This window comes from Netta rufina, assembly GCF_964035555.1.
Source record: "Netta rufina genome assembly, chromosome: 11".
NCBI lineage: Eukaryota > Metazoa > Chordata > Aves > Anseriformes > Anatidae > Netta > Netta rufina.
In genome coordinates this window covers 4,071,567-4,203,034 of record NC_140134.1, presented here as the reverse complement: position 1 = coordinate 4,203,034, position 131,468 = coordinate 4,071,567, and the positions used below count along the sequence as shown (strand labels likewise).

General features: G+C 40.0%; 7 protein-coding genes across 13 annotated transcripts; 5 read left to right on the top strand and 2 right to left on the bottom strand.

Moving 5' to 3' along the window:
- Positions 1-15,669: 15,669 nt before the first annotated feature.
- On the top strand, positions 15,670-26,283 carry PYGO1 (pygopus family PHD finger 1). The gene is made up of 3 exons (XM_084293363.1): positions 15,670-15,785; positions 20,277-20,362; positions 22,156-26,283. Exons 1-3 carry the CDS (start codon positions 15,737-15,739, stop codon positions 23,275-23,277), a joined length of 1,257 nt encoding a protein of 418 aa, XP_084149489.1. The 5' UTR covers positions 15,670-15,736; the 3' UTR covers positions 23,278-26,283.
- Positions 26,284-30,944: 4,661 nt separating this feature from the next.
- On the top strand, positions 30,945-38,574 carry DNAAF4 (dynein axonemal assembly factor 4). The gene is made up of 9 exons (XM_084293362.1): positions 30,945-31,070; positions 31,329-31,476; positions 32,142-32,275; positions 33,577-33,817; positions 34,540-34,685; positions 35,251-35,360; positions 35,701-35,854; positions 36,727-36,832; positions 38,306-38,574. The coding sequence occupies exons 1-9, from the start codon at positions 30,948-30,950 to the stop codon at positions 38,413-38,415; spliced, it is 1,272 nt and encodes a 423-aa protein (XP_084149488.1). The 5' UTR covers positions 30,945-30,947; the 3' UTR covers positions 38,416-38,574.
- Positions 38,575-43,031: 4,457 nt separating this feature from the next.
- PIERCE2 (piercer of microtubule wall 2) lies at positions 43,032-43,957 on the bottom strand. Of its 2 annotated transcripts, none has more exons than XM_084293425.1 (2): positions 43,918-43,957; positions 43,032-43,432 (listed from the first exon to the last, which is right to left on the bottom strand). In XM_084293425.1, exon 2 carries the CDS (start codon positions 43,421-43,423, stop codon positions 43,067-43,069), a length of 357 nt encoding a protein of 118 aa, XP_084149551.1. In that variant the 5' UTR covers positions 43,424-43,432; positions 43,918-43,957; the 3' UTR covers positions 43,032-43,066. The 2 variants fall into 2 exon arrangements, with proteins under 2 accessions (XP_084149551.1, XP_084149550.1); XM_084293424.1 differs by lacking the exon at positions 43,918-43,957 and adding an exon at positions 43,695-43,815.
- A 49-nt stretch (positions 43,958-44,006) lies between these two features.
- CCPG1 (cell cycle progression 1) lies at positions 44,007-64,573 on the top strand. 4 transcript variants are annotated; one of them, XM_084293423.1, is made up of 11 exons: positions 44,007-44,213; positions 46,616-46,687; positions 50,247-50,361; positions 50,960-51,039; positions 51,229-51,436; positions 52,445-52,540; positions 55,461-55,715; positions 56,602-56,613; positions 59,233-59,342; positions 60,408-61,813; positions 63,780-64,573. In XM_084293423.1, the coding sequence occupies exons 2-11, from the start codon at positions 46,628-46,630 to the stop codon at positions 63,958-63,960; spliced, it is 2,523 nt and encodes an 840-aa protein (XP_084149549.1). In that variant the 5' UTR covers positions 44,007-44,213; positions 46,616-46,627; the 3' UTR covers positions 63,961-64,573. The 4 variants fall into 4 exon arrangements, with proteins under 4 accessions (XP_084149549.1, XP_084149546.1, XP_084149547.1 ...); XM_084293420.1 differs by lacking the exon at positions 56,602-56,613 and having other exon boundaries at positions 44,100-44,213; XM_084293421.1 differs by lacking the exon at positions 52,445-52,540 and having other exon boundaries at positions 44,102-44,213.
- On the bottom strand, positions 64,526-73,679 carry PIGB (phosphatidylinositol glycan anchor biosynthesis class B). Its single transcript, XM_084293426.1, has 12 exons — positions 72,969-73,679; positions 72,753-72,888; positions 72,513-72,630; positions 72,117-72,221; positions 71,816-71,946; positions 71,099-71,239; positions 70,639-70,690; positions 70,006-70,217; positions 68,771-68,835; positions 66,495-66,705; positions 65,572-65,752; positions 64,526-65,013 (listed from the first exon to the last, which is right to left on the bottom strand). Exons 1-12 carry the CDS (start codon positions 73,285-73,287, stop codon positions 64,894-64,896), a joined length of 1,791 nt encoding a protein of 596 aa, XP_084149552.1. The 5' UTR covers positions 73,288-73,679; the 3' UTR covers positions 64,526-64,893.
- Positions 73,680-75,129: 1,450 nt separating this feature from the next.
- Positions 75,130-111,635, top strand: RAB27A (RAB27A, member RAS oncogene family). 3 transcript variants are annotated; one of them, XM_084293155.1, is made up of 7 exons: positions 75,130-75,251; positions 86,328-86,445; positions 99,734-99,906; positions 102,083-102,168; positions 102,942-103,045; positions 103,791-103,914; positions 109,259-111,635. In XM_084293155.1, the coding sequence occupies exons 3-7, from the start codon at positions 99,754-99,756 to the stop codon at positions 109,455-109,457; spliced, it is 666 nt and encodes a 221-aa protein (XP_084149281.1). In that variant the 5' UTR covers positions 75,130-75,251; positions 86,328-86,445; positions 99,734-99,753; the 3' UTR covers positions 109,458-111,635. The 3 variants fall into 3 exon arrangements, with proteins under 3 accessions (XP_084149281.1, XP_084149283.1, XP_084149282.1); XM_084293156.1 differs by lacking the exon at positions 75,130-75,251 and adding an exon at positions 78,019-78,121; XM_084293157.1 differs by lacking the exon at positions 86,328-86,445 and having other exon boundaries at positions 75,142-75,251.
- Positions 111,636-114,002: 2,367 nt separating this feature from the next.
- RSL24D1 (ribosomal L24 domain containing 1) lies at positions 114,003-122,957 on the top strand. Its single transcript, XM_084293742.1, has 6 exons — positions 114,003-114,117; positions 117,230-117,343; positions 118,759-118,831; positions 119,570-119,633; positions 120,123-120,208; positions 121,599-122,957. Exons 1-6 carry the CDS (start codon positions 114,037-114,039, stop codon positions 121,670-121,672), a joined length of 492 nt encoding a protein of 163 aa, XP_084149868.1. The 5' UTR covers positions 114,003-114,036; the 3' UTR covers positions 121,673-122,957.
- Positions 122,958-131,468: the final 8,511 nt, after the last annotated feature.

Here is a 131,468-nt window from a genome sequence, read left to right as displayed (position 1 = left end):
TGATTTAATGTGGTTGACCTAAAGGATGTTGAAAACTGAGAAAACTGGAGTTGGTGCTTCCACATGAAACAGCCACATGAAATCTTTTGTACCTCTTGATTTCTCATAGCCCCAGTAAGCCTAGGACAGTGCCTTTCCCCTAGAAACCTGTGTCAGCAACCGCTGACCGGATGAATGCTATATCCTTAGGGCTCTGGGGCGTGTTGGGTTCCCTACAGAGACAAATACTGACCATTTATTGACAGTTGGTGCTAAAAAGCATGGCAAGATGAGGAAGTATTCAGCATTAACAAACAGTTTGATTCTGCCTGAGAGACGTGGAATAGATAATAATGCTGAGTATTCTGGTGTTGCAGTACTTCTTAGCAATGGTGCCTTGCATTATGTATAATGAAATTACTGATTTGCCTTATGCCTTTTTAGTATTCATAAAATTGCTTTGGAGTACAGAAGGATGCCTTAAATGCTTCTTGGATGTTATAAAGGAAACTGTATCATGAGTTAATTTTTTACCCAGCTTTGAGTGCTGATAAGCACTGCTAGCTTCATGGTATGTCTCAGAGCTGTTGTTGGGATGCAGCCCTGCTCCTTGCCTTTGCCTAGTATGCTGTTAGCCAGGAATTTTAGCTCAGGGAGTGACTTTACCCACAAGCCAATCTAAAACTCTCATTAGGCTACCATGAGAAATAGAAAGCCAGAGCTTTAGTTGAAGAGTCTGTTGAAGGAGGAAAGTACTGCTACTGCCTTGAACCGATACAATTCCTGTTTTATACTACCTCCTTTAAGAGTTATTCTAGTGTGTTTTTTTTGTTTGTTTGTTTGTTTTTCCTGTACTCAGGGAACAGTTTGTTACTTTTGAGCTGCCTCACAAAAATGTGGAGCAAACTGACAGGGTATCATGTTTTATTTCTTAATGGGGTAGGGGGTGTGAGGGAGAGAGAGAGGAGAGGTTGGATTCATCCAATGTTCTAAACTTGCCTATATATCCAGTCCTCTGCTCTGTTTTCCCCATTTTACTTAAAAAAAAAAAAAAAAAAAAAAAAAAAAGCATTTTTTTACTTTAAAAAATGTTTAAAACCTAATGTGAGAAAGCAACCATGGAAACTCCTGGCTCTATTTAAGTCTGTTGGAACTCCCTCTGAATTTAAGGTAGGCCAGGCTGGCTTTTGTATTGTTCTGTAAGTATCAAAAGGTGGTCAGAAGTCATCGACAAGCCCTACCCTTCTGTCTGTTCCATTTTGATGAATCGGCCTGTAGCTATGGTAGTTCTTTAGCTTGTAACCGTTTGCTAGTTCAGAACCAGACAGTACGTGTTCACTTTTTCATCACAGTGTTGATTTAAAGGCTTTTAAAATAATCTTGTACCAAAGACTAATCCGTAGAAGAGAAGGAAGCAGCATATTTTCCAAAAATAATTGAACTAGTTAAAAGGTACAGGTTTGAACAGCTGAATACATTTTACTGTATAAGTAGTCACTAACAAAACCAATAGGGCTTCTATTGATTGTAGTACTTGATTGCATAGACGAGTTGTATGCTTCTACAATTTTAACTACCTTGTTACAAGAGCCTTTAAAGAAAGTTATAATGATACCAGCAGATATCTCCAAAGACTTCCAAGTGTAATTTTTTTTCTTCAGCATGTAGCTGGATCAACAGTACAGTATTAAAAATATTTTTGAACATTTTTTTCTACTTGCTGAAGAAAAAGAAAACATTTTCACCAAAGATTTATTTTTGATCTCATCAGGCAGAATGTTTAGTGTACAGCAGAGTACTGTTTCTAATTAGGTAAAGCGTGAATTAACTGAACCTAGATTAAGAATGTGTAACTGTAGCATGAAGTTTCACACTTCATCTTTCAGAGTAGCCTCTTTTCTTAGTTTCATTCAGAAAGAGCTGATATGCAGGTGGTAACTATTTGCTTCTCCAAAGACTTGTTTGCTGTGAGTACTGATAATCTGATGTCATTTTATGACCTTCTTTACAAGTAAATACTTTAAATCCTAAACTTTTTCATCCAAAGACCAACTCTGTAGTTTAACCCATGGCGAATTTGAGAGAAAAAGGCTTAATACACAATTTGTCAGTCTAGTATAGGAGTTCTAACTTCAATAGCCAAAGAGATCAAAATATTCAATTTACTAGAGAACAGTGTATCCAGAATTCTATTAATCATTTAATGCTTTTTAAATTAAGGTACTTCTTATCAGCAAATAAAGAAAACCAAAGATATTTAAGGTTACCTCAGCATATAGGCAAGCTTAGTTAGACGTTAATTATTCTGTCTTTTCCTTTATTTTTATGTTAACCAAATATAATATGTTTCTCCAGAACCCAGTCTACATTCATATGCTTCCCTTTATTGTGTCACATAGTTAATTCTAGTTCTATTTACACGTTTACTGCAGAACAAACAATGCAATCTCCTCAGAAATACGTGTTTTATTATTAATATATAACCATATTTTTTGGGAGGGAATAGTTGTTTGATGATTAAAAACTCCACCAATGTAGGCAGAGGAATCTCTGGAAAAAAATCTGTAGAAATCGATGCCTTCTTTACTGAACTGAATAGCAGAATTCTTTGTGATTTTAACAGTGCAAAATCAGGCTCAATATTTAAATGCTTCATATCCTTGAAGCCAAAGCTTCAAATTATAGATGTGGTATTAGAGACATCAACTTTCTTAAAAGTTCATACTCCTTACAATATAAGGAAGTCAGTTTCTCATAAATGAACTTTATTCATTTCATTTGCCTAGAAAGAGCTGGAATACAGAACAGGTTACAGGTTTTCCAGTATTTATTCTTGATCTTGTCTGTAAAACTGGGTCCTGGAGAAAACACTATCAATTTTTTAATTATGAATTAAGTATGTTCTGGAAGATGAACGTAAATGTGGAATTTAGTGTTACACTATGTGAATTGATTTTGTTTAAGTGTATTAAAAAGTGAAGAGCCATGGCTGGTGTAATGAATGTATATGCAACCTTTGTACTTTAAAAGCAAAACAAAAATGTTGTAGGTTGATGTGACTTGAAGAGCATCACAGATTTGCAGACAAAATCTTGACACTGGTTTACCAGGCTAACTGTTTCCAAGCAAGGACTGTGATTGCCCTCCTGCTGGAAAAGCAGTTCCTGCTCTGTGGGCCCTGAATCCAAACCCAAGTGCTCAGTCTGCCCACAGTTATGCTTGTGTACTTTCTTCTTTATGTTTTATAAAGAACTCCTGGAAGACGAGAATACTTTCTATCTCAGAAAATTGGGAATGTGTATGCTGTGCAGAACTGTGCCTGTCAGTAGATTTCTTTTATAGCTCTGCTTTTTAAAGAGAGACTTGAAAAATCCATATATCAATATTTTCCTATATTAGCTGCGCATTTTTGGTGTAATTTATTGGATTTTAACAGAAAAGAGTTTAAAGACATTTCTCTACCTGTTTTTAATTATATTTAATACTTCATTCCCTCTTTGGTTTCATTACCTTGTTTTAGTCTATGAGCTGAATCTTGTTTGCTTTATCCACACCAGGGTCCTTATCCTGTTTCTTTTTAAGTCAATGGGAGAATTAATTTTAATTTCAGTTTTCGTGGTCTTGACAGACAAAATGAGCTGCTGCATCTTGTTGTATTTATTTTGTTTTTTTAGATCTTCACAGTATTATTACTTCTAAAGGACAGGATTCTTAGTTGGTTAAAACTCCCATTGGCAATTTATTTTTTTTAGTAGGACAAAAAGTTGCCATATACCAGAGGTTCACTGTAACTCTCCATGCATGTAATCTTAGCCTGTAGTGAATACTGAGTATTTTAAGTCAATTTAACTCTTTTTCACTGTGATCTAAGTCAACTTGAACGACTTAATGTTTGCTGCAACCTGTGCATACCAGTTGCCATACCATGAGTAGTTACCATAGACCACTGGGTCTTAGTAACATGTTACTCTGACATGTAAGCTGTAAGACCAGGAGTTCTCACCCATTTTATCTGTTATAGAAGGAAGTGCAGGCAGGGAAAAGTCCATCCCCTAACATGGGGAATGATGTTCAGTTCTGTAGGGCACTCCATGTCTAGCCCAAAATTGCATTCACACCTAGTGAAAAGACAGCTGCACAGGTGTAACTGGCGATATTCCAGAGAAATCAATTTACTGGAATCAATCTGTTTAAATTGGAAGCAGAATTACACCTAATAATTGTTAAAGAGGTACTTCTTAGTTTGAACAATTGTTACATGCTTCTTAGTTGCTGGAAATGCAGCTTTGCTAATATCAAGTAATTTCTAAAGCAGATAAGTTTGTCTGCAGGAATACTGAGCACCTTTCTAAGAAGTTAATAATAAATTATTTTTGTAACTGCATCTTTTGGAACCTGTGTTTACAAAAAAAAAAAAATAAAACCACACACACACACAAAAAAAACCACAAATATTTTCTTCAAAATGAGTCTAAAACCAAGTCGTTTGCTGTTACTAGAAGCCAATCTGAAAAGAACACGCATTCAATTTGGCTCAAAGTTTCTCTCAATTCTGCTGATAAAAATGCAGAGTAAGTTTGCTTCCTTGGAATTTCTCTAGATTTACACTGAGGCTGGTCCTAAGTGACTCAAAGGGGATAAAAACACATGGTTAAAGTTCTGCCATGTTGGTCCCTCTGGAGTGCCATTGCAAGCTGAGCTCCTTGCAGAGGTTTTCAGCTGTCCACGGTTACATATACCTACATTGCATCTGCCTGCTGCATTTTCAGTGAAGACTGACTGTATATGAAAAACTTAAACAAAATGTTGCTTTTTGATTGTTTGGCTTTTTTGTTGTTATTATTTTGCTTTTTTTCCAAGTTGTGAATGAATTGCCAGTGTAGGAGCCAGGTATGTATCTCATTGTGGTGTTCTGGATCCTTTCACTCCGTGTGCCATTTTCTTCTAAGGGCGGCAATGGCTAACTGGCTAATGGAGGACGGAGCTGAATTGTATTAATTTTATACTTGTCTCAGGGGATCAGCTCTGTGAACTCCATTGCATGAGGGAAGCTAATGTTTGCCCTGATTTGAATGTAACTTTTTAATGTCTTTTTAAAAATATTTTGTTAAATAATGTGGATTTGTTTTTCTTTTTCTAGCATCCTAGTAAATGTTACCTAGTGTGTTGGTTCTTTTTTCCTCTCCAGGGTTGTTTATATACTACCCCAAGGTCATGCCAAAAATTAATAGAAGTTTAAATGCCAAATGTTTATGAAACTGCTGTCTAAATACTGATTGATTGCACAGTTTAAATAAAAAATTTCCTTAGTAAAATGCTGCTTGAAAAATATTTTGTTTTCATTGTCTCTGACTAGTGGCTCAAAACAAGGATGATATAAATACAGTTTTATTTGAGGCTGAGGATATGTGGCAATTTTGGTACTTAAAATCATGGAATGAGTTAGCAAGTAACCAGCACGTTCCTTATCACTGAAATTCATAGAAATTTCCCAAGCCTGTGCTCATATGCCATTTGTGTACCTGGAATAATTTCCTACCTAAAATCTCCATCTCTACTCCACTACTGTCAAGCAGCTGTGTGAGATCTCTGTTGTAGTTCACTTGCAGTAGATGTAGAAGATGTGGTTCTAAGCACATTCTCATAAAAGTTTGGAAAGCTACTGAGAAAGCTGAACTACTGCGTTTTTGTCATCACTTCTACACCCACTGACTGATGAATCCAGTATTTCAACAAATAACAGGAATATTGAACATGCATTTGTGGTTGGTCAAAAGACAAATTACTATTTTTACAAATGATGATATTAAAGATAAGGGTCAAGTTAAGTTGGCAAGGAAATTAATCCCTATCGAACCTAGAAGTTTTCTATTGCTAGCAGGTTGGTTACTGATTGTCACATGAAAGCAACTGAAAAATTGGCCAGGTAGTTCAGTGAATTAGGTACAGCGTGGGAATTAGAGTAGTGCCCATACAAATCTTCCACTACTGGAAATGAAACCACAGTAATTACTACTGTACGCACACACCCCATAAACATAAGCTGTGCTCTGTGTGTCCTCCAGTCACAAGACATGGGCAGCCCTAAGACAGAAGGCATGCTGTGTAGCCTAAGAGACAGCAGCCACAGAATTAAGAGGGCCTCCGAGTTCTGGTCTTTTTAACATTGATTTTTCCTGTATCACGCAAACACTGTACCCACCCCAGTGTCACTGCAAATGGGATTTGTGTCCACCTGAGGATTCCAGCAGAGAGGGCTGTGGGAGGTGGTGTCAGCACCCAAGAGAGTGTCCCTAGGAACCTGATGCCTCCTAGAAGTGCCAGTGAGCAGATGTTTACTACAGAGTAGCAAGTTACCAGTGATGACTGTTTCCCAGTGGGGCAGCTGCTAACAGCTGCCTGCCGCCAGGAGCTGAGCCTTTCTGTGCTGGCAGCATCTTGTGCCGATGAGCTGGGCACCCTGGATTCTACAGTAAAGCCATGGTGTCTGTCTGTCCTTCCTTTTGACTTCTCTGATGAGAAAGGAAATCTGAAAAGCCTCATACTGCTTCTTTATGAATCACAGCTGTTCTTACCTGCAGAGTCTGCTGATAGAACCGTTCTGCCTAGTTGGGTAGCTTTTATGACATTTATCCCTGGGAGTATTAGAGCACCAGCTGTAGTGTCTATTTATAAAACAAACTCTAATCCAAAATTCATTATTCCTTATGTTTGAATGTAGGAAAACTGAAATATTGTTCTTCAATGGTAATTAGGCCCATGCTGAAAAGATAATAAAAGTTCAATAGAATATTTGTTAAAATGAATAGATGTCAATTACTAATGTAAATGTAATGTAAATATGTAACATTTAAAAACACAAGAAAGAATTTTTAACAGCTAGGGAGCAGTCGGTTCTGGACTGTCCAGTGGTATGAAAGCTCTACCAACACAGTCCATCAAAGACATAATTCTTTCTCTAAGTGAAAACAGAAACCATCTGCAGAACCTTATTAAGTTACTGCCGGTTAGTACAGGTACATTTTACAACCCAGAACCTTCATTTTTCATTACCAATAAAAAAAATAAATAAAGCCCTCTGTTTCAAGGAGTTTGGAAAGGAAATCTTCAAAGTGAACCACTGGTCTGTGACGTGATGCAATGTCACCTGCCTGCTGTCTGCCACCAACCAGAACGTCTTGAGCTTCAGTCAGGTGAGTGTGATGGGTCACTTACACTGAATTGAAATTACAACATCGCTGTTTCTTTGTGTAGCTTATCAGAGATGTCAATTTATTGGCTTTGCTTATCTGTTTGTTGGATAAAAGGACTGATACTTTAGAATACAAAACCCAACTTTCTGCCATGCTTTCCAGGTTGCTCAGCCCCCACTAAGTTGGAAAGCAGAGAGTAGGGAGGGAACGGATGTTATTTGCAGCTGTGGCAACACCCAGGATTGAGGTACCTTGCACTGCAACCGTGAACAGTTCTTTATGGATGAACTCTTCTCCCTGTCCTGCTCCTTTCAGTCAGCAGGTAAAGGCGATGTCTCTGTTAAGAAGCAGGCTCTGGCTGTATTTGGCTGCATTAGGGCTGTATTTTTCCTTCTGCCTGCATGCCAGAGCCCAGGTAAACAAAGCACAGATCTGACAGAAAGCTACCGTACTGTTGCTTCCTGAAAGTGAAGGGTAATGCTTTATTTAAACCCCATGATTTGAAACCTATTTACACAGGAGTGCACCACTAAGACATCCAGAAAATGCAAATAATTAAGAACCTAGCTGTGCCTCACTAAAAGATACCATGCACAGCTGTCCCTAGTCTGTAGGACTGCTTCTGGCTGGCAATAGAAGTCCAGGGGGCTGGCAAAAGTTTGGGTGCTAATTGCTCTCTGGCAGATGTGTGTGCTCAGTGTCCTGGCAGCAACCAGTTTTGGACACTTGCTCCTGGAAGAGCCTGAATCAAGCTGCCAATAGAGCATTTCAGTGGTGTGGGGTAAATTTCTGTCTGGCCAACAGGAACCAGCTGAGATGGTTTTCAGCAGCACTACGAGGTTGTCCAGGATCCTCAGGGTTTCTCTGAACACATGGCTTGAGCATCGCTGGAAGCTGACACCAGTTCCAGGGGGGTGCAGGGGATGTTACATTTACAATTCTGAAGGATGAAAATGAATTTTTGTGGGTGACCGAGGATGCGTTTCCTATTACACTGCTCTGTGGGAAGTGTGAAATCAGTGCCCAAACACTGGATTCTCCTTTAGCTGGAAAACAAGACATAAAAGAGTGGGAACTTCGCAGAGGTCTTGCTAATAGAAGGGGTTTGAATTTCCTTTTATCTGCATAGCAATATACTTAGAGAAAAGGATTTTCATGAGTAAAGCAGCAGATTTCTGGCTAGGCTGTGAGGTCATTGCACCACATGAAAGCAGAAAAAGTGTTGCTTGCACTGCAGTTCACTACAGTCTTTAACAATTTGGATTTTGGTGTGCTGGTCTAGGAAATTAACCCCTCTGGTTTGCTGAAAGCTATTGTCGAGGGATGAGTAGCAGAGCTTAATATATGCTGGCTCCTTACTTTTGCAGTTTACAGTCATATTAGCTTAAAATAATCCCACTGGACTGCTTCCACACAGACTTCCTTATATTAGGTGATGCAATTTAAGTTGCAAGTAAGACAGGTTACAGAACAGAGTGTAAAATAAAAATAATTTCCATTAAAAATTATATCATTTATGTTAGCAACCATCATGCTTTTGAATAGATCCTGGATATCTGAAAGTCAGTAACAGCTTCCTCAGTCTCTACCAAGTAAAGCACAAGGCCTACAAAGTCAAGGCAGAATGAATCACTTGAGATCAAGATTTCCAACTTCAAGGGGTAAGTTAACTCTAAGCCTGAGGTTAGAATGATCTCAATTAAAATGTATCTACACAATGTAAAGCAAGACTACCTTTCATTTGTAAGAGGAAAGAATGCTGATACCAGCTTGTACAATACTTAACAGAAAAATAGCTACATTAAAGAGGAAAGCAACTTGTTTGCTTTGTTGTTGTTGTTTGTTTGTTTTATTTGTTTGTTTTTAATACTGCATCTCAAGCTTTGTGATCTACATATGATAAAATCGGTGAGGAGGGTGTGCACATTGAAAGCCACTGCAGTACAGCCAACACCCAGGAGCCCACTTCTGGCATTGTAGAGGCTCAGAGGTTCACAAGAGCATAGCCTGCCCCTGCGATTAGCTTCTCAGCGCCGGCTGCAAATGGTACAAACACAGCGAAGTGGGGTGGTTGCATCATGTCCTGTGATTTAGAAATCTCGGCTCAGGTGATGAGGTTGCCATTTGCAGTTGACTAGAAACAGCCTTCTAATGTGAGCACTCCAGTACTTGGTTTAACATTCAACAAGGTCTTAAGGGTTTGCCATGGTGTTTCTCTGCCATAGTGCAGCTAGGTCAAAATGTGAAGTCCAGCCCTGCAGCTGCAGATAACCAAATGACAGAATTCCTGCAGGAACTGATGTACAGCTCCCTGAAATGGCTGGCTGTAAATTTCAGATTTCAAATCGCACTCAGTAGGCATAATACATGTCAAGCAGTTTAATCCAGTCTGGTGTTTGCAGACAGATAGTGCATATATTTTAAATAATTAGTTCCACATTCTTTTCTCAAAATCCTGGATTTCCTGTGAATTTTAGCCTGGGGATTAGGAAAGCTGCTCTCAGATGTAATGGGTGCATACAGCATCTATGTAACTAGGTCATATCGTTCTTAGGCATATTTAGTTGTCTTTTCTTGTGTTCATCCTTACTTTGGTGCACAATAACCAAAAGCGGTAACTAAGTTTTGTTCATGTTCTCCTCCTAAAGGGTAGCATAAATCTGAGATTTCTTGTTTGTTTGTTTTTTAACTACATTTTCGGACAATGGTATGTTTGTCATATGTTCCCTTTCACTTTGATTTTTCTTGCTTTAGCTGCATTTTCCTTTCATAGCCTACAGACCTGCAAATTCAGACACTAGCTGGTTTCTGCTTCTTCACAGCAGATCTGCAACTACTCAGACGTTGTTGCTTGTTCAAAATTGATTTCAGAGTTTTTGCTACTGTATCCCAGTAAATATTTTGCTTAAAATTTAAGACTAAATGGTAGTTGCCAATGTGAATGGCATAGCACATGCTGTCACGCAGGGCTCCTCTCGGCTGTCTTCCAGCTATCCTCCTGCTCTTAATTTCTAAGAACCATAACTGTAATTGAAAAACTCAGTAATGATCTGGATGGAGGGAAAGGCAAGTGATACAATTTGTCTGAGATGGCTGCTGTCATCTGTAGGGTTTCAATCAGCAAGGTTTAATGAGTTGGAGCCATCTCAGAGACAGCACCAGTGAGGGGTTGTCCTGTGAACTGCACTCTCCAAAGCCATGAAAAGCAGAACAGCAAAACAAATGTGTTTCTGCGTGGAACCTTTTGTAGGAGATGTATCTTATCAAATGAATATGGCTTCATATAACAAAGCTGGTAGAACTGTATAAGAGAAAAGAGACAGCATAGGCATGAAGATTCCCTCCAGTGCAAGCAGACAGACAAGGGCCAGGAAGCACCATGCCTCCCGGGGCTCTTGCTGCAGCCAGCTCTCAGCTAACACTGAGGCCTGGGGCTGAGCTGAGCGAATACCCACACGGCTAAGCTAAGACTGGAGAGCTTTTTCTGCAAGATGCTCTGCAAGCGCTGCAGTTAGCATTACTCCTCCTTTAGCTTTATGGCAAAAATTTCACTTGGGCAATTCTACAATGGAAATCCCAGAGGAGTCATTGCCTAAATTTAATTACTGCAGCCAGGGATAAGGCTTTCTCATGTTTATACAGCATACAAGCTTCATAACTCCCAGCAAAGTTATTGACAGTCTGGCTCCAAGAACGGGTTCATATCCAATTAGTGCAAAGATCAGCGTGGCCTTTGCAGAAAACCAGGAGGGCTCTTGAGAGTGCTGTGTAAGTTCAGGAATTAAATGCTTGCCTTTCTTTTCATCAAATCATGATAAACAGGAAAATTCAAAGGGTTCAAGATGATAATCCAGAAAAAAAAAAATTGCATTTCTTTCACTTCCCCACAGAGTGTCCCCATTTCACCATTCACTGACCAAGAGGAGAACACTTTGAGTAGAGAAATAATCCATTTTGTAGAGAAACTCACAGAGGTTTGTTAAACATGTATTTATCTTTGTTTAAAATTTATTACCTTGATAACCTTAATATGGTAAACAAAATTCCATTTTACATATCCTAGAGGAAAAGGTGAAAGAAATCCTATATTCCTTGACAGCATGCAGGGCAAATAAGGTTCTATGCATATATGCATTTATATCTCCAATGAATTTATTGACAGACTTTGGTAAATTAATACAATAATGAAACCTAGGTTCCTAAATAATCAGATGTTGTTCTTTGTATTTCAGATGTTTCTGTTCTGTATTTATTAACTTACATGTATGAGTTATAAAATCTTACAGTTTATAAAACTACAGAATAAATTGTAGCTTTTAATTTTTTAAGTCACATGTTGTTGGCAAGAGTATCTGAAAGCACTGGAGATTTTGTTCCTGAAATGCTTGAACATGGCTATCTATATTCCAACTGTAAGCTGAAAAGGTAAGTGTGCACTCAAAAACAAACAACAACTTTTAGTCCTACTGAGTTTATGAACATTCCAAGAGTTTATTTTGATTGTTAAAATTTTTGTTCCAGTATAGATGAGACAGTAGACTACCCTTTGCACATATTCGACATTTTTGTTGATCAGTCCTCTAATAAATTGTCTTGGAAAGTTTAGGAAAATGTACTTTATCAGCTAGGGAGTTGCTATGTGATGAGACAAATTCACGATCTTTCTCAGGCTTTTTACTTGACTTCAAGATACATCATGCATTGTATGGAAGAAAGCTAATGCAATGGCTCAGAGAAAAAATCTTATATTCTTTCAGTGAGTAAATCGTAAAGCAATCTTCTTTTTTCCTGACATTTTTCTATTAATTTCAGATTAAAGTTGAAACATGAACAGACAATTAATTAGATTTTGATTTGTACTTTATATTATGTGGATGAATGGTTAATGCAGAAGTTTAGACATTCCTAGTTTTTGTTCATTAAAAGCAGAAATTAAAAAGAAATGGGCTTATGCGACCTGGTTTACATCACCTTAATGAATGAAGCATTCACCAGTAGGCCAGCAGTTTACACTTAAATGGCTTCAATGACTTATGATCAAACTGTTTCAGTTGCAGATGCAATCCCTGCGCCTGGCAGAGAGATGCTCTACATCTTACACACCCAGAAGGGACCCATTTAGCACATCTTTCCAGTGCAATACCAGATGTGTATCCAGCTAGACTAAAAAAGCATGAAAAGCGCATCTTTGTATGAACATGCATGTGTTCAGTTGTACTTCCCTGAACAAGGGAGATGAGGACAAATGATTCTGGAGGATGAGGTGTAACACTAGTATAACAAAAATAGATTTTTGGGCCTGGCAGAAACTCCCTCAGCCTTGATAAATAGTCCTATTTACCACAACAGTACTGTGAAACAAGTGTAAGAACTCCTTGCAGAACTAACACTTAAATTTGTGTAACATGGAAATGGGCATCTTAGAAAAATGAGTTATTCCCTCCCACACACCTCTGACATCATAGGTGAGGGAATCAAGTCTGCTGAAGCTGGAAGACTGTGACTAGCGCAAGTTATCCATGTCCAAGTTTCCCTAAATGTGTTCCCTTTCTCCATATCAGCATTTTTGTCCAGGTGGAAGAGAGACTACTGTCAGTTTGCCTGATGCTTCCACATGCCAGAATCCCCACACAGTGTGCTGCTGGGTCTTGCCATGCTCATGCCAACCCCTGATGCCATCCACACAGGCTGGACGTTCTGCCTGAGCCTGCCTGACTTCAGGTGCATGAGCTGATAAATTAGGGTAACTGGACAGAAAGCTCTATCTGTTTTGTTTTATAACTTGCATGAGAGGAAAAGTTTTGTATTTGACCCTTGTACTGGAAGTGGTAGAGTTTCACAATTCAGCCAGCTTCCAGCTTTTTGTTTTTCCTTCTGATATCATGCTCTTTTTTTTTTTTTTTTTTTTTCTTTCTAATTTTATTACTCTGGGATGAAGTCTTGGCCCCCATAAAGTCAAACAGACCGTTTCTTTCACTTTTTTTTTTTTTTTTTTTCATTTCCTTAAGTGTCAGTAAACTTTTCTTTGGTGTTATTTTTTTTTTCCATTAGCACACTTGTATACATTCATATGTTGTCAAAATGGGCTTCTACTCAACTCTATTTGTCCTGAGGTACACAGTACATACACGTGAAGGATGTAGTAAAAAGCATTTAGACATTAACCCTGTTGTGGATCCATGTCTCACTAAGATATTTCTCTCCTGATAGTGCAGTGCAGCATTCATATGACATGCCAATGATTAGCAAAAGAACATTCTTTACCTACTGGTAGTTTGTACAGAAGGACTATTTTAGTACCCTTCTTTTTGAAGTGAATTCTGAAGGAAAGGGACTTAGATGTTACCAAAACGAGCTCCTCTATTTATATTCAGTAATGCTTTTAGGCTTGATGTCTCGTGATTGAAGCTACTGCTACTTCACCAAAGCTACCCTTCTCAACCGCTGGGGTGAGTTGTAAAGTATTAAATAGTATTTGTTCACACACGAGTACTCTGGCAGTAGACAAGACCTTTTTGTTTCGTTTGTTATTGTTAAACAGAATAACATAAATTCAGAATAACAAAATCATTCAGGCTGGAAAGGACCTGGGGAGGTCTTGACCTTGACCCCAACCTCCTGCGCAAAGCAAAGTTAACACTGAACTCAGACCAAGCTGCTCTGGGCTTTGCCCAATTGGGTCTTGAAAACAATTCTACAAGTTATTTTGTTTTTAGTCCCTATGCCTGCTTAGCCTAATAATAGCATTTGCCCCCTTCACATCCTGTTGGAACCTCCCCTGTTTCTGTTTATTTTTTTTTATAAATTCAGCAGAATTGAATTTCTCATTCTGCTGTTACGCACTTCAACAGAGAGCTCATCTCTCTTTTCTTGGAAACCTCTACCTGAGTATTGGAGGTTACCTATTAGGTGCCTCTGAGTTTTATTAATTAATGACAGCCTTTGGGTGGATGAAATGGTGGAGTAATTTTAAAGATAACTAATGAGCAGCAAGGCACTTAGCTGGTCAACATTGTGTGACCAGAGTTTTCAGACTTTTGGAATGGCTGAGATGCTGGTGTAGGTCCCTGAACCTGTGAATTAATTCCTTTTCAGACACTGTCTCAGCCATTTTGCATGAAGATTTAGAAGTGTACAGAAGTGTAAGAATCCTATTGGTCCAATAGGATTCTTACAGATTGCTCACTAAAATCCTGAGCACAAGTTAAAGCTGAATTTGGATGAACAGCAAAACAGACAATTTTTTTGCAATTAGAGCACTGGGTTAAAATCTGAATTCCCTGCTCACATTTCTGATGCAGACAATCATCCCCTAGGAACCTTTATAGACTCAGTGACATCAATCTGCGCATCCGTAATTACAGTCTACATGCTATTACAAGGCAGCCTTGCACAAAAGCTCATGCAGTCCTGGGAGAATCATCCAGGCCTACAGCGAGCTCCATCACAGAAAATGCAAATCCCTTCACAGATAAGACATTTTCCTCCAAATATAGAGTAGCTCACACCCACCTTGCTAATAACAAGCCATGCTTCTCTTCAGCAAGATTACACAAAATTAACCAGAGGATCCCATGAGGACGGTGGCAATGTGCTGTACCTCAAGGTACGTGCATTCCGGGATCGCTGCAAAGCAAAGACTGTGGACAGATAAAAACGATGTCTAGGGAAGGACAGAAACTGATGTAAAAACTGAATAACTTTATTTAGTTAGAAACACAAAATGTAAGAACAGAGACATCGCAAGAGTAGCAGCACCGACACGTTATCCTTTACACAACCATCGCTCCTTCCTGCGCTCCCCAAACGTGTTCCAAATACCGTGAAGTACAAACTGCGCGTCTGACAAGAAGCTGTGTAAACGAAGAGCACTGCTAGGTGCTGCGAAGTGTCATGAATGTATTCAGGTATGTCAGCAAAACCCCTACTGACCTGCTGGTGTCCTTACCCTAATTAAGGGAAGATAAACCATCACTCAGGATTTATTTAGTGCAGTTACTCGGTAGTTTTGCTCACGGACGAGGGCTCCAGCTCCAGCAGCCCTGTCCCCCTGCCATTTTGGCGGCGCGGTGGCAGAGGCAGGGCGCACACACGGTTCCCCCAGCACTCACCTGGCAGCTCGCCCTTCCCAGGGGGTCGGAGGCGCTGCTGGAGGGGCCCCGCACGGAGCGGGACGGGGGTGGCGCTGAGGGGGAGTCAGGGCAGGAGCCCCCCGCTGTGCCCCCCCCACCCCGGCCCTAACGGTCCCAACGGCCGCGCGCCGGCTTCGCCGCCCCTCCCGTTGGCGCGGAGCCCGTCCCGGCGGCGGCTGCCCCGGGGGGGGGGGGGTGGCCGCAGCCCCGCTGCTCGCCGCGGCGGAGCCCCCCCCGCTGCCAAACTTTGCAAAGTCCGGCGGCTCCGCCGAGCGGGCGGCGGTTACGGCAGCGCCGGGCGGGGGCGGCGGCGGCGGCGGCGGAGGAGGAGGCGGAGGCGGAGGGGGCGGGGTGCGGGCCGGCGGCGGCGGCGGAGGCAGCATCAAAGAGCCCCGATTCCTGCCGCCTGGGAGCCATGCGCCGCTGTCTGTAATGTCAGCGGAACAGGAGAAGGACCCCATCGCGCTGAAGAGATCCCGAGGTACGGCGGGGGGCGCCCAGCGGGGCCTAACTCCCGTCAGGGGGGGGACCGGGATGCGCGCCCCGGCCCCGGCCCCGACCGCCCGGCCCCCAGCCCCGGGCCGCGCCGCGCCGCCCGCGGCTCCCTCACGGCGCCGGGGCCGGGGCCGGGGCTGAGGCCGGGGCCGGGCGGGAGCCGCGCTAAGTTTGCACGGCGGGGCCCGGCCCTGCCCCGCGGGCTCCCGCAGCCTCCGGGCCTGGCGAGGCGCCGGCAGCCCCGAGCAGCGCCGCGCTGCCCCGCGGCGGGAGGCGGGCGGGCTGGCGGCCGTGCGGTGCCGCTGCCCATTAGTATGCAGCCCGCGTCCCCGTGCCGCGAGGGGAGGCGGCGGCGGTGCCACACGTCCGGGCGAGAGCCCGTGAATCGCCCTCGGGTCTGCGCTCCCCTGCCCCGACCTTGCCGGCGCGGTCGGTGTTAGCCGGGGTTTTGTTTTCGGCTCGCTGGGGAGCGGAGCGAGCCCCCTCCGGGCTCTGCCCCCGTTAGCAGTCCCGCTGTGCGGCTCTCGGCGAGGTTTGAGGACGCGTTTCTTTGAAATGCGCCAGGAGAAGGGTGGAAACGCGATATCCCCTCCGAGTTGGGCTGCGCGACTGACTTCAGGGCAGCGGCACATCTCCTGGCGGAGCGGCGCTTGGATCCTGGGAGCCCTGAAAAGCAGGAATGCGGCTCGCAGTGAAATCACGGGAGGTGGTGGAGTCGCGGAGTTGGGGGAAAAGCATGGCAAAATGATTCTGGATGGCATTTCTTGCTTCTCTTTTCTTCCCCTCCTGCGTTGCCCCTGGAATTCTATTGTTCCTGGCGTTTTAGGCTTTATGCGGGTGAGTAAGTGGGGAAAGGTGGGGATTCTGCTCTCCACGTTGTCGCCGATTTACAGGTCCCTTCTCTGAAACTGCCGTAGTAACAGCTGGGTTGCAACCTTGAGAATGGGAGATTGAAAATATGCAGCAGAGTTACAAAGGGGACTGGGATTCATTAGGATCTGCTCTCAAGCCCTGATTCTGCAAATATCTAAGCCTGAACAGTTTCATGTGCCGGAGTTACCCGCTGAGCTCCACGCGATTACTGCTTAATATCACAACTGTTCACGGGATCAGGGCAACAGAATAGGCTCACCAAATCTGGTTGAAATTTGACTCTTTTCAGTTTTCTGTCCATAACGGAAACTATATTCAGTCATTTCTAATACTTGGGAAAGCCTTCTTACTTCGAGCGCTGTTTAAAGACTGTAGCATCTGTCCTGTGAAAAGCTAGGCAGAGGCTTGTCAGTGACCGTGGAACTACTCCATAGTGTATTTTGCAGTATGTTAAGTATGGCATAAATTATACATAAAAATCATAATCTCTGAAGGTGCAGACAAAACTGCAAGTTGCGGTTCTCCTGATTAACATTGAAAGCGTCTGTCTTGTGTGTGAAGTCAATGGGAATGTGGGATTTACTACTTCTGCGCTGCTCAAATGCAGATATGTTGCTGAATACATGCTGAAATACATTTCATCTATAATGTAAGAGGGAAATAGTTATCAGATGTGTATTTATCTCTCTAAATCCATCCACGTATGTGGTGTCCCAGTCAAAAGGATTGTAATTTTTCCTGCAAAATTAGTCTCAGAAGGTGAAATGATTTTTCTTTCACCCTTAGTGCAAATATCACAATGTCCAAGATGCTCAGTACGCGTTTTAATGAAAAGCCTGTGTGGCAGGTACCAGAAGTGACTTTCAGCAAAGTTTATTTTGGCTGCATGAAAATGACCCTTATTCACTCTTTTTTTGGAGGTATGCTAGTACTAACATTCAGTTTCCTTTCATGGATAAATTAAATCATTATGAAATCCACAGGGAAAATGTAAAGTTGTGGGGCTAAATTAAATCATTGGCCTCACACAGCGAGAACTGAAAATGCAAAAGCTTTGTACGCTTCCAGCCGTAGGACTCAGTCCTGCAAACCTAGGCAAATGACTGGCTTTACCCATGTGAGTAACCCCCGTGGAAATTGGTGGAGCTTACTCACCAATTTCTCTTATTAGAATTCTAAGGCTTATATGCGTAAGTTGTTGAAAAACGAGGTCCCAGAGAGGGAACTTGTATGCAGTTTTATATAGTTGTAGCTTCTCTAAAACAAAGCCGCACTCTTGTATGGTCCACAGTTATCTACTTGATTGTAGACTCTAGTAATTGCTGTGCTGCTACTTGTTGAAGTTAGTTAAAAGATATCTGGATGTTTGTAACATTTTGCTATCAGCAGTTAACACTGTTTATATATTGAGAGTGTGGGACCATGAAGAGGAGTTTATCTTATGCAGTTAGGAGGAAGGGTGGCCACAGTACAGTCTCCCACTGAAATGTATGCTAAGCGTGTAAGAATGCAGGAGAAGAAGCTGATGGGAAATGCAGAGACAGTTCTGAGCAAGTAGTTTATCAAGAAGATGACTTATAGGGTTGGAATTTCAAGGACATTTGTCAACTTTATATAAACTTTATGCTGTGATCATTTAGTATCCACAAGTCATGCGGTTGCAGTGCTTCATTGCTTGCCAAGTGTATGCAGGATTTTATATTCTACACCAAGGCAGTAAGGATTTTTTTTTTTTTCCAGAGTAATCCCCAGTTGTTCTGATGATTGGTTGTACCAGCATGTGTTCTGCTCAAGCATGAGTGTATTTTGGGAACATGATCATGACTTCATGCCCTAGTCTCTGAAATTCAGACTTAAAATTTGCCAGTAATGATAGGTGTAGGTTTGGGATGCCCAATTTCATACCATATGGATGATGAAATGTTTTGGGAATTACGTATATGAAAAAATGAGATGAAATTTCTGCAGTAACAGCCAAAGCCAAAAAGAACTTATTAGAGCCCAAGCAAGATTCGTTTTTTATTTGAGGTAGGACTGGTAGTTTCCTGAAACCTCTTAGGTCAAAAAAAGTGCTGGGGGTAGAGGGAAGGCAGGGTGTAGGAGAAAAAGAAAGGAAGTGCTCCATGTGAAAAGTTATTGCAGAGGATGGTTACAGGCCTCCTTTGACTAGAGGTATTGAAATAACTACTGGATATTTTTGTTTGTGTACAGTAGATCTAATTCTTTCCTATGTGGGAGATTTTGTGTGATGTTACTGCAGTCCTAAAGCTGGTGTAGCTGTCTGCCGGGAATACTTGCCTAATGCGGGGCTGGTGTAATGTCACACATTATGTTGCTTTGCATAATGCTATTCATAATTCACAGTTATCTTCAGGTTGCCTTTGGTGATGAAGACAAACCCATGTGTTCAGCTATATGCCTGCATCTTGATTAAGTTTGACTTGTGTTCTGAATTTGAGTTTTAAACAAATAAAAGCAATTTTTTCATCCTGGATTGCCCCAGTCTTACTGTTCCATGCTGTTGTTATCTTTTTATTTTATTTTTATTTAAGTAAACAAGCTACTATCTTAATGAGTCTGGGAAAAAATGAAGTAGCATAGAGCTTCTTAATGTAAAAATATTAAAATGTGTTGCTTTTGTGTCACCTGAAAGCAATTTCTATACTTTGGCTCGTGGTCACCTTTGCATTCCCAAATGCTGGCACATCCATTGAATCCCAGGAAGGCAAACCTACTGGGGTAATAAGGAATCTGCTAGAATCTTTTCTTTTTTGACTACAGTCTTTTTGTCTACAGTAGAGTTTTAAAAATGAAAGCCATGATTTATACAGCTTTGAGAGCTTGTCCCACTCTTGAGGCAGAGATGAGTGCCAGGTGAAGTACAGATATCTCTTTGTATTGCTCGGAGTGGAATCAGGTGATCAATGACATGAACAGTCTTTACTTCTATTTGTGCCAGAGCAGCCGTGCTCAATTATACTACGAGATTTCTGCAGAATAAGGCAGTTTCACCTAGAGCCTCTCTCATTTTTGGCAGGTGTCTTTTTGATTAAGTCTTGCATTTAGAGAAATTCAGATCTGAAAAACTGGAGATCTGTCTAAACAATATGGCACGTTTCCAGTGGCTTTCATTCACACATCTACTGCTGTTTGCTTTTTCCTTCATGGCATATTGTAAGGTACTGTTGTGTGGCGATACAGTGAGTTTGATAAATGCCGTGTCTGTGTAAGTTAAATAGGATGTGAATATTAGCATGGCTTTAAGCAGTTCTTGAAGAAGTTTTATGCTTTATGCAAACAAATACTTCTGACTGGTGAAGCAGAGATATGAAGAACCAAGGGACTGATAAATATAAAATAAATGGAAAGCTTTATTCAGACTGTAAGGAGCATGAATGGGATATTCGAGTAGTAATAGAGTCAGGTAGCTGTGTGCGAGGTATGCTAACTTTTACCTCCAGGTATTTGCTTCCTGAGGATTTACAATGTAGGGCACCAGAATTAATGCAAGTTCATGATTTGTGACAGATATCTCTTGCTATGGCAGGCAGAGGCATATGTCTAAGAAAACTAATGCAGAATTGCCCTGATTGAAATTTTGTAGGTGGTGACAGTGGATTGGATGGGTTAGGAGGACCAGGAGTACAACTCGGAAGCCCTGATAAGAAAAAGCGCAAAGCAAATACACAGGTAAATTCCCTTTGATTCTTTTGATTTGTTAATACTCAGATGTTGTTTGCTGGAACAACTGTCTTGCTCTGTTCAGAATATCAGTCTATTCCCACAAATAGCGTTCACATACAAAATACTCTAGTTGTACTGTGAAGCAGGAATCTTCATTCCTTTGCTACCTTCACGGAACTTCATCATACTGGTTACTCTCACTGAAGTTACTTTAGGTCTCTGCAGGTTACTGAAGTCCTACAAAGGAAGGAGCGCAGTGAGACTGCAACGACTTGTGTTTTGTCATATGTATTTGATTCTGAGACAGGCTTTCTCTGAATGACTTTGTAGCCATTGGTAGAATCTGCACAGCACGAGTAGTTGTGATGAGACTAATTTTCTTCTTCCTCTTATTCCTATATATGTAGGTTTGTGGGCCAGTGTATCAGTGCAGTTTGTTAATGCTTTGACCAAACTCTTGGCATATTCCCCAAGTGGTTTTCAAGCAAAAGTTATCAGGCAGGTTTGGCTCCTTTTCAGTGAATCCTTGCAAACTGGCATTTCTATATAGTTTCTCTTACCAGAAAAGGAAGCCTGAATACAAAACATCTAAAGCAATTAGGTATCTGTAGTGCAGAATTTTTCTTTGTGTGTTTATTCAGCGTGGAGTGAGAGTATCTGTTACATTTTTACTGTCCAATGAGAGTAATTGTATTTATACAGGTCAAAAAATCACTTCTTGTTTGGCCTATCCAGAATCCGTTGAGATGGGGCTTTGTTTTTCTTAATTCCTGTTTTGTTTTCAAGTAGCCATGGCTGAACCTACTCTGAGAAATATCCAGCTAATTTCAGGGTTTCAGATCTCTCTACTGTTGGAGTTTTTTCTTGTGTTCTGGAGTGGCAATAACTGCGGGGGGGGCAGATTAGTTTCTTTTTCTTACCAGGCTCAAAACTTGATGGACAGCAGAAATTTGGAATGGGGGAAGATCTGTTCAGTCTTAGTTTATGAGTATGAGGCTGTGTTTTCTGAAAGCAGCTAGCACAAAGAGTTGAGGTGAGGGTGAACTAGCTAGGTGTTCTCACAGGCTGGTCTAGAATGAAATTCAATATTCAATGACATTTGAGCTGCCCCTGGGCTCTATTAGATGCTTGATTTTTGCTTTGTAACCAGGAATCCTTGTATTTTTTTACTTACTGACAATACTTCAGACAGACCACAATCACTGGATGCTCTTAAGGGACTCCACTGATACATAGGAGTCTGTGTATAGGAATTTTCTATATTCTGTGTTCTCTACAGTTGTTTTATTATTTTTTTTAGGATTATAGTAACATTGGTATTTTAGGTTTGTATACTCTCCTAAAAGTGGGGTGTCTTAAAAGATGTGTATACAGTAAACTGTACCCAAAATGAAACTAAGAAAATACTCTAAATCTGTTCTTCAGCACTTGGAAAAAGTTGTGCATGTGTTTGAATGCAACATGTCTTTCTGTATTGTTGCTTTTCTTGAGTAGAAGGTGAAGGGGGGGGGGGAAGTCATGCATTAAGTAGTGTTTTCAGAAGCATGGTTGTGCAACTGCACAGTTCCTGAAACAACACTGAGATTACTTTAAACCACTTTGTCATTTGGAGCCCTAAATCTTCTCTCCTCTCCCCCACTGAAATTTCAGCTAGCCTGGCAGGGTACAGTGGGTGAGCTGTACACAACAGCTGAACTGTTCTTTTAGCAGTAGTGCTGCTAATCCGGGACCTTGTGGTTGGTCTCCCTTGCAGGGACATAGTGAAACTAATTTAAATGTTGTATTTAAAATATTTTTAGGGATCATCATTTCCACCTCCATCTGAATATGCTCCACCGCCGAATCCAAGCTCTGACCACCTTGTAGCTGCAAATCCATTTGATGACAACTATAATTCTGTGTCTTATAAACCACTTCCTTCAGGAAATCCGTATTTTAGTAATCCCGGTTATCCTGGCTTTGGAGGCTATAACACTTTCAGAATGCCACCTCACATGCTGCCCAGAGTGTCCTCGCCATATGGTGGTTCTTACTCCCTCAGAAACCAACCACACCCCCTTCCTCAAAACCCTGTGGGAATGGGTTTTAGCCGACCTCACTCTTTCAGCTTTGGCCCACACGATAACCCAGGTTTTGGGAATCAACCACCATATAGCAGTGGTCAGATAAATCAAAATGTCAGTATGCCTGGTCAGCATTTCAGACCAAATCCTGGTGAGAACTTTGGCCATTCTGGACAGATACCTCACCCTGATGTGCCATCTAACTTTGGTCCTGGAAACAATCCAAATTTCCCAAATTCTCAGCTAGAATCGAACCATTCTTTTGTTCCTCCGCCAAACACTTACAACCAGGCAAAATCATCAGCACAAAAGCAAGACTTTAATCAAGGTGCAAGCAAAGCATCCAGCCAGAACACTGCTGCTCATCAGCATCATCACAGGACAGAGGACATTGTGAGTCAAGGTAACAGTGACCTAAAGAATGTCACACGAAACAATGTGGTAAATCAGGATAATAGCCATTCCAATAGCGCTGATAACACCAATGCTGGCCATTCAAATGGGACGCAGAGTAAGTCCCGCCAGCCTCGAGGTACCGCTGAAGGATGCAATTCTGAAAAGAGCAGCAAAACTCCCCTTCATCCCAGTCGTCATGGTCACTCGTCCTCTGAGCCCGTCTATCCATGTGGAATCTGTACACATGAAGTTAACGATGACCAGGATGCCATCCTGTGTGAAGCCTCTTGTCAAAAATGGTTTCATCGAATCTGTACAGGCATGACTGAGTCAGCGTATGGCCTTCTTACAGCAGAAGCATCAGCAGTGTGGGGCTGTGATACATGTATGGCTGACAAAGACGTCCAGCTAATGCGCACAAGAGAGACTGCAGGACCACCCGCACTGAATACGGATGGCTAACAACATAAATTGGTCGTGGTTGAAATACTTGCTCCGAAGATTTGGTTGCAAATTGGGTACTTCACTTTCTGCAGACAATCAGTTGTGGTTGCTATCATCTTTTTTTCCCCCCAATCTGTTTTCGCTCATAAAGTTCCATCTCAGCTTTTGTACTCCTAGTTTTATGTGTGCAAATATTTTACAGGGTGGAATACTTCTTGTTTCTGATTAAACTGTAAAACATAACTGACAACTGATCAGAAGTAGAATGTGCATTGACAACTTTATTGAAGGCAAAAATGTGCCTGTATGAAGAGCCTCTCATTTGCTAGCATTAACATGTTACCGAACACTAGCATGTAATACTTGGTTTTAATGGTACGATGTGTGCAAGTACCCATTGCATTTTGTTTATTTTTTTGGTGAATGTCCATTACTGATATTCTTGCTATCTTTTCTTTGGTTATAGTGGAGATGGCATGGAGGAATGTGCAGTGCTAAAAGTTTTTAATTTTAGAATAAATACAGGGGATTTCATATGTGCTTTTTTCTTATTTTTGCAGTAGAGCATTAACATGATTCTAAAATCAATGATTTCATGCTTAGTAAAACAGTGAAACCCACGAAGTCTTACGTGGTATTTTCTTCAAAAGGCAATGATCTCTTCTCACCAAATACTTGCTTGCTGTAGGCTCTTACTAGGTCTTGCAGTATTGGAGATGGTTACAAACTATGATTACATTGGAACAAGTTAGATCGAGTTTACAAAGTCCAGTGCTTTAAATCTAGAGAATACCAAAACTAGGGTTGCATATGTAACCTTACTTAGTTTATCTTAAGCACATATATTAGGATATAGTCCCTGTGCAGTTGTGCACCTCTCGTTTATCCTGTCTTATTGGTAGTTCTAGTCTCCAGACTCAGTGCTGCCTGAAGATTGAGAAGGAATTTACACAGGGTAAGTTCTGCCCATCTCCTAGGGCTTTCAGATAGAGCCTGCTCGGTCACCCTGAGCTTACACAGTCCACTTGGCAAGAAGAAGGATGTGAGGCAACGGAATGTGCTTAGCACAGACTCTGAACTACAAGACAATTTCACCAGCAAAGTCATAACACTGAATTCCCACCACTGCCTCAGCCAGTCTTGCAACTTCATGAGGACAGAAAATCTAGGATGAAGACAAATACAACTCTCACGTCAGGTGAGTTTAGCTCACATCAGGAGCTAGCAAGCAGAAATTTAGCATTTTTTCTAAACTTGAGATCCTACTGATAAGTATGAATGGCACTAGAGCTTCACGATTGATTGTAAGAATTCTCTTTTTATATGGATAATTTGATCTTATTCTTGATTTCGGAAATACCCCCACTCCTTTTTTTTCTTTTTTTAATGTGGGGAAACATCTAGCCTTGAACACCTGGGCCTTAGCAGGGTGCTAAAGATGCATATGCAATTGAAAATCAGTGTTTCTATAGAGAAAAATGTTATTTTAACTTAATAAAAGGTGGTACTGTAACAACAGTCTGTTTGTAATACTCACCACTGTGCTGGGAACTTAATTGGTGATTGTTTGAAAACTAGATCATAAGCCAAACATTACAGGTACTGATCAGTTTCCTTAATGTAACAGAAGGTGTTCAGATCTGTGGTGATGAATGGTGTAGGATATGTGTGGTGTAGGAGCCTATGTAGAATATAAGCAGCTATATTTAAAGGCTCTTTTTATGGTAAGTTATGCAAATGACTGAAAAATAAGGCCTGTCTGCTACTTCACCATTGTGTTGATTTTTAAATGGGCTCTGCTGCAGTACTGTCCTGGGAAGATACTCCACAGATGTGCACAACTGTCCTTTTATTTTAATACTGAAAATATTTTTATACCTTTTTACTGGAGAAGTGTAGCGTTGCTCTCCTTTTCTGTAATGCCTCTCATCAAATGCCTCTCATGTTCAAAGTGTAAATGACAGTTCATATCTTGGGGATTTCTTGTACTGTGATGTAAAGAAGGTGTAAGGCAGATCCAGAGCTCCTGTTTCCAGCACTATTTGTTTTATTTAGAACAGAGACTAAACTTCGTCTTGTGTTGTTAGAGGTGTGATGGTAAAACCAACCAAACAAGGCAAATAAAAACAACAACAGAAAAACAACCTGTGTTACAAGAGTTGTCATCTTCGGTAGATTTCCTAATGACTGACTGACTGTTCAAATTTACTTGTGGTAGCTAAAGTAGGAATTAAACCAAACTTTGTTCAGATAAATTGTTTCCTAGAGGAACAAATCAAATCTCTGCACCAGTTTATACTGTGAAGTTTGTGGAGCTAGCTCAGACTTAGAGCAATGTAAATGAAATGAAAACTTTGCTCAGTGACTGAAAGTTCAATAGAAGCTCCCGTGATGATATTGTTATCCAAGTAGGCAGTTCACAATGCCCTTCTGACTGTGAGATGTTTGGGGCAGTTATTCTCAGATGTCCAGTTAATATTTTAACATTTTGGAGCAGAGGTACTTAAAATAGCCATGTAATTCTTGAAATCTTTTCCCTCAATCCTGTTTCAAGTTAGGCAAGTGTTTTGTGTATAAGTTAGCAAGACACTGTAAGAACACTGTATTTAAATTCTAAACTTCTACTGGAATATAATTTTATGATCCTTTAAATCATATATCTGTGAAACTTACTGTAACAGATTATTTCATTTTCTCTAAACTGGTGCCATGTTGGGCTTGTAACCCACTGAATTTTCGGTGTGGATTAACCTGCAAATTCAAGGCATTAGCAAACGACAGTTCAAAAACAAAGAAAAATAATAACAAGCAACAAAATCGAACTTGTTATACTGATCACAGAGACAGGACTGATTAGGATCTCAGAAAGTCATCTGGCCAATATATTTACCCTATTGATATGCTCTTGGCATACCTGGACTTTTTACCTAGAGAGTTATACTTTGTTTTTCTCTGCATGTATTGACTAGTAGTAGTTTAAGTATGCACAGGGAAAACAAAAATCATGTTTTATTAGTAAAGTACTAGGAAAATGTCAGCTGGTTAGAATTAGAAATTAGTTATAGAAGGGGGGGAGGGCTGGTTAGAATAGGTGAGGTTTTTTGTAATACTCTACATGAAACAATTTGTATTGAACTATCATGTGATTCTTTCATTATTAGTGATTTAGACTACTGGTGCTGCACACCAAAATATCGCAAAGATTTTGTAAGTCTTACAAACCTTAACATTTTGTGGGGAAGGCCTGAGTCCTTTTTAAATACCTTATCATGTTCAGAAATGCAGCCTATACTGCTGGAAATGTTTTTTTTTTTTTTTTCTTTTTTTCCCTAGGCTGAAATAACTAGGTGTAAATTGGCCTAAATTGCCCTTAATACTTAGTTTTTGCCATAGATCAGTTTTAAACAAGGAAAAAAAAATAATGTTCTCTTTGAAGTACTTCATTGCTGTTAGGGTGTGTATAGGCTAGAGAGCAGGTATCACGAATCTGGTTTCTGGCTGGTTCACTGATTGCTTTGAAAACTTGAGACAAACAGGTTGGCAGTTTGTGCCTCAGTTTCTTCTATCAGAGGACTGGACTGATGCTTATTTCTGAAGGGTGTTTAGAGGCTAATTATTATTTGAAATCTTCAGATAAAGGAGACAAAAGTGATAAGATTTTTCTCTGTTTAAAACAAAAATATAATGCTGGGGGCTCCTCAAAAATGAATATACTTTGTGACTTTTTTATTTTATTTTTTTTTGTCTAAGAACCGATTTTGTAAGTACATTTTTCAGACTTAGCTTCAAGTATGTGATGAAGTCAGTGGAACTGCATGCACGAAGTCAAGAATATTTCAGAGCTTTTGCAGTTCTGGGCCTCTGTTTATAAGCGAAATGCTTTTTATGGTTTGAGATTTTTACAAAATCAACGGTGTTCAAATGTAGCACCCCTTCAACATTTGTCTTTATTCCAATTTAATACAATAACACATCTGCATTAAATATGTCCCTTTCATTTTATATATAAACATTGCCTGCCAGTAAAAGTATTGGTGTAACATTATTAAAAGAGGAAGTCATGCTTCTTATCATGTTGTATGTGACTTAAATGACTGTTTCATATTAAAACTAATCTTTCCTTATGTACTGCTTAAATATACCTGTTTTAGGAATATCAGTTCAGTACTTTTATACAATCTTGAATGTGTTCCACATTGGTGACATGTATTTTTGCAACAACTTTTTTGTTTCAATTTTAAATTAGAGCATGTCTAAAGTAATACATGCATTAGTGCTGTGGTGTGTGGCAAAGTTAATGTATGTAATTCAAATTGGAAAAAAGTTTCCAGACTTTGTCCAACATTAACCCTGTGGCAAGGGATTAAATTACTATGTAATACAAATTATTTCATATCATGATGTGTTTTAAGCTACTCTATGAAGTATGTGATACATTATTGTTTATGGATTGGTAGCTGGCCTGGTATCTTGCATAGAATGAGGTATGATAGATGGTAGCAGTTCATGATAATTAAAACAGGCGACATTTCACAACATGCTGCACTTACGTGCGTTGTCCTCCTGTTGCTGTAACTATTAGCATGAATTCCTTGACGGTATCCACTGACAAATGGGTGAACATGTAGGTGGTAAGCTCATGGGTGTGAAAATCCTATTCTGACGCTCTTTACTTGGATTACAAAACATGATTTATTTTTTTTAATCTATTGGATGTGATTAGATATATGCAGGAAGATGTAGAACTGGATGTACTTCGAAGTTATTCTGCAATGACTTAAGTTTTGTCTGAAGCTTTCTATATTAGAATAGACTCTTCCTTAAAATTGGAAAATTAAGTGTACTTAGCAGAACTTTCAAGGCAATATAACTGTCCTACACTACGTACTGAGTTATGCACATTCACTTCTTTGTATGGAATGCCTCTGATTTCTTGTTGCTTTATATGGAAATAAAGGGTCTCTTTAGTGCCCTAGTGTTGTGTGTCATCACTTCTGAGATGATAAATTCTGAATGGTGTTCAGCCCCTTAGAGGTGCTGCCTATAGCTTAAAGTATTCAATGTTGCCCTTAGCCATTTCTGAACCAGGGAACTTACACCAAGACCATATGGAGCACCTGTTTTTGTATTGTTTACTGTACAGGATGAATTATCCTTTTCACGATCAAACTGTGTATCTCAGAATAATTTTTGATCCAGCCCAACCTTTTTCCTCAGAGGTATGCTCACTGTATTTCAGGAATTGCTGTATTGAAAACAGGTCCGGGTTGGAGGCATGAGAGGTGTTGCCTTTATACCTGGAGACTCATCATCTGCTAAAGGATGGTCTAAATCTGAATTTCCATGTAACTTGAGGAGGGCAAACTCTTAATGTATTTGTTCTTTTCTTATTTTTTTTGTCTGAAATGTGTAGTAATTGAGGGATTTTTACTTGAAAGACAGTGTATCCTCCAAGCCTTTGTATATGGCCTCTAGAGCAGATGCTGTGTTCTTTAGGGCCTTCTGACTTGGACTTTTTTGTCCATATTTTCCTTTCAGAGAGAGATTTTTTTTCAAAAAACGAGTTTAAAAAAAAAAGCAAGTTACCTATCTACTGCCATCCAAGCAGTGCAAAATATGAACTAATTAAGGTTGTTGACATTATTTTTTTAATAATGATGTGGTACTTGACCCATTTAGAAGAACAATTATAAAAATCTGAATCAAGTGTTCTTGGAAAATGTGTATGGTAGATTTTTGTCCAGCACTGCATGTAACTGTGTTGCTTTCTGTTGTCTGGTTTCAGTTTCTTTTAAAATAAAGATTTTTTTTGTGTGTGTGTGTCTGGGGAAATTGCCTTCCGATTTACGAAGATGATGTAATGTGTAAGTTAACTCTTGAAATGTTTTGCCTGTGAGAACACATTTGGATTGGGCATAATCCTGCAAGAAACTGTAAGATCAAAAAAGGCAGCTTCTGCCTCTATTAGAGAAGTCTGCTGTTCTCTAGAGGCATTAATCTGAATTAACTTCAAAGCAGATTAGAAAAGGTCTTGCACCATGAATCCTATTATTTCTTGAAGGAAGGCTTAGTCATCATTTGCCTGAATAGATTTGATATTTATTTATTTATTTTTTGCTTTTGGGAAGATATTATGCAAATAATTATTTATTCCAATTAATAAAATGGGGAAGAATTTTGGGGGGAGGGGGGGATTATTAAACAAATTAGGTAAGGAAATGCAGAGTACTACAAAGATACTTTTTTAAGCCTCCAAAGCCATTAAGAATAAAATAACCTCCTGGAAGATATGAATATATTAGGAACTAGAAGCTCCAGAGCAATATTAGTAAGATTTGATGGGAATAGAAGTCTCCATCCTTCAGAACACAGGAAATAGGAATTTAAAGTTTTTCCAGGGAATGTTTAATCTCTTCCTTTCTCTCACTACAAAGCTTCTTGCACTTTTGACTGATAAAGTAGTAACAGCAGAAGAAAGATCCTGAATGGACCTCTCTTCTAGTTTATTTTGCAAATGTCACAGCAAGAGCTCAGTCATTTGTCCAAGCAAGCTAGCAATGTGGAACGTCTCTGACACAGGTGCTGGTTTTGTAGATGCATATCAATACAACATGGGGAAGGGGGATTGGAGTGTTTTTTTTTTTTTTTTTTTAATGTACTGAAGCTATTTTGTGTAATTTAAGAAGATCAAATACTGGTAAATGTACCTGTGGCCTATATTGTAAATTGTGTGTGTGTAATGTCTTACTGCTGGCAGGAATAAATAATAAGCTGCTTCATTTCAGTATATTCTCTGTGATTAAACTAAAAACAACACGTGGATGACCAAAGCAGAAGGCCAGCACTCCACAAGTGTAAGACATATTCGTGAGTGGACTCTACAAAACTGATGAATGTGTTGGGGATCACCACAGCTGCGTTCTGGAGCGGTAGGGGATTTGGAATTGCTGTTACATTATAATCGTTCTATCCAATGTTTCAATACTATAATTTTAAAACAGTGAGTGAAGTTTTTTGTTTTTTTTTTGAAGGTTACATGTGCCAAAAAATTCCTGAAGTATTTTGACTTCCGATTAAATCTTTTTCCTCAGATACTTTTGAATACTCTGGGAATGCGGAATTTGATTCCGATTCCTGTTGATGATACCAGGTCTGAAGCCAGACCCAGATGATACTGGTCTGGGTGAAGGGAGCTGGAGACTGTCCATATTGGTCAGATCATATCGATCATATTGGTTATTGTGGCTTTCTTCCTCGGAAAGAGTCTTTAAACCTTTGATACCTATCCGTATGTTGTACTGATGAAGAACTACAGTTAGATCTTAATCCTAACTGCTACTATTTGCTCGCTCCTTTGGAATACGGCTAATAAAATATGAGAACTGAATCTTCGCTGTGACACGTCAGCAACCTTACCAGGCGCGCCTGCTTTTAAACTTGGTGCCTCACGGCCCCGCGGGCAGGGGGCATGGAGGGGGTGACGGGAGCCCTGCTGGCCCCGGGGACCACAACTCCCAGCGTGCGCCGCGCCCCGCTCCCCCCGGCGTGCCATTGGCTGAGGCTGCGGGGCGCCTGCCTGCGGCCCCCGCGGGCGGTGAGGGGGAGGCGGAAGCGCTCCCTCAGAGCCCCGGCAGCGCTCCGCCCCCTCCCCCTCCTGCTCCTTCCTAGCAACGGGCGCTGCGGGCGCCATGCCGGTGTGGCTGCGGGAGCACAGCTGGCGGCAGAGCGGCTCCGCCGTCTTCCTCTCGCTGCCCGTGCCCGGCGTGCGGGTCACCGCCGCCAACATCTTCTGCACCGAGCGCTACCTCAAGGTGGGGCTTCCCTAGACGCAGCTGTGCATGCCATCCACATAATCACGAAGTGGAGGTCTACTGGAAAACAAACTGTTTCCATCTCTTATTTGCTCTAATAGGAGCTAAAATCTTGGTATGGCACACTCGGCAAATCAGCCTTGTCGGTAGCATGTGTTTCCTGAGGTTTGCTGTATGCTTGCACTGAGTATTTTGGCTGTATGGTAATTCATTACAAATTTAAGTATTAGTACATGCTCATTAATTATGTTTCTATAGGTAAGCGTTCCTCCCTTCTTATTTGAAGCCATCTTATACGCTCCTATTGATGACACAAACAGCACAGCGAAGATTGGAAATGGAATTGTTTTCTTCACTTTGTATAAAAAGGAAGTGGGCATGTGGGAATCCCTAACTCTAGAGAATGGTAAGCTTATGAAAAATAAGGTGCCAGAATACTAGCTTTACTGCTCTTCCAGCTATATTATTTAGTCTAGAAAAATATTACCTTTACCTTCATGGCTTTTTGTGTGTATCAGTAATTTTCAGAAAGCCTATGAACTCTGATCTGGCACTGAAAACTACGGTGTCAGTTGGGGATGTAATTATTCTGAATTACCTCTAGCTCCTTCGTAAGAAATTGCAGGTACTCTTTGTGGTTTTACTAGTTTCACACTGACCTTCAAAACCAACTGTTGGAGTTGAAGTGCTGAAGTACTGAAAAGAGAGAAACTACTAGAAAAGGCAGTTTTGGAGAGAAAAAAAAAAGTGCTCTTACTTTACAGTTCAAGCTAAATTAAATTGTGTTGCTCATTGTCTGTGCTCTTCTACTTTATTTTTTTTTTTTTAAGAAGGAACATGAGAACGTTATAGTGAGCACAAAACAAAGTTTCAAATAAAACTTATATTGAGTGTTTAAACGAATCTTAGATTTTCTTTTTAAGAGATGGACTTGATAAAGTGTGCTTTGTGGATTTTGAGAAGTTACATTTTCTTAGATAAAGTGGAAAGAGGATTTCTGTTTTTATGAATGTGGTATGTAACAGTAAAACTTTGGGCCTATATTTCTGAAATATTTTTGTTTGTTTTAAGCTAGTAAGGAGAAACTGCAATATCTGAGAGAGAATGCTGTTCTAAAAGCCCATGAAAAGGCAAAAGAGGAGACAGAAGCAAAAAAAGTTACAAAACGAGAACATAAAAAATATGCTTTGGAGGCCACAATGAAGGTAAATTTGGAAAAATCTCTATCATACATGTAAACATAATTAATTGCCAATGAATCGGGCAGCTGCTTTAAGCGTACCTTAAAAATGTAAGAAGTACTAATTTTTATTACAGCAGTAGAGAATCTTACTTTTAATTTGCACTTAAAACGTATCTACTACCACATATAAAAATGATATAGAAAAAATATAAGAAGTTGTCATTTTACATTAATATTAATCATGAAAAATATTGGTGAGGAATTCAGATTTTCATCAGTTGAAAGGAGACAATAATAATGTAGCAAAATATTAATCTTCTGTAGCCTCTGCAACAGCACAAGTGTTTGGTCATTTGTTGCTTACAAAAACGTGGATATATAAAAACTTATTTATTCATTGTTGTTCTATATCAGGTGTTCACTGCTGTTATTTTTTGTATGTGGTATTTTTGTTGTTCTGCATTTTGTGTGTATTCTAAGACACTTTTTTTCCTTAAATGTATATAAAAACTCTGGTAACTTCATTTGTGTTTAAATGAACTTTTAAAGGTATGCAATGAACTTCTAAGATTGCATATGCAATTTCGACAAAAAATAATTTGCAATTAATAACTTTCTCAGCTGAAAGGCTATATCTATTCCCTGTATGTAATAATTCCAAAGAGAAGTAGACAGAAGAAATAATGCATTAAAATGAAGGTATATGTTCACATTTCTGTATATTCCACAGTTGAAATATAGCTAGGATATTGAAGTAAAAGTTTGGTTAATGAACAGTGAAGCGTCATCTTCTAGAATTGCTGGTAATTAGGGCCTCATCAGAAGGCACTTCCTACCTCTCTTACTAAAGTAATCATTAGCATTATTGAAGCAGAGGCAGGAAGAGCTTTATCATCAAGTATAATAAAACAGTCCAAGTAGATTTAAAAAATAAAATAAAACGATTTTTTCATAATAAAGAAGGTATGTCAACAGCATACTTCTCTGTGGTGAACCAAACTGAACTCTGGAGATAACAGGAAAACCTACCAAAGGTTTATTCGTGGATTGTATTCTTCAAAATATAAATAAAACTTTATTTTTGACTGTTTTGGGACCATACACCTACATAGTGGTAGTAAAATAGTTAAAGCTTGTGACTTGTTTTAAAAGCTAATTAGAAATCTTTCCTAACTATTTTTAAGTGTCTTTCATAACTCTGCTTTTGAGATCATACTAATGGTGAAGATGCGCTTAGGAAATGAAACTGGGAAAATAACGGTATCTTTTACTCAGTTCTCTTATTATTGGATGCTACATATCTCAGTTTTATATTTCAAACAGCTAGAAGAAGCAGAAAGAAAAAGAATTGAAGAGCTGAAAGAACAGGAGAAGCAGAAAGTCACTAAGGAGTTGGAGTTATGGAAAGATCAGCTGAAAGATGTTGAGAATCAAAAGAAGGTACAAAAAGAAGGGCAACTACATAAAGAAGTAGAGCAACTAAAGGAGAAGAAAAAGGAAAAAATTAACAAAACTAGCATTCCTAGTGAAGAAACTTTGAAGACCAGACTCAAACCTACAAAAGGTTGTATTATTGGGATGTGTTTTATCATTCTTCAGTGTGTGGATGTAACGTTATTCCTGGATGTTTTTAGTTCATCATTTATCTTTGTGTCCACTGTACTGAGTTAATTCTTTTATTTTGCAGTTATTTTTGTGTCTTTATTTTCTTGTGATTTGTTGAGCAATACCATGTGATTTTTTAGCTCTCATTTAAGTCCTTGGAAATAAGCGGGCAAGTTTTGCAGTAGGCTTTAGGAAAGTAGAACAGGAAGTCTTTCTAATAGTGTGTTGCGAAGTTTCTGAGAGTGGAGTTCATGTTACGACTAAGGTATCCAACTACTAGTTTTCATAGAAGTAGGCAGTCTGCTTTCAGTCTGTCCCATGCCTTAGCCCTACAGAGAGACAATAGTGAAGTAGATCAAGAGAAAATTGTTCATTCTTGTTTTGTTTGTATTGCACTTCACTTGCCCCAACAGAGAGTCATGTAAGTGACAGAGATGGTGGTGTAAGCAGAATGTACATTCATTCATGACAGTGTAGTCAGTAACAGATTGCATGATATACAGCAAGAATAAACATTGTTTGAAACTTTTCTTCAAAAGAACAAGTCCAGACTTTTGCTATGCTATTATTAGAGATTTATTGCTAACATGCAGAATTAATAAATTAGGAATTTGGTAGAAAAACAGGAAAAAATCACTTTTGCTTCATTTTTCATTTCCAGTACCCCAATTCTCTTTGTAGGTCGTGGTTCCTGTAGTATGTTTTCAGAAAACTTAAAGGAAGAGCAACTACCAGCTCCTCGATCTTCTGGTACAATTAAAATCAACTTCACGTCACGAGTTTTTCCTACAGCCCTACGAGAATCTTGTGTAGCAGAAGAGGAGGAGGTAGAGATTGTTCTCTTTTTAGTATGGTGCTTCTGTTATCTTCCAAGACGGTTAATTATTACTGTTTATTCTGGAAGTTGTCAAAAATGTTACCTGTACAGTATTCTCAATGGCCAAAGAATACTGTCTTATTTAAATCTTAATTTAAATAAAATATATATTAAAGATATATATTTTCGCCAAACATGTGATTGTGGTAAATAAAGTTTCATTTCTTTTTTGTTTTTAAATTTGCAATATTAATTGAATTCCATGTAGTACAAGATTTGAAATTTCTTTATACTTAACGTATGTTAAGTTCTGTCTTCTTAAAAAGAAACTCACAGAAGCTTACAGAGTGTCTAAAAGAGCTTTATTGAATATGTATTAGTAATGTAGTAACCTTACTTATCACATAGCAATATTTGGGGAAAATAGGAAAAACTTTCCGTCTTACATTATTAACTATTTCTCTCTGTCCAAAATACATGACAAATAGTACTCTTTTGATAGGACTGAGTGAATAAACAAAAGCAAAACTTAAATTTTACTTCAAAAATAATACTTGTTCATTATATATTAAAAGTGGCTACATAAACAAGCAGAAGCTCGACGAATAATAAGTGCTGATTTGTCTGAGCTGAAAGACTTAAAAGAAGAGGAGAAGAATCCAGACTGGTTAAAGGACAAAGGAAAGTAAGTTAGGTTCCATTTGAAGGTCTATTTAAAATGAAATAAGCAATCACAATCACATACGTCACTTCAAAAAGCAGTCATGTGAATGCATAGAAGAGTTCATTCACCTTTTATTGATCTTCATTGCTTTTAGGCAGTGTCTTTTTTGCAAAGTTGTGTGTTGATATGCTATATTCTGAGCATTAAGTTTGACTGAACTTCACCTATGTTCTCAGAAGTTACGACTGACCAAGCTGCTAAAATTTCTATTAAAAAAAAAAATTGTGGTTAACAATAAGTAGGTATTTATTTCATGATGCATCACCTTAATTAAATTACATTTCACTTGTTTTATACTTAGCAAAATGTTTGCAACAGGAAACTATCTTGCAGCTGTGAATGCATATAACCTTGCAGTCCGGCTAAACAATAAGCTTCCACTACTGTATCTGAATCGTGCTGCTTGCCATCTTAAACTGAGGAATTTACACAAAGCCATTGAAGATTCCTCTAAGGTATAAATATATAAGTTCTCAGACTGTTTTCTTACACATGATTGTGATTATTACTGTGATGCTTCTGTTTCAAGCAGATCTGTAAATAACTATTAGTGCAATTCAAAATTTTTAAATTCAGAATTGATATGATGATGCTGATTGATCAGCACACATTTTTTTATTGGTAAAATGTTAAAGGAATACCTGCACTTGGGGAAAAAAAAAAAAAGACAATTTTGAGCAGGAAAGGTGCAGAATATACACAAATACCCATTGTATTATGTTGTGTTGTTCTTCGCTTGGTGGGAAGAAAGAAAGGGTGATGATAGTGAGGACGGAGACACTTTAAAAACAATACAGATATTTTTAAAGGAGGGCTGGATCACCTCTATTAGCAACTCTCCCTCTTTTTTTTTTTTTTTTTTTTTTCCTCTCTTGTGCAATGAGAGGGGAGTGACCTCAAATGATAGCTGACAAAATTTGGAGAAAGTTATTCCAGAGCTACTATCTTTTGAACTAATAAGTCTTGAGACTTGAAGCCACCCCCTCCCCTTTTTTCAGAGTAACTGGTGTTGCAACATGTGATTTGTTTGTTTGTTTGTTTGTAGCATAATAGGCGATATCATTTATGAAAATAAAATACGTTGTTTGAATAAACACTTAGCATAGTATGTATGAGTTTTTAGCCATGGCAATGACACTGTATTTACCAAACTGTGAGACAGCAGATAGGAATCTTAGCAATGAGATTGACAAGCCATATAATTACATTTGAATAGTTACTTAGTAAGTGAAAAGAGTATGTGTGTAAATGGAAACAAACAAACCAGAATTATGGAAAATTATGGAAAATCTACCTCTAAATATTTTTGCTATTTTCATTTGTAAAGGCACTAGAATTGCTGACACCACCTGTTCCTGATAATGAGAATGCTCGAGTAAAAGCATATGTGAGACGTGGTACAGCTTTTTGTCAGCTGGAATTATATGCTGAAGGTAAGACTTTGATTTTATGAACACACAAACATGGATTAATACTGACAAGCAAGTAATTCTGTTCAGCAAAATGAGACCGCACGTCTTTATTTTTTATTTTTATTTTTTTTTAGGAAAGACATATTAAAGGAAGCCTGTGCAATCTTTCTTTTTGTTAGGAACCTTTATACCTTAATTTTATTTTTTAAAATCTACTGGCTAATTGCAATTCTACTCTTTTTTTTCACACGTTTTAGGAAAATTGGTTTTACTCCTCATGTAAGCGATACAAATTAGCTTCTCCATTGAGGAAAAGGCTTTAGTGAGTTGTGTATCTTCCCTTTGGTCTGCTGGTAGTCATTCTTTTTGTGCATAATGGCTGACTCGACTGTGGTAACTTGGTGGCCATGGAAGGTATTATTGTAGAGAGAATGAAAGGCATTAAAATGTGGGATGCAAACTCATGTGTAACTAGATTGCACAAGTTCTTTTGCGTGTGAAGCAATGTTTTATTGGTTTTGAGTTTATAGTATTAGCAACTATAGAATATACTGACTTAAAATAACCTGAAATATTTCTGAAACATTTGCTCGTGAACTGTGTAGTGACATATCTGTGTTGACCAGCAAGTCGTTTCATCAGGTATGTGTGATCTTTGTGACAGTACGTGTCCCTCTCAGGTTGGTTTTGTAAGGCAAAGTTACAAGTGAAAGATTATAATAAAAACTAAAGAATATTCAAAATGTCAATGTAGAGCTTTTCCCAGTTCTTATCTTTTTCTGCCCAGGAATCTCTTTGTTGTTTCCTTTCAATTTTATTTGCACTTGGAAACCTTATTAAAAAAAAAGATAACTGAGGATTTATGTAATTTATTTAATTCATTCCTCTGCTTATTTTTTTTTTTTGAGCTATCTTATTCACAGTTAATGCATTTTTTTTCTTGTTTTCATGCGCATTCGTTCTGTCATTCAGTTTTTCTGTCTTCTGCAGAACACTTTTGAACACTCCCCTCCTCTGTAATTCCTCTATCCGGTATGCTTATTTTTTAATTTAGACTGATTCTGATGTAGATTGGACTAAAGTGCTCATTTGTCTATTTATTAACTGAATGGCATGTTTTCAACAACTGCAAGACTGTCTGCAGGTAGGAGCTCTACACTACAAAAAGTTTTTACACGAAAGAAAGCAGATAGTTGATGTGTGTATATGCACGTGTGAATGAATGAGTGTCTCTCTTTCCATATTTTGGTATCTGAAAATATATACTAGTGATGTTTCCACTAAAATGTTTTTAAAAATAATATAAGCAAGATATAAATTTGATTTACTGACAAAAGTAAATCCTATTGTCGTTCTGATCTATCTTTCTCAACAGCAAAATTCAAGAGCAATACCTCACGCAGGTGACTGGGAACAGTTACTTCCAGTTAGTTGCTAAAGAGGAAAACACTCTTGCGTTAATGACTGACATTCTTATAAATGTGTCCATATTAGGTCTCCAGGATTATGAAGCAGCTCTCAAGATTGATCCTAAAAATAAAACTATAGAAAAAGATGCAGAGAAGATTCGACACGTAATTCAAGGAACGATGCAAAATTCATAAAAAAAAAAAAAAAAAAAAAAATCAAAATTAAACAGGAACTTTTTGAGAGAGGTACCTTTGAGGGCATCAGAAGGAGTCTTAGTTCACGTTCTCTTTCATGTGTTGTTAACTAGACATTTTTTTTCACTTAGAGCACCGACAGAATTTATAGAAGATCAGATACATGAATTAATATTTTTTGCAGGTATGGTACTATAACAAATACAATTAGATATACTGTATATCCTTTTGATACAGAGTTGTCATGTTTTTGCTTTCTGTGTTGTATTGGTTAGGCTGAATAATAAAACATACATTTTGTACTCGATGGCAGGTGTTTCTTCCAGTTGTTTGGCCGAGAGCCTTGAGAGAAGTGTTGAGCTCAGTCGGAAATGTTTGGGGTAGTTGCTGTGCTGTCTTTCCACAGATACCTACTGCATTGCAATGGGAGGAGGTGGATACTCCATTTATGGCAGATGAAAGGAGGGCAGTGCAGGAACTTTAGTGGCTCGGTTGATCGTAATGCTCTACTTGCCAAAATATGGCTACTGTCTTTCATATAATTACTGAGAGGAAGCAGGGGAGGCTAAGGAAGAGAGTCACAGAATCACAGAACTGTAGGGGTTGGAAGGGACCTCAAAAGATCATCGGGTCCAACCCCCCTGCCAAAGCAGGTTCCTCAGAGCAGGCTGCCCAGGTAGGCGTCCAGACAGGCCTTGAATATCTCCGGAGAAGGAGACTCCACAACCTCCTTGGGCAGCCTGTTCCAATGCTCCGTCACCCTCACTGTGAAGTTCTTTCGCATGTCAGTGTGGAACTTCCTGTGCTCTAACTTGCAGCCATTGCCCCTTGTCCTATCCCCACAAACCACTGAGAAGAGGTTGGCTACATCCTTCTATCCCCCACCCCTCAGATGTTTATATACACTGAGGAGATCCCCTCTCAGTCTTCTCCAGGCTGAACAGACCCAGGTCTCTCAGCCTTTCCTCGTGGGGAAGATGCTCCAGGCCCCGTATCATCTTTGTGGCCCTCCGCTGGACTCTTTCCAGGAGATCCCTGTCTTTCTTGTACTGGAGAGCCCAGAACTGGACACAGTACTCCAGGTGAGGCCTGACCAGGGCAGAGTAGAGGGGGAGGATCACCTCCCTTGACCTGCTGGCCATGTTCCTTTTAATGCATGCCAGGATCCCATTGGCCCTCTTGGCCACAAGGGCACAGTGCTGGCTCATGGTCAACCTGTCGTCCACCAGGTCCTTCTCCTCAGAGCTCATCTCCAGCAGGTCATCCTCCAGCCTGTACTGATACATGTGGTTGTTCCTTCCCAGGTGCAGGACTCTACGCTTGCTCTTATTAAATCTCATTTGGTTTTTTCCTGCCCATCTCTCCAGCTGGTCCAGGTCTCGCTGAATGGCAGCACAGCCTTCTGGCGTGTCAGCCACTCCTCCCACCTTTGTGTCATTGGTGTACTTGCTGAGGGCAGACACTGTTCCCTCATCAAGGTCATAGATGAAGATGTTGAACAAGACCGGACCCAGCACCGACCCCTGGGGAACACCGCTAGTCACAGGTCTCCAGACAGACTCTGCTCCTCCGATCACCACCCTCTAAGCTTGGCCAGTCAGCCAGTTCTCAACCCACCTTGCTGTCGACTCCTCTATCCCACGCTTTCTCAGCTTTGCTAGTAGGATGTCATGGGAGACAGTATCAAAAGCCTTGCTAAAGTCAAGGTAGATGCCATCCACAGCTCTCCCCCCATCTACCCAGCTGGTGATGCCATCATAGAAGGCAACGAGGTTGGTTGAGCATGATTTCCCCTTGGTGAATCCATGCTGACTACTCCTCATAATCTTCTTCTCTTCCAATTGCTTGGAGACGGCATCCAGAACAAGCTTTCCAACACCTTTCCAGGGACAGAGGTGAGACTGACTGGCCTGTAGTTTCACAGATCCTCCTTCTTGCCATTGTTGAAGACTGGAGTGACACTGGCTATCCTCCAGTCTTCAGGCACCTCACCCGTCCTCCAGGACCTTTCAAAGATGATAGAGAGCGGTTCGGTGATCACATCTGCCAGCTCCCTTACCACACGCAGATGCATCCCATTGGGACCCATGGATTTGTGTGCATTGAGCCCACTCAGACGCTCCTGAACCACTCCCACTTCCACCAGGGGGGAGCCCTCCATTTCCCAGACCTATTTAGTCCTATTGCCAGGGGCGAGGAGTCCCGGGGGAGTGTCCTTGAAGAAAAGACTGAAGCAAAGAAAGCATTCAGTATCTCTGCCTTCTCAGTGTCTCCTGTGACCAGGACACCGCCCTCGTTCGGTAGGGGACCCACATTATCCCTAGTCTTCCTCTTGCTGTTTACATACTTGAAAAAACCCTTCTTTATTATCCTTTATATCTTTCGCAAGCCTCATCTCTAGGTGGGCTTTAGCCTTCCTCGTCGCATCCCTGCAGGCCCTGACAACACATCTATACTCCTCCCAAGAGGACAGGCCCTTTTTCCACATTTCATAGACCTTCCTCTTCCTTTTGATCTTATTGATGAGCTCCTTACTCATCCATGCGGGTTTCCTGCCCCCCTTCCCCGATTTCCTATTCCTCGGGATGCACCGACCCTGGGCGTGGAAGAAGTGCTGCTTAAATGTAGCCCAGCTCTCACAACCACCCTTGCCTTCTAGCCTATCCCATGAGATACTCCCAAGCAGGTCCCTGAAGAGGTTGAAGTTGCCTCTTTGGAAGTCCAGGGTAGCAATCCTGCTTTTAGCCTTACTTCCTTTGCCTAGTTCCATGTGGAACTCCACCATCTCATGGTCGCTGCATCCCAAGCTGCCCCCGACCTTCACATCCCTAACAAGGCCATCCCTGTTGGTAAGAACAAGGTCCAGGAGCACCCCACGCCTCGTCGGCTCCTCCACCACCTGTGTCAGCAAATTGTCCTCAACGCATTGTAGGAACCGTTTGGACTGCTCGTGCCTGGCCGAGTTGCTTACCCAGCAGATGTCTGGGTAATTGAAGTCCCCCATGAGGACCAGCACTCGTGATCGTGAGGCTACTAGCAGCTGCTGGTAGAAGGCCTTGTCAACTTCCTCCTCCTGATCTGGAGACCTGTAGTAGACCCCCACCACCGTGTCCCCCATACCAGCCCACCCCTTAATTCTTACCCACAAGCTCTCCACTTGTCCTTCACCCTCCCCCAGCTGGAGCTGGGTACACTCTAATTGCTCCCTCACATGAAGGGCAACCCCACGCCCTCGCTTCCCCAGCCTGTCTTTCCTAAAGAGGACAGAGCCCTCAATGACAGCATTCCAGTCATGCGAGCTGTCCCACCACGTCTCAGTGATCGCAATGAGATCGTGGCCCCGTGACCGAACACAGATATTGAGCTCATCCTGTTTATTTCTCATGCTCTGTGCATCTGTGTACAGGCACTTTAGGGAAGTAGCAGGAGCAGTTACCCCTGGGGGATGCAAGAAGAAGATATTGGATGGGGAATCGGGAACGCTACCTTCTCTGAGGAGCCCTCAGACAATCCTATGGGAGAGCTCAGAAGTTTTTCCCTGTCTTCAACAGTGACAGCAGTGACAACTTCCCCCAGCCCATCTCTGTCACCTTTAGCTCCCCTCCCTTCCCCCATTGAACCTAGTTTAAAGCCCTGGTAATCAGCCCAGAGAGCTTGCTCCCCAACACACTTGTGCCCCACTTGCTCAGTTGGTGTCTGTCCGTAGCCCACGTACCCGGCCTCTCAAAGGACGGCCCAAGATCAAAATACCCAAATTCCTGGTCCAGACAGCACCCCCTCAGCCAATCATTTACCTGTCCTGTTCTGCTCCTTCTACCTGCATCCCAGTCACCCAGTGGGAGGACAGAGGAGAACACTACCCGCACCCCCAATCCCCTCAACATCCTCTCCAGAGATGCAAAGTCCTTTTTAATATTCTTCGTTTTTCTAATAGCGGCTTCCTGGGATCCAACCTGAATGACTACAAATTGCAAGTCCCTAATTCTCTGTTATGGTTTTGGAGTCTGTTAGAACAATTTATGTACATCTTCATAAGATATTTGTATTGCAGTGATTTGTTACAATTACTAAAGGCTCTTTCTGAGGTAGACAGGCACATTTTCTACTGCTGTGAAATAGACACAGTGCCCTCTCTAGAGGAAAATTAGTGAAGCAGGTGTCTTTGGTGGTATGAGTAACACCACCTTGTCTCATTTAATTACACTGGGAGCAAATGGATGTTAAACTTGATGATTTCAACACCTGAGCTGGTGATACATATACCGTATCTAAGTCATATTTGTTATGTTGATATTAGTGTCCTGAGGTGCAGGAATGTGGAGACTGACCTTAAGTTTTAAAAGCAGAAAATACTTGTAATTAAAACATAAACCTTCAAGTGAAATGACTCTTGCACTTAACTGTTTTTACACGCTTGAGTAACACATTTATGATCCCAGTTTCAAAAGCTTTATTTTTACAGGTTTAGGTCTGATTCAGAGAAGTGTATCATCAAATGTGCTACATCCTTTTTGATGCATCTTGTTCAACCCAGCAAAACCAAGATATATCAAACATTTCAGTCATTCTGGGAATAACTGTCACTAACAGTCAGATTTCTTTTCTTAAAGCTCGGTGTCTAGGCTAAGTCTGAGAAAATTGAGAGCCATTTTTACAGAGTATGCTGCAAATTGGGGTAGTCATATACCCGACTTCTGTCAATTGCAGTATTCAAATAACCATCTTGAGATGACCCACAGGTGAGTAAGTGTTTTGTAAATGTTTGATCTGCTGGATGGTAAGTACAAGGCAACATCTGTGAAGTAGGCGGTATAGCACCATATTCACTTGAAGTTGTTTTAAACAGTAAAACCTGAGGCTTTCTAGAAGAGCTACTGGTCATCAGCGTTCTGGGGTCCAGCATGCAGGAAAACACAGGATTGCCAGGATTTGCGCAGCCAGGCAGACGAGAAGATTGCTTTTTCCCAGTGTTGGGACCCAAGGGCAGCTTCTCAGCAGAAGTTGTCATCTTTCCCTGCTGAAGAAATAGATTCAACTCAGCCTTTCAAGTAACAGGGCGCAGCATTTCAGATTTGTTACATGTTTGTGGGCAGAGCAGATGTTGCTCAAGGCATGCCCTGAAGCACACGCACAGCCCAGGGCGAGGAGCGTCAGGCTGCTGGAGCGTGACCTTATTTAGCGATAACGGGGCTGCCGCAGAGCGTGCAGTAACACCGCCTGCATTTGCATCACTTTCTGTGCCGGTGCTAATCTTGAGCAACAGCAGCTATTTTTATTACCCTTGCTAATCAGCTGCCGCGCAGACCCGGCTCTGTTTGGCTTTGGGGTTTCCCGTTGATACCGTACGGAAGGGTGGGGGCTGCAGCAGCGCCCACCCCCCCTCCCCACGCCGCCTTCCCTGGGGGCACGGCCCCACGCCCGCCCCTTCTTTTCCCTCTGCTCGTTGCCAGCCCGCTCCCCGCGCCCCTCGGGGCCCGGCCCCGGCCCCGGCCCTCCCCGCACCGCCCGCCGGGGGCTCCGCGGCCTGGAGCCCGAGCTCGGCGGCGCCGCCGCGTTGCCATAGCAACGGCAGCCCGGGGGGCGCCGGCTGGGGGCGGGGCCGGCGGCCGGCCGCGGGGCGCTTCGGGTGCTGTAGTTCGCGGGGCGGCCGGGCGGCGGGGCCTCGGCGGGGCGCGGACTACGCTCCCCGGCGTGCCCCGGGGCGCCGCCGCCGCGCGCAGGCGCCGGCCCGGGCGGGTCGTTGTTGTTTTGTGGCGGCGTCACCGGCGGTGCGGCCGGCCCGGGCGGGCCGCGCTCAGGTAGGCGGCGGGGCCGCAGCGAGCTCTGAGGGCCCTCGGCTGCCCCCGGGCCGTCCCTCGGCGGGGCTGGGGCTGGGGCTGGGGCTGGGGCTGGGGCTGGGGCTGGGGCTGGGGCTGGGGCTGGCCCCGCAGGTGCGGGGGTGAACAGGACGCGGTGCCGGGGGGGGGGATGTTGTTTTGTCAGCCGGTAGCTGTGCGGGCGCTGTGTGTGTGTGTGTGCTGCACGGAGCTGCTGCCTCGTTTATTTTTAATACCTGATTCCAGGAGGGTAGAGCTAAGAGTGCTCAGCGTCTGTGGGCTTGGAGGAGAAACGCCTCCTGGCTGTTAGTGGCTCGTTGTCGTTTGGTGACAGATCGCAGGCTGGGGAGCAGGACCAGCCGTGGGGCGCAGGGCAGCTGCCAGGCCCTTCAGCGCACAAACAGCGTTTGAGCTCGGGTTTAGTTGTGACTACAAGGTTTTATTCATCTCTTACAGAACTAAGCTGTTCAGGTGCTGATTAAATTTTAGCAGCAGTGCGCCTAATTATTCTTCTGTTCAAGCTTTTTAGCCTGTTTTGATCTTTTGGATGTAAATAATTATAAGCAATAAAATGCTTTGCTTTATGCTTGTAGGAATATAGCGACCCTAGAGCTGCCTTTCAGTCTTGCATCGTGTTGTCTGTCACCATTCTGATAAATACTGTAGCCATACCGATCAACTCCGTGATTTTGAAGTTGTTACCTTTTTTATTCCATTCTTTTCTTGCTTTTAAAACTTCTTGGAGACCGATCACCTGTATGCAGTTAACCGTGCAACATTAGTACAGCATTTTGGTTAAGCACAGTAAGTAACTCAAGGGCATTTACTGAAGGCAGCAAGCAGTACAAAGTAATGATTATTTGGCTGCTTGTCCCCGTGTTTGTTTTGAATATTTTTGGATTATACAGAGAGCACGTGGCTGTGTCTTGAAGCTGTGGTTTAGGGGGGGAAGACAGGTGCTGAATGGCTACATGGGAACCTGAGGCTGCAGCTGTGTGTTCAGAGGAACTGGTTTTATGCAGTGCTCCGTTACCTGCCGGTCTGATCTGGATGGAGAGGGAGCTCATGATGGCATTTGGGTGGACTTCGCCAGGGCCCGGGGTGAAGTGCTGAGTTGGCTAGAGGAAGACAGACATGCCTGTGTCCAGCACTGACTCTGCTCTTCCAAGTGTGCCCTTTTCAGATTATAAACGCAGTTGTGTCAACAGATACATACATTTTTTTTTGTCTATGAAAGGAGCTGGTATGGTTTTAATAAATAAGTAAGTAAAGCCTGACATCGCCTAGCTGACACTCTAAGAGAAGTGCAGATGAGGGAAGGGAAAGGGACAATGACAACTGTATTCAAATTAGGGCTTCAGAATGGAAATTCAGTTTCTCTGGAAGTCTGATAACTCCGTTGGTTGTTAACTGATATGTTTGCTTTGTGGTCTTACCAGAAGTTTTTATGTGTGAGAAATAAGGCAGATGGATCAAGTTGTCAGAATTCTCTGGAATACAGAAGCCTTATTGAACCGGGATCTGCTTTGTGATTTCATTACTCTGGATGCATTATGTAACACAGAAGCAATAAGCTGCCTGTACTGTTTTTAAGAAGTTTTTTTTTTCCCCCAATGATATAACTATAATCAATTTTATTTAACAGTTTAACTTTGAAAAAGTATTTTAAAGAACAAGAAGTGCATTACATTTCTTTTTGAAATCTTTTAAAGAACTTTGAAAAGTAATCTAAGCGTGTAACAATAATGGGTACTCTGTATTCCTCATCCAGGAGAATAAACAGGCAGAGAGCTGCTGCCAGAAAGTTGTCCTGAAAATAATTAGTAAAGTCATCCAGTAGTGTTGTAGAAAGTAAAATGTTTAGGAGTACTTGAAAAGAGATAACAGAAGCATTATTTTGCCCAGAAGTTGAAGAAAACTAGTTTCAAAAGATCCTAAATTAGTACCTCATCCAAGAAAAGCTGTTTTTCTTGAGTAAATTATAGATCCTACGCCTGTAACAATTCAAAAATGACTTCACCTACTGAAACGTGTCTTTAAGCAATGATGCTTCAAGCAAATTTTAAACTTAATAATTGATTTACTGGCTAGTTTACCATGTGTTTTAGCTAGTCTAAGAGCTTTTTGGCTGGCTGAAATAGGTACGTAGCAAGAGAAGTTGCATTTGCTTCAAGCATAAATGATGATAGGGATATGTGCAAAATAATATATTTTTGGTCTACATCATATTTTTTCTTCTTTTTCCTCAATTTCAAAATAACGTGTGACTTAATGTGTAATGTTGTGTGATGACATGATTTTGGTTCTTCTTTTTTTTCTTACTTGTCAAGCGAGCACTGAAATTACATACCTTGCATGTTAAAAGAATCTACGTTTCTTTGCAGTGTGCTTTGAAAATGTCTGAAAATTCCAGTGACAGTGATTCGTCCTGTGGCTGGACTGTCATCAATCATGAGGTACCCGATCTCAAATTAATTGAGTTCTGTCAATATAAGGCTGCCCATGGAGTAAAAAATTGTTGCTGTTTTTTTGTAGACCTTACTTATCAACAGAGGATATAGGAAAAAGTTTTATAAATAATAAAGTAGAAAACTGCTGTATCAAAATGTGTATGCTTTATTTTAGCTGTTATACTTTTTAATTGTTATTTAAAAGCATAATTATTGAAGTCTTACTTTGAACTAGAACTTTAGTGAGCTTTTCCTCTGTTCCATCTTGATTGAAAGCCTGGACTTTGTGTAAATTGTCTGTTGTTGTCAATGTGTCTATTAACTGTCCATCTGTGTGTCCTCCCCCCAGATCATGGGCAGGTGAAGTATGTAATGCAGAAGGCAGTGATCCAGTGACTTCTCCAAGTCTTTTCTGCCACTAAGCTCTCTCATCCTGGCTTCGGCAGCTGCTGTTTAGGAACAGCTCTCTGTCCCTAGATTCCATCTTGTGGAAAAAATGGTCACAAGCATGTGCTCAGTGACTAGAGTGTTAGTAGGAGGAGTTTTCAAGGCTTGCAAGCATGCTATAGCCACTGTCCTATTCCTAGTTGCATATAACCAATTACTTTTCTTCCTGATGGAGCTTCTCCATCTTTGAGTTGAGCCTCTGAAAAGGTATGTCAGGAGTTTGGGGAGTGGCATAAAGACACGCTGGGTGTGCTGTCACACATCTGCTGTATTGCCTCACTCTGCTTGCAGAATGCTTAGCTAGTTTGGAGAAAGATGCATTTAGGCCTTTTGGGCCTTAATTGCAGGCTTTTAAGTACTTTCTTGAGAGTGGTATGCAGGTTTGTGTTGAGAAGGAAGGGTGTGGAAAATTGAGAGGATCTGGGGTCCCCAGGAGTCAACAGTGTCCAGAGGACTGGTTGGAAATTCCCTGGAAAGGGCCGTGTTACAGAGGTGCGTAATTACGTATTCCATACCCCAGATGCTGAAGCTTTTCTGGACTTTCTTGCTTCAAGTGGAATGTGAGGGAAGCTACAATGAGTAAGGGAATACCAGCTCTTAATTAGCTTTGTTGGGAGGTGCAGGTGACGGGAGGGCAGGGCAGCTCTCCTTCCATCTGTGCTGTTGGCCCTGTTGTTGAGGCAGGAGGTAGCAAGGCATAAAATATGCAGAAATAACCTGGATGTTGGCCCTGTGTGGAGGAGGAATTTGTGTGACAGCGCAGGATTGAGCTAGTTTCAGCAACTGAGAGGATGTTTTCTTCCATTAGGCAAACCCCTCACTGAAGAGGGGCCTTCCATGAGGCCATACACAAAAGCAATCAAATTACTGAGTAAGGAAGTTGTGATGACAGATCGTGAGGCAGCGGATGGAAAGAGCTAACACCGTGTCTGCAAGGCAAAAAGTGGTTCTTGGTGCAAAATACTTGTCTTTTAAAACCTATTCAATTAATGTGTGGAGCTGTATGAGATTTTTGTATGGCTAGTTGTGTTAGGTACTGGAAGGCTGCTATAAGGTCTCTCTGGAGCTTTCTGTCTGGGCTGAACAACCCCAAGTTGCTCAGCCCCTCTTTGTAGGAGACACGCTTCAGCCCTTTGATCGTCTCTGTGGCCCTCCTCTGGACTTGTCCTGTTAGTCCTTATAGTCTGACAGGTCTGTATCCTTCTTGTGCTGGGGCCCCGGAGCTGAACACAGCACTCCAGGTGGGGTCTCACGAGGGCAGGGCAGAGGGGGAAGAGTCACCTCCCTCGCACTGCTTTTGATGCAGTCCAGGACAGGACGGGCTTTCTGGGCTGTAAGTACACGTTGCCAGTTAATGTCGAGCTTCTCATCAACAAACGCCCCCAGGTCCTTCTCCTCAGGGCTGCTTCCAATCCATTATCCATCCAGCCTGTGGTTGTGCTTGGGATTGCCCTGGCCCCTGTGCAGGACCTTGCACTTGGCCCTGTTGAACCTCGTGAGCCTGCCCAGGTCCCTCTGGATGCATCCCTTCCCTCTTGCGTGTTGACTGCACCACACAGCTTGGTGTCATCAGCAAATGTGTCGAGGATGCACCCAATTTCACTGGCTGTGTCACTGACAAAGATGTTACACAGCGTTGCCTGTGCTAAAACAAATTCAAGTACCTGAAATATCACATTCCTTGGAGGAAAATAGGAAATAATGGCAAAAGATAAGAATGATCAACTTCTTTGTTTTGGGTTGGATGACAGGTTAGGAATCCTGTCACTAAAAGAAAAACAGAAAACCCACTCGCTCCAGTCCTCAGGATCAGGATACAGAAGTGCGTAGACTTCTGGACTTCGAGGATTTCTAATAAAAGTAAAAGGGTTTAGAAGTTGGCTACAACAGCTGGATTACTCAGCAATGAATTAATTACATGCTCTCTTTTCATACTTGGGATGGTTATTTTACAGAGCTACTGAAAATGAAATTTGCAGTCATTTGGGGTAAAAGATGTGATACTTCTGTTGTCAAAAGAAAAAATCCAGGCTATTTGCCAAATTACTCAAGAATTTAATTTGTGAAGCCTTTTTAAAACAAAGCTAGCTTTGTATTATGATGCAACTCTTCTTGAGGTATCAAATCTTCCTGAAGTACAGCCTCTTCTTAAAAACAAAAGCATACCAACATAAACAAAAACATGTTTGCTTAAGCCATGAAATCAGGCATTTAGGGAAACTGACCTGGTAGCATTACTACTACTGTAATTTCATACCTGCTGTTGCAAAAATAACTAGCTCTGTTTACAAAAACAGTACAAGTTATTTATGGATCACAGTGACTTAGTATTTTTCAATTGGATTTTGTGTGCTTATGGTTTTCTAATAGTCTTACTTGAGTTCCACTAATTACTATAAGCAAAAATTGTGATACGAAGATTGAATACTCAGGGTTGTCAAGTCACATTGCTGCAGTCTCTGAGTGGTGGTGTTTATCTTCAGTTCCTGTTCTGCTCTGGCAGCTGACTGATAACTGAGTCTCCTTTCTGGATTAAGGACAGCAATACAATTTAGAGACGGTATAAACGTTTATTTTCGTGGTGTCAGAGACGTGCTAGTAAAACAGACATTTGCGTTTGCTGGTAAGAATTGAGATGGAGTAGGCCATACGTGCTTTTCCCTGTAGTAGTGCTTATCAGAGTTCGTGTTGGTACTCAGAAAGGCCCCTTTCTTTGTGTGTGTGTTCATTTACATACAACTCATGGACGTGTGTGCAAAAATTAGTTCCCCTGTTCAAAGCTTAATTAGCAACTTACTCTGTTTTTATACATTATATATAATAAATGGGTCTAATAAAGCTAATAGGAAGTAGTTATCCATTAAAAATACTTGGTTTAGTTATTAATTGATACCTAGATTACTTTTTTCCTCTAGAATTGTATTCCATGGCCCTTTTTCGATCATGGTCGTTACTTAGTGTTTCTTCTGATTTATTTTGCTTAAAATCAGTTTTAACGGTGGTTTTTCTTCTCTTGTTTTTATTATTAATGTTCTGTTTTCCTGGTAACCCTTTCTTGTTAGTCTACAGTTAATGGGGTTTTGGTCAGTAACGCTTATTTCAAACTCTTCAACTCCAGGGTTCTGACATAGAGACGGTGACTTCAGAAAATGGAAGCACAAATGATAACCACGAATTCATTTCAGAAGAATATGTTACTTTGCAAGAAGAAGAGCAACCAATTGATTTGCAAGGTAAGATACTAAAAGGGAAACAGTCTTATAAACAAATGCAAGTATTTGTTGTAGCATTGACACAAAATTATTATTTTTAGTAGAGTACTTTGTAGGCCTCTGTCAAAATACTCGCTTTATCAGTGTTATGTATGTTACCACTGTGTTGTTTAATAATCAACTTTCTAAGATATTTTTCTTAAAATATGTGTAAGCAGTAGAGTGTCTTTCATTTTGTTACTGTTTTAAATGTTATGGAATAATATGCCCTAGTTTATTTTATCAGATAATTTATAGTAGTACTATCACTTAAGATGTGTTAATATATTAAATATAATACTGCTATAGATCAAATAAGAGTAATTTGGAAAGAACCAGCAATGCTTTTATACATAAAAAGTGACATTGTGCCACTCTTAGTATTTCTTGAGTTGAAACTGCAAGTCTTGTGCATATTAATATAATGCAAATCCACTTATTTTAATCACTACATGTAATAATATTGGTATGAGAACACATACAGAACTAACGTACTCTAATAGTATATGGGAATGAGGGGAATTTATAAAGCTATGTTTTAATCCCATGGTTGTTTTTTTTTTTTTTTTTTCTTATGTAGCTCAGCACAGCACTGATGGAGAGGTACCAGTGGTAGATAACACACTCTCTGCTTTTGAGGAAACTCAGACAGTTCCAGAGGTAACTTATATATAATGTTATTCAGAAGCTTCTGTGAGCCTTATTTCAAAATGCAAAGCAATACTTTAAAGGTATTAAAATGAAGATACTGATTTTTCTTTTTCAAAGCATTAGGAACTCTTGCTACTTTTTCAAGTCAATCTATGTTCTATGTATTTGAATAACTTTTTACATTATCTTCTTCCTTAGGGAAGGAAAGAAAAAGTGCATGATGATGGTTCCTGTGTTGGGACTATTAGTGATGATTCTGACATTGTTACGCTTGAAGCTCCAAAAGGGGAAGAAACTCAAAGTCAGGAGGAAGCTCCAGCTGATGGTGAAGAAGCTCGCGGTTCAGAGGATTTTAACATGGGTTCCTCCTCTAGCAGTCAATATGCATTTTCCCAACCAGAAACTGGTAAGAGCAATAAATTACGAAGTAATTGTGTGCAAAAATGACACAGGAAAGAAATCTGCTTAGGAAATCTTGTTTGTCTGGAGCTGGAAAAAGTCTTGTTGAGTGCACATCCAAATGCTGGCAATACCTTGAACTCTGTTACCCGAACTCTGAAACTTCGTTCAAATATGTGTCTGCATTCTTTTTATTTGGCAGTATTATGTTAAGTGAAGCATTTGCTACTTTAAATAGAAAGTTATTTTCTAGCAATGTAGTAATAATAATATAAAATAATAATTATTTTCTAGTGCTGATTTGCTCTTAGAATAATGTAGGCTTTCTCTTGGCTGTTCTTTTGGGTATTTGGAGAGTTGGCAATGGTTAGCTACTAGGTTAGAATGATTTTAGGGGCCATGGGGACTAGTAGCAACAGAACCATGAACACTTGCTTGTCTTTCCACTTATGTAAATTATATATATATATTAGGATACTCCTAGTATTTAACAGTACTGCATGATATCCAGAGGAAGGATATGAATATTTGAACAGTTAAAAAATAAAACAAAACAACAAAAAATATATATAAAAAAAACAATCACAAAACAGCAGAACCTTACTGTTGTGTTAATATTCTCATTTCCTAGTCCTTTTTAATTCTGTTTGGCTGTTTATTTGTATTCTTTTCTGTTTTATTCTCTCATAACAGCTTTGCGTTACTGATTTTTTTTTTTTACCTTTCAAAGTAATTTTTTTCAAGAGGATGATTTATCTTAAAATGTTGTTTTATCTTCTGTAGTATTAAGCATCTTCCTAGCTTCGTGTATTTGTGTAATATCCATTGAATTTAGAAACTGACAGCATCTAATTGTGACCAGTGACAATGAGCAGCAAAATTAACGCCTTTAAATCTTCTAGATGACTTGGTATAACTTTTAATTGAAAGCTTAGTTTGTTTTTCCTCTTTTCTTTTAGGATTGAGTTCTAAAAATGTTTTTTTTTTTTTTTTTCCTGTTTTTTATACACAAAAGTCAATTGGCTGGAGAAGCTGAGGAAGATTCCTGATTATGTAAGGGAATGGGGCAATGAGGTGAAAGAGCATGTGTCTCGCAGTCTTCCTTTCCAAGGTGGTGTGATTAAATTTGATCAGCTTGTGTAAAGCTGATTGCTTATAGCTTGCATGGAGTGTTCTAAAAATTATCACTACCAATCTGACTTGATCTTGTAGTAGTGATATTCCAAACAGATGCTGAAAGCCAATCTTCACTGAAGTTTGGCTAGGCTGTCATTCTGTTTTATTTATTCTTTTTTTGAAAAATGACAAACTTACATGTAGACTTGGAATGGAAATCATTTAACTTTGTAATATGTATTAGTATGTATGCTTGACCAGAGAATGTTACTTGTTGAATTCCAAATCTGTGTGACTGACAAAAACAATTTCTTCCTTCTAAAGCTGATTCCAGCATGGTCTCTAGTACTCCGTGTTTAATTGACCAAGCACTATATAGAATGTCTGGAGCACTTTTGCATTCATTTTAAATGCCAAAGGTTTAGCAGTCCAAGTTTTTATGCCATTTTCTACACATAGCAATACTTGCCGTCTACTTCTTTTTGAGTTTTCTATTGGTTTGGAAAAAGATGAGCTTTACTTTTTCCTTATGTAGATACTAAAACATCCTATGAGGATTTTATTCTACGCTTGCATTTGGAAAACCATTCCTTTGTAGTTTATGCTGTCCTAACCATGCAAACAGCTTCATGAATGAAGTAAGTTAACTGAGCAAAAGCACTTATTTCAGTATGCAAGTTATGTCTATGCTTCAGATGTATCTGTACAGAAATGCCAAAGAAAATCACGTTGTTAACTGACATAGTGATTATCATCTGTTTTCAAGTGTACATCTTGTGTTTTAAAATTGTAGCAGAAGCTAGAATTTTGGATTGCTGCTGCGATCACACTTTATTTCCCATATACTCTTTCTCATCCTGTTAGTTTGGCTTTGTACTGAATTCTTTCAGCAGTTGTAAGGCAATGTCATTGACAGCTTGTCAGTATCTGCTTAGCAATGACTCTAAACTTCTTGTAGCTTTTTTCTTTGCTTTTTGATTGGCTTTTTTTTTTTTCCTGTTCTTTGCTCTCCACTGTACATACATAAATCCTACTTGGTTAAGAGCTTCTTGTTGCTTAACCACTTTTGTATTCCATATGCTTAATTTTCTTTGGTTGTTGGGGGGAAAAATGCTTAACAACACACAAAGAAGCAATAATAACACCTGTCTTACTAAGTATGTCTATATAATCCTTTGTAACTTCTGACTTCTGCATTTTTATTTAAAAAACAAACGCCTCTGTCCTGACTGGGATCTGAATGTTTGTCTTTATTGCCCAGAATTGGGGAAGTATGCAACTGGTTAAATGAGTTATTCTAAAATAATGTACTTTCAGACAAGTTATATAAACTAATTTAAGAATTTGCATGTCAGGTAGCTAAGTGATTTGTCTTAATCATAATGTCTTGTTTGACTAATATGTAGTAAGAAGGAAATCATCTTCCATAATCTAACATGGTGCTTGTCCATGGAGTCAGAAATTAGACATGTATTTCAGATACTAATTGGTAATCTTCTGTGAGGTTGATGTAATCACTTCTGCTAAATTGGATTATTTTTTCCATGAAAAATCTTAGTTGGTAATGGTTTTTATAGATTACTTGTGGCATTACTTGACATTCTTGTCTGTTCAGTGATGTGTGCGTGGCTTTGCTCAAAAACTTGGTTTTCAGTAGTGAAATGTTCAAGGACAGTAACTCTGTATTAATATTTCTAAACTTGATGATCTTTGATGAGGGAATGAACAACGGTGTTTCTGGAAGGGGTATTAGCTTTGTGTAGTTGCAGGCATCAAACTGAGAACTGTCCAAGCAGGAGCGCTTTGGTACATGCTGGAGGCTTCATTGATCACATTGAGTCTTTTTCAGGCGTGTGAACTAGATACATGAGTGTAGATATTTGGAAGCTGTTCATCCTGCCGCTGCTTCCCTTCTATATTTGCCTTACGCTTGAAGCTTATGCTTTCAAAGGAGAGAGATTAAATAATCATTTTTAGTATACTGGATTATATTTATTTACAGTACTCGTAGAAAGCATTTGTACCGTTAATAGCAATAAGCAGTTCTGGCTCTGTTGTTGTTTTCTCAGTTAGAATCTAAGGCTTTTGGACTGTAGGAACACAAACATACAAACGGTATCATAAATACCATTCTACAAAAAAAGCTTGGAAGATGATTTGTGTAGTTAAAACTTGTGCTTATCTCAAACCTTGGTTGATCCGTCATTCTAAAACATCAGTCAGGTAATCAGTGTTATGGACCCAGGGCGTTAGGCAGCGACAAACACAGAGGCACCCAAGGGGCTCTTTTCCTGTGCAGGATTTGTTGAAAATGTTTTTAACCACTTTTCAGGAAAAAAAAAAAAAAGTTATATATACAGGTAGCATATTTGCAACAGCTACATGAATGGAACTTCAGTGGAATTTTTCTCTGCAGCTGCATGTTGATCACAGAATGAAGTTTGAGGCACTACAATAAAACAATGGCTACATCTTTTTAGGAGGCTTTCTTGTAGAAACTGTTGCTCTTGTTATGAAATAGGTTAATCTGAGTATCTCTAAGTGAAGGAAATCTGAGTTCTTAACTTTTCTACTTTGCAAGAATTTGCAGAGGCAGTACATGTGGATATTTTAAAGAAGTAGCATTGTGTGGAAGAAATGCTTTCTAGTGGGTGAATTACAAGGTGTGGGCAAGTGTCAGACAGTTTTTCCCGGTAATGTTAATTAATGTTAAAAATGATTTTTAACTTTGGATATCAAACATTCTGTATATGATATCAGGTGCAAGCTGTCACATCAAGATTTTTTTTCTTATAAATATTCTCTGAGATGAACGCCCACTATGTTTTTGTGTGAATAAGATGAATTTTTGTACTTCAATTATTTTTATAACACCAATTAATGCATTTTAAAGACTGTACTATGTTGTTTTCCAGTTTTTTCATCTCAGGCTAGCAATGATGAATCAAGTAGCGATGAAACTAGCAATCAGACCAGTCCCACAGTGCGAAGACGTCGGGCTAAGAAGCGGCTGATCTCTAGCTCCGAGGCTGAGAGCAGATCCCCTGCTGACCCAGAGTCCGAACCTCCCAGAGAAGAGCAGCACAAGCGCCAGTTCAGTAGCGGCCTGAATAGATGCATCATACTAGCATTGGTGATTGCCATCAGCATGGGCTTTGGACACTTCTATGGTGAGTTTATAGAAAGTAAAATACGTAGAATCAAGAGTGTGCATACGTAGTAAATACCATTTTATTTTTGAATCTAATTTTTCTCATTCTATGCTAAAAATCTAAACCTGGAACCTACAACTGAGATGAATTAACAGCTAATGTGTGGAAAATAGAGAGGCCCTTCAGCAGTGCAAGTGTATTTAATGTAATTACATTAAAATTAAAGCAAATAATAATAAATTAAATATTGTTCACTCTTTCAGGTAGATCTTTCTTCATTTTCTCATACTGCAGTGTCTACGCTTAATTTTTCACATCTTTTCTTTTGAAGTAGATTTATGGTAGTGCTTATCATTCCCACTAGTGTTCAGAAAGTCATTTCAGGCTTTTGTCCTATTTGTACTCATCTGGTAAACGTCAAAGCAAAGCATATTTTTTTACAGGAGTTCACAGTATCAATATTTTTCTCTCTCCAGTGGAGGAAAATAAGCTGTATGTGTCCTTGCAATTCTAGAGTGACTTAACGAGTCCACAATAGCAGCAATTTTTCCGTGTTCAGTGCTTTGCCCAAAGTTGAACATTACAGATTGTTGCTACATTTAACAAATTAGCAGAACTCATTACTGATCTAAATCTGTGGAGTGCAATCCTGATCATGTAAGATTTGTGTGATATGATTTAAAAAAAAAAAAAAAAAAAAAGAGGGTGTTTATTTCTTAGTAGTCATTTTTAATGAGTAGTTCTGGTTGTGTATGAAATGTGCCTTAGTAAGACTTGTGATTCAGTTTGGGACTGGGAATATGACTGTAACTGGATTTGATTTTGACTAATTGTTAGGAATCTGAATTTTGACACTTACTTTGAAAGGCTAATTTTCACTTGACGCAGTTTTTTTCCATCTTAGGTAAACCTGAAGGTAAGAGTCGTGAGTGATACTGTGGGTGCTGTGCTTGCATTCAGGTTTAATAATTAAATAGTGTGCATGTATGTATGTTTACACACTCATACCTGTGTATGCATAGTGATATAAAACACGATAACTGAATCTTAGGAACTACTAGTGTATGCAGCATTGTATGCGTGACTAATGCAGTCATGTAAAATACTTCTTCTTTAGCAGTTGCAGCAAGTAATAGCAGGTATAAAACCCCACTGATAAACATTGGCATGCTAGAAGCAGAGAAGAACAGAGTGACTAGAAGGATCTCTGATAATGTTTTGCTCTGGTAACTTGAGGTTTCACTTCTGCTCATCATTTCACCAAATTTAAATTGAAGCTAATGATAAATACCATGCTTTTAAAGAATTTGCAGATGTATGAATGAGAAATATATTTTGGAAATGTACAAGGGGTGATAAATATACTAAGAATTCAATTTAACCTGTTGAATCTTCTAAACAGAAATTGTCATCACTGATAGCTTTTCAGCAGAGAAAGCGGCTCTGTGTGCCTTTAGTTTTTAATTTGAGTGAAAGTTCTTTGGGATTATGTGATGACTCATCTTTCTGCCACTAGAAGGGAAATCAAACCCTGCTTTCTGTTTTAGGTGTGACTTGTTTTTGTTCTTTAAAACATATTTGCAAAGAGAAATCTATCTTCTAAAGGACTATACCATAGCAGTCTCTTAATGCTAGGTTAGTTGATGTGTTAGGGAATTGTAGGGTGTCGCTTTTTAAGGAATTACTTTTTTTTAATCACTACCAGGATAGTGTTTTCCTTTTTAGCTAGAGCTCCAGGGCTACTTCTTTAAGATTCATTACATTTTTCTTCTCTTTTTCTTTTTTTAAGATTTAGAAGAAGAGTAGGATTACATTTTAATAATTGTGTTCTTATTGGTATAAAAAACTGAGTTAGCTGGCTTTGTGATGCTCTAGAAAGGAGATCTGAGAGAGGGCAAGCTTTCCAGGAACAACATACAACTGGAAAAGCTGAAGTTAGGGAACTCTAGCCAGAAGACAGTTTCCTTGTGGACATTCAGATAGTTAATTTCTTTTCTTTAAGCAGAAGCCATAAAAGGAAACATTACCCTAATGCTTGAGATTTGGGTAGATTACTTAAAGAATCTGAAGGATGTTGTGACTTAGAGTAAGCAAAATGACAAATCAGCAACATGGAAATGGTAGCAAAGACACTGGAAAAAAGCATGTGATGAGGTAACATTCCTCACTGATGGGTTTGTCTCCAGCTGGTACTGTATCTAAATCTGTCTTGACAAGGGGAGACAGTGAGTTTGATTCTCTGTCTGTAATTCAATTTCCACTTAACATGAACTCCTTACACTAAATGATGATCTTTCAGATTCTTAAAAGCCATGGACTAATTAAAACATATCTAAAAACATAAATAAGAAAAACAAATTTACTCTCAGTGTATTTAAATTCACTTATGCAAGGATCTTTGCTTCCTATGAATGTCCATCAGGACACTGTAAACTGAAAATCATTGCTGTAAAGAGGTTGCTTTCCCTTAGCTGTATTGAACTATTGAGGTTCAACTTGGTTTAGAGTACTTTTTTTTTTTTTTTTTAAAGTTCATACTTGAGAATATCTTAAACAGAAATTGAGAGCACAAAAAAAAAATACCTCAGTGTAATAGTATTTACGGAATTTCTTCTCTTTAATAATAATCATCTTAAATACAGATATAGAGGAAAAACTGCACACTCTGCATTGATTTTGAAAGAAATACCTAAACCTTACTGTTGCCATTTGCTGTAGCGTCAATTCAAGAGACACCTAAAAGTGAAGACCTGAAAACTACATAATGTTTACAGAACCTGTATAGGTAGGGAAGCACTAGTAAAGAAGTTTTAACTAAGAGAAAACATTGGTGGCTAGTGCAATAAAGGTATTTTTTTCAGAAATAAATAAAACCTCAGCTTTCTTCTGACAATTGAAAAGACAGGGTATTTGCTGACTCTTCAGACTTTGCTCTTATGGATAAGAATGACGAAGACAAAACCTAGAGATACTTGCTGCTTTGTGAGAAATGTTTACGAATTGTGTTTCTGCATGGAAATTTAAATACTGTGCTGATATTATCCTTTTTATGTAACTTTATTTAACAGTAAATGTTGTAGTTCTGAAACAGATAATCTGTGGACTAATGTATTCCCTTGTGTCTGTGTTGTCTTGCATGTTACTGAAAAAACAAGAAACCTTACACACATTTATTCCTGCCTTTTTTTTTTTTTTTTTGCATATAGTGTTCCTAAAGGTTTTTTTTTTTTGTTTTTTTTTTTTTTGTTCTTCTCGAATGGGACTAATGGAGAATTGATGGATCTGTTTGAGAAATTGTTTATTGTTGGAAGAAACAGAATCAGTATATTACAATCTGGTTTTAGCTGTGAGAAAAGATTTTTAACTGTTTAGCTGTAACAAAATTAAGTCTTACTAGTAAGTACTGGGCAGAAATTGCGAGGTAAGAATGCTTCTGAATTTGCAGGGAATATGAAGATGATACTTAGATTTATCTGTTCATATTTTCCTTGTAACTGCTGTAGGTGAGAATATCAAAAAGTTTTTATCTTTTTAGGTACAATACAGATTCAGAAACGTCAGCAGCTGGTAACAAAGACACGTGAATTAAAAGATATGAAAGATGACCTTTACCAGTGCCAACAAGAGCAAGGAGATAAAGTGGGGGTAGGTATGAGTTCAGCTGGAAGTTGTGTGATTATTTGTCTGTCGTTATACGGGTGTAGTTTACAGAAAGTGAAATTATCACACAAATGCATTACATATTTATTTTTAATACATTCCTTTTGAGAATGTCATTTTTAGTTCCACTGAATTATTGACATATTTTGTAATTTGATGAAATTTGTTAATGATATGTGTTTAACCATAAAGTTTTTTTTATGTATGCAGTCCTAGTAGTTGTCTGGCAGTTATCTGGCTCTAGAGACCATCTTCTTCCCTGTGACATAATGCTAGGTTGTCATTTATAAAGACAGGAGAAATAGAACTGTGCTGGTAAAAAAAACAAACAAACAAACAAAACTATTTTGGTTGAACTTACAGTTTTACAACTTTGCTTTTTAAATTATTCATGGTTATTCATTTTTCAAATACTCAACAACCCAGATTTTTTGTTCAGCTTCAGATAATTCAGAGAGAAGACTAGGAAGTGCTTTGTGTGTGGAGTGTTTTTTTCTAATGTTGCTGACAGCAGCAGTTAATACAATACAGTTGTTTAATTCTAGTGTTTGTATGCTAAGAGACTGGGAGTATCCTCATGTGTTAGCGTATGGTTACATGAAAACATTCTTGCAGCAACGAAGTTGATTCAAGATCAATTTCTCTTGCTGAATTGCTTAATAAATTGCTTCTGCTCATGTATTTGTTTTTGTATGTAAACCCTGATTGCTAGGCATAAACAGCATGCACACTTTTTCATTTTGTTTTAAGATGTATCACTTCAAGTATACAGTTTACTATCTTTCAGCTATTTAAATCAGTAAAACACAAGGGGTGATGACCTCTGGTTGGAAGTGGGAGCCTCTCACATGGTCTGTGTTGTCAAGGAAGTGTTTGTGTGTTTATCTCAGAGATACACACACACAGAGCTCTATTTTTGTATCCTGCTGCAACATGTGTCACTTCAGCCAAAATGACAAGTGAACTCTTCTGGGTTTACCTTGGTCTTCTATTTTGCTAGCTAAAATTGTAACAATTCTAATCATACTATGTTTTGCTTGTTTGCCTTAGTTGCTTAAGGGAGATCTCTCCACGTGTTTGACTTCTACTGAGATGGAAAAGAAATCCTTTGACTTACACAAAAAAAGTCTTGCTGCAGAAAATCAACACTTAAGAGAATCCCTAGAGAAGGAAGAAAAAGCTTTGGCTTCACTTCAGGAAGAATTAAGAAAACTAAGACAACAAATCAGAAACTTGGAAGATAAAGGTACTAGTACTGAGTCTATTGTCATGGAAAACCAGAAACTAAGGGAACATTTGGAAGAGGAAAAGCAAAGAAATCATAACTTTCTTAGACAAAAGGAAACGCTCTTTGCTGAAGCACAGATGTTAAGGAGAGAATTGGACAAAGAACGTCGTGTTACAGAAGCTCTGAAAAAAGAACTAGAACAGCTAGGTTCTCGTCAAACGCCTGACAATGTTGCTGATGATGATACATTAAGAGAAAATGAAGAAATAGAAACTCTGCGAGGAAGACTAGCAGAACTAGAAAAAAAGCTAAATTTTGAGCAACAACGCTCTGACTTATGGGAGAAGCTGTATGTTGAAGCAAAAGATCAAACTGAAAAACAAGAAATGAATGAAAAGGGACAAAAGAAAGGTGCTAAAGGGCAAAGTAAGTTGAAAAAGAAATCAAAAGAATCATTTTTTGGCTCAGTTAAAGAAACTTTTGATGCCATGAAAAATTCCACCAAAGAGTTTGTTAGACACCATAAAGAAAAGATTAAGCAGGCTAAAGAAGCAGTGAAAGAAAACCTGAAAAAATTCTCTGATTCTGTCAAGTCTACATTCAGACACTTTAAAGATACTACAAAAAACATCTTTGATGAAAAGGAGAAGAAGTCAAATGATAAAAAGTACGAGTCAAACAAGAAAGCTCGAACTTTTTACCGAGAGCATAACTCTTATGAGAATCTGAAGAACATGCATTACAGGGGACCTCACATGTCAAAAGATTTCAAAGATGGAAGAAAACATCAGTTTACGACGTTTGAAAAAGATGCAGGTTCAGACAAATGTCTTAACGATCCTTTGTGTAACAGAAGACATCAGTTTGTCCTAAAAGGCTGTTCTGGTATTTTTGAATGTGCTCATCAAGAATTCACTAGTCTCTTTAACAGAGTATCAGATCCTATTAGGGTAGATGAATTTAATCGGCTAATGAAGAAGTATTTGCAACAAGTTGTACATAACTTTCATCACTGGAGAGAACTAGAAAATTTCATCAATAAGTTTTTTCATAATGGGCTTTTTATACATGACCAGATGCTGTTCACTGATTTTGTTAATGATGTCAAGGATTATCTGGAAGATATGAAGGAATACCAAAGTAAGAATGAAAACGTTTTTGATGATTTGGACAAGTACGTCTACAGATACTACTTTCAGTATGATAATTCACCCCAATATGGACCCAGGTTTGTTTCAATGTTTCCTGAACCATTAATGAAATGTAGTCTTTGTAAAAACAACTGGTGGTGGTGTTCTAATAGATTTTTTTCTAGTCACAGTTGTATATAAAGGACTCAGTGGTGGAAATACTAGAGGGTACCTCCCACACTAACATTTCCGTGCCCTTCTTCTCTCGTACCCTCCTAACCCACTTCAAAAAAAAATAAAAAAAATTTATGTATATATGAGGTACTACAGATCCACTGTACATAGCACAATCAAAATTTCCACAGAGTCTTTTAGAAAACTGTAGCTGCGGGTAGGGTTACTTTAGACTGAACTCGTATGAGAGCTTTTCATTTCATCAGACAGGCAATCTCGTGAGAAGCGTTAACTAGGGCTCCCCTGTTGTCCTTCCCTGAATTAGAAGGTTTTTGGATGTGTTTGGGCAGTCTTAAAGTCCTGTTCTGTCAGGGATCTTACCTGCTGGCTTGCAGGAGTTTCACTACTTCGTATAGTACTGAGCTGGTCTTAATCCCCAGATCAAGGCTGCTTGAATAGCAGACTCCAGTTGAGATCCTGGCCCAGACTGAAATTTGTTCAGACTTGCTTACAAATGTCCTTGGCAAGTACTGTTGCCTGCATTGCTTTCCTGTATCTAATGGTATTCTCAGGCTTTCTGCAGAGTAGTTGTGGTAGTTTGACTGGCCCAAAGGTGCTAGAAATGATGGACTTTTTCTACTGCATAGACTTTGGTGAAGAAAATTAAGCAAGCAGCCTTAACATATAGTGTGGAACTTGCTCTTTCTGGAATAATTAAACATCTATATTTTCTGTGGCTTTTACTTTCATGGCTGTTACTAAATTGATTATATGGTCTTTTGTGCTAATGTTTATTCTGAGCAGGTAGGAAAAAATGCTGTATGTGAACTTCTAGTGCATTACATGTATAAATTAGTCATTGTCTTTGAAGACATAATGGAACTTTTCCCTCTGGTATTCAGCACAACACATATTGAATAGTTAGATTGAGGTGCATTTCTTCAGTTGTGTTTATCTTTTGGATTTGTATTATTTACTATTTTGTGTTTATTGCAGCAGGAGGTCTGAAATACTTAACAATTTTGGGGTTACTACATGCTATGTGAGGTTGGACCTCCTCTTAGTGAAGGTTGAACTGTCAGGATGTTTCTATCAGTTACCAAGTAGCCTTTTCAAATGTGGTGTTTTGGTTGCTACCTGACTTCAGTTGTTTTTATTTATAGTTCAAGTGCTTTTTACTAATGTATTATTAATTTTTAATTAAGCAGTTTATTTTTAAGCACTTCAGTTTGCAGAGAAGCAAAACTTCAAATACATTTACTGATTGTGTCATAAAGTATTTTGTATGATCCTGAGGATGAAAATAGCCTTAGCTCAGTTTAGCAGAAGCCTAGACTCTAGTGACAGAATAACAGCATACGGTGTAATGGCACTCTGTACATCACAAATGGCAATAGGTGAGCAGCTGTTTATTGTCAGCACCACTCCTTCCCATATAAATGTATTTATTATACTTGCACACTGGAGAACCTCTAAAGTACCTGTTTTTAGGCATTGGGGTTTATAAAGTTTTCATTACTTTTATAGAGCAGAATATAATAGAATAGCTTAAAAACAGATTGAGATCTCCACTCAAGCGTCACAGTAGGGATACTCAAACAGCTATTCACCTGGCTTTATTCTACAAAGAAATTTAGGAAGCCAGCTTCAAAGCAGTTTTATTTTTAGAAAGAATTTCTTTTAAGTATACCATCTTAATGATGGTTAAAAACAAACAGAAACAGCAACAAAAATCCTACACGTTTTTCTTGCAAGAGAAAGGACTACTTAATACTATTTTTTTCACCTCAGCATGCTAAAAGCTGTTCTTGATAATGTAATTGTATTTCAAAATGCTTTTAAAAAGTGCTTTCATACGAGTTGTAATAAGTTTTTGTTTACTCCTTGCAGTCGACCTAAAAGGCCTTCTTTTACACAAACTGAAAATACCAGACATGAAAAACAAGCTCAGAAGTACCACCATCGTAATAAAAGAGAAGGTAAATGGCATAAACATGGTCGCACTAATGGAAGACACATGGCAAATCTTGAAATAGAATTGGGGCAATTACCCTTTGATCCAAAATACTAAGTAATTTATGGAAAAAAAAACGAGATTCAATTTAATAATTGACCTCCTCTCTGGAAACTAATTGTTTTTCAAGAAAGCAGCAAGATGCAAGTTTTTCTCTAAATAATTTGTTTCTTACAAATTGTTAAAAGGCACACGTCAAGCTTTCTAATATGCATATTTGGTATTGTTGCTTTAACTGTTCTATGGAAGTGATAAGAGTTTGGGTGCCAGCGGTATTGTTACAGAAACTAGGCATGCAATGACTTGTATATGAAAAATATGCTTAATTGCATTCCATTAGTATAGTTCAAGCTTGAGTCATGCATAATGTACCAATAATTAACTCCAGTGTTTGATATACTAACTTCATCTCATCCTTCAAAAAAAAAAAAAAGGCTTCATTATGGTAATGTACTTGTTAGTGTGTTGTAATCTTACACTTGCTTCTTGTCTTTCGGGGGGTGGTTCAAGAGCCTGTTGAATTGTGAAAAATTTGCTGTGCTGCATTCTAATCAGCTTGCTGATTTAAGCACTTGAAATATCTTGCATATCTGCATATTGTGGAAGAAAAATAAAGAGACAGTCTGGGTAAAAGAGTTTATTTATATTAAAAAAATAGCATAGCTGTACAGTTCTATAAATTGGTCCAGTCTTGTCTGATTTCTTGTTTAAAGTAGTCATATGGTAGCTTTGGTCTTCCTGATGTTCTCTAATGTTGTAAGAGGTTAACACCCCCACCCTGACATAGTGCCACTGAAGTTGCCTTCAGGAAGAGGTTTTTGTGTTTCAAAACAGTCAATAGTTGCCTCATCAAACCTTCCATTTTGACTTACTCAGTTTCAGACTCACTACTCTCTCCTTTCTGCAGTAAAAGATCTTCTAAGCATATTATTGCTATGGAAAACTGATCTCATTAGATCATTAGTCTAGAAACTTATCTTCAGGTACGACTCATTTCAGTCCTCTTCTGTAGATGTAGATATGGCTTCCAACTCGTCCTTGAGGTACGTGAGTGTGAAAGATGGTGGCTGTTTTCTCATAGCCCTTTAAAGCTAGAAATGATGATATTTCCTGTAAATGAACATACATTAGTTTCCACACTCAAAAACTGTATTTCAGTGTTTCAAAATCTTCTGGAAACCGTCAATTCATTAATCCCCTGGAAGTTTTGTCACTTATTTAAGAACTGCTACAGAGGGGCAGAGAGCTATTCTGTTTGATCTCGTCTGGAGAGTATCTTCATCAGATGCTGTTGTTTGAGTACATGGCCCTCATAAAAGAATTGAGGGGAAGAGGTATGCTGACTAATGGCATTTTTGCTTGTCATTGTTTCTTACTTAAAAGTGTATGATTCTGGGAACAGGCATTTATTTTAACATGACAGGAGGAAAATTCTTCCAGAAAACTTTACTTTATGGCATGCAGAATTCATATGGAGGGCATGTGCAAATGTTAAGGACGTATCGCCAGGATGGTATCTGTAGTGTATTATGGACTAGGCAGTTCAATTTTCATTTAAGTGTTTAAAAAAACTACAGACAATACTTTAAAAATCTCAATTATAATTCTCTCAATTTCTCCTGTAACTTTACGTCAAAACTAGTTTGTTTCATCCTGCAGTTACCATACCTGTTCTAGCACGCTGAAGAAAATCAAGTGACTAGGTAATAATGTATCATTGTAAAACTCCTTATTAAGCCAGCCAAGTGGATTTAAGTAAAACACATCTGCTTCATCAATATAGCTTTCATTTCCAGTTAGGTCTGGGGGACATTGAAGGAATCTCATTTTTAGAGGACAGTGAACATGGCTAGAGAGAAAAACAAAACAAACTTCAGAATAAACTGATGAAGACATGAAATGACTAGAATACATCAGTCAAAAAAAATTGAATAATTAGGTTTCTTCCCCCTCCACAGCCAATGTTTTCTTCCCTTCTATACTTCATATGAAAGCAGAATTAGAGAAAGTAGATTCAGCTCCAAGCTGCTGTGAGTGCTTTTAAGCAGTTCACAGAAAGCAGACTTTTCTGAATACAAACATCCTCTGCAAAGCATCAGTTCCTTAAATGAAAGATAGTTTTCCACATCAGCTTCATGGTTTATATCTGCTTCAATGTGTTGTTTATTTTCTAGGATATATTACAAACTTTTTGGAATAGTGAATTCTATGATTGTATGTTACTAATTTTATTTCTTTACCTTCTAGCAGCAGAAGTAAAGGTAAAATTAAAATGTTTTGACTATAACAGTGAGTCTAGTTTTGTTACAAAAGCTACCACAATGAAGCTATAAGAAATACTGTCTTAAGTCTGCTGCATATCCTCATACAAAGCTATTTTACAAAAACTGAATAAAATGTAGATTGTGAATCTTATTCTGTGGTGTAAGCACAGTTAGCTTATTTTCTGTATTCATTTTTTTTTTTTTTAGTGGTATGAAAAACAAACTTCCTGCCTACATTTATCCAGCTCAGACAGGTTTAGGAAAAAAATATAATTTCTGCTAAAATGTCTGGATTTTAATATAATAAACTGCTAGTTACTTTATTACCTGTAAAATGGAGTGGAGTGGCATGGCATCATGATGAAGACAAAAGCTTGTGACTGGTTAGAGTCCTTACAAAGTTCCTGCACGTGACTCATAACATCAAGAGTGCCTCTCTGGTGAATCAAGCCTGTATACAGGGCTGGGAGTAAGTTTGATACAAGCAGGAAGCTTGCTGCAGACTTCTTCCATGCTTTTAGATGTTTTAAAGAAAATCCTAGAGAAACATTTAAGTAAGTTTATGATAAGCAAAAATTTAATTCTGCATAGTACTTCTGAAAACTATTAGTTGAAAACCATACTTTGAAGTGTTTTAATATGCTGCAGTCTTTACTGTTGGAAAATGGGAATTCAAAGGTTAGTCTTTGAATCCATTACTGTTGGATTTAACAGTGTAAATGTTAAATCCATGTCTGTCCTTCGGAGTCCAGAAGTAAAACTTTGAAGCCAGTGTTCTATCTCTCTAGAGCTTAGTTTTATTTTACTTCTTTTTGTGGGGAAATAATAGCTCATCCATTACTTTGGATGAATGGTATACAGCGACTTACTGATGTGTTATGATTCACACATCCAAGTAGAGCCAGAATAAATGATAACACATGCTCTGGTATGATTGTGGTATTCTTTATCTCCAATATGCTGAAACTATAGCATTCCCTTTATACATTTGTTATGATCCTTACTGTTAGTTGTTCTTGAGCTACCATCCTTGGAGAAGCTTATTCCCTTCTCACTCCTTTTCTTGAAGGAGGTAATAATAGAAAGAAGACACATTTCTCCTGATGGGAGATAATGTGATTCATTCCTGTCAGTATCATGAGACAAAATGTTTTATGCAGCCTAGCTCTGTGACCACCTTTACAGAACCAAAAGAAACAAGTTAGAGTAGACCTGTTTCAGAAGCCAGTAGCGTAGCACAAGTAATTTAAAGAAGTCTTCAGTCAGCCCATGTTCTAACAAATTGCAGATATCTCAGATGAAAACAAAGTCTGATACTTAGTCTGCTTTAAACATGTGGAAACATTCTGTTACAGGCATTTTTAACTGCTTTTGTGAAATAGCTTTAATTTATCTTCAGGTGTACTTAGAAAGGAATTGAAAATTAACAAACTTTTTTCTGCTTTTATTTGTAATGTTTGGAGCAATTTCAAGACCTTGTTGCAATCACTGAGTTATCAAAAACTATTCTGTCATTTTTTTTCTTTACAAAAGTATCCAGATCATACTTTTCTCTTGATAAATTGAGGAAGTGACCTTATTCTATTATAGGTGTAAAAACTGAGACAGATTAACAAAAAAGTGGTCTGACTGGACATTTTCCTGCATGTAAAGTAGAACTGGTTCTTCTTAAATCTGCTATTAAACTGAGCACCGAACTAACCAAAGACATTATTTATTTGATCTTTTCTGGCAGCAAAACTACTGAACTAAGATTTACTTTTGTTAAGACTAACAAAATAGGTTAAAAAATTACAATTTTCTCTGATCTGTTTTTGAACTTCTATGTTAAAGCTATCTAGCTTCGTAAGTTCTAGAAATTTGAATCTTTCCTTTATAACTTTCCAGTAGATAAAGTTTTACATCATGATTTGACTCTTTGTACAGATATTATAGTAGTCTAGCTAATACCTTTGTTTCTGCAAAATAACTATTAGGCGCTTTGTTTTGTATAAAAAGGTTGCAGTTGTCAGATGCCAGTTCAGCAGTTCATGCAAGCTATCTTTAGTTCATTTAAAAGTTAACTGCATTAGTTTATGGATGTTGTTTGTGGTTTAACAAACTTGCTGTACTATGCCTTAAGGAAAAAGCTATCACGTTAACTGTTCTCCAAACTGCTGTGGAAGCAGACTCCACCTAGAGTTTAGTCAAGAGCAGACAAAGGAACTATCATCATCTCTTAGTTGATGATGCTACTCCAGATTCAGGTCTAGAAAATAATTTCTGAACACATGAGTTTTTTCATACTCAAATGCAATTGCCTGCGCATACTTTAGAGAAGTGAGTGGAGAAATATTACAAAGGAAACAACAAAATTTGCTGTAAGGGTGGCACTGCATTAAAGTTAGGAGTCGCTGAAGCAATTTTTTTTTCTTGTAGGAAATACTTTTATCCATGCTAAGGTTTCTTCCTGTGTATTTCATTCATTTACTGTTCTTCATCCTTTTTTCTAGGCTACTTCTAGTAATCCTTTGTCAAATACCTACATTCGGTATTAACTGTCTGTCTTTGGGTAAACGTTATATATACAAAAGGTTGCAAGACATTTAAAACCAAATTCTTACCGCAAAAAAACATGCAAAATGGCAGTACTGGATAGATGAACCTAAATTCCTTATGGCTCAACGTGCTGTAATAAAACAGATATGGTACTATAGAGAGAAAGCTGAATACATCAGTTCTGTTAACAAAATATGTTTAGAGCATGGAGGACTATAAGAGCACTTAAACATACTTAAAAGCATGTTATCAATTTAGAGTAATCTCTTTTTAAGAATGTAACAAGAGCATTCAAATTAAGATTATTTCATCAGTTTAAATAACACATTAATAAAAGTTCCTGGCTACTGTGATAGAGCAATGAAGTTGTCTGATTCTATGAATGCTAAATACTTTACCCATGACTTTTCTGTAGTAAAAGGCAAGAAAAAGGGTGAATGGTGAGCTAAGATGTAAGTACGCATTCGTATCTCCCAAAGTAACGTTCACCTCTGCTAATACAACTTCACTCCATTCAAATTTTTTTTTTTTGGTGGTGGGATTACTGCAGGACTTGTGATGGGAACCAGACAGGTTCTTACAAGACTAAGGGAATCAAGAAAGGCCTAAAGCCAGTAGATCTACATGAAGTTTGGGGCTGGACTGAAAGACAGGACAATATTTGTGTCCTTGCTACTGTTTTGCTGTATTGTTACTACTGTAGTTTGATACTGTTAACTACTTCGTATTTACTAACTTGCTGTATCTTTTCCTGCCTGAAAGTCTCCTGCTTAATCTACAGTTAACTGAAGCTTTAGAAACAGCTTACTTTCTTTTCTAGTTCTTCAAGTTGTGTATTCATCCCTGTGATAAATGTTCTTAAAAGGTGTGTATAAACTTGTGAATGAACTAAGTTTTAGAAGTCAAAAAAACCCTTATTGGGGATGTATTAAAGAAGCAAATAATGGAGTATTTTCATTAACAGACATCTAGTGAAGGGTTTCCTAACCAGATCTGTTATTCTTTACACGATTCTTAGGTGATTCAGAGGTTTTTTCCATTTCCCACTGAATTTCATGCCAAATTATTTTAATATTTCAGGGTCTAACTAAACACACGTGTATGCTAATAATACAAATGGTAGTATTACCTTCAGTTCTAGAGACTATTGCATAATTGACTGCCTTTTCTCAAGTATTTGAATAGTTTTAAATTTTCTATCATTTAACCTGAATACCGTGCTTTGTTGTAGACAGGACATGAGCTTTGATGAAAAGAACACAACTAGCGAAAGATTGTAATTGTACTTAAGAGAAATTACCTGTATACTAACACTGTCCAGATCACTGTCATTAGAAAGATGCGATACCTTTTTGGTGCCAGCACACAGCCATGAATAAAGAAAGGCAGATGGGTACCCAAGATAATCGGTAGTCCCTGGGTCAAGTACCAGTGCCAAGGATGAGAACCATAAAATGTTCCTAAATTCTGCAGCACGTTGAATTTCAAGAAGTTCAACTGAACCAGGACCCACTGGGATGTTCAAGGGAGGGAGGGAAAAAAAGTTAAAAATCCAAATTGAAAAATCAACATCTAAATTGAATTATATGGTCATCATTAGCCTCAAGCGACATTTTCATTCATACTTGCATCCTTTCTGCTATCTCTTATCACAGACTTCCTGTTTTGGCAGTTACAGAAGGAAGTGTATAAGGTTTACAGTATACCATTAAAAACTACTGATTTACTAAGAGCTCATTTGAAGTAACAGTTTGTCATTTAAAATAACTAAGAAGTCAGTGTTTAAGAATCTATGACTTCAGATATACTTACAGAAGATAGGCCAGACACAGTCTAGCTACAGAAATAACAGGATTTAGACAAGTCCACATCATCTGTGTTAAAATGGTTAGTATTAATCTTTGTCTTGTAAGTTGAGTTTAAAGCTGCTTACCTCACCAAAAAACACACGGTCAGTTATTAAAGAGATTCCCAATGTGACCAATCTGAAAAAAAACAAAAGTTGATTGCATTGCTATTGCTTATGTATCAGATTGTACTGTTCTCCAAATTGCTGTCAAAACTTGAAGTTACTCCTAAACTCTCGTAGGATTATCCATACTCATGGCCACTTTACAGTGGCCATCTGCTATCACCCAGTATCCTTGGCATAATAGCAGGATAAGTTGGAATGATGTTAGTGTTTTTGTCCTTAGGAAATCTCTCTCTGTGACTCTACACAGCATACACATTCATTTCAAAGAAGCACAACTCTTCTTTAAACTTTTTTTTCCCCCCCTGTGTTTTAACAGCTTTTTTGTATTGAGTCCTCTGTCTCTGCTGCAGCATGTGGTGGTAAAATCAATCTTAAGATATAGGTGCAAACAGTCAATTTAAATTCAGAAGGAACTTACCCAACTGGAATGCAGTTGTGCAGGATGAGGTCTGCTTTCCTCTGTTCTCGCAAAAAATGACTGAAGACCAAAGGTATCCATGGGATAGCAGCGGTGGGACGGATAACAATTGCAAGTGCTATCAGTGTTAAATATTTGCAGCTAGAATGAGGGAACAAAATAAAAGTAAACTTATCATAAGATCTGATCAATTATTTTGCAGACAGTGATGTTTCCTCAATATAAATATTGTCATATCCCTGACCCAAAGTTCTGCATGCTCCAGATAACCGATTCTCTGAGTGCAGGTTCTTTGTTTTACTAGAAAGGTTGCCTGCTACATAACTGTCTCATTAGCAATAGAGTCACTAATTAGGAGCGCATACTTGTTTTAAAATAGCTGGTAAAGAAAGTTGTGACTACAAATTTATCTATGGCTGCACCTAAACAATTGTTATCTTTTCTTAAGTTACCACAAACTCCAACCCTCTAAAGCTTAGTGTAAGGTTTGTTGTAGAGTGACACTTCAGTGAAATAACTGGAGAATAGTCATATTGTATACCAGCTATATTACTACTTCAAAAAAAAAAATCTAGAGGAAATACCACAGTTGCTGGTGCTACTTGCTATGTGAGGTATTCTGGTTGCTTTAAATCCTAAGACAGAAGTCAGCATTTTAAATGGTATCTGTTATCCCAAGCCAAAGATTATCAGTACTGTTAGTAGAAAGTTTCTCACCTGCTCCCCATCTTGGAACCTTTTATTGGGTAGTAGTAAAGGGCAAAAATGGTAAGAAGAGTTTCCATGGTGTTTGTAAGAGTTCTGGTACAGGAATACCATGTAAACCAGGAACACAGCTGGCAGAAGTACTGAAAATAATTGTGAACAAGGGGATGCACAAGGAGATGTGTTAAAACAAGTTCTATAGCTCTAAATAGCGGTGCTAATTCTGAGGCTTGACTTAGCATCATTTTACCACTGGTCACACTGTAGCAGTGTTAATTACCATGCAAAAAAATTTTTAAAGTCTGAGACTCACCACATACTTCGCTGTTTCTGCATTTTCAAGGTGTCTCACTAATAAATAAAGCTTCACATCAGCAAAGGCTGCCAAAACTGCTTGTACCAGTCTAGGAATCCATATCTACGTAAGCAAAGACAAAACTTCACTTGCAGCAATATCTGTTATAGTCCGAGTTCAAAGAGTTCCAGTTCACTACTGTATTAGTCAACGACTTAGACACAAAAATTGTAAGTGAATTACTGAATTTCTGTAACTCCCCGTGACTAAAATATAACTATATGATTCTTTAGCTTGTACTTCTGCCTGAAAAATCTTTCATTAACATTTTTTTCCCCAAAAAATCGTTCAGTAACAAAACTGCACCGACTTTGTTCGACTTCGGCTGCGTTTGTTTGGCCGAGCGCCACTCACCAGCAGCTGCACGTCGTCCTTGCCCAGGAGCTGCAGGGCTTTGTAGATGGCGGCGAGGAGCAGCGGGTAGGCAGAGCCCCGCAGGCGCTGCGCCCACTCCCAGGTGAGGTGCCCATAGCTGCGCACGTTAAGGACGCACCGTGACGGGCCGAGGCCGCGAGCCCCCGCCTCAGCCGCGCTCCGGCCGCTCGCCCTCCCGGCCGGGGAGCAGAGCGCCGGCTTCGCCCCGCCAAAGGATATCCGAAGGCCAGGCGGTGCGCCACCTCCAGCGCCTGCCAGTACTCGTCCGGCACGAAGCTGCTCCGCACCAGGGCGCAGTTCAGCACCCGCACGCCCACCGCCAGCGCCGTCAGGGCCGGGGTCCCGCCGGCAGCGCCTGCGGAAGCACCGCCCGCCGGTGAGGGGCCCGCGCCCCGCCGGCGGCCGTCCCGCCCTCCCTCCCTCCCTCCCGCTTACCGGCGCCGGGCTGCGCGGCGGCCCCGCGGCCGGCCCCGTACAGCACCGAGCGCCGCCGCCGGAGCCGCACCGCCTGCGGCCGGCCCCGCGGCAGCAGCGGCCCCGCGGCCGCCTCCATCGGCGGGGGCGGCGCCGGGGCCGCGGCGCGGCGCTTGCGCGACCTCTGCGGCTGCGGCTGCGCCTCCTCCTTCCGCGCTGCCCGGCGCGGCTCCTCCCGGCCTTCAGGAGCGGGGCGGCGGCGCCGGCCCTTCCCTCCTCGTCGCTGCGTGTCCGTGCCCGTGCCCGTGCCCGCGTCGCTCCGCGTCCCCGCCGGCAACATGGGGGGGCGGCTGCCGCAGGTGGCGCTGGCCGTGGCGCTCGGCGTGGTCAGCGGGCTCTACATCTACCGGCCCCTCTTCCAGCCGCCCGGCGCTCAGCAGCCCCCCGAGCAGCCGCCGACGGACGCCGCGCCGGGGAAGAAGCCCTGAGGGAGCCGGAGGAGATGGCGCCCGGTGAGGAGACGGCGTCCCCGCCGCCAGCGGGATCCGGGACCGCGCCGGCCGCCTGCCCCCGAGCCGCGCGGGGCTCCTCCCGCTGCCCTCCTGCTGCTGCCGGCCCCAGAGGGCGCCTCCTGCTCGGCCCGGCCCCGCGGCGAGCCGCCGGCAGGAGGCGGGACCGCGCTCGGTACCGGCCTGTAGGGGCGCGGAAATACCCATAAAAATCTGAATGCTTTAAGGTACGTGTGTCCAAGTGTGAATCACCATCAGGGAACTGGGAAAAGAGTCGCCGTTGTGTTTGGTGCTTTTTGTGGGTTTTCCCGAACTATAAACCCCGTTTTTGTCTGCTTGTCGCGGATGCAGACCCGAATAGCTGAGCTCTGTGGGGCACAGTTGGGCTGTTGGCTGATAAGAGATCCACGCCCAGCTTTGGCTTATGTTCCTGTGTGTTAACACCTGTACGTGCGTGCACACCACACATGCGCATGCACGTTTTTCAGTCCTCTCCCACATTTAACGAGAGGAAGGAGTGGAAAGGAGCCTCGTGGGTGCGGCATTGCCCAGCAATCTGAGTGGAGCAGGTGCGGAGCTCTTCCAGATCCGGTGTTTTGCAAGGGCTCTGCCCTTGGGCTTGGTCATCAGCGGGGAGAATACTTACACAACACTCATGACCAGAAGTGCTTCAGAGACAAAAAAACCAAAAACAAAAAACAAAACAAGCAAACAAACAAACAAACAAACAAAACACACAAAAACCCAAAACATCTCCTGGGGTTGTTAGATCAAGAGTTATTTAATCAGGAGGGTCCTGGGGGAGTTAAGGTTGCCTGGAAGTCAGGTGGTGCTTGGGGAAGTGCTTCAGCACGTAGCTCGGTAGAACAGCGGTAGCCTAGGTGCACATCATTCTGAGACTTGAGGATGCAAGGTGAGTAGCTATTTCAAGACTTTAACTCATCTAAAAAGAAACACGAACGTACAGATGTGGAGGCTTTGGTCCTGACACAGAAGCCTGTTTGGAAATCACAATGGAAGAAATTTCCCTGGCTGTGCTTTTATTTGAAGTCAGGAACAATGTGATACTGAGAGACAGTCAGTAGACTCCATAGAAGAGGGGAGTGTAAGAGGGGAGTATAGCGGTAGGAGGTGGACAAGGCAGCGCAGCGGAGGGGTGCCTGATAACTGGACGTGAGGAAAGGCCACAAGTCACTGACATCAACAAACGCTGCTGAGGCGACTCCAGCAACTCCTTTCTCTACAGCCCCATTTTATTTTGAACAGCCCACCTGGAAGGGCACGGCTGTGTCTGTCCGTAAGGATGACAGGCGGCTTTCTCCGGGCCCGTCTCAGCAGAGGGGCTGCACGAAGCGGTGCGGGGGGACGGGGCTGCAGGGCGGGAGCTCCGGGGCGGGCAGGGGCCGGCAGGGGGCAGGAGCTGCGCACCCAGCCGCGGCCGCTTCGCCTCCGCAGCCCCTCGTGCCTCTCTCTGATGGATTTTCTCCGGCGGCCGGGCCGTGCTCTCGGCAGGGTGAGGGCTCGGGGGGTGCAGCCGAGGAGCCGGCCCGGCTCGTGCCAGGGGAGCTTGGGCAGAGCGGGGGGACCGCGGGCAGCTCCCGGGCTGAGCCCCTGGGGCTGAGGCGGGGCCGGGGCGGGCCCCGCGTCCGTGAGGAGCCGCCCCCGCCCCTGCCCCGGCCCCATCCCCGGCCCCGGCCCGCACGGGAAGTGATGTTGCCCTGACGGAAAAGGCGATTTACAGCCCAAAAACACGGACGCGGCGCTGCCGGAGCCGCGGGGTGGCGGGGCCGGGCAGGTAGGCGGGGGGCGAGGCGAGGCAAGGCTGAGGGGCCGCCCGTGGGGCACGGCGGGGCCGCAGCGGCTTCCCGCAGCCCTCGGAGGGGCTTCGGCGCCCCGTGGGGCTCCGCCGGGCGGTGCTGGCGGGCGGGCCGCGCTTCCCCTGCGGGCGCTGGGCTGCGCTGGGGCCGGGCCGGCGCTGCTGCAGCGCGGGGAAGGCGCCTCGGGCCTGGCGGGGCAGCGGCTGCGGGAGCGGCGCCTCGCCCGCAGCAGGAGGCGTGCTCGGCGCGGGGAAGGGGGGGGGGGGGGGGGGGGGGACAGCCGGCCCGAGTTAAAAATAAAATGAAAATAAGGCTTTTTTGGTGAGTTACAGAGGGAGCGGTGTGAGCGTGGATCCTCTGGCTAGTCAGGAGCTGGGGCTCGTGTCTGAGGGCAGCACGGCTCTGACATCTGTTGCTGCTCTCCCGCACTGCCTGCCAGAAGGGCTCAGGGGGCCTCAGCCTGGTTTGCTTGGGCCAAGCTAACAGGTTGATGGTCTTAGATCTAAGGATTGCTAAAGCCATCAGGAAGACTTCTTAGTTGTTCTAATTCTAGTAGCAGCTACATCGCTATTTAATACCGGTTGTAGTTTTTGTGCTACTGGCGAGGTGTAAAGGACGTGCCTGGAGCTGTCAGAAACACCCAGCCTCACTTCTTGGCTCTCCTTGGAGATGCGTGAGGTGCGTTTTGAGCCTGTTGATGGTGTGACTGCTCGAACAGTTTACGTATTGGTTAGCACGTACAAGTTTTTCATCGGCGTAACACGTGCTTGGAGTAGGAGTCCCCCTAGGCACTCCTGGAAAGGTGATCTTTGTATTTACTGCTGGTACTGAAACTCTACAAAACGCCTACTGGGTCCCATACGTGAAATATGTTAGCGCCACTGATCAATTTCTAAGGTCGCTTCTGCATGCCTGTTCTTGGAAACTTGCTCCTACCTAGAATTGTCTTCTCAGTCCTTGTTTCTCTTCATAGACATGTAGCACTTTTGTGACTGTTCCAAAATTATTTTCCAGTCAGGAAAAAAGTGTCTAATTGAATATGCATTTCAAATGTGAATACGTTATTGTAGGAATAGTATTTGTGATGCTAAAGGGTTTGTCTCAAAAGTGTGTTTGAAGAGAGAGAAAAAAGAACAGCACATTCCTGTGTTTCTAGTTCAGGGCTCTAATTTTACACCTGCTTAATTTGTTCCAGAAAGGAGTTCTGGGTGGGAAGCATCTGCTACGGCATACACTGTTGCATTTTTAGAGTTAATAAAATTTCTCATCTGGGACCAGATATCTAAAACCAGACTGTAAGTTTGTTTTCATCACTATCTTTAAACGTGGTAACATTATTTTATCACTTGACTACACATTTCCTTTTCATTCAAAGAGAAGATTGGTGAGATAAAAGAATTTTTAAGTAGCTCTTTGTGTTTACAGGAACAAATGTTACAAACTGTGTTCCTTGTATGTTGTCTTTGGATTCTCAGTTAGTCTATTACTGATAGGTGTCTGCTGTGCTGGCACAGGGGCCATTGATCGATCTGCCAGTTTTCAGTATTACCCTGGATCTGCACATCAGCACTGTTAATGAGAGCAGTCTGTCATGGTCACCAGAGGGCTGGTAAGAATTTAATTTAGAAACAGGCAAAGTGGGCACTATATATGGAATATAAAGAATGGCGACTCCTTTCTCCTTGCTACTTAATGGTTCAGGGAATAATTATAGCCAGGTGCATTTAAAGTGTATTAAACTTCTGATTTAAATAGTTAACTATCAGATACTCTCTTCTGTATTAAAGACTTATCATTTTACTCCACTGCACATGTGATCTGATCCTGCAGGTGATCCTAAGTTTGTTCTTATTTCTGTGATTTCAGAGGGCTACTTACATACTTACAGCTAAGTGTTTGCTGGGCTGCGCATGTAAAGTGCTCAAGGACTTGTTTTCACGCCTGTCTTGCAGATGCCACCTATGCTGGAGATATCATTATGTTTACAGAACTGACTTCAAATGTGGCTGAAAAGTTGTTTAAATACAGCATGGCTTAAGAAATAGTTATTTAAAAAGGAGCTCATTTTTAGAGCAAAACCTTTCTTTTTCTTCTATTTATACAAATATATTCTCAACCAGTTGTCTTCTGGGAATAGCATCTGGTTATGAGACTTCTTTTCCTAATTTTTATTTTTTGTCTTTCTAGTCTGAAAACTGCTTCCTTGTTGTACAAGTTAGTCCTGCCTGCTGACATTAAATCAGCTGTGATCAGACCCTTTTATCTCCCTTGGAGGTAAAGCCACGACGAATAAGGAGTCGTAGTCCTTAATTTCTTTATTGAAATATTCTAATACTGTTTTCTTTTCATAAATGTTAGAACAATTTACTTTTGCTTATTGTAATAAGTAGTCTCAACTTTTGTGATTTATTTTCCGATACAATAAGCTTTGAAGATTACATTTGGGCATATAGATTAAAACATAGCCTATAACCAGCATAATTTCTTCTGTGATGTTGCTGTGGCTTCAAGGAGTTGAAAATAGTGTGATAGATTTATGAGAGTTTTACGTGGTACCAGCTGTTGTAATCCTTTTCATGTACTGGGCAGCACTTTGAAGCTGACTTGACAAGTTCTACGGTGTTTGAACTACCAAAGGGAAAAAAAAAAAAAAAGTATTGCTTTTATGACTCTGAAGATAATATAAAAATGTAAACTAATGCAGCGCTATTTTCCCAAGTTTGGGAACCCATTTCCCATAGGTGCTCTGTTTTCCCATGGCTGATATTCGCACTGAAGAGAAAGGAGCGAGTCTAAACCATAGCAGATACAGGCACTTCAGGAAGACGCTGTGAAGACTGCTAGCGAGGTAGGAAAGGGGCAGGAAACAGCAATGAAGATACGAGCTTAGTAGGAGGAGTACAGCTTTTCTAGAAATTTGTGGTTTGCAGTGGAAAAAGGAGTTGGTAGATACATGAATAGTCTTTTTAAATTAGAAGTTGAATTTGTGGGCACTTGCAAGTGGTATTTTGAATCTCACTCTATACTTCTGCAACAACTACTTATGTAAAACAGGTATGTGAATTAAAGGGCTGTAAGGAGTGTATGTAGCTGGTATTTTTTTTGTGCCCAGATAATATACTGGATGGATAAGGATAACTGCTGTACCAATCGAGAAGCTGATACTAGGTTAACTTTGGTGTTGGTGACAAACAAGGAGTTTTGCAGCTGGCCATCTTTCTGCTTGTGCATACAGCTGTCATTTGAAGAGATGACCTGTTGGAATAAAAAGCAAAATAGTTAAGTATTACTTGAGATTAATTTTTTGTTTCCTCTGAGGTAAGATGAGGCAACACTTGCTAAACTAACTTATAAATGGAAAGGGTAGATGAGATTTCAGGTTAGAATTAGAAACAGCAGAATTCAAAATAAGCTGAGAACAGTCAATATACCCTTGTTACAGTACTTCTGTTAAGCATATTAACTTGCAGGGCAGCATGTGTCATCAGCAGGTGATGAAGGTTCTCTTGCAGAAGTACTGCCATTTTAAGGGGATCTTCCCATTTCTAATTAGATGCTTCAAAATGCTTATGCTGCCGTGCTAGCTGATCTACAACCATGAAAGTGAACAGCATGTGCTCTCCAAGTGCACCAGATTTCACTCTATCTCATTATTTTCATAACTGTTGGATATTTATTTGGTTCTTTTGCCTGCTCAGTGAAAGGGTTATAACAAAAAGGTTGCTATGTGAGCTGAAAAGAAAGAAAAACAATTTTGTCCAATAACATCTTTGGGAAAGGGGAATATTTCTACTAGACTGAAGGCTACAGTCATCAACAAGAACTAGTAAAACATGTATGTTCAGTAGGAGGAAAAGAAAGTTGAATCATTTTATGATTAAAAAAACAAATTTTCATTTTTTTCTTTTGTGTCTCTGCCAGTTGTGCATATTATGAATCATATTAGTAGGTGCTGAGGAAAGATTCATTCCCGCTTTAAATCCTTGCTGACAGTCGCATGACTAACACGTAGCGTGCTGCATTTTGAAAACTTCAGAGCATCACTCAAAGCAAGCAGTTGTGGGAGTTGCATTTGAATTTGATAGCAAGCCTTTTATAATTATTTTTAGATTGGGTAAATGTAGCCCTAAGTTTGACTCGCTAAAGTAGGGTTATTGTTTATTTAGCTATGATATAGAAGAGGTGACTACGTATCTTTATTTGATAATTTTTGGAATTGTCAGTTTGGATATAGCATGTAGTGCACAGGATGGGGCCTGAGACCCTGATATTTGTTAGGAGAAGCTGAAGAGCTGACTTTGGAAGATCTACGAAAAGAGCTTGCTGCAAAAGTTGAAGTGTGCATTTTGGTAGACTTCAGAAGGGGAAAAAAAAAAAAAAAAGCTTGAATGGTTAATGCACGTAAACTCAGCCAGATTTTATTCTATTAGCTGTTTTATTTCTACTAATAGATGTGCTTACGTTTAATTTGCTTTTAAATAGAAAATGCCTTTAATTCCAAAATGGAAGGAAATGTGTGGTAAAATTGCAGGATTCTCAATTTTCAGGTGTCAGTGTGTGGCAGCACGAGCTGTGGCTAGTCTGGGGCAATACGTGTACAGCGTGGCCAGGCAGTGGGACGCTCTTACAACCTAAAAATGATAACTGCCAGCTCTTCAGAGGAGGCATGCATCTGGCTCTTGCCTTGATCCAGCTGCACAAAGTGTGTAGGACTTCATCTCGCTGTGGCTTCTTGCCCTTCTGTGAAGGAGTACGGAAACTGATCAACAGGCCCAAATGCTGGGGAGAAAGGCAGAAATGACAGGGACAGAGAAACTCAATTTATGTCTAATAGGCTTTATTTCTGTAGGCTAAGAGGCATGTCCTCATTTCAGCTTTGTTTTTTGCATTGTAAATTTGGAGCTTTGCTTCAAGAAATCCTTATTGCACACACAATTTCCAGTGTGACATGCTGAACATTACAGAATTTCTCTTCAGTCTAGCATCCTGAGTGATCTTGAGGAATGGGAGCAGTAACATTTTTACTTAATGGAAGTCACAGAAGGAGTAGAATAGAGCAAATAGAACTGAACGTCCCAATTTGGCAGTGTACACCAGAATCACTAGCTGTACAAACCCACCAATTCCTCTAGCACACTCTGGATTAACCAGTCAGGTCAGTCATACTTAACTTAGGGAGTCACTGAATAAATGTGGAAATGAAAGAGCTCTAATATTAATGACCTTCATGGTTTAAGAAATGATAGGGGAGAATAATAGCATTACGGATGTCTCGTGAGGTTTCATATGCTTTATTGCGTGAAAGGTCAAACGATACAGGACAAATGGAATATTTTTCTGTAGTTCGGAACTTATGCATATAGAGAATATATATGCATAATGCAGAATATATATTCTATTATGCAAATATATATAATATAAAGCTATATTTATCAAACAAGTAGAGCAAAGTTACTCTGTACTCTGAAAGAATGCCAAAATGAGTTTAACAAATGCTTCTCAGCTAGTTATGTTCAGTAGATGTTATCTTGACAGGAGAAAAGGTGGTAGGTGCTAAGTTGGGCTTGCCTAACAATTTCTAGCTAGGCAGACTGATTGCAGAAGTGTGTACATCACGTAGGCAGACTTGACATTTTTGCCCAGATCAGCCTGTCTGTGGATGGAACTATTCACAGGTAGCTAACTAGTTCTACCGAGTGTGCTTCAGGTGAGTGAGCGCTGCATTTATGGTGGGAGAAACAGTTCTGCAGGCAAGCATTAGCTAAGCCATTCAACTTTTCTTCCTGAGAACTAATTTAAAGTGGAAAAGACACTGTTGTCATCTTATGGGGAGAATGAAGACCACTTGTCATGTTAAATAGACTTACAAAAGATGTGAACGGGGTGTAGAGCTGGAAAGAAAACCCATTTCTGTCCAAATCGGGACTCTATTGAGATCCATCTTAAAAAGCAGCGTTGTTGTCTTGGCGATGACGAACTGGATCAGGCAGCGCAAAGAACAAATGCATATGGGTTAAGTGTCAGCATGTAAAAACATCAAAGCAGCTTTCAAAATTGTATTAATTGTATAAGACTGTGAAACGCTGAAAATCCTTTCAAGGAAGCTGTAGTGCATATTCATTTCCATTGGTACGACAGCTTCCTGTAAAGCTACTACATTTTTTAATTAATACACTTAGTCATCAACCCTGTTGATATGTAGATAAAGATCATTGATCTCAAATGCGATTTGTAGCTCTTCAAGCTGAACATAGAGATACCAGATTATTACTGTGCAGTTACAGCTGCATACCAAAATGCAGGGCTGCTTTTATCTGCATATGTTACTGTCCTAGGTGCTTTTTTCATGAAATCAGGCCCTCACTTCCTAAGTATTTATGACACGAGGAACCAACATAAATCTCACTTTCAGAAGAGCACGTGTAATATTTCTTCCATCTTTAGATTAAATATTCCTCTTTTAAGCTGATGTAATTCGAACGGTGTGAGTGTTGCAAAGAATATCACTTATTGCATGCAAAAGGATCAGGTTTGCTCAGTCCAAAAATAATGTTTGTTCTTGCAAATAACTATTAAATTTTATTGCTGTTTTAAATTCAGAACTTTGTATTTGCTCTTTCTTGGTGTCTTAGCACTTTGTACATAGACGCTGTGTTCTTCCTAATATTTCAGAACTTGATTGGGAAGTAAGAACGTGATTTGAGAATTAAAAAAATAATTTGGCATTTCTCTTTTCATTCAGATCTAGAGCAAGCACCTACGCTCTTGGCTTTGTCTCAGGACAAGTTGTGACTATAATTATGTTAATAGAAAGTGGAGACAGTACATTTGTAGTTCAACAGAAATGACAAATTGATTAGATCCACTCATTTGGGATAATTTTAATAGTCTCTTCTGAGATATTAATCTGTTCTTCAAATGTAAGCAGATTTGCTTTCTGGAAGTACACTTCCAGTGTTTTTCCTGTGAAAAAGATGGCAGAGCTTGGTGTGAGGTTTTCCGAAGTGCTGATGTTTGAGTGCCCAGTTGCTGGGAAAGATTCATGTCTTCGGGCAGTGAGCTGTTCCATGAAAACAAAATTGATGCCTCTATCTATTATTTTAGTGTGACATTCGCTTTATTCCTGAAGAGTATCTTGTAACCCTTGGAAGTTACTCACCCGGAATCGCATTTGGAGAATATTTTTAAGAAGCTGTTACCTGTTAAAAAAGTTACTGATCTTAAACTATCAGTTAAAGTATCAATGTTTATCTCTTGCAATGCTGAAAGAAGGCTCAGTCACAATCATTAGTAACTGCCTAGATTGGCTCACATGTGAACCAAAAGAACAGAAGTGTTTTACTTTGAATCGGTATTACAGAATATTTAACAGATGTGCCTTTTGGGTAGCAGAAGGGACTGCCTGACCTACTTTCATTTTAATTGCAGAAGGAGTATTTTGTGATTTGATGCTGGCAGAGTTCAGCCGCTACATTTCTGATGTGAAAGTTGATCATCTGAGTATGGTTTGCCTTTTTTTTCTTGGTGGGTTCTTGGTGTGAGGAGAGTAGTTGCTGTTCAATATAAAGGATTTTCACCCCTTCTTTCAGGTCTGTTTAGTTCTGTCTTGGGATATTAGCATGTTGCTGCACTTACGGACTGCTGTGGCAGCAAGTGGCAAGCTGATTCGTGTGACAGATGGTCTGTTTCCCACTGCAGCTCGAGTAACTTTTTCCAGTGTCTTTTCTTGAGAAGCTGCCTTCTTCCAAGGAAACAACTGTAATTCTGCTTTACAGTTGTAGGAATCTGCCTGTACCAATAAGTATTTTTCCTATTTACCTCCTCCCCCCCCCCACCCCTTTTCATTTTGGACTATATTTGTCTCACTTGAAATAATTGCTGTTAGCACCTGATCAGTCTCTTCTTGAGGTTTGCCAGCATGTATGTCAGTCAATTCATAGGCAGTGTGTCCCAGTGGCTCTTTACCCTCCTTTTGCATTTTTTAAGTTTCCTCTTTGATTGCCAGTAGAGGTTTTGTGGCACAGATAAGATTTGTGGATGCTAATGAATAATGTTGCCCTGGGGTACCGGCTGGTTGTTTTTCATTCCACTGTCTGGCATGTGAAGACTCTGCTGTGGCTGTTGGTAAAGACAAGCTGAGATTCTTGTCTGTGCTGGAAAAAGCCATAACTGGTCATAGTGCTGAAGAACAGACCCCAGCAGAACTGGGTCATCGGAGGCTGGGGGCAGCTGACTCTGCTGTGAGGCAAGTTCATAGCTTTCGGCTTTGGAAATGGAGAATTGTCTGTAGCATTAAGTGAGGTGGCTTGTTGCTCGATCCTTTGGCCCCTATTTCTGTCTCCAGTGGCGGATGTCCAGGTTCCTGTGGGAACCTCTGTCAGACAGGTAACAACCTAGCAGTTTCTTCTTGGGGAAGTGTCTGATGTGGGATGGCTTGGGCACTTCCAGCTTTTCTTAGGAGCGTAAAATACATGAAGGCAAACTTTCTGAAGCTTGGGATGAAGAATGCTATGTGCTGTCCAAATGTGTTTGACTGTCCTTAAGCTTCCTCCTGAGTTCCTAGACTTACGTGGCATATAGATCAGTTTTACAAGAAGGCCATGAATTCCAAGCATTCAGATCGTCTTTTTCATACAGGTTGTAACCTGTTCATAAAACTTCTTCAGAAAAACTCCAACACCAAACAGCAGGAAGATTTAACAACTGAATAACTGGCCATTCGTCTGTAGAGCTCTAGCTTCAAAACTGCTTTTCATGGTTGCAGGACTTTACTGACGCAGATTTGATCCCTTACACATAGTTGTAAAAGGTCCAGTCTCATAAACCCCCGAGCTTCAGATACCAGCGAGAGGAAGGCTCACCTTGGGCTGGCTGCAGTGGTTCCTGTTCCAGCTGCTACCACGCCGTTTGCACGCTCTTCCTGCCACTGCAGAAGGGGTGGCTCAGCTGTTTGTGCAGCATTTGCTGACACCCTGCAAATGTGTTTGTTTAAAAGCAGAGGCTTTAAGTAACCAAACTTTGATGTCCTAGTTTGTAAATTAGGACAAAAACAGAGGGTGCCAACTCTGCAGTTTGAAATCAATATAACTTCACTTAGAGAAAATAATCTTAATTTCAACTATGTCTTTCTATTGAAGTCTTACTGCTGTGAATAAAAGCTTTCTGGAGGGGGAGAGTGGGAATTGGTGTTCTTCATACCAGGTTGGTAAGAAGAAAGTTAAGCAGCCTCATTCATTTCTGAACAGAAATGATGAGGTTTGGAAATTATTTATGAATTACTCTCCTCTTAGAGATGGCAAAAATGTTTCTGTGTGGAACAGCTTGAACTCCTTTAATGTTGCTGGTTGAGGCTTCCAGGCAGGCAGTTGGCGTTCAGCATGTGTAGCTGCTCCGCGGGGCTGTTTGCAACACAGCAGAGCTGTTGCTTGGTCGCTTTGTCAACACTTCTTATCCTGTTCCTCCTTCTGCCCTCCCGAGCAGTTACCAGACATTCTCAGCACTTGTGGTCTAAGTATTTCTTCACTGTAAGCTAATGTGCTGGTATTGATCAGGAAAGCAGTTAAAGACAAAAAACGTTCACTTTGCCAAAAATTGAGTGCCCACTTTGTTATTGCGTGTGGGAGCAAAAAAAGGACTTCTGTCTTCTCTTGAAGCTGAGGTGAAATTTGTTGAAGGTTGGAGTGAGCCAAGAAAGGTTAGACTTTTAAAGATTGTCGCCCGTAACAAAATGTCCAAGAAATGGATTTTAGTTAAATCTGGAAAAATACTAAGGCAGGGCATGAAAAATGTTCTGCTGCAGTTAATTATTTGCCATCTCAGCATAACAAAACTTCCGTGTTCCCTGAGGAAAAGGGAACACGGAATGCAATGATCATTGCCTTGATTTACAGGCAAGGAGGTGAGATAGTTGAGCACTGCAGCAAGTGAATTAGGAAGCTTCTGGCGTTGTCTTTGTTACTGGTGGATGAATGCATTAAGGATATGCTAAATTTTGCAGCCAGCTTTCTGTAGCACTTCTGAAGTGACAAGGCTGGAGAGTAGTCTTACAAACCCTAATTTCCTTTCTTACTTGAAACACTGTGAGAAACAAACTGAGACAAGAAGGCGTTGTGCAAGGTAACCCATCTGCTGTTAAATCTCACTCATCACTCGCTTGGTCCACATCTTTCAGTATCTGTAACCTCAGGAATGTTTGAGAGAGGGGACGAGACCTCGTGCTGGTGGCAGCAGCCCACAGCTCCTCTCCCATCCCGGGGACCCAGGGCAGGGAGCGCTGGCCAGGAGCGCCTTGGTGCTGGCGCCAGTGCCACGGCGTGGCCTGGGCGCGTGGATCCAGCCTGCTGGGGCCTGTGTTAACAGGCCCTGATGAATGGGCTCATTGTGGAGGAAGAGGTGGTTTACAAGTTAAATCATGAATTTTATTTCCTTGAAGTTAAGTGAGTAAAATGTCCGTGTATCTCGGAGGGTTGAGGGGGGCTCCCAGGTTTGGTTGCCACAGGGTGTGCCTGGTGCCATCATGCTCCCAGGGCCCGCAGGGGTGCGCGAGGGTCCCACAGGGCCGGGGCACTGCCGCCTGCGCCCTGCTCCCGCTCAGTGTCCTGACGTCGGTTTTGTTATAGGTGCCTTTTTCTGTCATCTGTAAAGGCATAAAGCCAGGCTCAAGACAAATTCTCCACAGGATTTTGCATGCTTTTAGTGCTCACTGTGTTTTATTATTAGACTGCCGCGTTTGCTGTATTTTATTTGTATCTCTAATGAAACACACTGCACCTTCCATTTCCCTATGAAGAGAAGGTCTGCAGTCTAAGGAAGGGCTCTGGGTTTGTTACTTGGTTTAGAGAAAACTTGTTAATTATGTTGCTTAGTTTTAAAGGGAGGAAAAGAGATCACTTGATCGGTCAGCAAGACCACATGACAAGCAGCTGAATGTAATTAGGTGGGCAGGGTGGTTGTGCAGGGCTGGCAGCTTGGCATGCCAGTGCAAATTTGAGAGATATTATTCTAAACTACACTCTTTTGGTTTTATTTTCTTGCTCTGCTGATACTGATTGCAGATGAAAAACTGCTCTTTTTGCATGACTATGGTATTCAAGACATCTGGACTGCGTGAGGAAACCCTGAGCTGAGGTACCTGTGGGAAAACTACAGATCCTTTGCAGTTGTTAAGCTTAGGTATGTAAATGTTTCCTCTTCCTTATTTATTTTCTTAAGATCTATTACATTATTTTCTTTGAGCTGACAGTTGTCCTATACCAAGTGTTACTGTGTTAAGAGCTTTGAAACAATGTCAGTGTGTGAACAACCTTAAATGTTTTGAGAGACCTGGTTCAACATTGAAGAATCCTTGTGTTCTCCAGCAATATGTAAACTTAAAATAGTGAACTACACTGATTTATGTAAAACACGGGTGTTGGGTTTAGATATCAAACCTGCAGCTATTTAGTACATCTTTTGTCATTTCTTTTTGCTGGCTGTTTTTGGCAATTGCCAAGTGTTCTTGGCGCGTGTCATTCTCGTTGAGGTTAACTGGAAGGGTTGGGGAGTGCTAGTGGCAGAGGACCTGAACGTGGTACAGGGAGAGGAGGGCATCCCCACTGGGATGTCAAAACTTAGAAGCAAAAAAACCCCACAAATTGCAGTGTTTTAATTTTCTTGGATTCGGTCTTGGACAAATGATGTACAGTGAGGAGCTGCCTGTAGTTCATAACTGAATCAGTCTAGGTTAGCCGAGTTAGCAGGAACATGGGAAAGAAATCAGTCCAAGTTAAAGACAAACCTGGGTAAGTTTATCAATAAGATTGAAATAAAAAAAAAAAAAATGCAGTGACCAGTGCCAGGATTTGATAACTGTAAGGTGCTGCTTCTTGTCCCATGTTGTTACCCTGTATTTTCTACTGCGTTTGTGTCAAACTCCTTCTGTAGTCAGAGGGCAGAATTAGACCTTTGATTGTAAAGTATACTGTGCAAATAGTATCTCATGATACACAACAACCTAACTCAGTATTTGTAAATATTGTACTACTTGAACTCCACCTTCCCTCTCCCATATTTATTCCTGTGATCCCATTGACATACATAGATAAACTATTCTTAACAAAATGTTCCTTTTGTGTGGCATTTTTTAACTGGGTTGCACACCATTATGTTTATTCTCACGTGTAATGAATGTATTGGTGATAAAAGGAATAAAAATAGTATGTTGCACGGCTGTTATTTTTACTTAAAGAAATTGGACAGCAAGGAACTGAGATGAACGGAGAGCTCATTTGGTTCACACTCCTTGTTCAATCATACAGTAAATTATTTCAGTCTTAATTATATAAAAAGCAATATGGGGGTGGGATATTATTACTATGTTTTGTATCTCCTTTGGAAGAAATGCAAGATATTTGTGCCCATGTGATAAGGTCATTCCTTGCCACTCCAAGCATGAGCTTGTAATCAGATGTCCTTTTTAGCCTAGGTGTTTGTCAGTGTTTTTCCTGTTGTGGACTAAAATTCCAGTCTTTGCAGACTCTGAATAACCAAGGAGGAGTTGTTCAGAGAACAGAAAACAGGAGTTTCCTCCATGTCTGTGGGAAGGTCACAAGGCATTCCCAAGATTATAATTGATGTCTATCACAGAGTATCTTAAAATGATTTTTCTAGTCCTAATCATCAACCCTTGAATTATGTTTATGGGAGAAAAGTGACAAATTCATCAATTGAACTACACAAATGGGCTTCCTTGCTGTTTCATTAAGATATTTGGAGTGTATGAAAAAGCTTATATAAAATAACAGGGAGCAAAGATGTTTTGTAAACACTGATACTGGCTTACTCTTATTTCTTCCCTGAGCTGGAGGGGTTGGTTGTCATAGATGCTTTATTATAGTTTATGGTTAAATAACACTCTTCAATTATTGCATTACAAGTGTGTTTTGACTGTTTTGTCTTATAGAAACCATTTCCGGCACATCTTAGGATAGCGGTTTCTATAAGGAGTTAGTCTAATAGTGTAAGTTGTTTGAAGACTTAATTTTGATGTTAAGATTCTGTTGTATAGAGTCAAGCAATATTCTAGCACATGATGCTTACCCCCCTTTTCCTCCCCATTCTCCCAGTGGCTTTTTCTCTGTCTGATGTTTTCCAGCATGTCCTTTAACAGCACTGTTTTAAGCAAAACAACCTGAGTAATTAGGCCTGGTAAAGACAAACTAAGAATCAAATTCAGCAGTTTTTTTCTTTCTTTTTTTTTTTTTTTTTTAATGTAACGAAAAATGCCATCAAAGAGAAATGGTAGATTTTTTTTTTTTTTTCCCTGTACAAAAAATACGAAAAAAGAATGCCAACAGTCAAGTTCTAAAACTATGCAAAACTTAAAGAATGAATTCAAATCACCTTATAAACTGTTCATGGAATGCCTCCTGACAGAATGAGGGAAATAAACTTCAGTGAAAGGGAAGTAGAAGTAGCTTTTAAAGGAGAAAAACTTATACTAGACCAATGAAGCATTAAGTTGTTTGGCTTTGTAACTAGGAAATAATATAGTTCCTGCTTCTGAATTTTGTTTAAACACTGTGTAATAAATATAAAGGAATAGAGATATATAAATTAAAGGAATAAAAATTCTTTATAAAAACTCAGTTTCAATACATTATGCTGTGACAGTTGGCTTAAACAGAAGCAGAATGGGCATCTTCGTGAGGTGGGAGTTCGCTGGGACTGAGTGGGTTGCTCTATGTTATTGTAGCTCCATCCTAGCCAATGATGTTGATACTGATTAGTACTATTTTCTTTTTCGCTTACTGAATTTGCTTTCAGTAGAATCTCGTTATTGAATTTTTGTTTTCTTCTATAGAAAAACATGTGCAATGGTTTCCATTCAAACCAAAGCTGGTGTTTTAACAGAAGATGAAACAGCAGCACCTAGTTTAGTGTTTTCAAATTAGTAACTGTTGTTGGACGGTGCATTGCATCGTTCCAATCTCTTGTGACTTGTGGACAGAAGTGCATAGCTGAATAGGCTCTTTCATGAATCTGCTTGTCCTTTACGTCCTGTTTGTTATTTTGGAGCTTTGAAGTTCCAAATAATGTAGAAGGTAAGAAATTAGTAATCACTACATGAAATGGGAGCATCAGTTGGCTTGAGACTTTCTGATTCTTCCTAAGTACACAAAGTTTTATGCTTTCCTGACTGAACAGTAAGCACAGTCTGAATCCACTGTGGTATGAAAATAATATAGAGCTATATATTATAACTGAGTAACTGCAATGATGAGTAAGGACAAGCTGTGGCATTGGACGTGATTCTTTTTGCTTTCCTTGCAGGGCTCACGTATATCTCCATGACAAGAGTTAGTGTGAGAAATCATGTTTCGCTGTGTTGTTTCTCTGAGCAATCTCAGCTGTATGTCAAGGTTTAACTAAAATTCACACTGTAATATGGGATTCTGATCAGACTGGCAAGATAAATAGCGTTGGCAACTCAGGCTGAAAAACAACAGGCTTTTTGAATGGAAGCTTTGTGTTCTGCAGTTCAGCCCACTTAATCGGTACTTCTTTTGAATGATCCCTTCCCCGAGGCTCTAGAAAAGGAGCCCTGCTAGGATACGAACTGAAGCAAGCATCTTGCCAAAGCACTGTCTGAATGTTTTGGCAGGCTGCAGAGCCTCAATAGAAAGCTTGGACAATGTTAGTATGTGTTGTGGTTGGAGCTCTTCAAGGGGAAGATTTGATGTCTTGTTGCAAGAGCAGGCTTATTTTTCAATTCCTGCCAAACAAACAACCAACAACAACAAAAAAACAAACCACAAACCAGCTGTATTTCTGGCTTTGCTTTTTTAGAAGAGTTTGAGTGATACCTTTGAGCCACATCCATGCTCCAAAATAACTGTGTCCTGCTGTTCACAGGTCAAGATTTCTGCTTTGCTGTCTCATGCTAGTAACTTCTTGAGGAGAACGGGTAGTGCCTGTTGAATACTGGGTCTATTTGAGGCAGAAGTGGCATTTATTATGTAAAGGACAAGTGGAATTATTCCTGGAGTATTCTCAGCAAGTTATTTCTAAACTTCTCATAGCATTTATGAAACACAGAAGCATCATACATGCTTATTGTTTCCAGACATGTTTACTAAAAAGTCCTATGCAGTACTGAGATGAAAATATTTTTCTAAGACTAGCTATTACAGACTCAGAAATCAAAGGCTGAGGACCTTTTTTAGATCTGCTATGAGCAGAATATTGATCCATCTCTTTATTTCTTTGAAGTGTCATGCTGCCAGCCTGCAGTGCTCTGGCTGTCTCCCCATTGCAGAGGTTGCTAGCATGGTGTGGGGTGGACCCTGTGAGCTTAGCACCTGCTTAGCACCTCTATTTTTATTTTTAAATTTTGGAAGAGCCTCAGTTTTGTGAGTCTAATTATTTTTTTCCATCCAAGTCTGCATGCACAAGTTCTCTGTTTAGCTTCTCCGGCTGCCCCTTGTTTTCAGGTCTGGTCATATCGGATCTTAGATTAAGGAACAGAAGGAATAAGCCTTTCTAGTTACTAGACAGGGTGTTTCTCAACTGACAGTTTGCCTAATTTTTTCCTGGGTAATTAAAAGCTTACTTTGTTCCCCCCCCCTTTGCCAGATCCATTTAAGAAACCCTTCTGATTCTGTAACTCCACAAATAATTTCTTAGTATTCTTAATGTCGTGGCCCAGTATTCATAGATAATACAAACATTCCAGCTCATTAGAAATGGATAATGGTTAGTTCTTCAGTGAATATCTTTGAGAACCAGTAAGTTTTCTGAGGAACAGGTTGTCAGCATGAGGTGGTGTTTTCATAATCACTGTAAGTGTGATTTGACACATCAGTCTTGCTCCAGAAGATTACGATGCTGTGTGGTTAGCTGTTTTTATCTGGCACGTGTAGACAGACTCACTCAGGAACTTACAGGGCTTTGGATATTTCTGTGTCATCTAAGTAATAGGAAAACTTTCAACCTCCTGAGGAATAAACAGAAAAGAACGTAGGAAGTCCTGTGTTCTGTGTTTCCCTGTTATTTATTGTTGAACTAAATCAAGTTAACTTGCACCAAAACTCAGGAAAGTTCACATTATAGGAAAGCAGTACTGCTAAAGGTAGCAGCTGAGGGAAAAAAAAAACAAAACAAAACAACTTTTGTTGCATCTTCCAATCAAAAACCTGAGTTAGCAAGGAAGAGTTAATCTTGTAAGAAAACCAAGAGAGGCAGGTAAGGTATTTCTCAATTTGAAGGATGAGAAAGGTGGATTAAATCCTGCAGTGAGCTTTTTTCCTGCCCCACCCCTCTCGTATGCTGCCCACATCTTGTCAGGAGCATGGTGCAGTTTTATAGTCATATTTATATCATATTTGATTTTTTCCTTTATTTAACAGTCTAATAGGTATCTTAAGGTTATTTGTTGCCTAACCTTCTCCATATGCTCTTAATTGACCTGGTCATGATCAATTATCTTTGCCAGATTGTTTTTCTCTAATGCAGCATGTATCTTGTGTTCTTCATGAGCTTGGCAGTTTGAGCTTTTGAGGAAACATTGTCTGTATTCCAGGTGTCTATCCTCCAAAACAAGGTGGGAGACAGCTGAGAACTTTCCTGCCCTGGAGGAAAAAAACAATATATGTATTTTAAAAGAAGCTGCAAGTATTTTCCTCTGGCTGTTGACAGAGCATGTACTTAAACAAAAAACCTAGCCTGACTAATGTGGATGATTCAGGAGGCTGTAATACACGTTGGCTGAGCATAAAATCTAATACTTTCTTTAGCACGAGTACGTGTACATCTTATTCCTGAGATGCCACTCCATTCATATTTTAACTGTTCACATTAAATTGCTTTCTTTTCAATTGTTAGATTTTTACCTATTGTCCCTTTTCCTCTGCTTTTTCCTGTTGTACGTGTATTCTAGCTATCTGCAGAAGATTTTTATCTCCGGTAGAACCCAACCATTCCTTAAAGAAATGCTGAATTCCTATAATTCTTTGTGATCCTTATAATTTTCTCCTTTGTCTTTCAGCCTCTGTTTCTGAGGGCAGAAATAGGAGTACAGTCTTTCCTTACTTGCCTGGAACTGGAAGTGTTGTTCAGTGGGTGGGTGGGCGGGCAAAGTTACTCTTTCTGTGAGTATGAGCAGCTTCGTGGGTGAAATCCTGGTGGCTCCTGTGTTTCTGGCTCATGTACAGCCTGCCCTGTCCGTGGAGAGGGAGCTCACCAGCAGGAGACTTGCTCAGGGTTTTGGGCTGATGTGCTGTAATGAGGCTTAGAGAAATTAATGTATTCTGCAAAACCTAGCTCAGTCTGTTTGAAGGTCAGAAACAGTATCTTTGGCCACAACAAAACTGGAAAGCTTAGACCAAGAATCTTAGTTCCATGTCGCTCTAAGCCTTCTGTCCTTGCTGCTCTGTGAGCGTGTTTATATTAACTGCATTTCTGGTCATGTTGCTGTGAGAGACTGTATACTTTTGCCACCTCTTAGCTGGACCTGCCAATTGAAAGTGTTGCAAACTGTGTGTAAATAAATGTATGTACGACTGGCATTCCTGCTTCCCTGATACTCTCAAGAGCTGATACAGTGTACTGATGGGTTATAAATGCTAAGGTTAGGCTGTGGATAAGCCATGAGCTGGGTCCCAAAGCAGACACAATTGTCACATCAAGGAAGGATGAAGGGCATCGCTTCACGTTTCCTGTTCCTAAGTTAGTGAAGAAGTCTGGTACATCACCTTGTGAGGCATTATGGCATAAAGTATTTATTAGAGGAACAGTTGAGTGGTTGAGGAGAGTAAGTAGTATGGAACTGTTTGAAAAATAAATCAATGAAATATTTGCTTTATTTTTTTACTCTGGTGATTCCTCAAATTGTACAGACCTTTGCTTCACTGCTGGAAATTTAAGGCAACTGCTGATGAGAGTTCAAAGAGGTAACTTGGGTGTCAGAAGCTCTTGGTCCCAGAAGGGACATAGATCCACAAAATTCTGCAGTTCTAGCTGTGCTGGCAGCTGGCAAAGTGCCCTGAGCATCTTCAGCTGAGATCAACATTTTCAGCAGATATGACATCAACATTTTGAAACTAAAGTTTTGCAGCTCTTTTTTTTTTTTTTTTTTTGCACATATTTGAGGACTCATATATATCCTAGGTATCCTTAAAATGACTTAGATCTTTCCAAGAAAGAGGCAATACATTGAGCCTCCGATTCCTTAAATTCCTGTAAAGATAACGCTAAGGAAAATGTCAAGTTGAGCAATTGAGAGTGACGAAAAGATAAGTGCTCAGAGCGACTGAATCTCCTCTCCTTGCTTACGAGAGGAAGGGGTCACTTCCTTTCTGTAGTTTATGTTGCACAGAAGTTCCAAAAAGTGTTACTTGGGCCAAATTAAAGGAAGTCAGGTGATGTATGTTTCGAAGGAAAAAAGCGGAGTCAGAATACTTCAGTAGTGTCAAGTGCATATTTATTAACTCTCTTGCCTCAGCACAGCAGTTGCTTGAGCATATACAAATTGTTGTTATAATTTGTTTATATTACATTTGTGCATAGTAGGAATGTTGACTAACTCCTCGTCCCTTTTTTTTAAGGCAGATCTGACAAGTGCCCGATGGTGACCAGTTCTGACAGCACTGAGGTGCCACTGAAGCCTTAGAGCAGGGTGCGGCCGATCGCCACGCTTCACTTCTGCTAGGCAGGGTTGTGGTTATTGCTTTGCTGCAGTGTGACCGCGGTGCTGGTACGACGGGGATAGTGCATGTCTTCCCTTGAGGTCCAGATCCCTTTCCCAGTGCTTCTGCTGTAACATGTCATGCGACATATAAAAAAAAAAAAAGCAGCTATTGAAGTTAGTTTGTCTGCATAGTGCCCAGGTGAGAAACTTCGTTTTTTTCCCAGTACAAGTTGACTTGCACTTGCAGAAACCTGTACAACTACATTATTGCCCTGTGCTTTTATTTACACATTGTTAGCTGAGAGCCCTGTGGTACTTTCCTCTTCTGTGTGGGATTCTTCCACACTCTTCTTCCAACTTTTTTGTGGTAAGCACGAAGCCTCAACTGCTTTTTAAGAATAAAGTCGTATTTAGGAAAACCTTCAATTGCAAAGCATTTCTGAACTCTAAATTGCGTTAACATTTGCACAGTATATTTACAAATATGGGTTCATTGGTTATAAATACTGGGAAGCCCTCTAAAGCAGACAGACTTTTGTGCCTGTTGCACTCTATGCCTGCTGTGATTCATCCCCAGGCTGTAAGCCTGTGGATATACTCCCTCCTCCCACGGACAGCTAGATCTCCATCGCAGGGAGAACTTGCAGACTTTGCTGCAGCCTGGCTCCTACCTCTATGATACAGCCTAGTGAAGTGCTCACTGTTCCAGTATGGGCTGTATCCTCCTAAACAAAGAAGGCAAGGCCAAGACATGACTTGTCTTTGTCTTTAATCTCTACCTGAAAGCTAAGAGTGGCTTGCAGAAGTTGGTCACTGTTAGAAGTTAAGTGTAACCCTTGCAAGTCTGCTGCACATACCCCAGAGGGTAAAGTGATGAGTTCCTGTGGTATGTGAAAACATGAATTAGTTATAGGTCTTATCTACGTTTTCTTTTTGTTCAATCCTAGTTAGTTTGTCTGTTTATGAGTATGTGGTATGTCCTATCGTGTTCGTCATTAGCTTTATGGCTGGCTGGACTGCAGATCTGGGATACTGGGGTGACATCTGAGTTGTGTAGTTATTTCACTTGCTATGTGAAGGAAGAGAGGTTACAGTTAAGTAAATGGATTTTATTTGAGTAGTTTAATACAGAAGTGTTCTTGCTCGTGGGGGTGCTGACTGGGCGCTGCAGTGTAGAGAAGAACCTTTCCATTGTTTCCTTGTTTCTACCTTTTGTCTCAACTGGTCTTATTTACATGTGCATCGCTTCTCTGTGGAATGAGGTGGTGTTGTGGGTGTGGTCTGGAGTCGTATCAGGCATAATACCTTATGTTTTTGCCAAAATCTTTGCCAAAGAATAGTTTTTCTCTTGTTTAGAAACCTACGGTAAAGCCAACTTTCCCCATGGAACCTGAGGGGCGATGTGCTTGGGTCTGTGTATGGGAGTGAAAGAAGCAAAGCAGCAGTTGGCATTAGAGACTGCCACCCGCTTTCACCGAGAGAGAAGGATATAAAGCTGGGAGCTTGACAGAAACTGAACAGTTATGATCCATACACTCTCTCCTTAATGCATCTTTGTACGAAAAGACTTGTTAGTCACAATGTATTAACGTGTGTGGGTGATTTAGCAGATATTTTGTGTCTGCTCCCAAGTAGGTCGTGCACACATCTCTTCTGAAATGTTGTGTGCCTTTAGAAATAAATGGGACATGTGAACTGTGTAATTGCTTCCCAGCCACGCTTCGACATGGAGAGGTGGCACACCTCTTTATCTCTGAGCACCCATCAACATGAATGCAAACAGGTGACACGTAAACTTCTTGGCTGTGTGCTAAAGAGGTGGTGCTAGAAAAATACTCCTGGTAGGAGTACTGTCTGAAGTGTGCCCTTACTCTTCCTTTAGCAGAGTTTGGGGTAAGTGGTATACTTTACTTTAAATTGATGTGCCTTAGGACTGTCTGAATAAGAGCATTTTCAGATTTCTTGAATTTTATGCTGTGTGTTTACGCGTTTTTACTTGCAGCTTGGTGCTTTTTTCTTCTTTTTGCTTATGTTCTCTTATCACTTCCTGCCTTCTTCCTCCTTCCCTCCATCAGCTCTGTAGCAGTGCAAGAGCCGTGTGTTTTGAGTGATGCCTGCTTGTTCAAAAAGCACATTCCCTGTCCCTGTAGTGCAAAGGAGAAATCCTGCACCAAGCCAATTTCTGTAAGTTTTCAGGAACAATGCTGCCATAGTCCTAAGTGTTTTATCACACAATAGGATTATATTATTTGTATCCCAGAGGCAAAAATATGAGCCACTAGCCTTGGTGCCTGTTAACGTGAAACTACCTTGGACTAGGAACTTTCCTGAATGAGAGCTGCACCTGCTTTGTGGAGCATCCCTTGGCAAAGCACCATCTGGACGTGTGTGTTATGGGCAGGCTCCAGAGCAGCAGCCGTACAGGCACAGGTTAAGAGATGGCTGGGAGGGTCCTGTCAGCCCCTGGAGTTTTCCCAGAACTGTTTGTAACCCCTGTCTGTCTGCGTGCCAGGCTAAGTGCAAAGCCAGAGCTGCGTGGGGTTCAAGGAGGGCTTTACCAAAGAAGCAGCCCTTCTTGCTGTGGAGTCTAAGCTGTCTCCTCCAGTGATTCCTACCCCCAGACAAGGACTTACTTTTAAAAGTGGGTTTGGGGAAGGGTTATTTTACAACAATTTCAGGTGCTGCTTTTTTTTTTTTTCCTTTCTTTTGGAGACCTGATAAACTCTGATTGTGTCATCAATTTTCTCTTATTCTTCCATTCCTACCTCCCACCCTCTTGATATAAGAGGTGTAGAAATGTGGAAGAAAAAACGAAAGTGTGATGCTATAAAGCCTAATACAAAGCACAGCAGAAGCGGAAGAAAGAAATGGGACAGCTTCATAGTAACAGGTCCAGGATTTTGAGAAATGCGCCGGCAGTTTTTTTCTATGCATATACTTTTCTGTGAATATATTCTTATTTCTGTAGTATGGAGCTGGATGTGTCTGGACTCTAGGACTGCAGGCCTTGGAAGCAGAGGGTGGAGGTTGCTTTTTAAATATTTGTACAGGGAGGAGGACAAAGTTTGAAACTGCCCTGAAAGTAACTCTGCATGTCTCCAAGGATAGGTTAACTGTGCAGGGTTTCACAAGAACCACTCCCTGGAGATAGTTGAATAACAGATTGGCATTATGGGGTGCAGTGAAAGGTGTGTGCATTTCAAAAGCCTAAAGAGAAACTTTTCTTCTGAAGCAACCCCTTTAGAAAGCATTTTTATGCCCTTCCTGTGAAGGGCTCCTCGCTTTCTACCAATCATTTACAAATTATATTTGTTATCAGCCATATGGAGAGCCATATTGAGTTTTAAGTGGTCTGTTTGGTGTGGCCTGTTTGCCCAAACAGATGTTCCACAAATCTGATATAACAGCGGAGATACCTTAAGTTTTTTTTTCTCTCCAGGGTCTAAGGCTTTCTCCTAGCTCTGGCCAGTGGAAGGGTTCAGCTGTTTAGCTGTAACTCGTAGCAGAACTAAACCTTAACAGCTTCTTACTGTTCCAAGTGATGCTGCTGCAGTGCCTGTAAGATCTTGCACAGGATGAAATAAAATTTAGGTTGTGAGGAAGTTAATTTAACAGTGACTAGCTGGCATTATTGTTTGTATCTGCTGCTAAAAATATGCTCTACAGGCCTATGGCTAGCTAACAAAATACCAACAAGACAAGGCAAATACTTCTCTATGAGTGCAGAAGCATAGTAGAAGATGTGAAGCGAGCTTCTCTTTGTATAATATACTGGCTGTAAGACTTGCATTTAAGCCTCTTTTAGGCAACAGTAAATTTAGGGGTATTGAAGCTGAAAGAACATATACTTGAGTAGAGGGGATATTTACACAGCTCTTTGCCCTTGGCAGAACATCTGAGAGCAATAGAAACACTGTATAAGAGAAGGAAGTCTAAATAAAATCTAATCTTCAGTAAAAACCTCCGTGTTTGCTTTTTAAAGCATTTTCCCTTCCTTCTAATGCATTTGAATGAAAAGAGGCTTTGTAGAGCCACAAAGTAAATGATCTGTTTTTTTTCTTTTTCCCCAAGATGGGGAAGGATTTAAAAACAAGCAAACAAACATGCACACACGCAAGCTTTTGCTTGTGTTTGTGATTGTGTTTGTTGGCTCAGGCTTCTCACGTCTGCTAAAAAAAATTCTCATGTCAGTGCGTGGCTGCCTGTTCCACTTGCTCACTGGACTGTATCACTGTCAGACCTGCGTGGTGGATGCAGGCCTGCAGCTGTGGTATATTTATGTAAAATAAGTATTATTTTTTTTTTTGTTTGTTTGTTTCAACCTCTTAATCTGTTGGAAAATGTGTTAAAACCCAGCAGTGGAAAGTGAATGGGTTGGCTCTCACGTGTTAGTGCCCAAGTGTTAACTCTGGTAGCTTATCATAGTTAAATTCCAATCCTGCAAGGTCTTGCTGTTATTGCTGGTGTAATGTAAAGTAAGCGTTGGCTGGGGATGGGGACGTTTCAGGACAAGAAAAAGTAAAAAGTTGTCTAATGCTTTCCACTGACTCTTCCGTCAGAGGTATCTCAGAATAAATCTGATTCTCTGCATTTGGTCACGGCAAGCCCAGGCACGGCTAAACTGATTGATCGGGGCTCTGTCTTGTATCCAAGAGCAGTACTGATGTAAAGCTGAAACTTCAGAGAGAGTTATAGTTTTAGTTTAATGGTGGTGATTGACGCCTACTTACTAGGGGTACGGGTTTGTTCCAGTCCTCCAGCTGTGAGTTGATATTCACGAAATGAATTGGTTTGTATCTTGGTATCCATTTCCCCCCTTGATAAGAGGCGACTGTATGCCAGTTTTCTGTTGCTTTTAGAAAGGTTATTTTAGGCTTATCTTTTCATGTTCATTTCTCTGAAAACAACATAAGGCAGCTCTCTGTTTGTTTAGGGGGAAGAGACGCTCAGTAGCTACTCAACAGGAAAGTACTAGTGCACCTGCACTAGTCTTTCTAGTATGCATTACATTTTCCAGAGCTTTTTGTTATATGTTCCAGCTGGTTTTGCACTTTGATCAGAATATATCCAACACGGTATAGCTTAAAACTAGCATCCTAATAAAAACTTTTGAAAATTGCCCTCTAAACTTTATTAAAAATGCTATTTTTATTCTGTTATGAAAATACTTGCTTGAGACTGAAAAATAGCTATTAATAGAGAAATGGTTGTCATATGAAAGAAGACAGAAATATGGTCAACTACTCTGAGAGCCTGTTAGAGAGCGTTTGCAAAAGTTGAATAAATATGTAATATTTGAAGTGTTGTGGTGCCTTTTTATTTAAATGTAGTGGGCAGTCTGAGGGGGGGGGAAGGATTTTGTGTGTTAATAATGTCACAATAAATGTGAGATCAGAATTGCATTGCTAATGCATTTAAGCAGCTTTTGCCAGCTTTCACACAGGTTAAAAACAGTTATGCAGTTCATTTTCCAGGCACCTTGAATGCTTTTCTTTGATCTTGATTTTCAGTCTTTCCTGAAGAAGCCAAAATTGTGTTACATCCACTTTGTAGTAAAAGGTGCATAATAGAAATGAATTCTGTTTTTTTTTTTTTTCCTCTCCTGTCACAGCTAAATTTCTGTTTGATACTTGGCATAATTGAGAGTTTAAGGTGAAAGCAGTGTAAAAGAACACAGAACTGGGCCTGCTGCTGGATGCTTTGTAGTTCAAGTGGTGACTTGTATTTTAAACATCTGTCAAAAGAAGCCTTGGTGGAGTTGTTGCCTAACTAACACTTTTTGCTTTGCTTTTTAAGGTGTCTCCTGAATTCTCACTATGTCTGATGGGGACTATGATTACCTCATAAAATTTCTAGCACTCGGTGACTCTGGAGTAGGAAAGACCAGCCTTCTTTACCAATATACAGATGGCAAATTTAATTCCAAGTTTATCACAACCGTGGGCATCGACTTCCGGGAAAAGAGAGTGGTGAGTTTTCACAAGCAGTGTGCTACTTCAAAATGATAGCTGTTTGGTAGCTGGTGGCTAACATCTGTTTTTTTTTTTTTTTTTTTTTTTTTTTCCAAATCTATTCTGCTAATCTTTATGTGTAGGCATGCCATCCATAGTTACTATATATTTAATTTTGTGACAAGGGAATTATCTTATTTGGCCTGTTTTTATTTTTTTTTTTGTGTGTCCATTTTCCCCAAAGTTAAAGTAACAAGAGGCGATTCTAAGCAACCATATCATACTGCTCAGGAGGGGTAGATGAGTGTATCTGCTCAGTGGGTTGTGCTCACAGAAGCTCATGTTGAACTCTACGTGAGGAAGGCTTGAGCTGTCACAAAAAATGTTTTTGTTGTTTGTGAACTGAAACGGCTTTAAAACCATTTAAATATATGTGAAAGAAATCAGGTAATGTGATGTATAGAGCTGATCAGGCTTCCTGAGCAGTTACCGCTATGAGAGAAGAATTATGGAAGACAAAGTAGAAAGGCTTTTTTAACCCCCAAGTTGTTGTTCAAGTAGGAAAATATGCTTTTGATGGGATGCTGCAGGGCACTGCATCATGATAACTGGCTGGGTGCTGGTCCTGCCTGCACTAAGAAATTGAGTTAGCACAGCTTTTTCTTTCATTCTCATGTGGAAGTACTAAATGTCTTTCAGTGTAGTCTGTTAAAATTTTGAGTGCCCCTTGAATATTGTGTTCAGTTCTGGGACCTTTTTCTACAGTAATTGAGTTGCTTGAGCATGTACAGTTGAAGGGACTAGAAAACAAGACGTGTGAGGGGAGCAGCTGAGGGATCTGGGGCTGTTTAGTCTGGAGAAGAGCAGGCTGAGGCCTCATCGCTCCGTACAACTACCTGAAGGAAGGTTGCAGTAAAGGTGTCAGTTCTCTTCTCAGGTGACAAGTGACAGGGAATGGCTTCAAGCTGAGACAGGGGAGGTTTAGATTGGAAGTTAAGAAGAATTTCGTCATGGAGGGGGGCTGGTTAAGCATTGGAATGGGCTGCCCAGGGAAGTGTCACTGTCCGTGGAGGCACTTAAGAGAGATCTGGAGATGGTACTAAGGAACGTGGCTCAGTGATGGGACTTTGGACATCAGGTTGACGGTTGGACTTGACGATCTTGAAAGTCTTTTCCAACCTAGATGGTTCTATGATTACCCAAGTGTCTAGAAGTCTGGGTGCTGTAAGATTAGGACATTGTATAGACTGGCTTTTGGTGGATGACATGCACCACAGCAGTGGAAGGAGTAAATGTCCTCCTGTGATGTGAAACTAGTCTCTTGAATAACTTAGTATTCCTTTTGTGGGATGGTATGCATGATGGATTTTCTCGGTTGGCATGTCTGATAATTGAGTTTAAGTTTCACAGCCTGATTCATCTAATCCACAAATTCAGTAAGCTTATGTGTCTTTAAAGATAACATTTGTAACTCCAGTAATCTTAGGTACAACAACAATTGAAGGAAAAGACAATCCAATGTGAAGTGTTCTAAACAACAAGTGAACCTATTTTTATCTGATCTTTTCAAAGCTAACAGATGTCCTTGTTTATATTTTCACGCTGAGTAAACTCTTCAGCTTTCATTATTAGCATCCAATTTCTGCTTTTATAAACTATGATATGACAAGATCTACCCTAATCTCTTTCAATAATTTTTTGACAACTAAAAAGATACATCATTAGCTTGGAGTATGTTCTGTTTGCTAATGATGTTCTGTTACTGGTACAAATTTATTGCCAGGTTGCATGTTGTGATCGTTGCTGTCCTATAATTACATTTTCATGTGAATAGGATAGAACATAATAGTAAAAAGTAGAAAATTGAAATACAAAAAATAAGCTTGCCTGGTGAAACTCAGTGGCCACTCTAAATATTTGCTTGGAACATGTAGTCTATTGGAAATGTTTTTTTTTTTTTTAATTTTTTTTTTTAGTTCCAACTTATCCTTATTTTTAAATATTCAATTAAATACAAAATTGAAATGCAACTCGTATTACTTTTGTCATAAAGTAAAGGGATTGACTTGTAGTTGGGTATCCTTGCATTGGCAATGCTAGTTTTGCTGCATTTAAGAACTTGAAATGTCAGTTATTTTGTGTTTCGTAGAGGTTGGCCTGCTAACACTCAGTCTTGCAAATTTACCTTTTGAAGGTGTATAGGCCAAATGGTCCAGATGGCGTTGGTGGCAGAGGACAGCGGATACATCTTCAACTCTGGGATACTGCAGGGCAGGAGAGGTATGTTTCCGTCCCTGCCCCTCCAATCTAGAAAGTGAAGCAGGTGCTATCAAGTTAGATGCAAATGGAACCAAGTACATGAATTCTCCTTATTGATTGTTAGATTTTATTGGTATGACTCATGATGGGTAAATGTATTTACTATGGTGTTGGACAGTGATGACACTTTCTCATGAGTACCCATTAAATCACAACTGTATTACATTAGAATCTTAAAACTGTAATTGTTGCTTTTTGTTTTCTGGAGACTTTCAGTTTATTTTTTCATGGTCAACACATATAGCTGTTTTTAAGGTTTTTCTTTTTTTATTTTTTTAAACCTCTGTGAATATGCCAAGGTGATGGAAAAGTCGGACTGGTGAAATCACATCAGACGGTTCTTTCCTATTTGTCCATTAAAAGACAAACATCCTAACGGTTGATTGTCTGAAAATCAAGAACCGATGTGTGTTGTAACAAGTTTTAGTTCAAAGTTTGTTTTTTGTTCTCATTTTAATTTCTGAATCTTGATGAAGGCATGCTGTATAATGCAAGACTTTATTTAAAGCTCTCATGCTTGAGTGAAATATCTCCTTGACTTCCTTAGGCCTGGGTTAGGCCATAGTAATGTTAGCAATTCCTGTTATCCGTTCCTTACATCAGCAAAATAATTATTATGAATATTTCGTTCTGGTTAATCCAGTCTTTAGATACCTCGGTTTCATGACTATATGTGATTATATTTTCAAAGTAACTTATCAGATGTGCTGAATAATTTCACTTTGCTGCTCTAGGTTTCGTAGCTTGACTACAGCTTTCTTCAGAGATGCCATGGGGTTTCTTCTACTCTTTGATCTGACAAACGAGCAAAGCTTCCTCAATGTCAGGAACTGGATAAGTATGGCATTCTTTCTTCTTTCTTTTCTCTCTTTGTATTTCTGCAGCAGTGGATGGGGGCTGTTTTTGCAAATGTCTCACTGAGAAATAGAACTGAAAATACTGGTTTTTGAAGATTTCTCAGGAAGAAGAAAGTAAAGGTTGCATTTGTAATTGTGATAGCTGTTGGTGGCTTCTAGTGTTTACCTGAAATTCAGCTTTGCCTACTTAATGTTGAATTTTAACCTATATAAAAGCAAGCTCAGAGAGCATCATATCCCTGACTCAGGTGATATTCAGTAATTTAAGCCTGTGGAAAGCCTATTTGACTCACCTGAAGCTTTGTCAGCAAAGCTTAACGGAAGGCAAAAGTTACTAGGCTGGTGTGTCTAGGGGAAGCCTTGCTCAAACCTGTTGCATCATCCATCAGGAGAAGGAAGTAGTTGTACTTTTTTTTTTCTGCCAGCTCAGTGAAGATGCTTGTTGAGCATAATCCTTTAAGCTACAAATACACAGCTGCTCTGCCAGCCTTCACAGGCTTCTGCTCCCTCAGCTTGTTCACTGAGTGTGTGAGAGTGGCATCTACCTGTTCCCTGCCTCCTCAGTACAACTGCAAAAGTCTTGAGAGAGAATAGATAACGCAATTGTTTCTCTTTCAGAAAGTCATTTAACCTGAAAGTCGTTGTGTCTCCTGAAACAGTAATATTCTTGAAGAGGAGCTGTATGTGACAGTAAGTCATGACTCCTATTCATATTATTTCTGTTAGGTCAGCTACAAATGCATGCGTATTGTGAAAACCCTGACATTGTATTATGTGGAAACAAGAGTGATCTGGAAGACCAAAGAATGGTGAAAGAAGAAGAGGCTAAGGAACTTGCAGAAAAATATGGGTAAGTAACTTCCTTCCAGTTATTGCTGTGTTTAAAGCAAAGTGAAATGCTTTCCGTAATGCCTTTTCTGAATAATGGAAGGTTATTGTGTGAAGTATTTTTAGAATGCTGAACTGACCTATACAATACCCCCCCACACCTTTTTTTTTTTTTTTTTTTTTTCCTGTCAGAGATTAATGTTTTCTGCATCGTCTAAAAAATTGCACTTAATCTTCCACTGGAGATTAGTTGATCTTCTTTCCTTGGTAGCAAGCAAAGTAAAAAGAAAGTAAATGGTTTCACAAACATTTTGGAGAACACGTAGATTTTAGCTGTAAAAGCAGGTGAATTACAGTGCTCTAATTACTTGCTCTTGCCTGTGCTGAAGCTTTCTATAAGGCACAGAAAACCTGGGTCTCTTGTGAAGCAAAATCTAAAAGCATTTGGTGAAGTGATGACCATCGCATGAGATTTTAGGGGGGAGGAAGTAATGCCAAGCAATGACATCCTAATTTACAAGTTGAGTTTTGTTACACCAGTTTGTTGTAGAGCAGCTCTTGCCACTGGCATGGCAGCTGAAACCTGCTGCCTCAGTTTCTTTGAGAGCCTCGGGACTCATTCACAGGCATTTGGAGAGTAATTACAGAGTACTGGGTTCCCACAGAAGAAAGCAATGGTCTGGATCATTGTTCCCCTGTTGTCTGTCCCCCTGCCCGTACTGCCAGCCTGTTCAGTCTTTCCTCAGTTGTTCAAGCAATTTTGTGCTTAACTGAGTTCTAGGTCACTTAGCCTCAAAAGGTTCAGCTGTGTCTTCTGGCAGGCACCTGCACTCTCGCAGACTCCGAGAGAGCCTGAAAACCAAACATCAAACAGATCAGCAGAAAGACAGGGCAGCCTTCTATTTCTCCATCCCTACAGGCAAGGGTCATGTGTCCCTAAAGGAGCGATGGCAAAGTTTTTCTTCCTATCATATGCTAATTAATCCCATAGCACTCTTATAACTCATGAAACTATTCCAATGGCTTTCATCTCTGCACTACATTTGTGTTTCAGTGTGGATCAGAAGTGTGTTTTTTGAAGCAAATCTTCTGACCTGTTAGATTCACGTAGTGGAGCAGCCTTCTAGCATGTGAACTGGATTCCTTCTCCCTTAAAAACTAAACCAGATAATGTGCTCCAACCAGTAATTTGTATCTAGAATAGTGGGGGGGATTCTGGGGGTCTAGACGTGATTTTGGACCAGCTCTAAACCACAAGACACATGTAGTGTGAACACCGAGTCCTAAATGGTAATTGTTGTGTTCTGTAGGTTTGGTTTTGTGCCATGCTGTTTTCTATCACAGATGTAGACACAAACTAGCTTTTCTTGACCTTGAAGACCAATAAAAAGCAAATTGTCTGTTAGAAATAAATGCGTTTAGTGCACTGTGGCATTGAGACAGAATAGGTGCTAGGATTTGCATACTTTCCCAAATGCTTGTGAGAAGAAGCAAACTAAATCCTAATGTAGCAAACAGTTGTCTGTTGACTGAAGTATGAGATACTCAGTGTCCTCTTTCTGTGGAAAGACCTTGTACTGGTAAGTGATATGTTTTGAAAATGGTTACAGGAGACCTAGACGTTTAGATTAGTCATTGGATCTTTCAAATTAAATAAAAAAAAATTAAAATTATGAAGTGTTTAATTTCAGTCAATAGGGTGGTAACACTAATGGTGCTGCTCTGGCACCACCCTGTGGAGAACAGTGAGCACTGAAGGTGAAAGCCTACAGTCTCACCAGTGAAACATCCTCAGCAATAATGGAAAGTAGCAGTATGTGTTCAATACCCAGGTGTCCAGAAACTTTTTCTAGCAAAGACGTAAGGGGGTATGAGTGTGCTGAAATGAACCTTTTACCAAAAAATAAACAAACAAGCAAACATAAAAACTGCTGCCTAAACTTTGTCAAGATATCTCAGAAGTCCACTAGAAAAAGGAGTGGTCGTCAGGAGAATTAGGAAGCCACCTACTTGTAGTAGTTCCAAAATATAGAGGGACTGGATGGGTAAAAGTACATAGAATCATAGAATCATAGAATATCCTGAGTTGGAAGGGACCCTTAAGGATCATCAAGTCCAACTCTTGACACCGCACAGGTCTACCCAAAAGTTCAGACCATGTGACTAAGTGCACAGTCCAATCTCTTCTTAAATTCAGCCAGGCTCGGTGCAGTGACCACTTCCCTGGGGAGCCTGTTCCAGTGTGCAACCACCCTCTCTGTGAAGAACCCCCTCCTGATGTCCAGCCTAAATTTCCCCTGCCTCAGCTTAACCCCGTTCCCGCGGGTCCTGTCACTGGTGTTAATGGAGAAAAGGTCTCCTGCCTCTCGACACCCCCTTACGAGGAAGTTGTAGACTGTGATGAGGTCTCCCCTCAGTCTCCTCTTCTCCAGGCTGAACAGGCCCAGTGACCTCAGCCGTTCCTCGTACGTCTTCCCCTCCAGGCCTTTCACCATCTTCGTAGCCCTCCTCTGGACACTTTCCAACAGTTTCATGTCCTTTTTATACTGTGGTGCCCAGAACTGCACACAGTACTCGAGGTGAGGCCGCACCAGCGCAGAGTAGAGCGGGACAATCACCTCCCTTGACCTACTAGCGATGCCGTGCTTGATGCACCCCAGGACACGGTTGGCCCTCCTGGCTGCCAGGGCACACTGCTGGCTCATATTCAACTTGCTGTCTACCACGACCCCCAGATCCCTCTCTTCCAGGCTGCTCTCCAGCGTCTCATCGCCCAGTCTGTACATGCAGCCAGGGTTTCCCCGTCCCAGGTGCAGGACCCGGCACTTGCTCTTATTGAACTTCATGCGGTTGGTGATCGCCCAGCTCTCCAACCTGTCCAGATCCCTCTGTAAGGCCTTTACGCCCTCATTTGAGTCCACAACTCCTCCAAGTTTGGTGTCATCAGCAAACTTGCTCAAAATACCCTCTATTCCTACATCCAGATCGTTTATAAAAATATTGAAAAGTACCGGCCCTAAAATGGAGCCTTGAGGGACCCCACTGGTGACCGCCCGCCAGCCTGACGCAGCCCCATTTACCATAACCCTTTGGGCCCTGCCCGTTAGCCAATTGCTCACCCATCGTATGATGTTTTTATTTAGCTGTATGGTGGACATTTTGTCCAGTAGGATCCTATGGGAAACCGTGTCAAAAGCCTTGCTGAAGTCCAAAAAAATCACATCAGCTGGTTTCCCTTGGTCCACCATACGGGTGATCTTATCATAAAAGGAAATCAGGTTAGTTAGGCAGGACCTACCCTTCACAAACCCATGCTGGCTGGGACCAATGACTGCTCTGTCCCCCAGGTGCGCCTCAATAAGTCCGAGAACCAACTTCTCCATGATTTTACCAGGCACTGACGTGAGACTGACAGGCCTGTAATTGCTAGGGTCTTCTTTCTGACCCTTCTTGAAAATTGGCACAACATTTGCCAGCTTCCAGTCTACCGGGACCTCTCCAAATTCCCAGGATCGTTGAAAAATAATTGAAAGAGGTTCCGCGATGACATCCGCCAGCTCTTTCAGCACCCGGGGATGAATCCCATCCGGACCCATGGACTTGTAGGGATCCAGGTGGAGTAGCAAATCCCGCACACGTTCAGGGTCAGTTGGGAGTTTGTCATCCCCACCGTCCCGGTCCTCCAGCTCAGGGCACTCTGGGTCCCGAAGCCCATCATCGGCATTGAAGACAGAGGCAAAGAAGGCGTTAAGCGTCTCTGCTTTGCCTATGTCATCGTCTGTGAGGAGACCTTCCCTATCAAGGAGCGGCCCTATGTATTCTTTAGTTCTCCTTAACATGTGCAATTGCTTGAAAATTCACCTGGTGGGTCTGACACAAGACTGGCCAAAGCTTACTCTTTAATGAGGTCTGAATGTTGTGAGTCTTGAATATCTTACCCTTACCAATTTTTACAGACAGTAAGAGTCATATGCTAGTTTAGGGTGCAGTCTAAAGTACTACAGCAAGAAGGGGCCCTTTCACAATTATGACACTGAATTTTCTTCAGGTAGAAGTTGGAATTAAATTTGGTTAACCTAGCAGTTTCTCTCAGGACAGACATTTTACATTAATTTACTGTGTATTACTGCTTGCAGTTCTATTTTTACATCTGTAGCCATTTTCCAATGATAAGCTTTGAAATGGGTGAACATCAATGTCCACTACTTCTTTTAACTGCATAATTGTCCACTGGAAATAATTATCTCTATCTTCCTATTCCAGTGTCCTACTTTTTCTTTGCTGCTTTTTTTTTTCATGTGAGTTGTCTTTTTAGTCGTCTCTACTATTATCATTTTCATTTTACTCAGACTTCCTTTTCCTTGAGCATCTTTTGCTTTGCTTTCTTTATTTCCAGCTTTGTTCCTTTTATTATCTTGCTAGTGCCTTCATTCTACTGTACTTGCTCTTTCTGCTATATCCGTTTACCCTGACACACATGATATGAACTCCTATCTTTTGTCCAATCCCCTATTTCTATTTTGTGTTCTCCTTTATCTCTTTAGCCAGCTGTATCTGCTGCTTTCCGGTCTTGCTAGGCATAGGGTGTTCAGGGCAATAAGGAGAGAGGAGAAAATACCCTACGTACACTCTCCATTGTGACATGGATGCACTTCTTCCCTCAAAATCTGGATCCCCAAGCAGTGCGTGTACATGTCTTTATATTTGTCTACGGTTATTTGCTTTGGGTAGGGATGTATACTGAGCTAGACTGCTCAATAAAGGAGCAGTGGCTGCTGAGTTTAGTATGAGGAAGAATATTTTATCCCTGACTTTTCTCTGCTGGAGACAGATTTCCTCAGAAAGTTGTTCCCCTGCCAGGGCTGCTGACATAAACTGTAAAACAAGTTATTACTCCAGTTCAGTGACACCTTTTGTAGTGATGATTAATAGCACCTCAGTAGAAGTCTTTGCTGCCCTGCCTGTGTGGGAACTGCATGTTGGCACTCCCTCTCTTGTGATGACACCTTAGCTTACGTAGATAGAAATCAGTAAAGAACACATTGGCAGGCAAGGCTATATAAAATAATTGCATCTGTTACAGGTGAACAGATCTGAAAAACAGACCTCAGAAACATGACTTCGGGAATTTGTACTGACCGCTGCCTCTGTAAAATAATTTAACTTAATGCTTATCCTGTTGTTCTACCAACAAAGTGAGACATTTTGTTTCTTTTGCATTTTAGGCCACTGACCACACTGTCTCTCAGTTGTGGAGTAACAATAACAGTGTTAGTGTGATTTTTAAGTATAAGGCAGTATTCATGTACTGGTTTTGCTCCTCTCCTGTGATTATGATTTAAGTTTCTGTTTTTTGCCTTCTGCAGAATACCGTACTTTGAAACCAGTGCAGCTAATGGGAATAACGTAAGCAAAGCCATTGATACTCTGCTTGACCTTATCATGAAGCGCATGGAGCGGTGTGTGGATAAGTCCTGGATCCCAGAAGGGGTAGTGCGTTCCAATGGGCACAGCTCTACAGAACAACTGAATGAGGAGCAAGAAAAAGGCAGATGTGGCTGTTAGCTCAGTTACAATTAAATTTAATGTATATGCTAAAGTATAGTACAGTTGTAGCTTAACTGTTTAACTTACAGATAAATAACATTGAGTAGTTTTTTAACGAGCTATGTTAACTCTTGATATTAATTTTGGGGTTTTGCTCTCAAACAACATAGACCTTTGCTTGCAAGCTATGCAGCTTATTAGTCATGGGACAGAAATTCATCAGTTTGGTGTAGCACTGCATATTTCCCAAATTCTTTGCTTTGGAGGGAAGGAGAGAATAGTTTTCATTAACAAAGGTAGAAGCATCTCTCGGTATGGGCAGTGAGAGAAGGTAGGTTTCTGAATTGAAGGGTAGGCATGTAATTAGGTACTGTGACAACTCTTAGTTTCTGCAAACAGCAAGAAATACGTTCTTGATTTTTGGTAGAACAGTTCTTGATTGTATTTTAACAGAAACATTTAATCATTTCATGAATCAATGACAATCATAAAGAGCAAATCCTGTATTCAGCAAAACCCTGCAAGTAGCTTTTCACTGTTTTTCAAACCTTTGGTATTTAGTGACGATGGCCAAAAGAAAGCTATTTTACATGGAGTGTAAAACTTTATGGAGAAGCATGGGGGTGCATACGTAGAGCACTTTAGGTGTGTCATGAAACTGAACATTTAAACTACAACTGTACTATGTAAAATATAGCCAACACAGCCTATGAGACCTCCTGACATCATTTGAATTTCTAGAACATGCATATACATATAAATACATGTGTAAATGGCATACGTGTACATCTGTTATGTTTCTTTTATTATTACCAGTCATGTTTTAACAGGAATGTAGGGTAACCTAGATGTCAGCAAAATTTCATCAGAACTAATGCTTTGTACTGAGTTTGTTTTACCAAACACAGATTTGTAATATTTCTTCACATTTGGATTGAAAAATGAATAATGATTCTCCTATGGTGAAATGCAGCGAAGATACCAGTTCTGTCTAAATCAGTATTTCTATAAATTTATGATGCTTATTTTCTGCTGCCAACTTTTGTGTCATGTACATCTTGGTTATCATATATTCATTTATGACTTGTTTGTTTCCTTTAGGTTGTGTTTAAAGTTACTAAGTTACTTTCCCTCCCCGCCCCCGGTAGATCAACTGAATGTCAATTTTGGTTTTGGTGGATCATGTTACTTGTTGATCATTTTTATTTATTCTTGAAGCAACCTAAGGAACAATCAGTATTTTAGGTCTTTTTTCTTTTTCTCCAGACTGATTCATAAGATGTGCCTACCAAGCTGTTTTTCTACCCTGGCAGAGGTTGTATAACTCTAAAGTATTGCCAATTAAAGTCATAACATACCAAATTGAGTCTTTTTACAGACTTTCCACAGCAGCTTGTTTACAAACTCCAATGCTATTACTGCTTTAGAAATTACATATTTATTTATTTAAATATTCTGTCTGTTTGGCTACTGCAGTTTCAGGCAAATGTTTAAATCGGTTGTGAACATGAATTGCAATGTAACACATCTTTTGAAGGACCAAAAATGTTTCTAGAACAGGAGGTAATCAAAAGATTATATACGCGGTGTGGCCTCTGGCTATATTAAGAATGTAAGAGTAAGTGTTAAAATTTGGTTCTTAAAATATTTTTACAAAATAATGTATTCTTCTTTAGCAAACACAACATGTAAATATTAAATTTTTATCACAACGTACACAGAATATTTTGAAAGTGCAATATAATTTGACTGCTCCGAGGCGAAGACAGAGATTAAAGCAATTTATATTGAATAAATGCATTTTTTTCTACTGCATCACAATATCAAGGTTCTGAAATGCTTGTGGACCGGAGTTACTGTAGTTTAATTCAGAGTGCCTTCTGAAGTTACTTACCATCATGTTTCTGACCAGTAAAGTATCAAACTCTACTGTAGCACACAATATGTTTCAATGTACTTTGGTGTCTAAGTTTATTTTAATGTAACTCTTTGCTTTTCAGAGGGTTGCAGTGGAGCTTTGTCAGGCACTGACTCTAATGGAAGTTCTTGTGTTTATAGCTCCATCCAGTTCCTGAAAACAGTAAAGAATATTGCAACCAACTACTGAGCTAAGTGACTACTGAAATGGTGTAAAAAATATTTCCTTTTGGATACTTATGTTTAGATTGGATATTAAATATTAAATGCTGAAACTGTCATATTTTTGTCATTCATATTATATGTAACTACTGTATAAAGAGTCTACATAAAATTGCTTTGATGTAAGCCTTAAATCTTATGGCACTTTTCAGTCTGTTTTAATTATTTGGTGATGAAACTTTTTGTTGCCTTTTTAGCTCTCATGAGAAATTATGGTAAATGTTTCTTGACAGTAAATTGCAGTGTTTTTACTAGTCTACTGCTAGTTTAAAAACAAAACACAAAAGTAACTTTCATGCAATGAGAAACTGGTATTTCAAGATAAGTGCTTTTTTTTTCCCCCCCTCCCGTGTCAGATGAAAATGTTGAGATCTGTAATGGAATGGAAAGTTTAGGAAAGCATTTCCATTAAGATGTTTTGTCTCAGGATTTCTTACCGAGTAATTAAACATTCCTGATCTCAACTTTGTCAGCATTTGTTGAACTGAATCGTAACATTACCCATTGTCTCAGTTCAACAACAGTCTGTGTCCTTCTTCACTGTCCCTATGCCTTATAGCTTTTTTAGTTCAAATGCATGTAAATTTCCTGCTCTAGTTTCAGTGTCACCATTCTTGTTCTCCTCTGGCATTGACTGAACCAGTCAGACGTGACGGGTGTTGCAACCTAGGTGATGCCAGAAGGAACCCAAACCCATAGAATAAAATAGAGGCGACACTTCTGTATGTATAAGACATTCAGAAACTTGCTGATGTGAGCACATAGCCACAAGAAATCAGAAGTTGGAACGGGTTCCCTGAGAAGTTATCAAGTCACCATCCTTGAAGATAATGAAAATTCAACTGGATTGGGCCCTGAGCTACTTGTTGAAAGCAGGAGAAATTACACCGGGAGTTTAGATTACCTCTAGCAATCTCAGCTAACCAGATTATACTTTCTATGAGCCCAATCCTCCAGGCACATGTGCCTGTATGTGGTTGTTCTTATTTCCGTTATGATACTTGGACAAGCATGTAAGTTTAGCAGTACATACTCTTTTCTCATAATCCAGCTGGTTTCTGGCTCCAGCAGCCCTCAATCTGTGTTGCATTTTTAGATCAGAAATAAGCAGTCTGTATCCACCATGTAGTAACATGCATTTGAAGAGGAGGTTAGCACATTGATATGAAAAAGGCAGTGAGATGAAGAAAAATCCTTGTAAATGCTTGTAGTATCACTGCTCTCATATCCATCTGTCTGTTGGGGGTGTTGGTGATGGTCTGCAATTCACCGTGCTGCAATCGTAGAAGCCACTAAAAACATCACACTGTATAGTACTCTGCCTGGAGTGAGCTTTCTTCAGTGAAATAAATACAACTGGGGCAGGGTTAGGGCAGTCATAGGGGCAGGAAACTCAAACTAATCATACTGAAAACAAATGACTGCATTTGCATAGCAGCCCTAGGCCGAGGAAATCTTGATTACTGCTTTTTGGTTTTGCCTCTAGCTGTGAACTTGATGTCTTCATAGCTTCTCTCATACAACTGCTTTGAGTATGTGTCTCTAGCTTTTCTTCCTATCACCTGGGTTGCCATCTTCTGTCACAGCCACCGAGCCTTCCCTTGGGCAGGCAGCGTGCGGCTGGCTGCTGTCTTACACAGCCCTGGCCTGCTCCCTGTCTGAGAGGCCGTGCTGAGCTGCTGGTCCTGAGGGCTGGGCGTTCAGTACCAGCCACAAGTCATGCTCTAGCAAGTCATCCTCCTGCCATAGGATGTGGCTGAGGCCCTTCAGAAAGATTGGAGCCAAGTTCCGTGCTGATAAGGGTAGTGTTGCTACTGCTCTGAATCCATTTTTATTCCTTCTATCTTTTTAATACAACCCCAGGCTGGCTGACTTTTTTGTTGCCCTACAAAGCATGTGCCCTACAGGCATGTGCGATTCAACACATGAACTTTTCACCAAATGTTCAGGTAGTTTTAAAGGGAGAAGCAGGAATTGAGGTGTTGGAGCTTTACATAATGAAGAGATTTCAGATGCTGAGTGGGGACAGCACCCTAGGGCTGAAGATGAGAGAGGAGACCCGTTCTGGGATTCACGGGCACAGAAACGGACAGGACCAAGCTTCTCCGTGGGCCGGTACCCGCGCAGGAGGGATGGAAGGGGCGAGGGGTTATTTCTGTTCTGAAGGGGGACTGCGTGCCTCAGGAAGGGGGAGTCCCCTGGGAAAGCGCGAAGAGCGCTGATTTTAAAAGCCGAAGTACAGCGAAGTGCTAACAGTGCTTATTAAACAGCTCATTTGTTCATGGTTTTGTTCGCGCCTGTTACTGCGGCCGCTCTGAAGCGGAGGCCGGGGCCTGGCTGCGGGCGCTGCGCCCCCGCCTGCCCACCGGGGGGCGCCGCCGTCCCCTCACGGCGCGGCGGCCGCGGCCTTCCGGGGAGCCGGGCGCCATCTTCCGCCGGGGCGGGCGGGGCGGCGGCCATGCGCATCGAGAAGTGCTACTTCTGCTCCGGGCCCATCTACCCGGGGCACGGCGTCGTCTTCGTGCGCAACGACTGCAAGGTACGGGGCGGCCTGGCCCGGGCCTCGGGACGGGGCCTGCTGCCTGCCGGCACGGCCGGGCCCGGCGCGGGGCGAGGCTCGCACGCGGCGCCTGCTGCCGGGGCCCGGCCCCTGCCGGCCCAGTCACGGCTCCTGGGGGCTGGATGTAAAAAAAAGGGGTAAAAAAAAGTCATGGGAGGCGATTGCTGAAGGTTTTATATGGGCTATTTTCTTTAGAAGCGATTACCGGAGGGGAATGAGTTTAAGCTTGCAAAAAGGTGGGGTTTTCACGAGCTCCTGGGTAACGGGTGTAATTTTCCGTGCGTTTAAGTGAAGTTTGAGCCCCGGTCTGGGTGGCAGGGAGCCCAGGGTACTTCGGGGGTGGGCAGCTTCGTGGGCGCTGAGGGACTCTAGGTGGTGATGGGGTTATGGTTTTTTCTTTCCCTTTCTTGCCTCGTTGTCATCTTGCTACTTACTTTTTTTGACTGGAAAATGGCAGCTGGATGTGGGAGTACTTCCAGTGGGTTGGGGCTGGGTTGTGCATAGCTCAACAGCTTACCACGTAATTTCAGTACTAGTTTAAGTGAAATTTCAAGTGTCAGTAGTAAAGTTTCTTTTATGCATCTTTGACAGGCCTGAAAACGCCACCTGGATGAACATAAGTGGCTTCCATGGCTAGCCGGGGCAGGTGCCTCAAACGAGTCTAGCAGAATGTAGCTATAAGATTAAATGCAACCTTTTGTTCCATAGCTACCTTCAGAGGGGGATCCAGATATAAACCACGGATTGAACTAAGTGATTGTGAAATATATACAAACAACTTAATGAAAAAATGTTTTGTTCCAGATTGGTTCTTGTGACCCTATGATGGCCATAGCCATTGGTAATTGGTAAAGACTCCATAACAACTTTAGAGTTAAATAAATTATGCCTGGCCATGTAAAGAGGAGACCTCGCACATGACAGCGAGTATTTCATGACCAGAATAAAAGTGATATTTTCTCAGTGGCAACTTCTGTGTGTACTTTATTTCATGATGTAATCGTGCAGTTGGTAAAATGGCAGTGGGAACCCAATTAGTAAGCCGCTGTCTGGTTATTCTTTGCTTCTCTGTCATTTACAGAGGATGAGATTGATGCTACCAGCTTGCACCAAATATTTAATGTTGTCCTTTTTCTTACAAGCCTTGATTTAAAGTATTCCAAATGAACTATGTAGGGTATTTAAATAAAATACAGCAGCAATTTTGAAAATATCGGTCATTTGCAATTTAAGATCACTGTGTGGAATGAATGATTTTTAAGATTTTTCATTAAATATGAATCAATTAATAGTATTTAAACTCTGGAAACTTAAAGGTCTTTCCAATGGGACTTTAATATTAAAGACTAGTCTCTTAATCTTTTACTTTGAATATTCAACCATTTTTTCTGGTTGTTTTTCAGTCCAGTACCTAGCGGGAAACTAGGGTTAAGCTATTATGCATCATTAACTAGAAGAACACAGTGTAATTTGAACGAACTTTAGCAATTCTTGATGTGTTGGATTTTGCAGATTATATTTGGAGTAGTAGAGCAAAAACCCAAAGCATTCTCAATTATTTTTGTAGATGAGTGGAGTAATTGTACATTGCAACATGTAGAAATCTGTAGAATATATGGAAAAAAAGGAGCAAGGAAAAAAAAGGAAAAATGGTCGGTTGGAATATTTTGGTTTGTGCTTTAATTGCTTTCAGTAAATTCAGTCCAAGGCATTATGATATGCTCAGCACTCCTCTTGAGTGGTGATCTTTAAAGTTTAAAACTGTGATCCAAAAGACAGGTATTTCTGTGCATGTACTACATTGAAAAATATTATATGAGAGGTATGAGGATTTCTTCTTGTCAGGACAGCACTGTATCTAAAAAGCGTTGACAGGTATAGAAAATTATTTATTCACAGTACGTGTTTGGTTTTATAGCTATTTTGGCAGATGATAAATAAAACCCAGCCAAGTTGTGAGGATTTTAATCAGCTTAACTGTATGTTGTATATGTCACTGACAGCTGTGAAAATGACTTTATAAAGAAGAAACAAGAACAGTGCTTGAAATTGTTTGTTTTATAAGCAAAAACTTTATGAAAGAAACAAAACTAGTTGTGTAATTATGGGAGATTACTTTTATATATCCTCGCTGTGCTATTCTCCTCTCTTTCTAAATTTAAGTGGTTTCCAACTTTTTTTTGTAGTCATTTGTCACTTGGGAGGATGACTTCAGACATTGGGGGGATCTAGCATCTTCCTTACATCTTGCTTCTGCCCCCATTGCTTTTTCACTATGTCATGATGCAAGAAGCATCATTATGCTTTATTATTTGGGAGCTGCTGATGAGGATACCAATCTGGTTCTTAGACGCCAAATTGTACTGAGTGTCTTAGGTTGCCGAACTCAATTGCAGCAGTCCTTCATGTAATGAAACTTGCTGTAGCTGAATGTTGCACTGAGAGTGAAACAAATTAATAAATATATATGATAAAGCAAGTGTGTTTAGTTTTCCTGTACAGGGTTCTGCTGAAATGTAACACAAATACTAACTTTTGAAAGAGTGTTCTTTTTGTGTGCTCTAGCAAGGTTTGTGCATGTTTATTTCATTAAGACTCTGAGTTTAGTCTGGTTGGGTTCCAGAGACCCCGTAGGTAGTGTATGCATGCCTTAGTGTATAGTAACAGCAACGTGAACTCTGGAAGAATGCATCATGTCTGAAATTTAACTACTCCACCAAAAGCTTAGTGTGGTAGGGTTAAGCATTACGTGTATTAGCAATTGCTGCTCGCCCAGCTGCAGTCCCTCACCTTTTTTCCTGTTTCTGCATCACAGTTATTACAGACAAAAATCTGCAAAATAGAGGTAATACTTGCCTGTAAGCTGGTAATTTGCTAAAATATACTATCACTGAGAATGATTAAAAAAACAGCCCCCAAAACAGTCACCATCCCTTATAGTTGCTTAATAGTGACATTTGAAATAAGACTGAAATTTAAAAGATCTGTGTCATTTTCGATGAGCTATATTGTTAAGAGAAATGCCACTGTTTGATACCCTGTTTGCAATTGGGCGGGAATAACATGTTTGACTTTTTTCTTTTTTTCCAAGATATTTAGATTCTGCAAATCAAAATGTCACAAAAACTTCAAGAAGAAGCGGAATCCAAGAAAGATCAGATGGACCAAAGCGTTCCGGAAAGCAGCTGGCAAAGAATTGACAGTGGTAAGGAGATGAACTTCTTCTTCTACACTTTACACTAATTCATCAAAACTGCAGTAAGCTAGCCTTTTCCACTTCTGAACACATTAGGTTAACTAGTAGCATGTTTTATTGTTTAGTTAGATGAGCACCAGGGATGGAGTTACTGTAGAAAAGAGGATTTCCTTGAGGGTGAGCTATTCATTTGGTTTGTCTATAACATTGAACTTCATATTTCAGCTTCTGTGTGAAAGCTGGTTGCATATATCCCCAATGCATGCAAAATCCAAGGCATGCTTTTTCCATCTGTAAATCTGCTCTGTGAATGTAGACCTTTGGTAATTGTATTTCTGCACAATCAGATAATCTGGTTTACAGTAAGAAGTCTCTCTATATAAACACCAATGTTACCTTTGGAAATATCCTTAATGCCTACAGTATATAGGGAAAGTCTTTGCATAGATAGGAATGTTTCAAAAAGAGTGTATGAGAACTTAAGATGGTTAAAAAGAAAAGACAAATGTAATTCAGTGTTAAAAATACTAAGTATTCATATTTTACAGGACTGTCCTTAAGTAATAAATGTCGCCAGGTGGTTGTTCACAAAGTATTTCTGAAGGACTGGCTTATTCTTCCCCTTAGAGTGACTGAGGACACTGATGTTATGTCCTGTCACACTTGGAATTTAGAAGATTTTTTTGGCCAGTGTTTGTTTTGTTTTTTTTTTTTTTTTTTTGTACATTTTGATGCTATGCCATGGTGAAGGCTAGTATTTGTTTCATAATGGAGCAAAGTTTGTGAGTCTGTGTGCCATTTCTTGCTACTACATATAGTAGCTCTCATTGAAACTGTCTTTACATGAAGTGAAGATCAAAACTCTGCTTTACAGTTACAAAAGAAAAAAAAAAAAGCCCGTGGGTAAGGAAAAATATTCAGATAAAACTGGTGCAAAAATAATTATGTCTAGCAGAAAAAAAAACACCTCTCATCAGCCCACCCCGAACCCTACAGTGTCATCAATTGAAATATTTCACCGTTTCAAATGATTTTCTATTGTTATGATATTCTTACAATGACATAACGTTTCTTGAACTTTTTCAGAATTCTGGGCTGTTGAATAATGACTACACATTTTGCCTTCTACCTGTCTAGTCTACTCTGTAGTTCCTACTTCACTTTAGAACTTTTCTGTTCCCTTTGTCTTATTAAAAAGAAAATAGTCAAAGGAGATGGTTTGGTAAATAGTTCTTTTCAGGCAAATCACTGTGGCATGTGAGACTTTGAGGTCAAACACTAATATATGCCCTCATAGTCTAGTAATCTCTAAATGTATTTAAAATACAGGAATCAAGAATATTAATAGTTGAGTGCTACAATAAGAATGTATTGATCTAAATATGCTTCTGTATATAATCTGTATTTACTTTTTCTTAATACAGGATAATTCATTTGAATTTGAAAAACGTAGAAATGAGCCAGTGAAATACCAGAGAGAGTTGTGGAACAAGACTGGTGAGTCATGGTAGAAAAAGAACTGAAGAGTAACTGTGAGGAGTGAACTTCTACTTTACATGAACATGTTTTCAGGAGACTGTGTAGAATAGTTGCTCTCTCTAATGATTGTTCTTGGAAATTACTGGAGTTATGACCAAATTCTTAGGTGTGGGGCTGTTATGAATGGGTATGGGGTTTTGCTTGTTTTTATTCTATTTATTTATTTATTTTCAGAAACTGTTTAGAAAACCAGGTGTAGCATTACTGTATTTTGAACTGTTATCTTTGAAAAAGCCTTGGTTGTTCTCCAGAATTTTAAGAGGCTCCCAGTGTAAGCCTCTTTATACTAATACCATTGTTTGTTCCCATTCATTCTGCTTTAGTTTGTTTCATAAATAATATAAATGATATAAAATGGAAGAGTTACTTTGTAAGTTAGGGGTGAATGCCAGAAAGGGGAAGATGGTAACTTGCATCTGATTTCAAATAGAGTAAGAGGCTTTTCTTGTGATGCTTAACTGTAAAAAATGTATGTAGGCATAGAAGTGAAACCATTAATAAGTTTTAAAATATAATTCATTATTATACAAAAAAATCTGTTCTCTTTGAAGAAGGAAGAACTTCTATGCAATATGAGTTCTCTCTGTTGTAGAGGTTTCATATTATGGAGTACTGGTAGTGTTGCTCTGTAAAATAACATGTATTTTCAACTGTATCTATGTAAGCACTTTTACAGCAACTTCTGCTTTGTTTCAGTTGATGCAATGAAGAGAGTGGAGGAAATCAAGCAAAAACGCCAAGCTAGGTTTATTATGAACAGGTGAGGAGAAGCATTTGTATTACAGGAGCTCTTGCAGATCTGTACTAGACAGTCGGTCTTTCCAGAAAAATAACAATTAGGAGTTTTAAATGTTTGTTTGCTTTGTTACATATACATGTACGGTAGTCCAAGTGATGAGGTAAAATAGTTTGAGTGGAGTCTGCTGTGCTACCTAACTACTATGCTATATAGGCTGTCAAAGAAAATGTAGCTTTTACACATGCAATTGTAATAGTGATATTTCATTATTTATAGCTTGGATTTCCAGATTTAAACACATTTCTGATAAGAGCTGATAGTATTGGCTTTCTGATTTTGAATCCATTATGTAGTTAAATAGGTTTTCAAATAGTTTTTGTATTTATTTGCTTACAGTCAGAGTTACTTAACACTAATATACATTTAGCTAAATACATGTGTCATGGATTAAACAGAAAACATCCACCACCTCTTAAAAGGTAATTTAATTTAATGTCCCCTATCCTCCAGATTAAAGAAGAACAAAGAATTGCAGAAGGCAGAAGATATCAAAGAAGTCAAACAGAATATCCACCTTCTTCGTGCTCCACATGCAGGTAAGAACTTGATTTACCTGGTTTGTGTATACTCTTAGAGTATACAATTTCATGATGAATATTGATCTTTTTTTAGTACGACTTACCCTACTCACCAATAATCTTATGTGTGGTTTTTTTTTTTGTTTTGTTTTGTTTTTTTTAAACAATTAAATTGACTATTGAATGTGAAGTATAGCTCTTGTCATGAAATGTGAGCAATATCTTTGTTCTGAATCAAACATACCTTTTTGCTTATTTGGTCTTGCATTTATCCCTTCTTACTGCAGTGTTTTCATTTTATTGCACTTAATACCTGGTACTTTCAGAACTGCAAATCTCTTAATCAGTGTATTTATATAAGTCTTCCCTTTGAATTGAGTCATTTGAACTCAACAGCCAGTCACATTAATTAATATAAAATACATGAGATTTTTTTTTGTTCTTATCTAATTGTGGAAATGTAGCTTTTTTATGTAGTTCACTGTGTGAATTTACGTAAGAATACTGTTTCTGGAATATAATCCTAACTTTTTGTGATATAATGGTAATTCTGCTAATTTGGACTAAAAACTCTGTCTAGTACAGATAAAATATTGTATATTCTTTGTCAGTGAACTGAGTTTTTAAGTTAGCTTTGAGTTGCAGATACCTATTCCTCCTAAATTTTCTGTTTTCCAAACAGCTTATTGAAAGTGCTATTTTGTGTTAGATCATGTTGAGAAAAACAGATTATAAAGTACAGCTAATGGAACACAGAGAGAATTTAAAAAAAAAAAACGAACCAACACTTATATCCATTAGTTTGTGTTCTATAAAAATTACTAATGACCTTGTCTCAGTTGGAGGTAGGTTACTGTATTAGATGTTAACTAGAAATCTGTTACGTTTTTTCCATTTCTGTTTGTGTTATGTACAAATCTTAAGACTGTAGCTATGTGAAACAGGCTTTTGTTAGGATATATTTATGTTTAATTTTTTATTTGTTTTTTAGCTTTGCTTATGCTAAGGGAATGATGCACACTAACGTGCAATTGTTTCTCAGACAACAACAGTTTCCTTTTCAGTGTATTGCATTAAAGAGCAGAAACAAACGTCAGTCCTGTATTTTTTTTTCAATTTGGTAGCATTATTAAGAGGTAACATTATTGCCATCCAACACACCATTCAGGACAGCTTAAATCTTTTTGCTAGCTACATAAGTGGAAAAATACCTTGACTGCATTTTAGACTTTTGCATAAAAACTGTATCAGCTGTTCTATTGCAGCAATTCTATAATTTTAGGTGATGATGGAGATTAACAATAAATAATATTCAGCTTGGTGGGTTTACTGTTAAACAACTGCTTAATATATTCAGGTTGTTTTGCCTGTTGAGACATCTTGAATTTAATATTTCTTTGTTTTGAAGGCAAACCAAAACAGCTGGAAGAGAAAATGGTGCAGAAGCTACAAGAGGATGTGGATATGGAAGAAGCCTCTTAAAATGCTTGTATCTTTTATTGTCATCTCTTCAGCAGTTAACAATTGCTTACTGGTTTACCTGGCATCGTTCAGAGCTATGCTTACAGTTGAAGAAAAATACATTTTAATAAACAGTGGCTGTTACAGTTTGGATGATTTTTGTTATTATAAAAAAATAATATGAATAATGGTTTGGGCAGTACTTTGGTTATCTAAGTGGAGAAAACCTTGTCAGCAGGATGAAAAATAAAGCATCTTATTTGAGCTAGTGTGTTCTTTCTTACCCAGAAAGAAAGTGTACTTTTCCTTTTCCCTAATAACTCTAGGAGTAAAAGATGTTGGCACTAGACTTATTTTGCATATTCTTCTGTAGCAGTGAAAGCAGATAAAAATGTATTTTAATGGTTATGTGGTGGGGCAGGGTGTATTATTTTTATTCAGTGCAATGCAGGAATTTGTTTTCACCCTGGTCATTGGGAACGTTTTTCGGTTTGTTATGAATGCAAATTATTTTTGTTTCATCTCCTCTTTAAGTCAACTTCACCCAAATTACAGTGCAATTGACATTAAACCTGGCAAACTAACATTGATGTAGCACTGGCTGCTATTTGGAAAATAATAATGGTGGTAGCATCTGGTCTAAAGTTTGAACCACCATTCTTCTGAGCTACTGAAATTCAAATCTGACATGTAATCAAGCTGATTAAGATGCTGAATAAACCATGCTTCTGACTGTTTTTACCTAATACTCAGGATTATTTTGACAGAAAGGAACCTTATGTTAAACGTAGGTATTTTGCATATTGTGATGGTATTTATTCAGTGTATCATCAGTAGAGATAAGTTCACTGCTTTTTTAAAACTGCATACAGTTTATCTACAACACTGTGATAAGAGAAGCTTTCAGAAAACATTTAAAATAGCATTTACTTCTCTGTCAGTGATGATTTCCCCGAAAAATAATTATTAGTACATGTTCAAATCTGGAATAAACTATATCAACTCATAAACTTCCTCATATCTATTGTGTACTTTTTTCTTTTTTATGATGTGGTCTGTTTTACCAAAATGCTTGATGTCATTAATCCTTGAAGTGGGATACTAAAATCTCATTACAGATTTTTTTTTTAAACTGAATTTAAAGAGTTAAAGTTCAGTGTGTGTTAAGTTTTAATTTTCTGAAAAATAGTAATTAAATTTGTGCTAAGCAGAGAAATCAGATGGGATTCACCACCTGTTTTGCACTATGTATGAAAAAAATCTCTTCGTACGAGGGCTTTTTTTAAATTAAAAGACTTATGCTACATAGTATCTGCATTTTTTCTGTCCACTTATCTGTAAATGAACTGCACTACGTAGGACACCTGTTTGTTCACCTGTGGGATTGATTGTTAACTCTTCTCTATGAATGTCCGTCAGTGAAGTGGTCATTGTACAGTAGCTGATAAAACCTTTTGGGGAGCACACTACAATGTAGATCCTAAGCATCCTGCCAGTTGTATGAGTTTAATCTGTGTGCCTCTTTCTATCCAACTGTGTGAATTGGAAGCAAGGGCTAGCTGAAAGGCAATACTGGAGCTGTCCGTCGTTGTGCAGGTATGCCATTTCCCTCAGGAGTGGACACTGGAAGCCTGCTGTGAGCACCATGTGACTATGTGGGATATAAGTGAATAGTTAGAAAATAAAATTGTCTTGGGTAACGCTTTTCTACTTCAACTGTTTAGCTCGGATGCTGGCTTGTGGAGGTGCGCAGTCATGTGGAGTCCAGGAGCTCTCACCTGACTCCTCCATGTGGGGTTCAGAGAGCCCTGGGACTAGTTATAGCACTGTCTTTAAGTGCAGAGATACCTTTATAGATCTGTTAGCAAATTTTACTCTTTTTTTTTTTACGTGTGTGGCTATTGTCTGAAGCCTTGCTGGTCAGCAGTTCTTTGTGGGGCGCCGTTTCCGCCACGCCTGGTAAGCCTGTGGCCTTCACTAAGTGACACCTTGCTAGAAATAATAACCTCAGTTTTTGTGGAATGCTAAATTAGTGGGAGATGGGTACAAGTGTTCATTTCAGTGTGTTAGGCTGTTTATCACATGTGGGTCTGCTGCCAAAGATGGAGGAACAGTGCTGCGGTACCTGTGCCAGGCGGGTGGGGCAGCTCCTGAGGTAACTGCCCTGAAATGGCCGCCACGTGCCTGCAGAGGGTGCGGGCCTGCTCCTCTGAGCTGCGTTTTGCCAGAGGGCATCTCAATGTTTTTGCAAGAAGTAAGATCTGGAGATGCTTCTTTTTACTCATGGTCTTTGGTTTGGTGATTCATCGATTCTTCAGTTGTGTGTGGAATCTCTTGGGTTTTGGTGAAATTTTGATTCCAAGCCAGAGAACTACAAAATATGTAAGTGGTGGGTAGTGGGGGAGGTTTCTTCTTTGCTTGTTCTGCTTGCTTTTATTTTCAAGTCTCCCTGTTAGTCTTTCCTTTGCAAGTACTGACTAAAAGTGTTAAAAACAAAACAAAACAAAACAAGAAACAAACAAAACCCAGTTTTCTCTATAATCAAATTGTGCTGACCATGTCTTTCCATGTTTTTGGAAAATCTTACTTTTTAGTACTTAATAAGGGAAAAATTTGTGGCTAACAGCACAAACAGCACTTTTGTAAACTAGTTGAGAAACAAAAGGTGTTAGATATAGTAAACATGTTGAAAATACAACTTTTTTCCTGTAAGTGTACACAAAAGCTTACAGCCTATAGGCCTTGTTCAACGTTTTTTTTTTTTTTTTTTTTTTTTAAGCCTCCTAAATATTAGATTTGTTTGGATGTCTTTTAAATATTGAGAAGTAGTTCCTGAGAGAAGCTTGATGGTGTTTGGAAACTTTAATTTTGGAATAAAACGTGGGTGTGTATATATTGTAATCTATGTAGCTAACTGACTTTTGATGTTTCCAGTAATAGTGATGGAGCCCCAAACACAAATAAGGTCTGTCCTTTTGCAACACAAAGAAACATAAATCATTTCAATATGTTGACATGGTCATATGTGTCGATGGCTGGAACAGCAATATAGACAGCTGCTAATAGGTCCAAAGGCTTATATCCCAAGAGAAGATATTTCAGCCTCCAGGCTGTTCAATTCCTCATTTACTGCTGTGGTCTCAAAAATTCAATCTCCTTCACCAGCCTAACTTATTTATGGGTTTCACTGAACTGCGACCAGAGAGAGCATAAAGCAGAAATAAATCAACCGCTGATGAAATTGTCTGCTTGTTATCTGTTTTTAGATCTAAATTTTAAAAGGCCTTATGCAAAGAAATACAGAAGGTATTTTAAAATTGTTATCAGTAATAGTCCAAATTCCAAGATCAGTTATTTTGATATTATTTCAAGGTGCCTAGACAAAAAACATTGAACACTTTGGTTTTATTTGCTAAATACTAGCAGGTTTTTTGTGTGTGACCTGATGACATGATTATAGCCATGATGTTTAGAACAAGCAGCATTACTCAAGAACAGGTAGGAGCAGAGTGGGTTTGTGGAGATAGCTGAGTTTGAAGATGTTATTTGGTGGTGGTGGTTCTTTTCCTCTCACTTAGATCTTCCATTTTCTGTTCTGTTAGGTAAAGTCACTCTAGTTCATTAAAATGTTCTCTAAGTAATTTTTCAAGGTGAAGCAACAGCAGTTTATCTTAGATATATATGGCAGAGACGGTATGTTACTGAATAAAGGAGGATATCGGCTCTAGCTCTACAAGCAGAATTATTTACTAGTGAAATTGTTTTGGTACAGGAAACAGTCCTGAACAGAAATAGATGTGTTATTTATAAGGCATTAATACTGTGCTTCCATGACTTATCACCTGGAATTGAGGTGGGGGTCTCTGCATAATTGAGAGGAACTTCTTGTTTACTGTTTCTATAAGTTGTTTTCTGTAAAGCTCTGCTCCATGCTAAACTTGCTGATTAAGAGAATTGCTTCTGTAATCCACTTTGACTGAAGTGATTCTTGAGTTGAGAATTTGAGAGCTTTCTCAGTTCTTGTCAAAATAAAAAGCTGTCAAAAATTCCCTCTGTGTTGAGGCTAGCAACAGTTACAGTATTGCTGTTTTATTCAAGATGTTGCCAAGTGTAAAGCTTCCGGCTTTTAAGCCTCACTACTGAAATTCACCCTAAAAAGCAGCACCTGGTAAGGTGAGTGGTGGAAAGATCCAATGTTTTTCTCTCTCGCAATGACCATTGCCCATTATTTACAGCACTCAACAAGCTTAGATTGCACTTCAAATCCTCATGTATTCAGATTCAGGTTTTATGTACTCCCTGATGCAAAACCTGGGGACAGAGTAGTACATGCCATACAGGTTTAGCTCTCTTCATAAAGGGGCCAAACTTGCACTCAGTAGTCTCGGAACTTAGCTGTGAAGACAACTTTTTCTTCTAACAAGCCTGACAAACTGATGCTTCATTTGAAATTCGGAAAGAGCCAACCAGACTGGCACCTGGGCTGCTCCTGACTTCTCTGTTTGTTTTGTTGTGTCTGGGTACATATGCGAAGACATTTGGGATTAATTTGATTGGGCCTGCTGGGGATGAGAATAGTCTCGGGATAAATTTATTTATTTTTTTTAAATAGAAGATACAGATATCATAATGTGATGCTAGTTCATGTGTGATATTTACAAAGAAGTAGCAGTTACCCTTGAGCAAGGGATAAATTCAGAATGATCTATTCATGAAGCACATTTATCCAGGGTTCCTTAGGGCTTGGCCTTGCTGCTGCTTGTGTTGTCTCATATAGAAGATCCCCCAGGGTATCTGTGATGCTGCTTTTAAAAGACTTGGACTTTATCTCCATGGATGCTTACCTCTGTGTCTGGTGTTAACCTGGGAGGTGATGTTGTCACTGGCACTGACAGAAAGCTGTGATATAAAGGTGACAGGAAGCATTCTTCACTTTCCACAGCTGGTGTAGATTAATTCCTTTCCAAAGAGAAGGAGATGGCTGTCTGAGAATTGCTTTTAAGTGTCTGTTGAAGGCTTTCTGCAGCAGACCTGGAGAATTCAGGTTCTGCTAAAAAAAAAAAAAAAATATATACAGCTGTGAACACATGAGTTGTTCTTAGGTCCAACTGCTTGAGCAGGGCAAAAACCTGTCTCATAACAAATTTAACCACATTATCTGTTGGTAGGAAAACAGTGTCTGCAGGTAGCAATATTGCAAGCGAGCATTTCCAGTGGTCATAAGGTTCTGCACTTCCCTCAGTTCAGTTGGTTTTGTTATTGTACCATAATGATCTACATTAACTTGGTCATACAAGGAACATCTAATCCATACTGTCTCCACTTTCTAAAGATGTGCTAAATTTTGCTGAACTATCTACTACTACAATTTCTTTGAACAGTCATTTGAATCTGCCTTAAGTTCATGAGATTCATTTATTTGACCAAATCTTGCTAATAGTTTTTCATTTTCCATGGTGATTGAGTTTAATTCTGGAAACCTTTAAAGTTTTTAGGCTGACAATACAGGAATTTTCGTGATGGTTCATACCCAAAGTCCCTTTAACCTAGTACTAATGATGGTGGCCAGTATGTCAGATCTTTTCAGAGAAGTACAACAAAGCATGCATCATCTGAGTGATCTTTTTGTGTGTGTGTGTGTGTGTGTGTTATCATCCCAAATTCAAGCAGTCAGTAATTTAGGGATTTCTTTGGAAATTGCTGGTGAACCATTTTGAAACTCATTATACTTTTATCTCTCAAATATAATGTGGTAATGAATAGTACTCTTTAATTGCTTATTGAGGGAAATATTTTATTTGTGTTTCAGATTTGATACTATCAGATTTTCTGTAGTTCTGGTATTATGAGAAGCTGAATAATCATGCTCTTATCACCTTTTCTGCAGCATTTGTTGGGTTGTGGACCTCCAGTTACCTATTTTCCAAACCAAAGGGTCCTAATTTATTACCCTGTTCTGCAGAAGGCCATACTCTGAGCATTGTTGCTCTTTTCTACATATAAAGTGCTTTTCTGGTTTATAGGATGGAACGATGAGACATTCTTACAATGTGCAAGATATGGAGATGCCCTGGATGCCTGCACTGTTTTCTTTTATTATTTTTTTTCTTGTGTATCTAAGTGTCTTTTGGACCAATACCTGCTAGCTTTTTCCTGCATATGTTGCAGAAAGAAGATGAGTTTACCTTTGTTCACATTTCTTTTGATTTAAAACTTGCCAGGTCATTCAATGTTTTTGCTTTCTAAATATCTTTAGTGAACAGGCAAGTCTACGACAGACAACCTGCATGCATCAGACATCATGTTTAGGATTTTGCTTTTAAGAGAAGTGAAATATGCAACGTTATAAAAAATTAAACAGACACACAAAGAAGAACCACAAAGGGATTAAATTCTGTCAAAACAGATCTCGACAGATGGACGTGTGCTGCTCTTAACAAGCCAAGAATATCACCTTGAATGCTCTTTGCTCATGAGAACTGTGACTTGGAAGTGAGCAATACAGCTGTGTTAAATGCTTGAGCAAGTACATGGTTGTAGGTGCAGGGGAGTGCTCACTAGCATGAAGTTTTATGAATCATTTACCTTTTTAAAAGTAATTTCTGCCATTCTAAGTGCAGTATGCTATTTCCCTTCCCACGTGTTTCTTGTAATAGCTGGGAGGTGAGTAGACAGCTTCAGGTCAACAGAACTGGATTTTATTCCTGGTTCTGCTTCCCTCAGTAATCCTATTCATGTTGCTTAGCATTTCCTAGTACTTTCTAAAATGGTCCACCTGATCCCAAGGAGTACATTCTGTCTCTTTCATCTGCAAGTGGGACTTTCCCAGCAATTAATCTTAATTTTATCATAGAAGCCTACAGGACATCTTTGTGTCATTTCAATCTTTCTTACTTTATCAGCTCTGAAAGTGGTTAAGTTTTCATTCATCCTTTCAATTTTTTTGATAGATTTGGGTCACCAGCTGGGGATTTTAGGGACAGTTTTACTGGTTACGGTGGAAGTCAGATGGGACTGTTAACGTGCTCATGTGATACAAGTCCATATAACACGCCAGATGCAGTGCCGTTCAGTAATGACTCCATTGATCTGACCCCACACACCTGACTGGGAATAAAGACGCTCCCATGAGAACAGGAAGTTGGTTGCTGTTTTGCTATGCCTAGGGTGTGCAACATCTAACTTATTTCTGCTCGAGTTAAACAGAAATTCCAGTAGTTCTTAGATTTTTGTAACATTTTGTGTTCTATATGATTTTCTTTTAAGCCATGTTTCAGAAGCACTTTCTGCTTATGCAATTTAGAAATCCTAATAGACCAGCATAAGTCTAGTAGCAATCAAATGTAGCACTGAAATCTGTATTTATTATCACTAGGGAGACAGAGCAAAAGAGCTGAAATATTTCCAAAGTATTCACTCAAGTTATAGTCATATGTGTTTTGTGATTCCAAGGTTGCAGACTGATTTATAGCCTGAAATGTAATCCAGCATTTTAAAATATAATTTTAAACCTTTTTTTCCTTAGCCTTCAAGCTTATGAAGAATGAATCTCAGCCAAGTGTGAATACCTTGAAGATGTGATGTCTTGCTCTGCAGATAAGCAAAATGGTGAGACACATTTGCACTATACTAAATCCAGTGTTAGTTCTGACTCGTGTTAATCAAAATTAAAACTATTGACTCATCAGTTTTTCTCAATACAGGAACACTTGATTTAATCTCACAGTCCCAAAATCTCTCTTACTACCTGACAGTCCTGAAGGTTTTTGAGCTGAGGTTGTTATTGATGATAAAAGTCTTTCTGGTTTACTGAAAATTCAGAGGAAAGGTAAATTCAAATCCAAATAAACAGTATGTGGCTTGCTATTCTAAATGTATTGTGTGTTTTCATAGATAATTCTTAAATATCTTTATTTTCTCTTTGAAACAAAGAAAAGATGACCCAGGTAATTGGTGCTGGAAAATCATGGATAAAAATTATGAGGGAGAATAAAGCCCTTGGCTAACATCAGTTTTGCATGACCTGTGTTTTAGAAACTTGATCTGATTGAGCCATTGTAGCCTGAAGGAAATGAGTATCTTTTTTGAAAACTTCATGATGGGATCCCAGATAATCAGTAACCTAGGGCATACTTCTAGGGATGCAAAAAATGCAGTCAGGAAAGGTTTCCTTTCTTGGAATAAAAAAAAAGTCTTGGAATGAGTCTTAACATCCAGTCATTAACGTTAGAAACTAATCAATCCCTGAAATGTCTTTCTCTCTTCTTTCCTCAACATTCTATTTATCAGATGGTAAGAACTTGATACAGAACCCAGCCGAATGAGGTATTCAGTGTGTTGTGATTCAGCTGCTTGGCAAAAGACCCTGCTTTGGCAGTTCCCAAACTGATCTTTTGAAGTACTCCTGAGGGAAGGAGACTTCTTTCCAGAACTGTCCTCCTTTGGTGTGGCCATCTGTCTCCACACAGTCATTTGGGCAAAATATAAACTACAAACAGGAAATTGCCCAGTTGCCAGATTAGCTGCAGAATATGCACTAACGCTCTACTCATTCATGAGGATTTAGTGCCAGGGTTCTTTGCTAGGGATAAAACACAATATCATATTTTCCCTTCCTGTCAGTGTTGGATTATAAACTAAATCCTGCTCGTTTTACTTTCAGAAGTAGTCCCAAAGGATTTTGGTGGGATTAATTGCATATGAAAAAGCAAGCAGGATTTGGCATTCTGTGTACTTTGAAAATGAAATAGAGGTAAACATTATCAAAAGCTTGAGCTTACTGATGCTATTTCAGCTTGCCTTGTGATCTGAATCTTTTCTGTTGAACAATTCTTTAAAGATGATCATGTAACTTTAGAAAAAAATGCTTAGAGTTCTGAAAAGGAAAGAAAGCTATGTGCTTTTTTGGACTATATGAGTTAACAAAGAATTTGATTCCTTCTTTTATTCCTTTTTTTTTTTTTTTTTTTTCCTTCCCTCACATGTGTGTATATTTTTTGCTCTTTTTCCCCCCTTGTAATATTCTAAAGCTTATGCTGGGGAGAGTATGCAAAACCTCTACACGATACAATGGGAAATAATATTCTTGAAAAGCTTTCTCCTTTATGGGTTTACAGTTTGTGGAACAAATTGTAATTCTGGAGAAGCATAGATGAATTTAGGGATGAAAAGCTCCAAAAAGTAAAAGTTGGTACTTGATGAACTTGAGGCAGTTGTAGCATCGGCTGTCCTAGATTTTATATGAGGAGGGAGTAGAGGAAGCTCTGTCAGAACAGACCTAAACCATTTTTTTACCCTTCTAATCTTTTGTAATCCATTTTTATGGCTTTTCAGGAGGTAAGGATATTTCACCTACCTTGGTCTTTGGCCTTTTTGAGGTTGCCAATTTATAATTAAAAATTGATTTGGAATGCTGTGTAAAATCTGTTTCAATTACTTGTTCTCCTGCAGACTCAAACTGTGAGTTTATTGTACTCTGGAAGGAGCCCTGGGGGAAGGTTGGCTTTCCTGGGGAGGGAACGGAGGGGTCTTGGGTACCCAAACACTCTGGGAGCATGGAGTGTGTGGGCAAGGAGGTCAAAAAAGCCAATGTTTAACTTATCCAAGTTCTTCAGATATGGAGGATTGACCTAAGGTGAGAGCCAGAGTTGGCTGGTTAATCCCATCGCCCCAGGAGCACAATTGGTTTTTGAAAACTAATTTCAAGATCCTGAAAATCAGTAATAATCTCAGGTAGAGTTAGTGGGCCTGTGTGAAGGCTGAGCCATGGAGAAGGGAGGAAGGGTTGCCTGATGCCTTGAGCACCAGAGCTGCAGGG

Bases quoted from the DNA above. Each gene is read 5' to 3' on its own strand.
- PYGO1 (XM_084293363.1), top strand. From the start codon at position 15,737: ATGTCAGCGGAACAGGAGAAGGACCCCATCGCGCTGAAGAGATCCCGA. The intron at 15,786-20,276 runs GTACGGCGGGGG...GAAATTTTGTAG, and splicing joins CGCGCTGAAGAGATCCCGAG to GTGGTGACAGTGGATTGGAT. The intron at 20,363-22,155 runs GTAAATTCCCTT...AAATATTTTTAG, and splicing joins AGCGCAAAGCAAATACACAG to GGATCATCATTTCCACCTCC.
- DNAAF4 (XM_084293362.1), top strand. From the start codon at position 30,948: ATGCCGGTGTGGCTGCGGGAGCACAGCTGGCGGCAGAGCGGCTCCGCC. The intron at 32,276-33,576 runs GTAAATTTGGAA...TATTTCAAACAG, and splicing joins CTTTGGAGGCCACAATGAAG to CTAGAAGAAGCAGAAAGAAA. The intron at 33,818-34,539 runs GTTGTATTATTG...TTCTCTTTGTAG, and splicing joins CAGACTCAAACCTACAAAAG to GTCGTGGTTCCTGTAGTATG.
- PIERCE2 (XM_084293425.1), bottom strand. From the start codon at position 43,423: ATGACAACTTCTGCTGAGAAGCTGCCCTTGGGTCCCAACACTGGGAAA.
- CCPG1 (XM_084293423.1), top strand. From the start codon at position 46,628: ATGTCTGAAAATTCCAGTGACAGTGATTCGTCCTGTGGCTGGACTGTC. The intron at 52,541-55,460 runs GTGGTGTGATTA...GTTGTTTTCCAG, and splicing joins TCGCAGTCTTCCTTTCCAAG to TTTTTTCATCTCAGGCTAGC. The intron at 61,814-63,779 runs GTTTGTTTCAAT...TACTCCTTGCAG, and splicing joins TCACCCCAATATGGACCCAG to TCGACCTAAAAGGCCTTCTT.
- PIGB (XM_084293426.1), bottom strand. From the start codon at position 73,287: ATGTTGCCGGCGGGGACGCGGAGCGACGCGGGCACGGGCACGGGCACG. The intron at 71,240-71,815 runs GTGAGAAACTTT...CCCTCATTCTAG, and splicing joins GGTTCCAAGATGGGGAGCAG to CTGCAAATATTTAACACTGA. The intron at 65,753-66,494 runs GTAATAAAGTAA...TTTTCTCTCTAG, and splicing joins CACTCCACTCCATTTTACAG to CCATGTTCACTGTCCTCTAA.
- RAB27A (XM_084293155.1), top strand. From the start codon at position 99,754: ATGTCTGATGGGGACTATGATTACCTCATAAAATTTCTAGCACTCGGT. The intron at 102,169-102,941 runs GTATGTTTCCGT...TTGCTGCTCTAG, and splicing joins GATACTGCAGGGCAGGAGAG to GTTTCGTAGCTTGACTACAG. The intron at 103,915-109,258 runs GTAAGTAACTTC...TGCCTTCTGCAG, and splicing joins GAACTTGCAGAAAAATATGG to AATACCGTACTTTGAAACCA.
- RSL24D1 (XM_084293742.1), top strand. From the start codon at position 114,037: ATGCGCATCGAGAAGTGCTACTTCTGCTCCGGGCCCATCTACCCGGGG. The intron at 117,344-118,758 runs GTAAGGAGATGA...TTCTTAATACAG, and splicing joins CTGGCAAAGAATTGACAGTG to GATAATTCATTTGAATTTGA. The intron at 120,209-121,598 runs GTAAGAACTTGA...TTTGTTTTGAAG, and splicing joins TCTTCGTGCTCCACATGCAG to GCAAACCAAAACAGCTGGAA.